General features: G+C 37.4%; 1 protein-coding gene and 1 long non-coding RNA gene across 6 annotated transcripts; one reads left to right on the forward strand and one right to left on the reverse strand.

The window, feature by feature from the left end:
- Positions 1-60,079: 60,079 nt before the first annotated feature.
- On the reverse strand, positions 60,080-105,660 carry PCDH10 (protocadherin 10). Of its 2 annotated transcripts, XM_015101514.4 has the most exons (5): positions 102,184-105,660; positions 100,500-100,558; positions 99,845-99,951; positions 91,349-91,654; positions 60,080-64,688 (listed from the first exon to the last, which is right to left on the reverse strand). In XM_015101514.4, the coding sequence occupies exons 1-5, from the start codon at positions 104,809-104,811 to the stop codon at positions 64,669-64,671; spliced, it is 3,120 nt and encodes a 1,039-aa protein (XP_014957000.3). In that variant the 5' UTR covers positions 104,812-105,660; the 3' UTR covers positions 60,080-64,668. The 2 variants fall into 2 exon arrangements, with proteins under 2 accessions (XP_014957000.3, XP_060256641.1); XM_060400658.1 differs by lacking the exon at positions 60,080-64,688 and having other exon boundaries at positions 85,421-91,654.
- Positions 105,661-105,835: 175 nt separating this feature from the next.
- On the forward strand, positions 105,836-120,179 carry LOC114108793 (uncharacterized). 4 transcript variants are annotated; one of them, XR_009596845.1, is made up of 5 exons: positions 105,958-106,742; positions 107,165-107,256; positions 107,682-107,761; positions 112,283-116,438; positions 119,906-120,179. It is a non-coding gene; the product is annotated as an uncharacterized LOC114108793 (long non-coding RNA). The 4 variants fall into 4 exon arrangements; XR_009596846.1 differs by lacking the exons at positions 105,958-106,742; positions 107,165-107,256 and adding an exon at positions 105,836-105,925; XR_009596844.1 differs by lacking the exon at positions 105,958-106,742 and having other exon boundaries at positions 106,782-107,256.
- The last annotated feature ends 1,717 nt before the right edge of the window (positions 120,180-121,896 follow it).

Below are 121,896 nucleotides of genomic sequence, written 5' to 3' on the forward strand. Positions count from 1 at the left end.
TTGTTGTCCAGTGATGGAGTCTAGTCATATTACAGGAATAACAACCAGCGCTTTACACTCAATTAAGTGGCAGTCATACAAAGTTTGGTGGAAACATGAAGTGGGATGTTCTAGAGACATCCTGGCTTGTTATATTTTACACGAAAGTAATAACCAAAGACAGAAAGGATAGTCCAGGCAAGAGAAACAGTGTACTATCTAATTGGCATATTATAGAAAATACTATGGCAATATTTAAAGATAAATTGAAAAGGTCAGTAGTAGGGACAAGAGAAGATCATAGGAAATTAGAGACAGAAATAAAAGAATAAGGGAGCCAGTTGAATAAAGTAGGTGCACTCTCTGAACTAAGACAGTGACACTGGATAAAGAGCAGCTTCCAAGTTTCAGACTTCAACATTTGGAGACCAATAACACCATTCATTCACCTGGAAGTGCTGAGCTGAGGAAAAATGAAAGAAAGATTAGGCCCTCCAAATGGGGATGTCTAGTAGGATGGAAGGATTCGGAGAAAGGTTGAAATGCAACCCAAAAAGTATAGTTATATTGATGATAGTTTACGATATGACTGTGACTATAAAAAGCCAACAAGAGTAAACGGAGACTAACACCAGAAGCAGAACCCAAGAAAAGAAAGTACACAATCAGAGGAGAAGGAGTGAGCACAGAGATAAATATGTGAAAGTAATGGGAGGCAGTGTCATGAAAGGAGAGTATTTTGTCATGAAAGGAGAATTTATACAAGAGAGGAGAGTATTTTGAGGAGGGGAGAATCTGTAATGCCAGATGACATGATTATAAATTAAAAAGCTAACATTTAAATTATGTTATGATATAATGTTTTGATATACTGATGCAAAAATGAAGGAAAAGAATCCAACAGTTTTTCTGCCATCATGAGCAATGGTCAAGATTTTGCTAGGAGAGTGCACAAACTTTTGAACAATGTAATTTAAGAGGCAGCTCTTTGGGGAAGTTTTTTTTTTTTTTTTAATAATAATTCTTTTATTGCATACTTGTATTCAATTCATTTCAAAGGGTCTTTCTTATGTATTTGTATTCAGTCCTGGGTAGGTGCTAATTTTTAAACCACACCCCCTCCTTACCTCACTCCTTCCTAATCCCATCCAAGGTCAAGACTATGCCCCTTCCTGCTTCCTGTAGCCCTTTCAACTCTTCTCATCCCTAGATATGCACAGAAACTGCAGATAAAAAGTACCTGTGTTTATAATTCATGAAATCCAAAAAGCAATGTGAAAAAAGGGAATGAATTCTACATGATTACAAGGCAGGAGAGGGACAAAGACAGCTCCAGGTGCATTTCTACAAGTTACTGCGGGTTGAATTTTCTCCCAAGAAGGTATGCTTATTTGCAGTTCCCCACCAGCCCCTTGGTGCAGAGAGCATCTACAAAGTACTAGATGAAGCGGGATTGTGTGCAATCTCACAAGATGTTCAAAGGGGAGATAGAGGCTTGGGGTAAGATTGGAAAAGTCCCAGTCTGTGAAACTGTCCTTTTATGGGCCTGAAATCTTACAGTCTGAGTTTTGCTTTTCAGAGTTAGTGTTTCCTGTGGCATGCTTCACCTGGAGATGAAAAGTCTTGGCTCCTGGTGTCATCACCAGGACGGTGGTCCAGAGGTAGCAGTAGTTTATTGATTACTTGTTGAATACCAGGCATTGTCCTAAGCCCTTGGCATATTCATCTAATTGAGTCTTCATAGCAGCACTGTGATTATATAAAATGCACTATTACCATCTGCATTTTACATAAGAAGAAACTGAGCCTTAGAAAGGTTAATATTTTGACAAACTCATACAATCAGTAAATGGTGGCTATAAACTGAATGTTGATGTCCTCTCAAAATTCACATGTTGAAAGCAATGTGACAGTATTTGGAAGTGGGGCCTTTGGAAGGTGATTAAGTCATGAGTCCTCATCTATCCATGGAGTCCTCATGAATGGGATTTTCCCTCATTTTTTCCATGTGGGGACACTGAGAAGAACATCATCTATGAACCAGGAAGCAGCCCTCACCAGATGCTGAATTTGCCCAGTGCACTTGGACTTCTCAGCCTCCAGAACTGTAAGAAATCAATACCTGCTGTTTATAAGTCACTTGTATATAACTACCGTGCATGTTTAGTCGCTCAGTCATGTCTGACTCTTTGCAGTCCCATGCACTGTAGTCCCCTAGGCTCCTCTGTCCAGGGGATCTTGCAGGAGAGAATACCAGAGTGGGTTGCCATTTCCCTCTCCAGGGGATCTTCCCGAGTCAGGGATCAAACCTGTGTCTCCTGTGTCTCTTGCATTGCAGGCAGATTCTTTACCTGCTGAGCCATCAGGGAAGCCCTTTTAAGCCACTTGCATGCGTGCTGAGTCACTTCAGTCATGTCCGACTCTTTGTGACCCCATGGACTGTAGCCCACCAAGCTCCTCTGTCCATAGGATTCTCCAGGCAAGAATACTAGAGTGGGTTGCCATGCCCTCCTCCAGGGGAAGTTTTTAACGTTAGTTAGAATGATTGAAAACTTGACACAGCAATAGAAGATTATGGAGAAAATAGAGGTCTTCAGTCTGTAGAAAAGATAATTTAATGTACTTCTCCAAGCTGTCCTTACTTATATGAAGGGCTCTTACATGGACCATCTCCTCTGGAACATACCATGGGGTGTTAAGAAGGTAAGACCAGAATAATATTTCACTGGTACATGCTGTATTCTAATTTGGGAGGATAGAACAAGTCTGTGACTAACAAAAAGAAATACATACTTGAATTTGTTTGAAAAGGGAAGGGATAAGGAGAAGTTATAAAAACCTACATTATGGTACTGAATTGAATGGCAATGTTTAATTGAGAAAAATGAAGCCTTAATGAAGTACTTTGGAAGTTTTGTAGTCAGAAAAAATAAATATGCATGATTCTGTTTGCAGACTACCTGACTATAGCTTTTCACAGAGAATGAACAGGTCTGGCTTCCAGTAATAAGAGAGTAAGACTGTGTCACTTCTACATTTCCTCTGTATTTCAACTGTTGATATAGTTTCATGTTTCTAGAATGAGTGTGGTGAGCACAGTAAAATCTTGCTTTTTATCTTCAATTGATTTTGAATCTAGAACTATTATAAGCATTAGAATAATTATTTAATACTTACCAGGTACTGTGACATACACTCTGGGACCATATGAAGACTGAAACTATAGTAGAGTAACAAAAGGAAGTACAGGCCTACTGAGTTATTTTTTTGATCCAGGAAAATAATATAAATTAAATTATCCTGAAAATTACAAGTTTTATTATGTACTTTTTGGTGATTCCATTAGAATGAAAATGGAAAAAGTTTGCTTTCTTGGCTAGGTATAAAAACTATATAGATCCTGGTGGTAGAGTAGAATATTTTCAAAAGATATGATTGACCTTTCATAACTAATGGTTTGTGATTTATTATTTTACCTCCCTTCCATAAAAATCGACTCTAGGAGAGTAAGATATTTAAAAAGAATCAAGGGTATTTTTCCTGGCCAGATTTATGATGGACTTAACTATGCTTCCAAGAAGGAAAAAGATATCTTCAAGGATGGTCATCTTGGGCATAAATTTAGTCATTATTGATTATATTGTCCTCTAGTTGAAGTATCTAATCTTTCAGCTGACGGCAAATGGAAGTAAAATGGTCTGATTATTTCACTTTGAATTTTAAAAGGCACACAGTCAAGTTTAAACTTAGCCAGCTAAAAATAAAATAATGGGAAAAGGTGTTGTCAGCTAACTCAACAAAAATAGAAATGTTTTCATTACTTCAAAAATAATGAAAATATATTTTAGTAAAGAAGAAATCAACACTCCATTTCCCAGTATTATTTTGGAAACAGATCATAGAATGATAATGTAAGAAGACCAGATGTGAGACACAAGAAACAAAAATTATACTTTCAAAATAATTCAGTATAAGGTACATGGGAACCTTGAAAATAACTCCACATTTTATAAAAATTTGTTAATTACACAAAATTTACCAGACACTTCAATTAGTGCTGGATGGGAAAAAAAATTAAACCAAAAATTGTGTGTGTGTATATATATATATATATATATATATATATATATATATAGAGAGAGAGAGAGAGAGAGAGAGAGAGAGAGAAATGTGTGCGTGTGTGTGTGTGTGTGTGTGTGTGTGTGTGTGTGTTAACATATTTTAGTCCTAATGAAGTGAAACAGAAAATAGAAACTATTGAGTGGTTCCATAGATCTTGAAAAATAAATAAATCACAAAAACTTTCTGAATGTTATAACACATAGTATGTTACTGAATATAAATAGACTATGGCATATTATCAGCTTTTCCACAAATAGCTGTTTATTATGACTATAAGAAAAATTACTGCTAATATTTTCCTCATTGGACTTTGTACTTTGTATTTAAAAAGAACTGTACAGAACAATCACAAAGAAAAAATATGTCCTTGATGTGATGTGTAAAACTAGTTGCAGTTTAGCATATTACTTTTGAAAATAATAGGGCCAATCATTTCTTTTCAGGTCATATGATTAAAAACTGCACACCACCTAAAATAGGGTTAATGTATCATACATTTAATACAACATTTGGTTAAATAGACCATTTACTCAAAATTCAGTGCCCAATTTTAACAATCAGAATCTATAATTTTTTAATCAAATATTATTGAACAAAGATATTTGTGAATCTCTCACAGCTGTGAAATATCAAATATGATCACAGCTCCACAGTTAAAAATAAATAGAATTTGTGAAATTCTTTTGATAGTTGAGACCAATATACTGATATATTTTTCATATGACTTCTTTTGCCAAACAAAACAAAATACGTAGGCAGAAATTATAACATTAGAACAATTGACAATTAAAGGTAGGCCTTTGTGTTTTCAAATAATATGATTAAGTTTAGAGAAATCTATGCTAGCACAGGAATCAGAGATCAAATTGCCAACATCTGCTGGATCACAGAAAGCAGGAGACTTCCAGAAAAACACCTACTACTGCTTTATTGACTACACCAATGCCTTTGACTGTGTGGATAACAAAAAACTGGGTAATTCTTCAAGAAATGGGAATACCAGACCACCTGACCTACCTCCTGAGAAACCTGCATGCAGGTCAGGAGGCAACAGTTAGAACTGGACATGGAACAATTGACTGGTTCCAAATCAGGAAAGGAATACGCCAAGGCTGTACAGTGTCACCCTGCTTATTTAACTTATATGCAGAGTACATCATGAGAAATGTCAGGCTGGATGAAGCACAAGCTGGAATCAAGATTGCCAGGAGAAACATCAATAATCTCAGATATGCAGATGACATCACCCTTATGGCAGAAAGTGAAAAACTAATGAGCTTTTTGATGAAAGTGAAAGAGGAGAGTGAAAAATCTGGCTTAAAACTAAACAATCAAAAAACTAAGAACAGTCCCATCACTTCATGGCAAATAGATGGGGAAACAGTGAAACCAGTGGCAGACTTTACTGTTTTGGGCTCCAAAATCACTGTAGATGGTGACTGAAGACATGAAATTAAAAGATGCTTACTCCTTGGAAGAAAAGCTATGACCAACCTAAAGAGCTTATTAAAAAGCAGAGATATTAATTTGCCAGCAAAGGTCTCTCTAGTCAAAACTATGGTTTTTCCAGTAGTCATGTATGGATGTGAGAGTTGGACTATAAAGAGAGCTGAGCACTGAAGAATTGATGCTTTTGTACTGCAGTATTGGAGAAGACTCTTGAGAGTCCCTTGGACTGCAAGGAGGTCAAACCAGTCAATCCTAAAGGAAATCAGTCCTGAATATTCATTGGATGGACTGATGTTGAAGCTGAAACTCCAATACTTTGGCCACTTGATGCAAAGAACTGACTCATTGGAAAAGATCCTGATTCTGGGAATGATTGAAGGTGGGAGGAGAAGGAGACAACAGAGGATGAGATGGTTGGATGGCATCACCGACACAATGAGCATGAATTTGAGCAGGTTCCTGAGTTGGTGATGGACAGGGTGGCCTGGCATGCTGCAATCCATGGAGTCGCAAGTCGGACATGACTGAGCAACTGAACTGAACTGAACCGATGCTAAAACAAAGACTACCCATCATAAGATTTTGACCAATTTACATATGCTCCTGTGAATACAGTTTAAACTATTTATTAAAAAGTAAATCACAGAGTTCTTTGATATATTTATATAAAGTGTTACCCAAAATTCACTCATTAAAAAAAAAAGGAGCCTTACTATTAGCCTAGAACTCTGCAAGTTGCTTAGAATAAAGAAATGCATAAAAAGTAGATCTCCAACTTGACTAATTGAAGATCCCATGAAGGAAATTAGATATTATCTAGACTTTGTATCTCTGAATCCATCACCTACCAAACACCATCTTTCTCACTCTATCAGGCCACAGGAATCTTACTTTATTCCTCGGATATACAAAAGCTTTCCCCTGGAGTTTCCCTCCAAATGGGATGCTTGACATGACCAACTGTTTCTCAACCTTAAGGTCTACAGCATTCACTAATAGTTGCCTGCTCAGTACGCATCTTTCCTATTTTCTTGCTCAAAATTTTATATAGAAGATGGGACCATACTTATTTCAAGCCAAATGTAACAGTAAGTCTATAGTTGCTTAAACTCTTTTTACTATTAGTGCATACATATTTCCCAGTTGTTGGCAATATAATGTTAGTAAAAATATGTTGTACACTTTCTGGGAATTCTACTGCTCCTCCTAAAACAGACATGTAACTATTCAGTGAGAGGTAATTCTCTCTTCTTTGAATAATGGTGGGATGAATGGACATGCAGCAGCCATCAGGTGACCATGAGGCAATAAGTTTAAAGTAGAAAGCTAAGAAGCTAAGGATAACTAAGCCATGGTTTCATCATTGAACTGCTAAACCACTGTAGCAACAGCCTACTTTTAGAATTCTAGAATGGAAAAAAAAAAAACAAACTATATTTAAATGTTACTACTAACCAGTACAAAATCCCTGCTAAAGTTCTGCACTCAAACATAAGACTTATTCTTTAAAATTCTGTCCCCAACCAGTTACATTCCAGTGCCTAAACCTTTTTTATTTCCAAGCATGTATGTTAATATGTGATTTTCTTATTTATTCATTTATTTATTTCGTCTCCTATTCTAGGTAGAATGCTGTCTCCACGAGGGCAGGGATTTTGTCTTTTTGTACATCTTACAACTTTTGTACACTTAAACCTATCAGGGAGAAAAGAGAGCAAGGGATAATTGCCTGAAAACAAAAGATAGAGTAGAAATTTTCAAAATACATACAGAAGAAAAGTATTCCACGTAAGAAGAATGAATTTGGAATGAGACAAGAGACATCAAGAGATGGTAAACAACTCTCCCTTAGTAGACAGAGCATAGCATATGGTGGTAAGTAGTACAAGATGACGGAGAAGGCGATGGCACCCCACTCCAGTACTCTTGCCTGGAAAGTCCCATGGACAGAGGAGTCTGGTGGGCTGCAGTCCATGGGGTTGTAAAGAGTCAGACACAACTGAGCGATTTCCCTTTCACTTTTTACTTTCATGCATTGGAGAAGGTAATGGTAACCCACTCCCCTGTTCTTGCCTGGAGAATCCCAGGGACGGTGGAGCCTGGTGGGCTGCTGTCTATGGGGGTCGCACAGAGTCAGTCACGACTGAAGCAACTTAGCAGCAGCAGCAGCAGTACAAGATGAGGCTGAAAGGAGTGTTTTCACATTGGAGGAAGTTTATCCTTCACCTGCTATAACATGGGGAAACTCTGATAAAATTAAGCAAAACCAATAATGTGATGGTTATCTTTTGAAACATAAGTTTGATGCTGATGTATTAAAAGGGAAAGAGATGAGGTTTGGTAATGAGTAAATACATATATATATATATATATATAGCAGTGAATTATTGGAAACAGTGAAGGAAGCTTTAATTAGGTCAAACTGACTGGGATGGTAGGAGACAGACATTAAAGCGATGTGAGTCTAGAATGTGTTTTACTGATAAATTATAAGAAAAAGTTAATTTTATACACATATTTCAGAAGGAGGAAAACTTTTGGTTTAACAATGAAAATAATTTTATTCATCTTGATTAAAGTGACTATAGAAAAGTAAGGTACCATATGTAATAATGATCATGAGGCGGCAGTTAATCCTGGATTGAGAACTAAGATTGTTGAGGTCTTTTAATGGACCAGAACCTGGTGGTCTGGAGTTGATGATAAGTAAAAGAGAGAGAAAAAGAGGCTGATATTCCTTGGTTTGTGCAGAAAACCAATAAAGCTCTTGACACAGAGCTTGCATCGCTCACAAAGGGACCAGGTGCCCTCTCGAGGGGGTGAAGGCACAGTGGGTCTTCTCGAGAGGTTCTTAGAAGCCCAGGCAGGAGAGTGAGCACGATGGGTTTCTATGCTCCAGAGAATTAGCCGGGGGCAGGGGTTGGGGGGGAGGGCGGGCAGAGAGAGAGAGAGATACACGGGGACCCAAGCTCTGATGGAGTAAACGTGTTTTATTCAACATAGTGTGGGTATATATACTATCTTACAAGGTAGCTATTTTCAGCAAAGATAAAGATCAAAAGTCCAGACTTACAAATTATCAAGGAAACATAAGGCTATCCATATCAAAGATAGACGGTTGTAAATAATCACTTTTACCGTATGGTTCATAAAAAGGAAGAGGGTTGTAAATAGTTACTTATCATCGTATGGAAAAACTAACGAAGGAAATGCATGCATTCCTCAGCCCTGGGAGAGGTTTACCACTCCACTTAATTCCTGAATATTCAGGAATTAATAAGGAACAGAGGATTTATGACAGATCCAAAACAGCACACAGGAAGCCTCCTGTTAAATGCTTCCTGACATAAGATAAATTTCCAGTCTTGTAAACACAAAGGTATAGGTATTAGTTAAAAATATGAAAGTGTAGAGATACTTTTCAGACACAGGATATAAGGTAAGATAAAAATAAGATCCAGAAAGGAACTTTGGGAGATCCCAATACTGAATAAAACAGCATTTTAAAAAATTAGATAAATTATAAAGACCTAAGAAAATCAGAAAAAAATAATTCTTCAGAATACAATTTAAAAAAACAAGTAAGCATCTTGTGAGAAAATATTTTAAATGCCATCAAAGCATCAAGTTAACAAACAAAATCAAAGGGCATGCTGGATTTAGTAATTATGATGTATGTACTTTTAGAGCAACAGAAAAATTTCTGTTAAGTATACATGTTTTTCTACTGATCTGAGGATACACACACAACTTACAGCTTTTGTCAAAAGAAGAACAGTAGCAAAAGAGGAAGGGTCCACATGAGTTGGATGTCTAGTCACTCTGATGAAAGTGATAGTATAGTCAAGTGCAATTTAATTTAGGAAATCAGAAAATGTTCTGTTTCTGGCAAACACAGGTACTGGAGTATGTTATACCTACAACACAGAACTTCAATCAATAGCAGAACTGAATATGACTACCTAGCACAAAATAGAAGACAACTTGTCAGTCATATAACTCCATCAGGAACAATCCCTCCATTCTTTACATTTTCAGTAATTTTTAAAAAAAAAATCAAAAATGACAACTAATAGTAAATGCTATTGAGTTGGGAGCCAACTGGGAGTGGCATGCATCTTTCTTTTAAAATGAGATAAATTTTCCACTACTTAATAAGAGGTATTTCTAATTTAGAGTAAATGTTTTATGCTATTTTGTACACAAATTATTCATCTCTATCACAGGTATTTTGCATTTTTTTTTTCTTGACTACTACCTGTTTGCACATCTGATGCATTTTATCCCCACAACAAAATTATCCAGCATTCTGAGAAGAGCCTTATTTGTGTGTATCTACTGAGTAATTGTGTTCTTTCAGTTTCTTTAACCTTTGGCTATAATTTAAACTGCATATAGAAAAATGCATCTGTCATAATCACAGATTTGCTCACAAATTAAGCACACCTAAATAACCAGCTCACAGACTCAATGGACACGAGTTTGAGGAAACTCTGGGAGTTGGTGATGGACAGGGAGGCCTGGCATGCTGCAGTCCATGGGGTCGCAAAGAGTCAGACAAGACTGAGCAACTGAACTGAACTGAACGGAACTGAACTGAACTGAAATAACCAGCACCCAGATCAAGAAATGGAATTATCCTAGCACTCTAGAATTCCTCTTGATCCCCTTTCAGGTATTACAGAACAAGTGATAACCATTAACCTGAACTGTTACTCAATAGTTCAAATTTGCCTCTTTTCTATTCAAAACAGAATTATACAATGTCTGATGACCAATTTACTTAGCACCTTTTAATAGGTTTACTGTTATTGGTCATTTGGATTTTTTTCTTCTAACTGTCTGCTGAAACCTTCACCCACCAAATTTTACCGTTTACTATTAGTTTTTAGGAGGTCTTTATTTATTTTGGATAAAAGTATTTTATTTGGATACATGTGCTGTGAAATCATCTTCCTTCTGTAGGGTGCTTTGTAACCCTATATTCAGTGTCTCATGAAGGCGGATATTACCATTTTTAATGCAGTTCAGTTCAATCACTCAGTCATGTCCAACTTTTTGCAACCCCATGGACTGCAGCACACCAGGCCTCCCTGACCATCACCAGCTCCCAGAACCTGCTCAAATTCATACCCATTGAGTCGGTGATGCCATCCAACCATCTCATCCTCTGTCATCCCCCTCTCCTCCTGACTTCAATCTTTCCCAGCATCAGGGTCTTTTCCAATGAGTCAGCTCTTTGCATCAGGTGGCCAAAGTATTGGAGTTTCAGCTTCAACATCAGTCCATCCAATGAATATTCAGGACTGATTTCCTTTAGGATTGACTGGTTGGATCTCCTTGCTGTCCAAGGGACTCTCAAGAGTCTTCTTCAACACCACGGTTCAAAAGCATCAATTCTTCAGTGCTCAGCTCTCTTTATAGTCCAACTCTCACATCCATACATGACTACTGGAAAAACCATAGTTTTGACTAGATGGACCTTTGTTGGCAAATTAATGTCTCTGCTTTTTAATATGCTGTCTATGTTAGTCATAACTTTTCTTCCAAGGAGTAAGTGTCTTTTAATTTCATGTCTGCAGGCACCACCTACAGTGATTTTGGAGCCCCCAAAAATAAAGTCTCTCACTATTTCCATTGTTATCCCCATCTATTTGCCATGAAGTAATGGGACCAGATGCCATGATCTTAGTTTTCTGAAAGTTGAGTTTTAAGCCAACTCTCCTCTTTCACTTTCATCAAGAGGCTCTTTAGTTCTTCACTTTCTGCCATAAGGGTGATGTCATCTGCATGTCTGACGTGATTGATATTTCTCCCAGCTTTCTTGATTCCAGCTTGTGCTTCATCCAGCCTGGCATTTCTCATGATGTACTCTGCATAGAAGTTAAATAAGCAGGGTGACGCTGTACAGCCATGACATACTTGTTTCCTGATTTGGAATCGGTCCATTGTTCCATGTCCAGCTCAAACTGTTGCTTCTTGTTCTGCATATAGATTTCTCAGGAGGCAGGTAATATGGTCTGGTATTCCCATTTCTTGAAAAATTTCCCACAGTTTGTTGTGATTCACACAGTCAAAGGCTTTGGCATAGTCAGTAAAGCAGAAATAGACATTTTTCTGGAACTCTCTTGCTTTTTTGATGATCCAACAGATGTTAGCAATTTGATCTCTGGTTCCTCTGCCTTTTCTAAATCCAGTTTGAACATCTGGAAAGTCAAATAATTTAATGCAGTAGAAATTATTATTTCCATTTATCACTAGTATGTCTAAGAGATCCTATCTACTCCAAAGTCACAAAGACACTGCATGATATTTTCTTCTAAATTATGCACTCAGTCTATAATTGACTTGTGTAAGATGTGAGGCAAGAGTGTGTCCAGCTGATTCTACTCATTTCAGTTTTTTCTTACACAATGTAAATGGATAGTTTTTACAGCTAAGTGTTATATAATTCATTATTTCTAAGTACCAAATGTTAAATCTTTGGAAATTTTTTTTTTTACCATTTTAACAAGCAATATAATGTTGCTATAAAAGAAGACCCTTGCCATCCTGAAACCTACTACAGAGAGTTAATTACAACTGAACACAGATCACAAACTAAATCTGCATCCTCATGGAAGTTATCCTGGAGAAGGATACTCACACAGAAAACACTGGGCTTTGAAGAAAAGGAGCAAACAAAGACACAGAGGCTGGAAGGCAGAGTAGAGATTTATAGAAGAGACATAATTAGAGGAGATTTTCAAAAGAAAGCATGGACACTACATCCTATTAAACATTCTGCTCTGTTTTCTCCTATGAAAATCTTTAGTAAATTTCTAATGATGTCCACTAAAGAATATTAACTTGAGAACACATCATTATTCATCAATGTGGCAGCTCTGTTTCTCTGTTGTTCTTGTACATATTAGAAATGATGTCATTTATGTTGGCCTTGTAATATATATCCCATCATGTTACTTGCCAAGGACATGTAGTCTGATACAATGTCTGAAAACGTAAAGAAATTTAGTGAATGTGAAATGACAATCATAATATCAGAAGCAGATCTGCATGAGAGATTTTTAGCAGGCTCTCTTGTTGAACACATTATTTGGTCCTCAACTCATTAGAGGACCCAAAATATTTTTAGAGTAAATAATAAAAGATATCAAGTTGTACTGTTTCATGTGTATGGATGAAGTAACACTGATGGGTTCAAATTATTTGTAATACACAATGTCTCAAAAAAAAAAAAAATCTGTCTCTGAAAAAGCCCAGTTAACTTTTAAAGGAATCAACAAATATATCATTATTAGTGGTTTCTTTTAGATCTGAAGTATGTAGATCAATTACCACTGATGCTTAACTTTGGTGGGGGAAAAAAGTTAACATTTGTTGCCTATATAAATTTCATCAGGCTACTCATAGTATGCTCCATTTTAGATTTGACTTCAAACTCAAAGGATGCTTTGTATACTATGGAGCTCACTGCAAAACTCAAAGCAGAGAATTTGCTCAAGTCACATATATTCCCAGTTTTTAGGAAATAATAGCACACAATCCCTCTTTATACAGAGAAGTTCTTCTTTAGCTAACATGTATCTCCTAAGCACAAAAGAGTGTGTTTGTTTTGTTTATGTAGAAGTGATTTGCTTACTAAAGTTTTTCATACACAAAGTTACGATGGCTTCCTCATTGAGGTAGTTTCCTGATTATGGCAGTGTACTATTGATGCATGTATCGAACATAGACAACAGTTCCTTTAGAAACCCATTACTACTGTATAGCTTTGAAAGGGGTTATCTCAACCAGCGATCTTTCTTTCCTTAACCCTGCCCAGGATTGTGTGAGGTATTTAATCTATATAATAAATTCCTTTCTGCTTAACATAGCTAGAGGAACGTTTTTCCTTCTCATGGTAATCTGACCAATAGTGTGTGTTGTAAGAATGACACATAAACTGTTTAACTCAGTGATTGACAGATAATCAATGTTCAACAAATGTTTGTATCACGATTATTGAGAATTCAAATATGTATTCAGTATGAGAACTAAATTATTGCCTGCCATATCAGTAAACAAAGGATGTCACAGCCATCAACTATCATATTACAGATGCTGGATGGTAACTCAGGAAGGAAACAAGGAATTCCCATCTTTTAGCAGGCTTCATTCTGAAGCCATTCCTTATGGTGTAGCCTTGAGGAAACTCCAAATGAGAAAACACAGGATATTGGCCCAAGATAGCTGGGGTGTATATCAAAAGAATGATTTCAGTGAGCCCAAACTCCTCCGTTTTCCCATACAAGCAAAAGTGCTAAATTGCTTTACTTGAGGTATCTGGTTTTCTTTTGTTAACAGTAATGATGTTCCGATGTTCCGGCTACCTAGTTCTTTTGCAAAAATATCCTATACATTCTGCCTTCCTTCTTCTTTGGAGCAGTCTCTCAGAGTTGAGATGCCGTCTCCAAGGCCTGAAGTCCTAAGAATGTCCGACGAATAAACCGTGTGTTCGCTCAGTGTCTAACTCTTTGCGACCCCCATGGACTGTCGTCCATCAGGCTCCTCTGTCCCTGGAATTTCCAAGGTAAGAATACTGGAGTGAATTGCCATTTCCTCCTCCAGGGGCAACCCAGGCATGGGACCTGCAGTCCTGCATTGGCAGGCAGATTGTTTTACCAGGGAGCCATCTGGGAAGCATGAATAAAACACAATGCTCAACTTTCAGGTTGTGCTTTCCACCACCACCCACCTCACCCCAGTCAACAGCTATAAAGCAACTGTAGATGAAGCCAGGGTCTCCCACATTGCAGGCAGATTCTTTATCTTCTGAGCCACCACAGAAGCCAATAGAGGCTTCACTTGTGACCTAAGTAAATGGCAAGGAAATGCCTGAGAATTTGAGGAATTCCTGGCCAATTTTTGCAATTTCTCCTTATTATCTGTTGCAATTTATTGTAATCTGGGGATGTTAACCTCATCCTTGCGGAAGATTCTGACTCTTTCTTCTTCAGTTACAGATCAGACACTCTACCAGACTCCTCTGTGCGGTCCATCTTCCCTGCAGAGAACACGGTGGAAGCGCCTTCCTGGCCTGGCAGGGGCGGAGCAGCGGCTGCGAGCAGGAGGTGGGGAGCGCAGGAGGTGGGGAGCGCCTCCTGCGGCTGCTTGAATCGGGCTGCCCCGCCTATGTGTTCAGAGTTCCGCTTCAGCCTCTCTCTTAATCGAGGAACTGGCATTGCTACTTGCACCTGTGGAAAGTGCTGCTTTCCCTAGAGAGAGCCAGTAGCCCTAGCCTACATCAGCAACACCGGTCCGCAGTCTGGTGGAGGACGGGGAAACAGCAGCCCAGAAACAACCTGGAGCTCGTCTTCACGCAACTGGAGGAGGAACTTGGAATCCCAGGTTATCTGGGTTCAGTGAAAATAATCTGTGAGCTCTGATGGACTATTCTTCAAGGACTGGCTATATATGCAGCTCCTAAAAAAAAAAAAAAAAAAAAAAAACAAGAAGCTCCTAAAAAGAAAAGATTCTGTTTGAAGAGGAGAAATTGCTAAGAAGGAGATTTAGAGAAAATCCAGATTAAGGCGAGGGAGAGTGAAAGTGTTAGTGACTCAGTCGTTTCTGATTCTTTGCGACCCTATGGACTGTAGCCTCTGTCCATGGAATTCTCCAGGCAGGAATACTGGAGTAGGTTTCCATTCCCTTTGCCAGGGGATCATCCTGACCCAGGATTCGAACCCAGGTCTTATGCCTTGCAGGCAGATTCTTTACTGGCTCAGCCTCCAGGGAAGCCAAAGTAGGTGAGATAACAGTGAAATTTCTTAAAAGAAGTCACCTGGAGATGCAGGTGAAGAACAATGTTCAATGAGAGATAAATTCTGAAATAGTTGTTGCCACTTCCACAGAAATCCTGGTGTTGTGGTCACCCCCACATGCATTCAAGTTACCAGAAAGAGGCCATCACAGAGTGGGATGAATATTGGTGTGAGGTGGCAATTGCTCATGAAATTAATCAATCAATCTAAGAAATAATTAGAAAATTCTATTCAAGGCAAATTTGAGGATTATAACCTGAGAAGAGCATATCAGAAAGTTCTGAGAACAGTTCTGCCAGTTAGAAATCAAGGCACAGTTGTGGAAAATTTTTTGAGACAGTGGCTGCTACTGCTAAGTCGCTTCAGTCATGTCCAACTCTGTGCAACCCCATACACGGCAGCCCATCAGGCTCCACTGTCCCTGGGATCCTCCAGGCAAGAACACTGGAGTGGGTTGCCATTTCCTTCTCCAATGCACGAAAGTGAAAAGTGAAAGTGACGTCGCTCAGTCGTGTCCGACTCCTAGCGACCCCATGGACTGCAGCCCACCAGGCTCCTCTGTCCATGGGATTTTCCAGGCAAGAGCACTGGAGTGGGGTGCCATTGAGACAGTGGACTGAACATCAAATGATGTATTGTTGACTGTTTATATAATTCAGCTCTAAGCAACATCCTGGTGGGTCATATGACCCCTTAGAATATCAAGAAGTAATGTTATCTCTTAAGGAGTTGCCTGTTGGTGCTAGGAGAATGTTGCCATTTATACCTGCTCATGGGGGAAGTTTGGTCAATACATAATGCAAATACACAGTGCGTAGTGTGGGGAGAGGGGAGGCTAAAGGGCAGAGAAGAATTTTATGTTTATATTTTTCTTGTCTTGCCATAAAATACGAATTTTGTCTCACTTGGTAAATGACACTGTGAGGGTGCTTGTGTCGGTCCTGAATTTTGGGAGGCCCAAGACCAAAAGATATAAGTACTGGTTAGCCCAGCAAGCTGCCCAAAGAATGGTCTCCACCAGCTCCTAAAGTATCTGAATCTATTCTCCAAAAATAGCAAAGTAGATTCAGAAGAGCAATGGAGCTAAGATGGGCCAGCACCATGATATCACTCCCAGCTTTGACCAAATACAGAATTTTGGAGAGTATATGGAGATAGCAGACTAGACTGCAGGCACATGTTGAACTATCCACATCACCATCTTATTCAACACTTGTTACATCTGGCCTTGTTGGGTCAATCCTACTACAGAAATACTAGGCTGTAGATATGATAAGCTGAATATTAATAGACCAGAAGAGCCTAGAGCCTATTTAGCCTCTGCCTCCATTGGAATTCACTGGAGTAAATGGTAGAGCTAGTTCATTCTAATCATCCAAACTGAACAGTTGTATCTCAAGAAAAAATAGATTGTGTTCTTAAAAAAATATACATGATCACTGGCTTTTAAACAGAGTCTGGAGCACATAATATACTTGATGATTGAATGATAAATACAACTTCTCTTTAGATGTACTCCAAGCTTACTCATCTAAGTATTGATTCCAAGGCAAAGATATTATTCTGCTCCATCTGATATAAGAAGACCATATGAAGACAATTCAGTCTTAGTTTACATCACAGTATTTTTCAAAAGTATGGAAGAGTTGTATGTGTGTGTGTGTGTGTGTGTGTGTGCGCGTGCGTGTGTGTGTAATAGGAACATATGAATGTGAGGTTAACCTTCAGAACTGCCCTTTTAACCATTGCATCCAAAGTCTTAGCTCAGAGCCTGCTATGGTGACTCACTTAAAAATCACCATTCTTGTCATCAACATCCTAGAAACAGTAAAAACTCTACTATAAAGTTTATTATTTTGCTGTTTTATTGTTCTCACTTCACAGTTTGTCCATATAACAAGGCTTGGAGAAGAGTACTACAAACCCAAATTTACCCATGGGAACTCAGAGGCTGAGACATCATCCATGGTCACAAACTTTGAAAATGGCAAAGCCAAACATTAAACACAGGTTTGTTTAAGAAAACTCAAGGAGTGAATAACAAAGCCCTTTTAGTGTAAACTATTGCTTTTACTATGGCATTCTAGAGGTGTTGCCACTATTTGCCTTTCCCAACTACCCTTTTAATCAACTGAGCACAATGGGAATTTACTGTTCTCCTGCTTCTGTAACTAAAGCTTTTGTATCTGTTCAAGTTTCTCCTCTGTTTTAAAGAAAAAAGACATCCCATAGGAATTTCCTGCTTGAAGCCTATTTTCTCTCTGTGACTAAATACATAATCATATTTAGAAAACAAAATAATACTGTAGTAAGAAATGGAGGAATATCAGAGAAAATAAGATGCATCTAAACTGAAAAATGCAGATTCCACAAAAAAAAAACCAAAAACAAACAAAAAACCCAACCACAATTATTTTGTATATTTTTATGTTAAAATATACCATGAAAAATAAAAAATAGTGAATATTTTTGATAGCCATTTTCAAACATGTGCAATTTTCTCTATAAGATATGTAAATTATTTAAATAATTTACATTTCATTAAAAGCAGTTAAGTCACACTATGAAGACTTAGCTTGAAAAGTTTTCCAGATAACCATTCTGTTCCCAAATCAATTGTTCTCTGCATTCCATGAAAAAAAAGTACAATACTTCTCTGATCAATGGAGAACATCAATCTGAATTAAGTAGTTTCATTAATAAAGCCTTTCAGTTTATATTTATTTATACTAAGTATACTAATTTATTAAATTAAGTACACTAAATGCTGGGCATGTTGCTAAAAATTTGAGATTAAAAAAAAGTGAATTCTTCATAGCTGATAATATTGATAACACAACCATCAAACTAAATCCTAAAAATAGAAAAATACTTCCCAAGTAATTTAGATGAACTTGAGGGAGAAACTCAAAATACCTTCTATTTCAATATTCTGAAAAGTTTAGCCTTTGATTTGATGGCAGTATGTAGATAAGACTGTAATTGACATATTTAACAACAAAAGAGCATTTATAAAATAATTTAAAATTCCTCTATGGTTGTTATATTAAACTGTTCATTTGTCAACATATTGCTTTAATATGTAGGCATTATTGCATCAACAAAATAAAGTGAAGTGGTCTCCACCACCACATTTATAAAGAACATACAGATTATTACTGACAAATTACAGTATAATAAAGATAATCAACTCATGCATAATATAGTTTCATTTGTCTTCTCTGATCTCTACTTAAACTAATCTCTATGAAAAAAGTCTCCAATAAACTTTACATAGACTTCACTCAGTAAGCTCTTACATCATGAGCATATCTTAGAAACTGCTTATATATTGTCCTACTCATTCCTCAGCATTTTGTTTAAGATTCTCAGATATCTCCAGATTATAGACACCATGAAGGCAAAAATCATGCTGGGATTCACTTTCAAGTCACTTCCAGAAGAAGTAGAGGGGAATCAAGTAAAAGAAGTGTAGACACCTATCTATAGAAGGCAAAGATGTCGGAAAAATTAATATTTGCATCATAAATGAGTAAAGGATGAAGAGGTGTTTGCCAAACAAAAATGTGACTGAGCATGTCCCACAGAAAAAGAACAAGTGTAAGGGGCAAGTGGTTGAGGGAGGGTTGTTCAATGGGAAATACAGGGTTCCTAGACTGAAAAATAGAAGGAAAAATATAAAAAGGAAGGTTAAATTCATTGGACAGAGTATGAACTGATGTTGTTTATATTTTACCCAGTAAAATAATGATATTCAGGGCTACCCTGATGGTGCAGTAGATAAGAATCTGCGTGACAATGTAGAGGACACGGGTTCCATTCCTCATCCGGGAAGATTCCGCAAGCAGTGGAGCAACTGAGCCCACACCCTAGAGACCGCAAGTCACAACTATGAGCCCACGTGCAGCAACTGCTGAAGCCCACATTCCTAGAGCCCGTGATCTGCAACAAGAGAAGCCACCACAGTGAGAAGCCTGTGCACCACAACTGGAGAGCAGCCCCTGCTCGCGGCAACTAGAGGAAACCCAAGAAGCAATGAAAAACCAGCACAGCCAAAAATAAACAAATAAAAATTTTGTTAAAGCAATGGTGTTTAAATATTCTTTCACAGTGAAAGTATTTAAAATATAGTTTAGTACCTTAGATATAAAACAGATACATGGGAAACACCAGTAGTTGAAATGGTAACCTAAACATCCAATGATTTTGTTGTCTAATCTCCTATCACAGTAGACTCCTTAATGCAAGCAGCTCTATCCTCCAAGTTTAAGGAAATGATGTTATCTTGAGGTAGTTCATGGCTTCACGTTCTTGCAAATGGCCTTCAGTAAGAGGAGGAGAGGAGACAACACTCTATCAAAACAAGACCTCATTAGCCGCTCAGTCAGTATCTCCATCAGGAATCTTCCATAAGCCTCTTAACCATCTCCAACAGAGGGCAGTCAGAATGAAAACCACAATCACAGAAAACTAACCAATCTGATCACATGGACCACAGCTTTGTCTGACTCGATGAAACCATGAGCCATGCCATAAAGGGCCACTCGAGACAGATGGGTCATGGTGGAGAGTTCTGACAAAATGCAGTCCACTGGAGAAAGGAGTGGCAAACAACTTCAGTATTCTTGCCTTGAGAAACCCATGAACAGCAGAAAAGGCAAAATGATAGGACATTGAAAGATGAACTCCCCAGATCAATAGGTGCCCAATATGCTACTTTAAATCAGTGGAGAAATAACTCCAGAAATAATGAAGAGACAGAGCCAAAGCAAAAACACCTAGTTGTGCATGTGACTGGTGATAGAAGCAAAGTCTGAACTGTAAAGAGCAATATTGCATAGGAATGTTAGGTCCATGAATCCAGGCAAATTGGAAGTGATCAAACAGGAGATGGCAAGAGGGAGCATCAACATTTTAGGAATTAGCAAACTAAAATGGACTGGAATGGGTGAATTTAACTCAGATAACCATTATATCTACTACCCTGGGCAAGAATCCCTTAGAAGAAAGAGATTAGGCATCATAGTCAACAAAAGAGTCTGAAGTACAGTACTTGGATGAAATCTCAAAAATGACAGAATAGTCTCCGTTCATTTCCAAGGCAAACCATTCAATACCACAGTAATCCAAGTCTATGCCCTGACCAATAAGATCAACAAGACCATCAAGAACTCTTATCCAAAACAGATGTTCTTTTCATTATAGGGGACTAGAAGTCAAGAAATACCTGGAGTAACAGGCAAATTTGGCCTTGGGTTACAGAACGAAGCAGGGCAGAGGCTAATACAGTTTTACCAAGAGAACGCACTGGTCATAACAAACACCCTCTTGCAACAACACAAGAGAAGGCTCTACACATGCACATCACCTAATGGTCAACACTGAGGTCAGATTGATTATATCCTTTTCAGCCAAAGGTGGAGAAGTTCTATACAGTCAGCAAAAACAGGACCAGGAGTTGACTGTGGCTCAAACCATGAACTCCTTACTGCCAAATTCAGACTTAAATTGAAGAAAGTAGGAAAAACCACTGGATCATTCAGGTATGACCTAAATCAAATCCCTTATGATTATACAGTGGAAGTGACTAATAGATTCAAGGGATTAGATCTGATAGACAGAGTGCCTGAAGAACTATGGATGGAGGTTCTTTACATTATACAGGAGGCAGTGATCAAGACCAACCCCAAAGAAAATAAATGCAAAAAGCAAATTGGTTGTCTGAGTCCTTACAAATAGCTGTGAATAGAAGAGAAGCTAAAGGCAAAGGAGAAAAGGAAAGATATACCTATTTGAATGCAGAGTTCCAAAGAATAGCAAGGAGAGATAAGAAAGACTTCCTCAGTGATCCATGCAAACAAAGAGAGCAAGACAATAGAATAGGAAGGTCTAGAGATCTCGTCAAGAAAATTAGAGATATCAAGGGAACATTTCATGCAAAGATGGGCACAATAAAGGACAGAAACAGTATGGACCTAACAGATGCAGAAAAATGTTAAGAAGAGGTGGCAAAGAGTACACAGAAGAACTATACAAAAAAATTTTCATGACCCAGATAATCAGGATGGTGTGATCACTCATCTAGAGCCAGACATCCTGGAATATGAAGTCAAGTGGGTCTTAGGAAGCATCACTACAAAGCTAGTGGAGGAGATGGAATTCCATTTGAGCTATTTCAAATCCTGAAAGATGATGCTAAGAAAGTGCTGCACTCAATATCCCAGCAGATTTGGAAAACTCAACAGTGGCCACAGGACTGGAAAAGGCCAGTTTTCATTCTAGTCCCAAAAGAGGCAATGCCAAAGAATGCTTAAACTACTGCACAATTGCACTTATCTCACAAACTAGCAAAGTAATGCTCAAAAATCTCCGAGCCAAGCACCAGCAGTACGTGAACTGTGAAATTCCATATCTTCAAGCAGGATTTAGAAAAGGCAGAGGAACCAGAGATCAAATGCCAATATTCATTGGATCATTGAAAAAGAGAGAGAGAGTTCCAGAAAAACATATATTTCTGCTTTGTTGACTATGCCAAAGCCTTTGACTGTGTGGATCACAACAAACCGTGGAAAATTCTTAAACAGATAGGAATACCAGACCACCTTACCTGCCTGCTGAGAAATCTGTATGCAGGTCAAGAATCAACAGTTAGAACTGGACATGGAACAACAGACTGGTTTCAGATAGAGAAAGGAGTGTGTCAAGTCTGTATATTGTCACCCTGCTTATTTAACTTAAATGCAGAGTACGTCATGAGAAATGCTGGACTGGATGAAGCACAAGCTGTAATCTAAATTTCTGGGAGAAATAATAACCTCAGATAGGCAGATGACACCACCCTTATGACAGAAAATGAAGAAGAACTAAAGAGCCTCTTGATGAAAATGAAAGAGGAGAGTGAAAAAGTTGGCTTAAAACTCAACAGTCAGAAAACTAAGATCATGGTATCTGGGCCATCACTTCATGGCAAATAGATGTGGAAACAGTGGAAACAGCGACAGAGTTTATTTTGGGGGGCTCCAAGATCACTGCAGATGGTGACTGCAGACATGAAATTAAAAGACACTTGTTTCTTGGAAGAAAAGTTATGACCAACCTAGACAGCATATGAAAAAGCAAAGACAGTAATTTGCCAACAAAGGTCCATCTAGTCAAAGCTTTGGTTTTTCCAACAGCCATGTATGGATGTGAGAGTTGGACTATAAAGAAAGTTGAGCACTGAAGAATTGATGCTTTTGAACTGAGGTGTTGGAGAAGACTCTTGAGCATCCCTTGGCCTGCAAGGAGGTCAAACCAGTCAATCCTAAAGGAAATCAGTCCTGAATATTCATTGGATGGACTGATACTGAAGCTGAAACCTCCAATACTTTGGCCACCTGATGCAAAGACCTGACTCATTTGAAAAGACCTTGATGCTGGGAAAGATTGAAGGTGGGAGAAGAAGGGGACAACAGAGGATGTGATGGTTGTATGACATCACTGACTCAATGGATGTGAGTTTTAGTAAGCTCAGGGAGTTGGTGATAGACAGGGAAGCCTGGCGTGCTGTGGTCCATGGGGTCGAAAAGAGTCAAACGTGACTGAGCAACTGAACTGAACTGAACTGAACTGAAGAGGAGGCCTTGGCTTGTATGAGTTAGAAGTGAAGCCTGAAGGGTTCTTAAACAGTGAGCCTGAGGAGTTAGAAGCCAAGGGTATTCAGACATTAAATTATGACATGTGTTGGTTTTAAAAAATACCTTAATCACTTTTGTAGCAGAAGTAAGTCAGTAGCACCCAGGACAAGTTCTGTGGGGTCCAAGGAGAGACATTAGTTTGCAGATATATTGAACTTGAGGTTTGAGGTAAAGGTACACCTAGTGCTTGAGTTGGGGTGTATTGAAGCAAAGTGAGTGTGTTGACACACATGTAAATGAATCTAGATATGAAGGATATAGTTTTAAGTTAGGAAAGTTGGAACATATATATATATATATATATATATATATACTGAGGGTAAAAAACATTGGAGAGGAAGTTAAAAAGAGGATTGATGGAGAATGACTTCAAAGAAAGCAGACAGGAAGGAAGAAATGACCTTAAACACACTGCTGTTTGCATCAGCCTTGGAATTAGATAGTTTGTTTTCTTATCTGAATCTTTGAACCCAGGTATAGCTCTTTCAGTTACCTGAGCCAAAGTGGTCCTTTTCTGTTAAGGCAACACGGGTTGACACTCTGTCACTTGTAATCCCAGCAGTCCTGATTAAGACAAACGATGAAATAAATTTTCCTTTAAGATGTAAGGATGGGGACTGATAATGTTGAGATTATGAGACTCTTAGAAGAAGTTGGAAGGTTTTTTGTGATACATAAACTATTTCTTTGAACTTGGAAGTAAGATCATCCACTGAAAGGTGTGAGTGAGGTGGGCTTGGATTTCAGGTTTGAGAAAAGTAGTTATAACGTTTGAAAAGGAAAGGAACTGAAAATAGACTACAATGAGATTGCAGAGCAATATTTACACTGTGTGTTAAATGATTTGATAAAATTTAACAACTATGTAAGACAAACCGGATTTAGTGAAAAATATTTCTCAGAACAAATTTCTTAAATCTAGTTTTATGTTTGTTTCCATATTTCTTGTTTTATAAATTGGGAATGTATGCATTCTTACTCTGCATGAACTATTCAAACTTGAAAAAAAAAGTTACATGATGTGCTATCACTGATAATTGTTCACATCAAATATTAATCAGGTAAATCATGTTAGAAAAGCTTCTTATTAGAAAGGGGAAAAATGATTTCTTCAAATGTTTACATTAATTCCCCCCTCTCCCTCAAGGTGTGTTTTCAATCCTTTTTTAATTAAGAATAAATAATGAATACAATTTATCAGTGTCTTAAAGAGATCCTTATTGGCTTTGATTACATGCAAATCGATTACTAATAATCTGTTTTTAAACAAAGAGCATTGTTTTTTCACATGGTTTCTGAAAGGTGATAGATATACTTTTAGATCATTTGGTGAAGCATCTATAAATTGTATATGTGTGTAAAGATACATAAATATAACACAGGAGTCTCTGTATTTATGTTTGTGTATGTATTTACACACACATACACCTAAAATATTTGGAGAAGGAAATGGCAACACACTTCAGTGTTCTTGCCTGGAGAATCCCAGGAACAGGGGAGCCTGCTGGGCTGCCGTCTATGGGGTCACACAGAGTCAGACACAAATGAAGTGACTTAGCAGCAGCAGCAGCAGCAGCACCTAAAATATAGTATATGGGTATATATATTCTATGCACAACTTTGTAAAAACATGTTTTTAAAAAATTTTCTGATTTTAGAAATTATGAGAGTTCAAACACATCAGTAAGTGAAAATAAAAATAAATTCCATGCCTGTATTCATTGCATTTCTATGTAAAAGACATTACACCCCTAAGCAATTTTCTAAAAGTCATATCAATAAAAAGTTTTTTATCTACATATGCAGAAAGGGAAATAAAAATCATTTAATTTTATTTTCGTTGGTACTATTTAAAAGATATGGTTTTAAAAACTTTGCTGTTCAACAGTCCCCAACTTGCAAATAATTCCTTTACTTAAGGTGAACTTTTAAAACATGGCACTTTTTTTATAGACATAATCTTACAGATACATTCCCAGTTTCCTTGTACACCATATAAAAACAATGTATTCTTCAAGTGGTTGAAATTGTGTATGTTGATAATATAAATTAAGTTTATGAAAGTCAACGTTCTTACAAACCAAACTCTCAGCTAAAGCTCTTCTATGTGAATACTTAGGGTGTGGGTGAGTGCTAAGTCGCTTCAGTCGTGTCCAATTCTTTGTGACCCTATGGACTGCAGCCTACTAGTCTCCACTGTCCACGGGATTCTCCAGGCGAGAATACTGGAGTGGGGTGCCATGCCTTCCTCAAGGGGATCCTCCTGACAAAGGGATTGAACCCGCATCTCCTACATTTCCTACATCAGCAGGTGGGTTCTTCACCACTAGTGCCACCTGGAAAGTCCATTTAAGGTCTCTATCCAGAGGTCGAACCCAGGTCTCCTGCACTGCAGGCAGATTCCTTATGGTCTGAGCCAGCAGGGAAGCCTATTTAATGTCTAGTTAGATAAAATTCAAATGTAACATTCATCCACTACATAACTCCTATTAAATCTGTACTATTGAGGAAATGCATAGTCAGGTGAAGATAAGCACTATTTTTCTGAAAAAGTAAAATTTGTGAAAAACAGATTCTAAAATGTTTCACCATTGTCATAATTATAGTCATTTTGGATTCTCTTACTCTTAAATATTCTTAAACTGATAAACCATTTCTGTTATCTTCGTGCAGACTTAACAATCCATCTCCTTCTCAATATTCTTCTCCAATAAGTCTTCCAGTAGAAATTCAAACACCACTGACATTATTAAGTCCATGATAAGTGGTCTGATTCATTTTGACTTCTAGAAGAAAAATCATTGCTACAGGTATGATAATCAGAACCAACAGATATGTTTTTCAAATATTGTTAAAAAGTGCTGTTTACAGAGGGACTTTTTAATCCTCTAACAGTCAGTGTTTGTCCATTACGATGAGTCATTTGGCCAAAATTAGAATCCACACACATGGATTTCAAAGCCCATGTCGCCATTTTAATTACTGCCAGTTTACTACTAGTGTGCCAGACATGAAATTTTTTTAAGATAGTGCCCAAAGTTTTGCTTTTTAAAAGTAAAAATTCAATAGGACAGTCTCTATATCCCTCATAATACAAAATTAAATCTTAGCCCTCTGTCTGCAAGATTTAGGAAGAAGAGGTATATAGAATCTGTAGTACAAAGTGTCTTGTAATGTTTCTTCTCAATTCTATAATATAAACATATATAGATATTACAATAAAAGGTAATATGGATGTTACACTTATTATACATATGTTCAATAATATAAATTTAATAAGAATTAAAACATAGAATGTGCCAACAACCCAGTGCAAAGAATTAAATCAACTGTTGCAAATTACAAAGAAAAAAACAAAACAAAACAGATTGCTTAAGTGATTTTGCAAAAGCCACACAGATTTAAAGTATTATAAAATGGATTTTAACCCAGACCATCTAAATTTATAACCTAAGCTTGACATGTGTATAAAATGCACTGCCTGTGGATAGTTCATTTCTGCAACTAGGTTGCTATATGACTTTAATTCATACTCTGCAGGGCTTGATTTTCCTCTTCCACAAAATATGTGAAATGATAAATTAACATTTCCTGAAGTTTGTACCTCAAAACTCTCCTTTTGATATGCTCATTTTGTAGGAAAAAAAATATTTTTGTTGTGAATTGTAAGGAATATTAGGCTGAACATCCATTTGTTAAAAATGAACATTTTTATACTCCTTTTTCTCCCACCTTCAATCTAGATAAGGGTTCATTGAATGTTGATTTAGGAATTTTAGGCAAGGAGATCTCTAAATCCTATTTCACTCTGATATACTCCATCATATGCTAGTCTATAATATTTTATTTTCAATATTGTGACCATCCAATCCCAATCTCATTTTACACAGGAGCGTGCATGCACACACACACACACACACACACACACTCAGTGTAGTGTGAGACATACTATTATAGCTTGAAAATGTGAGAAAAAGTAACACAACCTACAATTTATATCTTAAAGTCTTTTTATCATTTCTGATACTTGGAGCATAAGCTTTACTTAAATCACAAGGCCTTGAGGTTTAAATGTAAGAGGAATTTATGTATCTAAAAAGAGATTCTCTTTAAAATTTAGTAAGTGATAAACCTATTTTGTACATTTCTAATGAAATATTATTTCCTTAATTGGTTCATTTTATTTTACCTTATTCCATACTATTTAAGGCAGCTAACAGCAGGGTTCCTTAAGGCAGAAGTTAGCTCCCAGCTCCAACACTCACTACCCTTAAAATTAATAGTCAAGTATATAAGCTTCTCAGAGTTTCATCATGGGTAAATGGGTTAAAACGATCATCTTTTTCATATAACTGTTGTAATAACAGGCACAATTCTTGTCACGTGGAACACTCAATAAACATTTAGCTTCCACTGCAACTTTAGAACTATCTTATTTTTGATTTTAAGGCTAGTCCTCTTTGCTTATCTTGGTTTGTGCTAGCATTTGGATTTGTATAAAAATTCGTGGTAGAGATGCATTTTTATCATCTTTGTCAGGAAAAGTTTTCCTGTAACACCTGCCAGTGTAATGTAGAAGTTGCTATTCCCTATCACTAATAACTAGAAACATTTCAGTAGACTGTTCAGAATGTAGTTGGGGGGAGTGTGTTGTTTGTTTTTATTTCTAATCAAAACTTCCACTGAACAGAGGAATGCATGTGAATTTATTGGATGAGTATGCTCCCCCTTCCCAGAACATAGAAGATTCTTCCTATAAAATTGAGATTGTTTTGTCTGACATCATTTCCAACTAAAATTCAATTCATGACCCTAATTTAGATATGAGAACTGATTTCAGTCTCCAAGTTAACTGCAAAACTTTACCAAGGTCACATCATTTTAGCGGTAGAACTAGAATAAAACCCAGCTTTAAATAATTTCAGAGACAGCATACTGTCCTTTACACATTGTCTGTATGTATATTTCCTACAGTATCAAAGTTAACGGAGAGTGGTACTAACCTAATGTCTACATTGAGTTATATGTTTAAAGCCTTTAATTGTTTTCAAATTCATGCTGATTATTTCAGAAAAGAGGCATTTTAGATTATTTTAATTGCAGTGTCAGAGCTAATTAACAATTACGTTTTTCTCAACAACTACTTTGCAAATTAGTAAGTGGTTTGCTTTGCAAAGTGCCAAACACAGTAAAATTTCCTGGACTAGGTTGAATACACAAGTATCAATGCATCACCTACTCAGTTCTGATGGAATCAGTATAATTTCAAAGTGTGTGAAAGCGGAAGTGTTAGTCACTCATTTGTGTCTGACTCTTTGCGACCTTATAGACTGTAGCCCATAAGGAGGCTCCTCTGTCCATGGAATTCTCCAGGCAAGAATGCTAGAGTGGGTAGCCATTCCCTTCTCCAGGGAATCTTCCCGACCCAGGGGTCAAACCTGGCTCTTCTGCATTGAAGGAAGATTCTTTATTGTCTGAACCATATATTTTGTGAAACAATGTTTTAACCCTTCTTGTTATGATTTCAATTGTACATTCTAGAATATCTGTACATTCTAGAATATCTGTACATTCTAGAAACACCAAAATTTTAGAGCATTTTTATCTTTAATTTTAAGACATATTTGTTTCTACTTTACAAACTGAGATTAGGTGGATATTCCATTCTTTTGTTTGCATTATAATTTCAGGAGAAGATATGCCCTTTAAGTAGGAAAAAAAAATCTTTGTTCATAGTTGATACAAAAGAAAATTCTAAGAGGTACTTTCACTTAACTTGTAGCAGGCAGGATATTAAATGTTCACAAGACATACTCTTTCAGTATGAACTCAGGTTTTTTTAAGAATCTGTTTTTAATAAACAGGTTGTTGGTTTCAAGGTTTTAAACATACAAAAATTCACTGTTTCTTTTATCTTCCTGCCGGTGATAAGAAAGAATGTGGGTGCTTTAAATCCTCTGGATGCATCTGCCACTGGCACAATAAACTCTCCTCCTGTGCAGAGGAGGCCCTTGTCTGTCACTGGGATCTCTTCGGAGGTGAAGATTGCCATGTGGGTTTTTTATCGACTTCCTAAAATGTAACCTCCTCATCTAGGCTGCCATCTCCAGCGTGACAGATTGGGTAGATGATTCCATCATCGGATCACACTGTGTTTTACCATTTGGGGCCAGGTGTCATCTTCGGAGAAAAGAGCTAAAGCTTTTGTCACAGAGTATTTCTCTTGTTTCACTTAACATCTACTCACCTTCTGGTACTGAAAGAATAAAAAATACAAACCGATAAGCCTATCCCCAGGCGCAGTTTTCATCCTACCCAAGGCAGTCGCGGCAGTTATAAAGATCCTTCAATAATCTGTCAAAAACTGACATCACTGTGTAAAGAGCTGTTCATTTCTATATCTCATTTTGGACTGATGTACGTGCACTTTTATATCCTTCAGTTCGATATAACATTTGGCCTTTCATGTTCTCAGTTTCAGCTACAGGGAATTCAAAGCTATTTCAAAGCATAATTATGCCAATCTGCATATAAAAGGCTATATGTCCTACAGAGGGTTGGATGGAAATGCAAACTCTTTCAAAGAAGAAAATTAGAAGTAATTCCCACAACTAAAATTCACTAACGTTAATACATTTTTTATCTGATAAGAAGTGTGTTTTTTTTTTTAGGCCTCTAGAAGATGAATGCAGAAACTGATGAGGTCTTTTTTGTGAGGTATGGAGGAGAAGGGGAATGGATACCTGAAAACTGAGGAGGAAAGCAATGAGGTGGTATGAATATATTATACAAATTATTTATTGAAAATGGCCATATCACAACAGAAAAATCAATATTTATCACTGTGTAGCAGGCATTAGCATTCTTACTTATATAGTGTATTAGTTATTTACTGCTGCATAAACATATACCCCCAAACACATTATTATCTCATAATCATGTGTGTGTCTGTATGTGTGTACCATGTACTCAGTTGTGTCCAGGGTCTTTGCAAACCCATGGACTATAGCCCACAGTTGTTGGGGTTTAAAAATACTTGGTGTGGCTAAGTTAGATGCATCTAACTATGGTCTCTCTTGAGATCCTCAGTCAAGCTCTTGGCAGGAGCCATGGTGTCCTTTGAAGATGAACTCACTCAAGGGAGAGGGTTCGCTGCCAGGCTCACTCACATGGTGGCTGTTAGGCCTCAGTCTCTTGCCATCTGGGTCTCACAGAGCTGCCTCAATGACATCTCCACAAGCAATCCAACAGAGAGTGAGAGAGGATGCAGAAAGGTCCGCAAGATGGAAACCATCACCTCTTATAACTAATGTCAGAAGGGACATCCCCTCACTCTACCACATTCTATTTCTTCTGTCTCCTGCATTGGCAGATGAGTTCTTTACCACTAGCACCACCTGGGAAGCCCTCTTCGAAGTGGATTGCTCCCTCCCATCTGCCTTCAAGGAAGGAATAATCACACACTTGTGAACCTTTAAACACAAGTGTGTGATTACCGGGTGGTAGAAATTGTTATGGGCCATCCTAGAGGATGCCTTCCCCACTGAGATATACTCATATTAAGTCACTTTTGGTATCTTTTTTTAATATCACTGAAGAATTTCCAAAATACAAGTCCTGAAAATGTGGTTTTTAACCTAAAGTAATTGCTATTACACAAATTTTGCAAGTTTATTTTGTTTTGAATATTTGCTAATTATAATCCCGCTAGTTACAAAAAGTTTCACAACTTGAAAATGGTGAGTACAGTTCCTTAAATATTTAAAATAGCTGTCCTTTTTTACTATGAAAAAATAAATCCCTCACAAACATAATTGTGTAAATTCTGGAGCTAACAAAATACTTAGCGCTGAAGTTATGTAGCATATGGTTATCCTAGTCCCAAACAGTAAAATGTGTCTGTATGTGCCAGCTCTTAATTACCAGCTCATTAACACTCAGGTGTCAATTGCTGGTGGCAAAGGCAATACCCAAATGACCTAGTTTCTGTCATGCACAGTGTAATTAAATTGACCTCAAGTACTGAAGCTTGCAAGTTGCCTGATACTATTTGGACACTAATTTCAGATGCTATTCAAACTAGAATAAAGTGCTGAGTAAACCAAACTAATGAGAGAAAAGCTCTGCTGCTGCTGCTGCTGCTGCTGCTGCTAAGTCGCTTCAGTCGTGTCCAACTCTGTGCGACCCCAGAGATGGCAGCCCACCAGGCTTCCCCATCCCTGGGATTTTCCAGGCAAGAACACTGGAGTGGGTTGCCATTTCCTTCTCCAATGCATGAAAGTGAAAAGTGAAAGTGAAGTCGCTTAGTCGAGTCCAAGTCTTCGCGACCCCATGGACTGCAGCCTACCAGGCTCCTCCGTCCATGGGATTTTCCAGGCAAGAGTGCTGAAGTCGGGTGCCATCGCCTTCTCTGGACAAAAGCTCTATCGGGCTTTAAATTGAATTTTTGTATGTAATTATAGCCTTAAAGATAATTGTATACGTAATCACCATTCTAATCTATATCAAATATAACAAATGCATATCATATTTGATATTATCATTATTGAACTAAAATTCTACTCAACTCAAGATAAGGATAAAATGGTTTTTAATCAAAGTGAAAAATAATTTATTATAATAGTTGCTTTGGGGGAAAATTGGATCGTATATTATATTTTGTGATCTCATTTTTATTGATTTGTAATGAAAGAAATAAAATACTTATATTTTGTATTTAGATTATCAATATCCAAATGTGACCAAATGTCAAACATATCAGTGCCCTCCATACAGACTTAGTAACAACAAAAAATATACCATCAAGAATCCCATAAAGTCTCACTAATCTAGTGAATCTTCATGACATCCTCTGTCATACTCATAAGATTTTAGTCATGAACCCAAAGCTCATTTCAAGCTTCCATTTAAAGAGAGAGAAATGATGAATTCATGCACTAACCTTCACTCTTCCTAAAACATCACTAAAATAAAAAAATTAAAGGTAAAACCTAAAAGAACAAATAAAAGACAAATAAGGAAGAAGAACGACAGTGACAACATTTTGTGTGTGTGTTAGTTATTTAGTCATGTCCGAGTCTTTGCGACCCCATGGACTGTAGCCCACCAGGCTCCTCTTTGCATGGAAATCTCCAGGGAAGCATACTGGAGTGAGTTGCCATTCCCTTCTCCAGGGGATCATCCTGATCCAGGGATGGAACCCAGATCTCCTGCATTGCAGACAGATTCCTTTCCATCAGAGCTATAGGGAAATCCCAACAACATTTTGGAAGTTTAGAAGTAGTTCAATAAATTATAATTGACTCAGTGGTTTTGAAAATATTTAATCTTTAACTGGAACTTTAGAGTGTGAAGAAGAAATCTGATTTATCCCATAGAAAATTCCAAAGGCTCAGGAATTGATAGAACAAATTAGTTCTGAAGTGGGAGTAAATATAAAAATAAAAAGAAGGATCAAAATTGTCATTAAGAAGTATTAGACTTCTGGGTTGCCATCATCGACACCACACATGCAGGTGATCAATTATCCTCTCTGGTTAGAAGACAGGAGATTTATTCTTTAAGGAGGTAAAAATAGAGATTCTTAGGTTGGAAGGCAGCAGGACCAGTTTAATGTGGGATCACCAAGAGAAAACATTGCCTGCATGAAAGAGTTCAAAATAGCTTTAAAAAGAAATATTCAGAAAACAAAAAGATCTCTTAGATTTAAAATAATAATGAAATAATTAAATAACAAGCTCAATAGAAACTTGGATGACAAGTGTGAGGAAATCTCCCAGAAAGTAGATTTTTAAAATATAGCAAATAGGGAAGAAAAAGTGAACAAAATGTACAGGTCAGTGAAAGAGTTTCAACTTACAAATAAGGAATCAAAAAAAGATGAAGAAAATAGGGTAAAAAAAATGAAGAAACAAATAATTCAGAAAAATTCCCCCAAACTGAAAGATTTGCATTTAAAGGCTGAAAGAGTTACTAAGTACCTACTGAAAGAGTTACTAAGTACCTGCAATGTGGTTGGGAACGATTATACATCAAATCACATGAATTCATAAAAAGTTTATTTATGAAAATATTCTGCTTTGGAAGACAATATGGAAAACTTTTCAAGGAATCTAAGTGTGGCATCTGACAAATTTGGCTTGAATCAAGCCTAACCAAAAGCTAAATTCTTTGAGGGTTCTTGAAGATTTTGGTCTTCTCCATCCTTCTGACACTACCCTGGGACTCCCTCCCTCGCCAAGAGGATAACAGGAGGCAAGTATGACAACTTTTGACAGAATGGTCCAACCATGACCAAGGACACACAGTCAACTTGAACTAACTGCTGTTAGGTAGATGAGTGGTTTTATGACACAGGGAAGGCTCTCTGGGACCCAACAGCCAAAGGCTGGCAGAGTGGACTTGTGTTTTGGCCTGTTGGGTGTTGTGTTGCCTTATTCTTGTGTTGCCCTCTCTTCCCACATTAAAATCATCTTATCCTCAAGAGGAGAATTGTTAATTGCAGCTTGGCGTGGGGCTCTTTCAGATTCAGTCTGGTTTTGGCTCTCACACAGCTAACAATGCAACATAGCACCTTAACTGGTCAGGTGGTGCCTGAGTCCCCCTTACCAAGGATAAGCTAGAGCTTGCTGGTCGCTGCATCTAACTTAGTAACCATCACTAGCTGCTTGGGACAGCCATTATGGATACTATTTGTGATTGTACACCCTCAGGTGGGACCTAGGTGTGATTCATTGTGAATTTTGTGGAAAGGAGGGAGATCACCATCTATGGAGACTTAAGCTTGGCACTCAAATCATCTGGCAAGAATCACTGACGTAAGGTAGCTACCTGTGCTACTGTTTCCCTTATTGCTGTCCCATGTATTCTCCTGAGCCCAAAGTGTTCATATCTGCGGTAACTCACAGCCCAGGCACTGATGAAAAAACAATAATAATAATGAGATTAAGTGGAAGAAGTGTTGGCTACCAGCTCTTCCCAAGACAATGGAGACAGTAACACACATGCTTTACTGATAAAAAGCCCCTAAGCAATGTGCCCAGGCTTTTCTTAGTGCTGCTCCTTACCAGTAGGCCAAAGGGGGAATATGATCACAGGGCTTGTTTGCCTAATCAACACTGTAGACAAAATGGCCTTACTGGAAGTGGTCCCTGACCCCGGGGGACATTGCCTGATGCTCTCTGGAGGAGATGAATATCTACAGGTAGGCAGCTTGCAAGCTGTTTCCCCTCAACAGCCCAGAAGGTCTGCCGCATGGGTGATCAGATAGAGGAAGACATTGAAAGTCATGACTATTTAACATGTCTATAAATCGAAAATATATTGAAAAAAATTGTACAGAGGGGAAAGGAAAAACAGAACACAAGGAAGCGCATAGGAATATAGCAAAGGCGGATTTGAAATAATTGACCTCTGGATTTGGGGCCTGGAACTCTTCTGTGCCACTCTGTTTTCTCCTTCTCTATGGCAACAAAGATCCTAATTCTCGGGATGATAGGGGAAAAACATCCACGGCACCTCTATGGCAAAGCTAAGGGGATCCTTGCATTCTATAATGCCTTGGGGGAGGCTACAATACTGATGATAGTCATTTGAGGCTTTCTGGAGTAAAAGAAAAAAACATAAATAAGAGCAGGATAGAAAGAACTCTCCACCTCCACCACCAACAAAATGAATCCAGTGACAAAGAAAAAACAAACAGGAAAGGAAGGAAGGAAAAAAGAAGTATGGAAGAAAAGAAGGAATGGGTAGGGGAAGAAACAAAAAAAAAATTCAACAAATGTACACAATTTGGCCTTGGAAATTAAAATTTTACTAAAAGAATATATACAACAAAAAGATGAGGACTCCACTGATTGGCTCTGTGTGTCTATAATGTAAGTTCTGAATTAACTAACATCTGTTGAAATGTACCAAATGGCAAAACTTTATGACTTGCATCAAAACTGGGGCTTACATGGCAGTTATACTGGAAATACCACCAAATTTAAATATAATAGCATTTATAATTTTAGAGGAATGACTGCATAGATAATAGAGGACAAATTGGTGAACTCCACTTTAATCATCCAACCATTAACTTTCCTAAACTTCCCATGGTTGTAGCACTTGCTGCCCTAATTTTAGCACAGTTCTAAAACTGGGCATGGATGGTATGACACAATGAGAAATATACTGTAATTAAAATAAGTCTTTGGCATTAAAATTGGCCTGAGAAATGGAACCCCATGGACCCCATTCCCAAGCTGAATTTTGGCCTGTTCTTAAACCTGGCAAGAATTAATAGCATCCCATTGTGTACACCTACCACATCTTTATCCATTCATCTGTGGAGTCTATAAAAATGGTACAAATGAATCTATTGGCAGGGCGGGAACAGAGATGAAGCTATAGAGAATGGACAAGTGGAGGGAAAGGGAGGAGCGATGAGCTGGAAAGACTGAGACTGACTTATATATTCTACCACGTGTGAAAATAGCTAGTGAGAACCTGCTGTGCTATGCAGGGAGCTCCACTCAGAGCTCTGTGATGACCTATTATGAATGGGACAGGGGAGTGGGTGGGAGGGAATTCCAAGAGGGAAGGGATGTATGTGTACATATGGCTGATTTGCTTGGTTGTTCTGTGGAAACTAACACAGCATTGTAAAGCAACCGTACTCCAATTTAAAATAAATAGCAACTCATGGTAGATTGAAGAAGAAGAAGTGAAGTCGCTCAGTCGTGTCTGACTCTGCAACTCCATGGACTATTACAACAACCTTAATGCTGTGGTTCAATCCAGTAAGAGCCCCATACTCAAAACCTAATATGTGTGTGTGTGTGTGTGTGTGTGTGTGTGTGTGTGTGTGTGCTTAGTCACTCAGTCATGTCCAACTCTTTGTGAACCCATGGACTGTAGCCCACCAGACTCCTCTGTTAATGGGATTCTCCAGGCAAAAATACTGGAGTGGTTTGCCATTCCCTTCTCCATGGAATCTTCCCGACCAAGGGATCAAACACGGGTCCCCTGAACTGCAGATGGATCCTTTACCGTCTGACCACAGGGAACTCCTCAGTACCTTTTTTTTTTTTTTTTAATTATTGGTTTAATCCAATCGACAACGGATACCTATTTACTACTACAGATTTGGCTATTCAGTTCAGTTCAGTTTCTCATGGTGTCTGACTCTTTGCAACCCTGTGGACAAAAGTTACGGATTTGGCTATTATGGTCTATTTAATGCCTGTTTCAACAAAGCCACATGCTGCCTTCACCTCCATAGTAACATACCATTATCAGGCTACCCATGGGACCCCAGCAGACTTGCTATCACGCACAGTCTTTGCTGCTAAGAAAGGAATTGCATGCAGCCTTCTCCAGGAGCACAGGTATTGTATTATGCTGTTGACATATGACAACATCCAATTCAAACATACGTTTGCTGCTGCTGCTGCTAAGTCGTTTCAGTCATGTCCGACTCTGTGCGACCCCAGAGGTGGCAGCCCACAAGGCTTCCCCATCCCTGGGATTCTCCAGGCAAGAACATTGGAGTGGGTTGCTATTTCCTTTTCAAATCCATGAAAGTGAAAAGTGAAAGTGAAGTCGCTCAGCCATGTCTGATTCTTTGCATCCCTATAGACTGCAGACTACCAGGCTCCTCCATCCATGGGATTTTCCAGGCAAGAGTACTGGAACGGAGTGCCACTGCCTTCTCCCACACTTATGTTTCAGTTCAGTTCAATCACTCAGTAGTGTCAGACTCTTTTAGCCCTTTGAATTGCAGCACACCAGGCCTCCCTGTCCATCACCAACTCCCGGAGTTCACTCAGACTCACGTCCATCGAGTCAGTGATGCCATCCAGCCATCTCATCCTCTGTTGTCCCCTTCTCCTCCTGTCCCCTATCCCTCCCAGCATTAGAGTCTTTTCCAATGAGTCAACTCTTCGCATGAGGTGGCCAAAGTACTGGAGCTTCAGCTTCAGCATCATTCCTTCCAAAGAAATCCCAGGGCTGATCTCCTTCAGAATGGACTGGTTGGATCTCCTTGCAGTCCAAGGGACTCTCAAGAGTCTTCTCCAACATCTCAGTTCAAAAGCATCCATTCTTCAGCGTTCAGCCTTCTTCACAGTCCAACTCTCACATCAATACATGACCACAGGAAAAACCATAGCCTTGACTAGATGGACCTTAGTCGGCAAAGTAATGTCTCTGCTGTTGAATATGCTATGTAGGTTGGTTATAACTTTTCTTCCGAGGAGTAAGCGTCTTTTAATTTCGTGGTTGCAATCACCATCTACAGTGACTTTGGAGCCCCTCAAAATAAAGTCTGACACTGTTTCCACTGTTTCCCCATCTATTTCCCAGGAAGTGATGGGACCAGATGCCATGATCTTTGTTTTCTGAGTGTTGAGCTTTGAGCAAACTTTTTCACTATCCACTTTCACTTTCATCAAGATGCTTTTGAGTTCCTCTTCACTTTCTGCCATAAGGGTGGTGTCATCTGCATATCTGAGGTTATTGATATTTCTCCTGGCAATCTTGATTCCCGCTTGTGTTTCTTCCAGTCCAGCGTTTCTCATGATGTACTCTGCATAGAAGTTAAATAAGCAGGGTGACAATATACAGCCTTGAGTACTCCTTTTCCTATTTGGAACCAGTCTGTTATTCCATATTCAATTCTAACTGTTGCTTCCTGACCTGCATACAAATTTCTCAAGAGGCAGGTTAGGTGGTTTCCCATCTCTTTCAGAATTTTCCACAGTTTATTGTGATCCACAGAGTCAAAGGCGTTGGCATAGTCAATAAAGCAGAAATAGATGTTTCTCTGGAACTTTCTTACTTTTTCCATGATTGAGCGGATGTTGGCAATTTGATCTCTGGTTCCTCTGTCTTTTCTAAAACCAGCTTGAACATGAGGAAGTTCACGGTTCACGTATTGCTGAAGCCTGGCTTGGAGAATTTCGAGCATTACTTTACTAGCATGTGAGATGAGTGCAATTGTGTGGTAATTTGAGCATTCTTCGGCATTGCCTTTCTTTGGGATTGGAATGAAAACATCTTTTCCAGTCCTGTGGCCACTGCTGAGTTTTCCAAATTTGCTGGCTTGTTGAGTGCAGCACTTTCACAGCATCATCTTTCAGGATTTGAAACAGCTCCACTGGAATTCCATCACGTCCACTGGCTTTCTTCATAGTGATGCTTCAAAGGCCCACTTGACTTCACATTCCAGGATGTCTGGCTCTAGGTGAGTGATCACACTATCGTGATTATCTGGGTCGTGAAGATCTTTTTTGTACAGTTCTTCTGAGTATTCTTGCCACCTCTTCTTAATATCTTCTGCTTCTGTTAGGTCCATACCATTTCTGTCCTTTCTCGAGCCCATCTTTGCATGAAATGTTCCCTTGGTATCTCTCATTTTCTTGAAGGGATCTCTAGTCTTTCCCATTCTGTTGTTTTCCTCTATTTCTTTGCATTGATCACTGAAGAAGGCTTTCTTATCTCTTCTTGCTATTCTTTGGAATTCTGCATTCAGATGCTTATATCTTTCCTTTTCTCCTTTGCTTTTCTCCTCTCTTCTTTTCACAGCTATTTGTAAGGCCTTCCCAGACAGCCATTTTGCTTTTTTGCATTTCTTTTCCATGGGGATGGTCTTGATCTCTGTCTCCTGTACAATGTCACAAACCTCCGTCCATAGTTCATCAGGCACTCTATCTATCAGATCTAGGCCTTTAAATCTATTTTTACTTCCACTGTATAATCATAAGGAATTTGATTAGGTCATACCTGAATGGTCTAGTGGTTTTCCCTACTTTCTTCAATTTCAGTCGGAATTTAGCAATAAGGAGTTCATGATCTGAACCACAGTCTGCTCTTGGTCTTGTTTTTGACTGTATAGAGCTTCTCCATCTTTGGCTGCAAAAAATATAATCAATCTGATTTTGGTGTTGACCATCTGGTGATGTCCATGTGTAGAGTCTTCTCTTGTGTTGTTGGAAGAGGGTGTTTGCTATGACCAGTGCAATTTCTTGGCAAAAGTCTATTAGTCTTTGTCCTGTTTCATTCCATATTCCAAGGCCAAATTTGCCTGTTACTCCAGGTGTTTCTTGACTTCTTCCTTTTACATTCCAGTCCCCTATAATGAAAAGGACATCTTTTTTGGGTGTTAGTTCTAAAAAGTCTTGTAGGTCTTCATAGAACCGTTCAACTTCAGCTTCTTCAGTGTTACTGGTTGGGGCATAGACTTGGATCACTGCGATATCAAATGGTTTGCCTTGGAAACGAATAGAGATTATTCTGTCGTTTTTGAGATTGCATCCAAGTACTGCATTTTGGACTCTTTTGTTGACCATGATGGCTACTCCATTTCTTCTGAGGGATTCCTGCCCACAGTAGTAGATATAACGGTCATCTGAGTTAAATTCACCCATTCCAGTCCATTTTAGTTCGCTGATTCCTAGAATGTTGACGTTCACTCTTGCCATCTCTTGTTTGACCACTTCCAATTTGCCTTTATTCATGGACCTGACATTCCAGGTTCCTATGCAATATTGCTCTTTACAGCATCGGACCTTGCTTCTATCACCAGTCACATCCACAGCTGGGTATTTTTTTGCTTTGGCTCCATCCCTTCATTCTTTCTGGAGTTATTTCTCCACTGATCTCCAGTAGCATATTGAACACCTACTAACCTGGGGAGTTCCTGTTTCAGTATCCTATCATTTTGCCTTTTCATACTGTTCATGGGGTTCTCAAGGCAAGAATGTTGAAGTGGTTTGTCATTCCCTTCTCCAGTGGACCACATTCTGTCAGACCTCTCCACCATGACCCATCCATCTTGGGTGACCTCACGGGCATGGCTTAGTTTCATTGAGTTAGACAAGGCTGTGGTCCTAGTGTGATTAGATTGACTAGTTTGCTGTGAGTATGGTTTAAATGTGTTTTCCCTCTGATGCCCTCTTGCAATACCTACCATCTTACTTGGGTTTCTCTTACCTTGGATGTTGGGTATCTCTTCACGGCTGCTCCAGCAAAGCGCAGCTGCTGCTCCTTATCTTAGACAAGGGGTATCTCCTCACCACTGCCCCTCTTGACCTTGAACGTGGAATAGCTCCTCTAGGCTCTCCTGTGCCCACGCAATCACCGCTCCTCTGACGTGGGGTAGCTCTTCCCAGCCGCCGCCCCTGATCTCGGACTGGGATAGCTCCTCTCGGCTGTTCCTGCGCCGTCGCAGCCTAGCACTCTCGGCCGCTGCCCCTGACCTCGGATGTGGGGTAACTCCTCTTGGCCGCCGCCCCTGGGGCATGGGGTCCTCCCGGATTCTACCCCTGACCTTGGATGTGGGGTAGCTTATGTTTAGGACATACAAATTCTCACAAAGGAGCTCACAAAAAGGGGATGTGCCATTGCCCTCTCCAGAGTGGTAGGCCCTGGAACTTCTGTTAAATTCCTGAAAATTATCTGACTAACTGAGGGCTACCCCATCCCAACTGAAAAAAAAAAACAAAAACAAAAACAAAAACTGATTCTTTTCAGCACCTTCAATGTTTACACCATCCAACATCTTTCAGGTCTTCAGGAGTTTGGGAGGCCACATATTACTTATTACTTATCTACAATTTTATGTAAGCCTGTTTATGCAGTTGCTTACAAATCAGCCCAACTTTATTGGAGAACCTTAAAACAAAAAGGCCTAGAATCTGTCCAACTTCAAACCTGCAGGTACTCCCTTTAGTGTCCTTTAGTGTCCTCAGAGAGTCCTTCACTGTAGAGACTTTAGCAACCTCTGCTCATGGCTCCTGGAGTCTCTGGACCATGTACAGAGGCCACAAGTTGCCTATGATCTTCTCATACTGGAAACTGCCCCCTTGGCCTTGTGCTATTTGCCTTTGGAGTGATGACTATTGGCTACATGCTAAGCTATTCAGAAAACAGTCTCTCGCAGACCCTGGACATCTATGCCCCCACTCCAAGCTGGCCCTTGTTCCTCACATTACGGAAGCAGCCAGCACTGTACCAGCTCTGCACAGTGACCATGGCTCCTTTCTACAGCCTGGAGTCAAACTCGGACCCTCTAACATATCACCCTGCAGGAAGAAGAGCTTCACTTCTCCTCAATCCCTTGTCAGATGTCACAGTGCTAGAGGAGGTCCATGTACTCCCAGCCCCCTTGGCAACCTGGAGAGTCTCTTGGGAGCAACTGAGTAAACATTAATGGGACTTTATACAGTTTCTGTACCATATTGTCACCATTGTATGTGCTGGAGCTCAGTGGAATGTTGCTGCTTCCCGTTCCTAATCCAGTATATTCTTAATAAGATAGGGACCTGAGGGTCAGCACAGTTGACTACACACCAGAAGTCAGCTTAGGACCAGAGACCCAGGCTAGTAAATACCCATTTACTGTACATTTTAAAAGTAAACTAATATGTGCCACAGGCTTCCCTGGTAGCTCAGATAGTAAATGATCTGCCTGCAATGCAGGAGATCAGGGTTTGGTCCCTGGGTCAGGAAGTTCCCCTGAAGGGGTGCATGACAACCCACTCCAGTATTCTTGCCTAGAGAATCCCCATGGACAGAGGAGCCTGGGGGATTACAGACCATAGGGTTGCACAGAGTCAGACATGACTGAAGCAACTTAGCATGCACACACATATGTGCTACATGAGAGTTGTTCCTTTGGGGACTTCGTAGGTGGTGCCATGGATAGGAATCCACCTGCCAATGCAGGGAACACCCATTAGATCCCTGGTCTGGGAAGGTCTCACATAACCATGTGAAACAACTAAGTCTGTGTGCCATGACTTTTGAGCCTGTCCTCCACTCTGCATGAAGCAACAAAGATCTAGCACAACCAAAAATAAATAAATTAAAAAAAAAAGAGAGAGAGGTAAAGGACTCTGAAAATCTCTTGCCTCACAGAGACCTAAACTTTAAATAAAGGTAAAGATGTCACTATCTGCACTAAGCCCCCAATTCAAGGCCTCACCAGAACACTCTTTATTGCCTTCAGAATTCCAATGATCATAGATAGTGGTCAAGGCATTCTTTTCACTTCTCAAAATAGATGATGTTGAGTTTTTGATGAAGTCATTCAATGCACTTCCATGTCCCCTCTAAACCCCAGGCAGCCAGTTTAACTGAGAGATAAAATGCCCCTCTACCCCCGCCATTCTGAAGGAGATCAGCCCTGGGATTTCTTTGGAAGGAATGATGCTATAGCTGAAGCTCCAGTGCTTTGGACACCTCATGCGAAGAGTTGACTCATTGGAAAAGACTGTGATGCTGGGAGAGATTGGGGGCAGGAGGAGAAGGGGACGACCCAGGATGAGATGGCTGGATGGCATCACGGACTTGATGGACGTGGGTCTGAGTGAACTCTGGGAGATGGTAATGGACAGGGAGGCCTGGCGTGCTGCGATTCATGGGTTTGCAAAGAGTCGGACATGATAGAGCAACTGAACTGAACTGAACTGAACTGAACCCCCGCCAAAGAGAGCACATGGAGCCCCTGCTATCGCCACAGGCCTGAAGCCATGTCCCCTGGGGACAAGCACTCCCCATACAACGCCACAGAGGTTCCTCAGTTTCCCTTAATGTTCATAAAAGGAAGACATCTAAAATTCATGTTTTTGAAAATCACCTCACTATGTGGTCTTCTTCCTCCTCAAGTGGCTACTTAACAGCCTAAAGAGGCACTTCTACTCCCTGGAAATCTCAGCTAATCACCAATATAAAAATTGATGGCAAAGCATCAAGTAGTTAATTATGGTATAAGAACTAAAATTAAGGCCCAGTGTTATGTGCTGCTTTGACAGCTGGCATAACCAGGAGTGCCATTAATGGCAGAAACTCACCTTCCTCATTTTCGACTCAAACACAAGATCCCTTTGGCAAAGTGTTCTCCTTATCAGTAAGTTTCATTTCCTTGCCAGTCTCAGTGAATTCAAATAAGTTAATCACATCCTCCAGTAGGAACCAAGGAGAAACCATTCCTTTTAATATTAAAAAAAAAAAAAGTCAATTTCTCATAGCTTCTGGTGTTCCTTCTATCCCTGAGTGTAAAAATACTGAAGTCCTGTGTTTTGTATGGTATCCTTCTCTCCCAAACTGTGAGAATATATTGTTGTCAATAGATTGTTGTCAATTTCATCTGTCTGCCCAACTTCAGGTGTCATGTGTTCTTCATTCTATAATCCTAGGGTGGAAGTCTCTCCCTCATCAATAGGGTGGATTGTTGTTACTCAGTTGCCAAGTCATGCCTATTTGTGATCCCATAGATGACAGCATGGCCCATGCTCTAGTCCACGCAGTTAGTGAAGGATGATGTCCTTCACCATCTCCAGGAGCTTGCTCAAACTCCTGTCCATACAGTTGGTGATACCATCCAACCATCTCATCCTCTGTCGACCCCTTCCCCACCTGCCTCAATCTTTCCCAGCATGAGGATTCCTTTCCAATGAGTCAGCTCTTTGCATCACATGGCCAAAGGATTGTGGCTTCAGCTTCAGCTTCAGTCCTTCCAAGGAATATTCAGGGTTGATTTCCTTAATAGGGTGGATAGCTGATAATTAAACTACCCTTTTTCTACCTTATTTATATTTCAGTATTTGACTAAATTAGTTGAAGTAAGTTGAGCTCCCTGGGTGAACTTATTAGGTGGGATGATGATGATTTTACAAAATCAGGTTATTCAGACCTATTCTTGGTGAAGCAGCAGTTTGTTGAATATGATTTCTCTGGGAGATGTTCTCATATTTGTGTGACTCTAGTTTTGCTTATTCACTGCCAACTAGCATGTTGTTAAGGCGAATAGAAATGCATATATTAAAGCAACATTCTAAATATAAATCCTAAAAGGACAGTCAGAACTGTCTTTAGTTTCTTAGTTCCAATTTCATGGTGTCTTATACATGAGAATCATACTTACAGATGAGCATGTGGCAGGGAGAGTACTGAAGTTTTAAAATATAAATTGAACTTCTAGATGCTTTAACTTATTTGTGTATTTTTAAGTATAGTTGCTCCTAGGATTTCAACTTAAAATAAGACACAAGGACTGGAAGTATATGTTAGCCCAGACTGAGGACTCTGAGTCAAGAGAAAGGGTCGAGGTGAGAAGAGTTAGGATAGTGGTTACGTTCACCCATCAATTGATCTGTATTTGTCTCATCTTCATAGGTAGGATGTGTACATGCATGCTCAGTCACTCAGTTGTATCCAGCTCTTTGCTACCCCATGGACTCTAGCCCACCAATTTCCTCTGTCCATGGGATTTTCCAGGCAAAAATATTGGAGTGGTTTGCCATGCCCTTCTCCAGGGGATCTTACCAACCCTGGGATCGAACCAGCTTCTGCAGCTTCTGCATTGATAGGTAGATTCTTTACCACTGAGCCACCTGGGAAGCCCAACTTTTTCAAAAATAGTTGCTAAAAACATTATTTGAATGCAGATGCAAAGGTAGGTTGCAAAATAAGTTTTTTACACTTATTGTTTCTTTTATTTATTTGTATTTACATTTCTTTCTCTTTATTGGGTAATGGCATGTGTGTGTGTCACAAAAAAATAAAAAAGGAAGAGCTAGAGGATTTGATTTAACCTGTATCCTTTTTAAATTGATCAAGTACATTTTTGGCAATACACTAGCCAAAGTTCCACGTGAAAAGAAGAGTAGACTTTAAAAATATTCATAATTTACATATTATATATTTATAGAATGGTTTCCAAATAAACATAATTACTGAAAAAGTTAACTGAGGAAGTATCATTTAAAAAGTAATAATAATCATCAATTTTCACACAAAGAATAAAATAAAATATAGTAGAGAGACTTTTATTTGACATAAGAGTAAAAGTCTAAAATTCTCTGGGAATTTTAATACATAAGACTGATCAGGTCCCATTTGGAGAACAAGCTTAATAAAGCTTGAATGATAAAGTTATCAGACTCTTCTACAAATAAGCTTGTCTTCCCCACAAACCTTTTTCTTTCTTTTCTGTTGTCTTGTTAAAGGCAGAAAGATCCACTCAGGCAAACAAATAGGCTCCATGATAACTTCTCCTTCTCCCTCATCAGTCAGCTGACCATCTAATCTGAGAGGAGCTTCAATCTATCTGTCATTCGACATGTCTCTCAACTCTGTCCTTACACCTCCATTTTTACTAGGCCAGTCTGAAGTTAATTGTGCTCATTTGTTGCCTAGCTGGAGATACACAACCTTGGGTCTCTCTTTTTATTCCCCCACAGTTATGAGTTGTCTTACTAAATCTAAGCTTGATAATACTTAGTTACTTTCAGCATTTATTTTCATCTTTTAACTGTTGTTGCATCTAACATTGGAATAGATTCTTCTGCAAAGAGTGCTAAAAGAAATGTTGCATCTTAAACTAAAACTCTGTGCTAAGGTCTAAACTTGAAATATATTTAATAAGTATACCTCGTTCACTCCACATAACTGATTTGCAGTTGAAAACCTGCTTTCCACCTCAGCAGCAATATCTTGAACTGATAATCACAGTGCAACAACTTTGTCATATAGATTTAGGAAATGAGTTGTACCAGTATCACGTGATACCACATGATTCGTTAATGATATAATCTGTTTTTCCCTTTTCTGGTTTTTATAATTTCAAGTGCATTATCCTAAGCTCATTGAGACACCTTTGAACTGAATCTGAGTAATGCTTGCAAACACTGATGTGTGAATCCATACATCTTTGTCAAAGAAACAGTGGAATCCAAGGAAGCATCTACTCAGGCATTTTAGTGAAAGTGTTTGGTATTACTATATTTTAAATAAAATGAATTTATTTATTCCCTCTTTTACTTCTTACTGGGTGGGCATACTCTATCACTTTATTTCATTCTTCATAATATTTTAACTAGAATTACTCAACAATCATTTATTTTCATTGAGTTCTCCTTGTTTTAACTTACATAGGTGTATGACAACATGGACTTTAGAAATCAAAACTGCTTTTCAGTCTCTTTAAACTTACCATAGAATGAAAGATTATTGTATTCTTTTTCTTTTTGTCTGTGTCATTTTTCACTTTCTCTCTCCAATTCAACCTTATTCAGTGTACTTTATTGTAACCATTGTGTTGTTTCATCCTGGTCCATAAGCCAAGTAATAAATTCACACAATGTCAAAAAAAAAAAAAAATTTGACCATTGGTTGCTCAAGGATGGGAAAGCTCAACCCAGCTTGTTGATGATCTAATATTATTATCTTTCAACCAGGCATTTCAATATTCTAAACACTAATTAAGAGAAGGGCTCAAAATTCTGTCTTTTCACGTATTCATCCACATGAGTTTCTTTGGTGTCAATTAATACCTCTACCCATCACACACACACACACACACACACACACACACACACACACACATCAATTTTGCGAGAAATAATTGCCAGAAAACTTTGAAAATGGCCATTCAATCCATTGTTAATTAGGAAACATAACTGAGAGTGGCAGAAGTCTCACACTTTCAGAATAAAATTCAAAATTTCAAGTTTATGCAATTCACCCTGTCAACAGTTGTATTCTTCCCTTTGTCATGATTAAGAGGAGTCATTCATGCTAATTAGGGGATGGGAGAGAATGGGAATTGTGCTCCAGACTACCTGATGGCAGTGTTAATTAAATGTACCTTACTCCTAAGTGGATTCCTTGAGGAGTTGCCCAATGATTATCAACTGCTCTCAGAAGTGCATAAGTTAAGAGGAAATAAGGCAAAAGTATCTTAATCTACACAATATTCTCAATAGAAATTTTTACATGGACTAATAAATTTTCTTTAAACTATAAATGCTCCCTTAGAAACATTAACTTAGTCAAAGATGAATAAGAACTGCCTTATTTTAGCTGATAAATTTGAATCCTATTTTTCACAAGAACATAAACCTTCCAATTGATTAAAGAGAAAGTGAGAAAAATGTTTAAACTTTTTGCAGACCCAAAGGACAACTCTGGAGAACATAGTCTGTCTAGCTAAGAAAGGACAACTTCAAGAAGTCTACAATTAGAATGATTACGAAGAAATCCAATTTCCACGGAGCAGATAGTGAATACTGCCCACATTCACTTTTATAACATAAGTCATATGCAAAAAATGTGATTCTGGCAGACAGGCAGTTAATTCTAACGCATTTATTTGCATGGAAATATAATAAAGATATTCAGAAAGCGCACTGGGGTCAGGTCAAAAAATCAAGTATATATGGCCTAGTGCTGAGGCAGGAGATAAGGTGACTCCCCAGCCCCCCAGAGAAAAGCGATTGGAGATTCATTTCCTGTACATCAAAACTGCTAGAGGAGAATAGCAGGGCAATTGAGGGAGGAAGTTGGTCCTGCTTAGACCATACATTTCTCATTCTTGAAGTCAGGAGACCTCCCTGACCACACATGCACAGAAAGCCTTCTTTGAGGCCAAAGGGGAATGATGCCAAGGGATGATCTACCCACAGGCCTTTTCAGTAAAATCCATCTTGGCTAAGAGATATGCACACCTCTTGGGACGACATTAAGATATAACAAATATGGGCTATGAACAAGGCAAATCAAAATGATTGACCAAAGGAAACCTGGAAGGAATGCCCCATAGAAATAATTCGAACTGTCAGGAGGGTATGGCTCAGGGATTCTCCCTCTGAGTCTCCCCCATGTCTATCCACATTTACTGTACTCTTTTCCTCTTAATAAATACTTTACTTTCTTCATTACTTTCTGTCTTTATGGAAATTCTTTTCTGCAAAGCCCAAGAGCCAGGGCCCTTGTCACTGTCTGCTGGTCTAGTGGCTAAGCATTGGTGCTTTTACCACTGCGACCCAACCTCAATCTCCAGCTGGGATCCTGGGCCCTTCTCTAAGCTACTGCAAGCTGGGGCCACCCAAGATCAGGGCTATCATACTTATACACTTTTCATTAGTATGGACAGATAGTAACTTGAGATTGTCAAAAAGAGATTAGAGAGGTGACTCAAAGTCAATGGCTGTGATTTTTGATTTCCTGGGCACCATATCACCAAGAAATAAAGAGGCACCCATGGACTGAGCTGATGAGTGGGTACCAAACTTAGGTATATTTTCATCTCGAAGTTTTGAAATTAGCATTGCTTAAATACAACTCTGAAGCAGTCTGGAATTTTAAGAAAGGAATTATTTCCATTCTCAGACTGTATTCCATACTTTAGGTAACCAAGAATAAAGTAATAGAAAAATGTTAATAATAAAATATGCCACTTATTGTGTGTTAGCATACATCAATTCACCCAGTTCTCTTCTACAGCTTGGTTAGTGTACTTCCCCCTATTTTAAAAGGGAAAGACCCAGATGTGAAGTAACTTTTCAAAAAGATCTTGCCTGTCTTTTCACAGCTATTAAATAAGTTTAAATTTGAAATATAAATCATATGGTGCAGTGCTTTTCTAACATTTAGGGCAATGTTCACAGAAAGAAATACATTTCACATTGTGACCTAGTTCACTCACGTATCTGAAAAAAAATATTTCACAAAGAACTATTGGCTTTTATCACAAATGATGTTTGGATATTTTTCTATGCTACATTTTTCATTTTTGTCCTTTATTATGTCCATCTTTGCATGAAATGTTCCTTTGGTATCTCTAATTTTTTGGAAGAGACTTCTAGTATACCAAGGTATACCAAGGGAACATTTCACGCAAAGATGGGTACAATGAAGGACAGAAATGGTATGGACCTAGCAGAAGCAGAAGATATTAAGACAAGGTGGCAAGAATACACAGAAGAACTATACAAAAAAGATCTTCATGACCTAGATAAACACGATGGTGTGATCACTCCCCTAGAGCCAGGCATCCTGGAGTGCAAAGTCAAGTGGGCCTTAGGAGGCATCACAACCAATAAAGCTACTGAAGGTGATGGAATGTCAGTTGAGCTATTTCAAATCCTAAAAGATGATGCTATGAAAGTGCTGCCCTCAACATGCCAGCAAATTTGGAAAATTCAGCAGCAGCCCTAGGACTGGAAAAGGTCAGTTTTCATTCCAATCCCAAAGAAAGGCAATGTCATAAAATGTTCAAACTACCACACAATTGCACTCATCTCACATGCTAGCAACATAATGCTCAAAATTCTCCAAGTAAGCCTTCAATAGTATGTGAACTGAGAACTTCCAGATGTTGAAGTTGGATTTAGAAAAGGCAGAGAAACCAGAGATCAAATTGTCAACAACCATTGGATCATAGAAAAAGCAAGAGATTCCAGAAAGACACCTTCTGCTTTATTGACTACACCAAAGCCTTTGACTGTGTGGATCACAACAAACTGGAAAATTCTTCAAGAGATGGGAATACCAGATCACCTTACTATAAAGTGAGTGCAAAAGAAAAAAAGAGTGAGCCAAGCAGTCAGGCAAGAAAAGGGAAATTTACTAGAGGGAAAAGAGAGGGTAATTGGCTCTTAAGGAGAACCAATGTCCTCCCTTTCTGATGCAGTCCTTCTTATACCCCACCAATGAAAAATCCTCTGAAGAGATGTTCTCCACATAGTTGGAGATCTGGAATCTGGTGGTCTCACAGCTCTGAGAAGTTTTTGATAATCTGATTGAGTTAGAAGTAGCTCGTGGATAGTTCGGTTGGTAAAGGCTTGTAAGCAATCCTGAAGAAATTTTTAAAAAAGACACATTAAACATGAGGGGAAAGTTAGAATTAGGGTAAATAGAAGGAGAAGGACTAGAAAAGGTAGGACCCAGGGCATCCAATTCCAATTGATTAACCAGTTTTCCCATGTATTGCTGATGTGTTGGCGTATTCTCAAGGCCATTTGTCAGATTTCTTGCTGCTTCCTTTACAGTGCCTGATTTATTGGCATAGAACCAGCAAGCTTCCTCCAAAAATAGGCATAGGCCTCCTTTTTTCTGCTGTGAGGTCTCATCCTGTTCTGTTTTGGAGGACCATGGCTGCCAGGGAATCTAGCTGGTTTTGAATACTGATAAGGGTGTTAGCTATTTCTTCTAGGCTGTCAATGAGGTCTTTAGAAAGGCTTTGATAGTAGTTTAAAGAGGTTGTGAATCTGGCAGTCCTGTCCCAATCCCAGCAGCTATTCCTAAACTGATTAATAGAGGACTGAATTGAATTGCCTGTCTGGGTCGGTTATGAGTGAGTGGGATATGAAGGATCTGATTGTTAGGAGCAATAGAAATATCTGGGGCCAGATATACCAGGGTGCATGTTCCTCTCCAGTTAGTCAGTTCAGTTCAGTTCAGTCGCTCAGTCATGTCCGACTCTTTGCGACCCCATGAATTGCAGCACACCAGGCCTCCCTGTCCATCATCAACTCCCGGAGTTCACTCAGACTCAGAAGAATAGGAGTGGGGCATTTTGGGAGTATGAGAAAATAATGGGAAAATGGGATATCTTGACGTGTGCAAGGTAGAGGCTCAGTTATTCATGGCATAGATATTAAACCATCAACCCCCAAACAGAAACTTTAGAGACCTTAGTTTTTTTGGTGTAGGCAGGCATAGCAAAGTAAGTGGCCTCTGTGTCAATGAGAAAGGAGACTGGCTTACGTGCCACTGTAAGAGTTACCCTGGGCTCCTTAGCGGTGATGAGAGTAGGGGCCTTGGGCCCTGGGCATCTTCAGTCTTCAGTGCAAGTCCAAGGGGGCTAGGCAGGGCTGGGTCAGAGGATTCCTGCTCAGGACCAGGAGGGGATGTCCGGATCCCTAGAGGGGATTTGCGCAGTCAACTTTCTAATGTCCCTTTATGCCACAGCTGGGACATGGACCTGGAAGGGGCATTGGCTTTAGGCATAAGCGGGCCCAGTGGCTTCTTTGCCACATTTGAAGCAGGGCCCAGGTGCCTTCCTTTCTTTATTGGTTGATGGCAGCTTGGAGTCATTTAGGGCAGTGGCTAAAAGGTGGTATTTGGCCTAATCTCGTTGGGCCTTCTCTAGCTTTGCCTGTTCCTCCTGGTTATTGAAAACATTAAAGGCTAAATTTAAAAGGTCTCGTTGAGGGGTTTGAGGGCCTTCTTCTGCCTTTTTTAGTTTCTTTTGAACATCTGGGGATGACTGGGAGATAAAATGGGTGTTAAGGACAATGGTGCCCTCTGCTGAAGTGGGATCTAATCTTATATATTTTTGTAGCACTTCTATTAAACTGGCTAGAAATTGTGCCAGGTTTTCATAAAGTATTTGAGTTATTTTCCCAGAGCTTATCAAAGTTGACGTTTTATGGGCTTTAAGCCCTTCCTTTTGAAGACCTACAATGAGGCAAGTAACCATATGCTCATCCAGGTCCCCCTGCCTGATAATCCCAGTTGGTATCATCTTAGGTGACAGCCTTTGCCCCTACAGGCTTAGTGTGTATCTCATCAAGTGTGCCTGAGAGGCTTGCCATACTCATAACTTTTCTTCTGGGAGAAGAGTGGAGGAAGTTCAGTTCAGTCACTCAGTCATGTCCGACTCTTTGCAACCCCATGAACTGCAGCACACCAGGCCTCCCTGTCCATCATCAACTCCTGGAGTTCACTCAGACTCATGTAAATTGAGTCCGTGATGTCATCCAGCCATCTCATCCTCTGTCGTCCCCTTCTCCTCCTGTCCCCAATCCCTCCCAGCATCAGTCTTTTCCAATGAGTCAACTCTTCGCATGAGGTGGCCAAAGTACTAGAGTTCCAGCTTGAGCATCGTTCCTTCCAAAGAAATCCCAGGGCTGATCTCCTTCAGAATGGACTGGTTGGATCTCCTTGCAGTCCAAGGGACTCTCAAGAGTCTTCTCCAACACCTCAGTTCAAAAGCATCAATTCTTCAGCGCTCAGCCTTCTTCACAGTCCAACTCTCACATCCATACATGACCACAGGAAAAGCCATAGCCTTGACTAGACAGACCTTAGTCGGCAAAGTAATGTCTCTGCTTTTGAATATATTATCTAGTTTGGCCATAACTTTTCTTCCAAGGAGTAAGTGTCTTTTAATTTCATGGCTGCAGTCACCATCTGCAGTGATTCTGGAGCCCCCAAAAATAAAGTCTGACACTGTTTCCACTGTTTCCCCATCCATTTCCCATGAAGTGATGGGACCGGATGCCATGATCTTCATTTTCTGAATGTTGAGCTTTAAGCCAACTTTTTCACTCTCCTCTTTCACTTTCATCAGGATGCTTTTGAGTTCCTCTTCACTTTCTGCCATAAGGGTGGTGTCATCTGCATATCTGAGGTTATTGATATTTCTCCCGGCAATCTTGATTCCAGCCTGTGTTTCTTCCAGTCCAGCATTTCTCATGATGTACTCTGCATAGAAGTTAAATAAGCAGGATGACAATATACAGCCTTGACGTACTCCTTTTCCTATTTGGAGTCAGTCTGTTGTTCCATGTCCAGTTCTAACTGTTGCTTCCTGACCTGCTTATAGGTGTCTCAAGAGGCAGGTCAGGTGGTCTGGTATTCCCATCTTTTCAGAATTTTCCATAGTTTACTGAGATCCACACAGTCAAAGGCTTTGGCATAGTCAATAAAGCAGAAATAGATGTTTTTCTGGAACTCTCTTGCTTTTTCCATGATCCAGCAGATGTTGGCAATTTGATCTTTGGTTCCTCTGTCTTTTCTAAAACCAGCTTGAACATCAGGGAGTTCATGGTTCATGTATTGCTGAAGCCTGGCTTGGAGAATTTCGAGCATTACTTTACTAGCATGTGAGATGAGTGCAATTGTGCGATAGTTTGAGCATTCTTTGGCATTGCCTTTCTTTGGGATTGGAATGAAAACTGATCTTTTCCAGTCCTGTGGCCACTGCTGAGTGTTCCAAATTTGTTGGTAGTGAGTATAGCACTTTCATAGCATCATCTTTCAGGATTTGAAATAGCTCCACTGGAATTCCATCACCTCCACTAGCTTTGTTCATAGTGATGCTCTCTAAGGCCCACCTGACTTCACATTCCAGGATGTCTGGCTCTAGATGAGTGATCACATCATCATGATTATCTGGATCATGAAGATCTTTTTTGTACAGTTCTTCTGTGTATTCTTGCCACCTCTTCTTAATATCTTCTGCTTCTGTTAGGTCCATACCATTTCTGTCCTTTCTCGAGCCCATCTTTGCATGAAATGTTCCCTTGGTATCTCTAATTTTCTTGAAGAGATCTCTAGACTTTCCCATTCTGTTCTTTTCCTCTATTTCTTTGCACTGATTGACGAAGTAGGCTTTCTTATCTCTTCTTGCTATTCTCTGGAACTCTGCATTCAGATGCTTTTGTCTTTCCTTTCCTCCTTTGCTTTTCACCTCTCTTCTTTTAACAGCTATTTGTAAGGCCTCCCCAGACAGCCATTTTGCTTTTTTGCCTTTCTTTTCCATGGGGATGGTCTTGATCCCTGTCTCCTGTACAATGTCACGAACCTTATTCCATAATTCATCAGGCACCCTATCTATCAGATCTAGGCCGTTAAATCTATTTCTCACTTCCACTGGATAATCATAAGGGATTTGATTTAGGTCATACCTGAATGGTCTAGTGGTTTTCCCTACTTTCTTCAGTTTGAGTCTGAATTTGGTAATAAGGAATTTGTGATCTGAGCCACAGTCAGCTCCTGGTCTTGTTTTTGTTGACTGTATAGGGCTTCTCCATCTTTGGCTGCAAAGAATATAATCAATCTGTATGATGTAAATATCATGCAAGGTTAAGTCCTAAGACTGGGTAAGATACTTGAATTCTTTTAGATAATTATCTGGGTCTGAGGAGATGGAGCCAAGATGCTTTTCAATCTGAGATAGATCGATGAGGGAGAATGGAACAGGAACCCTAACAATGTCTTTTGCTCCAGCTACTTCATGTAAAGGGAGAACTGGGGCAGGAGACAGAGTGGGATCCTGAGGTGAAGTTTCCTGATTTAAAGTCGTTCAGTTGTATGGGGAAGAGATCTAGGGAGGTCATGGTAAATAAAGCCTTGGAACCCTCAGGGTAGAGGATGGGGCTGAGGTCTCTGAGTATATCGCAGGCACAGGCTGGGGAGGGGTGTTGGGAGCTGCAGCTGGTAGAGGAGGACTGCTGAGAAGGAGGGAGGGAGGCAGAGACTTAAGGTGGAGGTTGTGGAACCGGAGGATTCCAGTTCAGTGACTCAGTCATGTCCGACTCTTTGCAACCCCATGAATCGCAGCACGCCAGGCCTCCCTGTCCATCACCATCTCCCGGAGTTCACTCAGACTCACGTCCATCAACTCCGTGATGCCATCCAGCCATCTCATCCTCGGTCGTCCCCTTCTCCTCCTGCCCCCAATCCCTCCCCGCATCAGAGTCTTTTCCAGTGAGTCAACTCTTCGCATGAGGTGGCCAAAGTACTGGAGCTTCAGCTTTAGCATCATTCCTTCCAAAGAAAACCCAGGGCTGATCTCCTTCAGAATGGACTGGTTGGATCTCCTTGCAGTCCAAGGGACTCTCAAGAGTCTTCTCCAACACCACAGTTCAAAAGCATCAATTCTTCGGTGCTCAGCCTTCTTCACAGTCCAACTCTCACATCCATACATGCCCACAGGAAAAACCATAGCCTTGACTAGGCGGACCTTAGTAGGCAAAGTAATGTCTCTGCTTTTGAATATACTATCTAGGTTGGTCATAAGTTTTCTTCCAAGGAGTAAGCCTCTTTTAATTTCATGGCTGCAGTCACCATCTGCAGTGATTTTGGAGCCAAAAAAATAAAGTCTGACACTGTTTCTACTGTTTCCCATCTATTTCCCATGAAGTGATGGGACCAGATGCCATGATCTTCGTTTTCTGAATGTTGAGCTTTAAGCCAACTTTTTCACTCTCCTCTTTCACTTTCATCAAGAGGCTTTTAGCTCCTCTTCACTTTCTGCCATAAGGGTGGTGTCATCTGCATATCTGAGGTTATTGATATTTCTCCTGGCAATCTTGATTCTCGCTTGTGTTTCTTCCAGTCCAGCGTTTCTCATGATGTACTCTGCATAGAAGTTAAATAAGCAGGGTGACAATATACAGCCTTGACGTACTCCTTTTCCTATTTGGAATCAGTCTGTTGTTCCATGTCCAGTTCTAACTGTTGCTTCCTGACCGGCATACAGATTTCTCAAGAGGCAGATTAGGTGGTCTGGTATTCCCATCTCTTTCAGAATTTTCCACACTTTATTGTGATCCACACAGTCAAAGGCTTTGGCACAGTCAATAAAGCAGAAATAGATGTTTTTCTGGAACTCTCTTGCTTTTTCCATGATCCAGGAGATGTTGTCAATTTGATCTCTGGTTCCTCTGCCTTTTCTGAAACCAGCAGAACAAGGTGGAATCCGAATGGCGGATCTGGAACTGCTGCAGGGGGATTGGGAGCTATAGGGTGTGGGCTGTGGTCCGAAGGGTCGAAGGAAGAAGAAAAGTCTAAACAGGGATCGGGAGACATTTTCTTAGGAAGATATGGCCCAAAGTGGGCTAAGAGTATTTGAGAAGTAAAATAAGATTCACAGAGAGAGCGGAGAGCGAAGAAAACCTGAACATAAGAGATTTCTAAGCACTTTCCCTTGCAGCAGCGGCTGAAGTTATCGAGGTTCTGTAGAGTATTATAATCGAGAGTTCTGTTTTCTGGCCACTGGGACCTGTTATCAAGTCTCTATTTAGGCCAGACAGTGTTAGAACAGTAAATAAGTCTTTCTGGTCTTATCTCCCCTTGGAAGCCCAAGGCTTTTAGGTTTCCGAGAAGGCGTTTTAGAGGATTAGATTTTGAGGGCTGGGATTAAGAATTTCCCATTGCGGCCAAATAGGAACGTTAGACAAAGGTGAGGGAAAGTGAGGAGAAAAGTCCTAGAGAAGAGGCATCCCCGTTCTCAGGACTTTTTCAGAGAGTAATAATAGTCTGTTTTGAAATGGGCGCCCCCTATTCCAAAGTCAGATGGGGCACAAGGCAGAGGGCCCGAGGGCCATGGGGATCCTTCTGCCTAGCGCTAGGACTTGGGAAAGAGGTGAGAGAGAATCCGAGGGAATGGGATTTCACTCACCTTGCAACCAATGGATGAAATGTGGGCCGGTGTGTGGATGTCAGTTGCAAGGCAAGTGGAGAGTCGCATCCCAGAGCTCGCTCAGCGTCTCAGCAAGGTTCAAGTGAGGGGACCACTGGAGCTGGGCTTGTAAGAGGAGCCACCCAGCTGCGGTGGATCTTCCCTTCCAGGTTTCAGCACCAGAATGTAAGGCAAGTGCAGAGGAAAAGAGAGCAAGCCGGGCAGTCAGGCAAGAGAAGGGAAATTTATTAAAGGGAAAAGAGAGGGTGACTGGCTCTTAAGGAAACAGGCGTCCTCCCTTTCTGATGGAGTCCTTCTTATATCCCATCAGTGAAAAATTCTCTGAAGGGATGGTCATGTAGCCAGAGGTCTGGAATCTAGTGTTCTCACAGCTTTGAGAAGATAGGTGCCAGTGAGATAACAGCACACCATTTGGACAATTTGGTTAGTCTCACAGATCACTGTGATTTTAATCTTTGTTTGAGAGGTCAGTGTAAGGAGCCATCTTATCAATGAGACCCCATGAGGGCCCTATCACTTACCTACCTCTTGAGAAATCGGTATCCAGGTCAAGAAGCAACAGTTAGAACTGGATATGGAACAACGGACTGGTTCCAAATAGGGAAAGGAGTACATCAAGGCTGTATATTGTCACCCTGCTCATTTGACTTATACGCAAAATACATCATGTGAAATGCCGGGTTGGATGAAGCACAAGCTGGAATCAAGATTGCTGGGAGAAATATTAGTAACCTCATATATGCAGAACCCTTATGGCAGAAAGTGAGGAACTAAAGAACCTCTTGATGAAAGTGAAAGAGGAGAGTGAAAAAGCTAGCTTAAAATTCAACATTCAAAAACCTAAGACCATGGTATCCAGTCCCATCACTTTATGGCAAATAGATGGGGATAACAATTGCACTCATCTCACACGCTAGTAAAGTAATGCTCAAAATTCTCCAAGCCAGGCTTCAGCAATATGTGAACCGTGAACTTCCGATGTTCAAGCTGGTTTTAGAAAAGGCAGAGGAACCAGAGATCAAATTGCCAACATCTCCTGGATCATGGAAAAAGCAAGAGAGTTCCAGAAAAACATCTATTTCTGCTTTATTGACTGTGCCAAAGCCTTTGACTGTGTGGATCACAATAAACTGTGGAAAATTCTGAAAGAGATGGGAATACCAGACCACCTAATCTGCCTCTTGAGAAATCTGTATGCCGGTCAGGAAGCAACAGTTAGAACTGGACATGGAACAACAGACTGATTCCAAATAGGAAAAGGAGTACGTCAAGGCTGTATATTGTCACCCTGCTTATTTAACTTCTATGCAGAGTACATCATGAGAAACACTGGACTGGAAGAAAGACAAGCTGGAATCAAGATTGCCGGGAGAAATATCAATAACCTCAGATATGCAGATGACACCACCCTTATGGCAGAAAGTGAAGAGGAGCTAAGAAGCCTCTTGATGAAAGTGAAGGAGGAGAGTGAAAAAGTTGGCTTAAAGCTCAACATTCAGAAAACGAAGATCATGGCATCCAGCCCCATCACTTCGTGGGAAATAAATGCAGAAACAGTAAAAACAGTGTCAGACTTTATTTTTGGGGGCTCCAGAATCACTGCAGATGGTGACTGCAGCCATGAAATTAAAAGAGGCTTACTCCTTGGAAGAAAAATTTTGACCAACCTAGATAGTATATTCAAAAGCAGAGACATTACTTTGTCGACTAAGCTCCGTCTAGTCAAGGCTATGTTTTTCCCTCTGGTCATGTATGGATGTGAGAGTTGGACTATAAAGAAGGCTGAGCGCTGAAGAATTGATGCTTTTGAACTGAGGTGTTGGAGAAGACTCTTGAGAGTCCCTTGGACTGCAAGGAGATCCAACCAGTCCATTCTGAAGGAGATCAGCCCTGGGATTTCTTTGGAAGGAATGATGCTACAGCTGAAACTCCAGTACTTTGGCGAGTTGACTCATTGGAAAAGACTCTGATGCTGGGAGGGATTGGGGGCAGGAGGAGAAGGAGACGACCCAGGATGAGATGGCTGGATGGCATCACGGACTTGATGGACGTGAGTCTGAGTGAACTCCGAGGGATGGTGATGAACAGGACGCCTGGCGTGCTGCGATTCATGGGGTTGCAAAGAGTCGGACATGACTGAGTGACTGAACTGAACTGAACAATGGAAACAGTGGAAGATTTTATTTTGGGGGGCTTCAAAATCATTGCAGATGGTGACTGCAGCTATGAAATTAAAAGATGCTTGCTCCTTGGAAGAAAAGCTATGACCAACATAGACAGAATATTAAAAAGCAGAGACATTACTTTGTCAACAAATGTCCATCTAGTCAAAGCTATGGATTTTTCCAGTAGTCATGTGTGGATTAGAGAGTTGGACTATAAAGAGAGCTGAGTGCTGAAGAATTGATGCTTTTGAACTATAGTGTTGGAGAAGACTCTTGAGAGTCCCTTGGACTGCAAGGAGATCAAACCAGTCAATCCCAAAGGAAGGAGTGGTGCTGAAGCTGAAGCTCCAATACTTTGGTCACCTGATGTGAAGAACTGACTCATTGGAAAAGACACTGATACTGGGAAAGATTGAAGGTGAAAGGAGAAGGGGTCGACAGAGGATGAGATGGTTGTTTGGCATTACCGACTCAATGGACGTGGGTTTGAATAAATTCCAGGAGTTGGTGATGGACAGGGAGGCCTGGTGTGCTGCAGTCCATGGGGTCGCAAAGAGTCGGACACCACGACTGAGCAACTGAACTGAACTGACATTTTTCAGGTCCTAAATACTTATTTTTGATCTTATGCTACTGCCTTAATATATTGAATTGCTCTCACAACTCAATGTGGGGTTTTGACTGCAAATGTGATCACTGACTTATCTGATCATTTTATTATTTACTAGTCTCTTCTTATATCTTTGGTTCCCAAAGCAAATTATTAATAGAATTTTCTTGAAGACAGATATTACCATGTTACATCCCCTCATTGTCAAACCTTAATATATGTTGGGGCTGGTGCATGGGGATGACCCAGAGAGATGTTATGGGGAGGAAGGTGGGAGGGGGTTTCATGTTTGGGAACGCATGTAAGAATTAAAGATTTTACAATTTTTTTAAAAAAATCATATTTTCTTAAAAAAATATATATGTTGAGAATCTAATAAAATTTAACTTTACCTCTGAAAATTTATAATCTGGATTAAATAGAAGAGTCCATGATATGATTCACAAGGCAGATAATAGTAAAGGATAGGGGATCCAGGTGCACAGGGGAACCAAAGCTACTTGTAGTTGTAGCTGTTAACATTTAACTGAGAACCATCATTCCCGCATATTTTATTTAGTTCTTTTCCATTATCAGATTGGATTTACTACATGTTCATATACCTAGTCTTTTCTTTTTGTTTCATAACATGAACCTCTGTCCAGATGTGGGTAGTTTGAACTCAAGAAAATAAGTTATGCAAACCACACATGGGATTAAGCACAATTTTTTTCTATTACCATTTAGCTATTAAAGATCATAAATTTCTATATGAATCATTCAGATTCTTTTACATTATAGAAAATTCTCTACCTTAATTCATGTTTTCAACTTGGGCAATGATACCCATATGGTTTTTTAAAATGTTTCCATTCACTTTAAATATGAAAGAGTTTGCTTCTAAAATTTCAGATAATTTTTTTTTCTTTTATTGCTTGAAGGCACTTATATCCTACATATAACTTTGTTTTAATCCTTGTGGGCTTTTGTATTACTACAGCTTAAACAATTAAGAAAATAAAACATTAGGTGGAAAAATACATGTATAAAATATTCATTGTGGCTATCATGAGACTCATATGGAACTAAATGCCTACTTTCAAAACTATAAATATAGTGAAATCCTTTAAACCTAGCATATGTTGCTTCAAATGAGACTTGGTTTTGAACAGATGTCCCCTTAGACCTGTTATATGAAGACTAAAATTACTGAATCAGCATTAGTTGTTTTTAAACTTAGGGCCACATTTTGCCACTGATTTTTATTCAAAGCTCCCACGGGCGTAAGTGGAAGACCCATGCATGGAAAAATGGCATAATATGTATCCTAGTTTTATTTATTTCATATGTATACAGCAGTATAAAATAATATATTACATTTACACTCATTTTACTTATGTATTATTATAGCATTCACAGTAACAAACACTATAGTTAAGATTTAAACTCATCTTTTGTTATAATACCCTGTTTTCACTCACAGATAACTGTCTCAAAAATGTGTTTTGAGCTGAAATTCCCTGCTTACTTTCAGCTCAAGCATGTATGAATGTATTGGAAGTCTGAGTTCTGTCACTCAGAAATTTTTGAGTCTCATGTGAAAATTTAATTTTTTTGCATTATTAATGCATTATATTCATGCAACTCAAAAACATCTCGAGTGTAAAACTTCAAACTAAGCATGTGACAAGTTTTCAAGAAATAAAAGCCATTTTTCTAATTTTACAAATACTTAAAAATAGCAGTGGTTAGAAATACATGCATGCACACTAAAGGTATTAGAATTTTAGTCATATTATTGCCTGCAATACTCTGGCGGCACCCAGCAACCCACAGACTTCCCTGGTGGCTCAGTGGAAAAGAACCCGCCTGAAAATGCAGGAGACTGAGGTTCAATCCCTGGGTCAGGAAGATCCCCTGGAGAAGGAAACGGCAACCCACCCCAGTAGTCTTGGCTGGGAAATCCCAGGGACAGAGGAGCCTGGCGGGCTACAGTCCCTGGGGTCGCAAAGAGTTGGACACAACTTGGTGACTAAACAACAAACAACAACCACCACCCATTCTCATAGAACGTTATAATCTAAAACCTATGCCAAGTTTTAGAAGAAAACAAAAATACGTGACAGTAGTTTCACAAATTACTGTCTTAGGGTTTTGTGGTTTTGTATGAGGGATATTCCTTGAAATGCTAACAATATATAAAGTAATTTTACTACTTCATGGCATAAAAAATATGGAATTTTGTAATTTTCTGTTTTTCCTTGTTAAAAAGGAACATAAAAAGGATGTTAAGTGCAAAGCCTTTACCACTACAAAATTTGAGTTGAAAAAGATAACCTAAGAAATTGTAATATGAAAAATATAAGATTTTCAGAAAAATTATCAAGTATATCAATGTTTTCAGTATTTTTGAATTCCTTGGATATTAAATACACACAGAAATATAAAGGGGAGGAAAAAAACCCACATGCAATGACAAATAACAGTGCTATTATCGTGAACTCTTTTATCTTGCCGAACACTTGCAACATTCTGACTGAATAATTATACTAAAGATGAACTTTACTCCAGTAAATAACTTCTGGAAGTTAAATGGTACAATTAATGCACAGCTATTGAAGTTTATGTCAAAAACTGTAAGGATTTTCTTTCTTCCTCTTACTGGAGATGCAGGAGAGTTTCTACATTACAAAAGATATGACAGAAAATTATAACACTGTTAAGAAATGAAACAGGAGAAAAAATAATTAAAATATTTAAATCTACTGTAGCACTTAATTTGCAATGTTTGATAAAGGCATTGCATTTAATATCTTCATAAAATAAATATACATATTTCCTTAGTATTTACTGAGATAGATGATATGCTTGTAATGATATATATGTCTTATATCTGTAAAGCAATTCTGATGCAATATTTAAATATCTGATTTAAAATGATTTCACAAAATTATGTTCACAAGTTAAAAATTAGAGTTTTATATATGGATGAAATATTTCTAAAAATTGTCATTTGACATACCTTTGAAACATCAAGACACTGTTTCCACAGGAAAATATTAACTTTTTACTACTCTAAAACTAACCATGTTAACAAGGAGTAAATGTCATGATTATTCTTTTCTGAAATAATTCATTGATGGAATATTGTCTAATAATTTGGACATTGTTTTGCATGGATATGTATAAAATTATGGAAGATTGGATATAAGGATGGCTAGATTAAATAGAAAACTTATTCTAATTTTTCTTTTCATACAAACCTAGTAAATGTTCGTTTGGAAAACTTCATTATTGGTTGGTTGAATCTTTCCATCTTTAAATCCCCCTCACTGGTAGCTAACATTTGGCCAATTTAATAAAGTCATATGCTTACTGTGTTGTAACTTCTGATTTATGCTGGTTGCAATGAATAGATTAATAACTAATCATTTAATATTTCATGTTTAAATCATTCTAGTTTTTCACAGATTAGGCAAAAAATTTACTATGTGTTTACTACAATATATTAAAAAAAATAGACAAACATATGCTATGAGAAGTTGATCCAAGGGGGATTATATTCAATGATATGAAAGACTAAATAATTAAATAAATTTTTGGCCAGATGAATTAATATAATTCTTAGAGTATAACATATTTTCAATGCGTGTAATAAGTCTGATGGATGTGGGCTTCCCTCCATATTTGTAAAATTGTGAGTGAAATGTTTTAATTAAAGCAGAGTGATTCAACAAGAAAATAATTTTGTTGTTTATAAAGCAATTACAATGAACAGACTTTTTTTCCAGTTAAATTATTTTAAAACATATAGTTTCTTACTAAAAGAGTCTATCATCCAAAATATTAATATAGTAATGCAAAAGTTTTGAGAAAATTTTACTGCTGCCTCTAGTGAGTGTGTGTGCTTTTTGTGTCATACGTGATGGATTAGCTTCAAATATTTTTAAAAGGTCCCCAAAAGCCTGGAACATTACACAGATTATTTTGTTACATAAACTGATAGGGATTGTGACATACCTAATATCTATTTTGATAAGACAAATAAGTGATACCAAGATATCACTCAAATATACACAGCAATGACCTAGGAATATATATGCATATTTATATGCATTTTATTGTTAAATCTAGGAAAATAGTCCCATTCAAATGACATAAAATTAGGTGGAAGACATTTGTTATGTGTCAAGTTTAGTCTGGTCTTTAATAACAGACCCAAACTATCATTAAACATGCAATCAGTTAAAATTAAGGAAAATATTTCAAAATCAGTCTGCAATTTGGGTTGGGAAAGTATTTAGATGTAATGTTGAAGGAGTTTTTTAGAGAGGAACTGTGACAAAGCTGGTTTTTGCTTAGAAGATTATCTCACATCTGATTTTCCCTTTCTTATTTGTACTTTAACAAGCAATAAACAGCAGTATAATAAAAGGAATATATGTAAAAGAGGAAAATGCAGATTACTAAATTTAATAATCAACTTGACATAAACATAAAAAGAAAACTTCACTTTTCAAGGCTGACTCATGAAGAATTTTATCTTGAATAAAATAATGACTACATTTAAACTATAATTCTCACACATAAGATAATGCTGAAACAGTAATGTACCATGTTTCTATCCCAAATTTATTTGTTTTAAATTTAGAGATCCTTTATATTTTATAGTTATTCTTTATCAGTTTAGATATTTATGTATCTCGATATACTCATATAGAGTTATAGATTTTATATGTGTAGCATGTGTTATTAGAAGTCATGAAGCTATGCAAAACTATGTAAAATAAAATTCTGTGTGAGTTGTATGATTGAGGACTTCATTTAAAATAGTAATTTTCAGTTACATATTTTACACCACAAAATGTACAGACACCAGTGTTTTTTTTTTTTTTTTTTTGCTAACAACAAATACAGGTAAATGTATAGATTCTTTATAAAAGCTTTAAATGATTCTAAATTCAAAGCCATAGAAGTAGAATTGAAATTAGATTGTTAGATATTTTGAGAGTACATGTTCAGCGCTCTTTTGATAACATCGACAGCTATATCTTTGGCATTGAAAATTCAGTACAAGTTCTTGACAAAATTTTGTAGCTTGGAGCTTCATTTTTTTTTTTTTTAAACAAGGAAAAACAGGGTTGAAAAAGATATGAAAACTGGGAGGAAACTATTAATGATTTTCTTTTCCTTCGTATGTTTATCTTTGGGACCCTGAATTACCTTTTATTTTATTATATGATGCGGATTGTACGAATCCATTTAAAAACCAACTGAGTTGTACCACATTTTAGGAAAATTATATAATATAATATATATATTTTATATTTATTTAGAAGCTTTGAAATAGTACAGTAAACACTTTGCAACACGGTGTATAAACTACAGAATGTCTTTGATATTTTGTGGGTCTTCAGAATACAACATTTTTTATAACCCACAGGTGAAAAGAACATAATCACAATCTCTCTTGTAAAGTTGGAATAGTTTGGGGAACACTTGATCACACAAAAATAATATAAAACAGTCAAGTTTAAAACAGTGATATTGCATTTATAATGCACGAATTTCCTATGACTGGCTTCTCGTGGTGAATATAAACATCTAAAGGGCTCAGTGACATTTGGAGAGAGAAAGATATATAGTGCTGTAAACAGGCACACACTGATCGGAGAGGCAAAATCAGTTGCCTAAAGTTTCTACAGTTCTGCACATTTCAACTCATTTCTCAGGCCTGCTGAGAGCAATTAGGTCCTATAATTGGCCATGATACTCTGCCGGCAATCTAATACTCAGTTACACACAACTAACTGGATGGCCAAGATAAATGAAGTTGAAAAGTTGATGCTTTTGTTGGTCGACTTTGTGCAAATCATGCTGCTTCAGGTAAGTCCTGTAGAATTGACTAGCATATCCTTTTCCGTGCTGTGAAAAAGAAAAGAAAAATACTCTAAGAAAAACAGCCTGACTTTTGGTGGTTAGAATTGTACATTATTGTAAAGGAAACAAATACAGTAAGAAACAAGCTGTATCCTTGTAAAAGTCCCCTGTGATGGCAAAATATTTGTGTCCCTTTGGCTTCTAATAGTCATAGTCATTCTGCTGTTTGACTTTCTGAAAATGACAATTTTGACATTTATACAAATCGGTTTTGCAAGTGAAATGTGAGCTTTAAATACCAACCCCCATTATGTTATTAACTTTTTAAGGTTATATACAAAACAATTCCCACTTCACTATCTATGCACAGTCAGAATAGAGGAAAAATTTGTAGTCCTTACATTTCCAGAATAAGTCTTCAGGATATCTATGAATAACTAGATATATATTTAATTTAATAAGCTCTATATTTCATACACTTAATCTACATATAATGAGAGAAACTATACCAAGAAGTGTTTATGTAGTGAAAAATTAAAGCATGATTCACATTTTTAAGGTTTGTTTTATTTAATTTTTTAGAATTATATAAAGATCAAATCTTTTTATGGCCTATAATTTTTTAAGGTAAATGTAACCCATCAAAGGAATCAGTTTTCTCCTAAAGTGGGAAGAGGCAGAGGGGAGAAAAAGATATTATTGAATGTGCTATTGAGTTTTGAAGTAGAATATCCAGATTCAATCATGTAGATTTATGAACTTAAGTTTTTATTTATTTATAAAAAATAAAGGCTATTTCTTTCCAGTTATTCGTTATTTTTGTAATATTTGACCTCGAGCACAATGAGAAGAGAAACTGTGTCTTTTAGCTCAGTATCTGGCACATAAGATATATAATACAAATGTGCTGAAAATCAAGATAGTTCAATCGTGACTAAAAAACATATGTATGTTTATCTCATTAGAAATTAAGAGCTATGCTAAATAACATAACTGAACTGCTTCAATTCAGTGAATAGTTATGTTTTTACTGTTTCTTACAGTATTTCTACTCATTTCTAGTAGATTTTCAAGTTATATGTTATTCTTAATTTATTTTTGTTGACTATCTTATTTATTTCTCCTCAAAGATTCAGTTCCTGACCAGATCATCAAGCATTTCTCCATTTGTTCCCCTATTAGAAAAGACATCAAATAAAATTGTAAAAATCAGGTACCACCACTGACAGAAATGAAAGTGAAAACAAGCATATACTTATTCTGTGTAGTAACTGGCATTGAAAATAGTCAAAATGTATTTTATAATATATAACATTATGAATTATAAAATGAGTTAGCTGTAACAGGTGACCACATGGTAGCTATTATAACTCACCTGGTCATAAGGCTACACATAGTACTCTAGAGCAAATAGAAACTTTGCTTTTTTCGAAAAATCAAATCCTACTTTCCCATATGCCCTTGTGTTCAAATTCTCAGCTTCATGATAAACTTGATAAATACGAATGAATGCTTTATTTTGTATATATTAAGAAAGATTTAAAATTCTCCAGGAAATTAAAATATCTAGCCATCATAGAAACTTGGGCTTATAAAATGAATTAGAACATATAGTTGCTGTGATCAAATAACTTACTGTCTAAACTGAACAACTGTGTGGGTGAAAGAGAGCACTATTAATAACTACACAAGACATACTCTTGCACTTTTCCAACAACCCAGAATATACCATCATCTTACAAATAATATATTTTTTGTTTTCAAAATAAGTTGGAGATATTACTTACAGGTTGAAGTTTTTTCTTAAACAGTATAAATCAGAAACTATTGATTTATAAGAACCATCATTCTACAAAGTTCAAAAACAAAAGAAAGTCATGAATAACCTATTTCAACCTATAAGCCAACACTTTATGTGAAAAAAATGAATTATACTGAAAATATGCATCTTAGTATAAATACAGAAATTAGTGAACCTAACATAGGTTTAACTCAGTAAAATATTTCTAATTAGGTTAAAAGATCACTTATGAAAAAAGCTATTAGCATAGATATTATATGTTTATTTGATTTAGAGTACCAAAAGGAATAGTGTTATGAAAATAGTTCACAGTTATAATTAATATCTGAAATATAAACAAAAACTTAAAAGGCTTATTTTATTGTTGCTTAGGGTTACATGTGTGATGCTTTTATTTAAAGTGCACCTATTCCAGCAGTGCTCTGAATAATATAAACCACCTTTCATTAAATTTACCTTTTCCCACATATGTGTTAATTCAGGAATGCAAATGTGAATAAGACAAGTGTAAAGACTGAGGTTGATGGTCGGAAGAAATTAGAATGGAGAGGGAAGATTTCTTTTACTTCAAAAGTTAATTCCCTAAACATTGGGCTTCTCTGGTGGCTCAGAGGTTAAAGCATCTGCCTGAAATGCGGGAGACCCGGGTTTGATTCCTGAGTCAGGAAGATCCCCTGGAGAAGGAAATGGCAAACCCACTCCAGTACTCTTTCCTGGAGAATCCCACGGAGGGAAGAGCCTGGTAGGCTACAGCCCACGGGGTCACAAAGAGTCAGACACGACTGAGCGACTTCACTTCACTTCACTTCAGACAAGCTAGAGAAAAAGTTACAGTTATATATACATCTTGTTTCAAAACTTTTAAGAAGTTTGAATACTGAATAATGATTATTCTTTAGGTGGTGTATGGATTAAGGTTGAACAAGCAGCACACAATGAAAAAGAAAAATCAATCTTTTTACATTTTAGGCTCTGTACCAAGGACAGTTGTTCCACAGTATTAACTATTATGTCAATGCATTTGTTACATTTCAGGCTAGAGACTATGGGTCAAATACATTGAATCTCTATGCTTTCTGATGTATTCTATATATATTTTGGAATTATCAAAGCATAGTTGAAGAATTTCTGCTTTTTCTTTTCATTTCACAAATGCATTTTTCCTTAGCTGTTCATTAGCATATGTGGGGATTTAATCACTTGATATGAATGAAATATTTTACTTTCAGTCAAATCAAAAGTAATAGGAAAAGGATGATTGCCATTCCTTTTTACCTCGATTCATTCACTGCATTTATTCTTCATAATGAGTCATAAAAATGTTACATTGAAGACAGCTATTTTACAGTCTTAACTACACATGAAAATTATTATTAAGGTAGAAGAGATTCAAATACCCACCTTCTCATAATTTAGCATATATGTATGTGTATATTTACCATGTATATATGTATATTTTTAGCATATATGTACAATTTTAATGAAAGTTCCATGATGCAAATTTTTTCTTATATTGGAGAATCGTGTTGTTGCCTTTAGTAATTTATAAAATAATTAAACTGTTGGACACTTAAAAATTCTAATGACTTAAGAACAATGACTGTAAATATGTATGTTGCAAAAATAATTGAAAAAAATCACTAGTGGTATTCTATTCATTCAGCATACTATTGTTTAATAATAGTCTGGTGAAAAATAATTTTGTATGATATATTAAAATGACAATTTAATCATTTGGATAGTCACATTCCTCTGCTTGCATAGCAAGAAGCATAATACCCTTTTATACTTTATGACAGTGTAGATCACAGAAGCTAAAGCAATAAATAAAGCTTACGAAGTGATCTAATCTATTTCTGCCACTGAAAGAAAGAACAGCCTTCAAATACCCCACATGATTGAGACTCTCCACTACAGTGAAAAACTTCTAGAAGCTGAGATCAGTAAGCGACTTGGGAGGTCATTCAAATGTTTCATGAGTCTCACGGTCAGGACACTTCTTTATGTATAAAGTCAACCTAGCACACAAGAGTTTAAGCCTGCTACCCCTTGTAGGAGTCTGAAACACCTGCTCTCTGTTCCCTGTGTGAAAGCCTATGATAAACTGAAAGAGCATTTAAAAGCAAGCCCCCATTAGAGATCTTTCCAGCTGAATAATCAGTTCTTTTAACTTTCCTCTGTCTCATTCTCAAACCATTTTTGAAGAGAATCTTCAAAAATGTCTCTAAAGAATTTTTTTTTTTCTCTTTAACCCTGAAGTTCTGAAATGAGCATAATTAAGTTGCTGTTTTGTTTTTTATCTTCCCACTTTCCCATATTTGCTTTTCTTTTTCAATATAGTTGCATATTGTTCATATTATGTTTCCCCCTCTCAAAAATTACAAAAATATTTTAAATTAGATATGTATATAATTAAAACCATTACATACTATGCTTTATTATGAATTATAAAGACCAAAAGCCTTCTGTTAGTATAATATAGATTGTCTTTCTAACTACAGTAGCTCAGAGCAATATAATCTTGAGTTCTTATATTTATTTCATATTGTTCACACCACCCTCATGTTAAATTTATTTTTTTTCCTTTCATCAAACAATATACCTCTTTATTCTACTTTGACAGAGTTAAGAGATTATAAAATATATCTAGAAAGAGTTCATTTGGAGAAGGTGATTTCCACGTGTAAACCTAATTAATCTTTTATAAAGGAAACTGAAATAAATGACTCAGAAGAGCCTTCAGAACATTCATATTTCTTATGAAACAATTCAAAAACCAAATGTTTTATTTTTAGTTTAATCTATATAGGCATGCAAGGCTTACAATATACTTTGTAGTTATTAAATATCTATTAAATTAAAAGATAAACCCAAGGGTATTTTAAGAGATAGGAAATCAGCGAGTATTGTTTTGTGGATTACAAATGTACATCAATAAGTGAGTAAAATGAATCATTTCTAAAAAAAGAGATAAACATTGACACTTAAGTCTAGCAACTCTGACACCCCTAAATAGTCACCATCTTACCTAAGGATCTAACTACCAATACATTTATTTTTTAGTTATGATGTAGACCATATATCAATTTAAGATAAGAAAATAAAAATAAATTGGACTTCATTTGCTTATTAAGAATGGTTTGTGCAAAGATGGAATTAAATTCATAAGCTGGAAGTTACCCTTGAGATGAAGCAGAGTTCATGCACTATGCAAAGTCCTGAATTTACTACCTGTGAAAATTTCAGAATTTAGTACTGCTTGGAACTTATTTTTAAAGCCTGTTTTGTTGTTAATTAAAAGACTTAATAGCCTTGAAAATACAGGCTTCTATTTGTCTACAAGCACAGTCCAAAAGTATGAGAGAATACCATTACCTTCACATAGCTTTGAGGAAGAGAATCTCCAGAAACACCATGAATTTCTTCTTGATAGAGGATCCACAGGCTTCTAGAAGTTTCTACATACTTGTCTGTATTTGTGAGTATGTGATGTATATGTGATGTGTATGTGTATGTATACTTTAAAACTATATTCTTATTAAAGGTGATGCAGATGCTGTCGCTAAGTCGCATCCTACTCTTAGAGACTCCATGGATTGTAGCCTGCCAGACAGCTGTGTCCACGGTATTTCCCAGGCAAGAATATAGGAGTGGGTTGCCATTTCCTTCTCCAAGGGATCTTCCTGACCTAGGGAACAAACCTGAGTCTTCTGTTTGACAGGTGGATTTTTTACCACTGAACCACCTGGGAAGCCTACTATGGCAGTAAGATAATTCATCAAGAAATATCTATTCTATGGGTTACTACAACTTGGTCAACTATCATTAATACTTTTAACAGGGTAGGGGTAATTATAGTAACTCAATTTTGTTTTGTTTAAAAATCTTTGTCTCTAATTAATTGCATTAAATAAGAGTGCTTTTAAATCTATAAGAAAAAATCTTGATAGTAATTAACTCCTTTAATTAGACAATATATTTTATCATTATTTGAACTGATTTAAGCAAGATATTTAAAAACACATGGTAATCATCTAGACACAAAAATTGTCAATATTTTAAATATCTTTTTTAAGCACTAAAGAATTAAACTTTGATATTAAAATATATGCTTAAAAATTTTATCATAATTATGTACTTGCATAAAATTCTATAGATTCAACAGATGTATTACAAACTTATCTAGAAATGTCAGAAATTTTGCCTTGTAAGCTTAATGAATATTCCCTGAGGAGGAAAAAGCAATAGGACATGTCCCCACCCAGAAATCTTTGGTCATCATCTCTTTGACAAACAAAACCCTCTTGCCTCAGTGGTATCTCACGATTAAGTCTGAAGACAGAATTATTTTTTAAATCTCTGAAGCTACATAGGCACATATTTAGGAAATGAAACTCTAATGTTTCCATGTTCATAATGTCATTGAAACAATTTCTGGAAAACTTTATCACAATGTACTAAGATAACAACCAACATCACCGTATCACAATATTAAACCAACCGTTAGTGACATGCACAACTTCATCTTTTATGTGGAAACCAAGAAGAAATTCCAGCAATGAAAGATGGGAAAACTTTAAGAATAAATGCATAAGATCTTAATTTTAGAAATATATAGCCATGTATCTAATTTATTAACCACTAATAGCCTACTTAAACAGGGATAAGACTTCTAAATAATTTAACATTTTAGATAGCTAAGCTATGAAAATAAGTGGAAAATCTTTGGGCTGGTAAATAAAATATTATACTAATAGCATGACTTTTACAGGGTTATTATAAAAAAAAATAGAGACAGCACACATGACTTAGAAACTGTGTGTAAAAGTATGGCTATTGATTTAATATACTTGAATTCCCCTAACATCATTCAGTTGCTTCTATGTCAAAACAAACAACAAATTAATAATAGGAATTACATGGTCAGAAGAGGATTGAAATGCTAACACTCTGAAAAGTGAAAGCTAACCACTAGTTTTCTGTATCTAGGGGAAAAAAACAAAAACACAACACTAAACAGGTTAGGAATCTAAGAATATAGACATCAGCATCAATAACTTATTGAGTGGGGCTGCCAAATAAATACAGATGGTCTAGTTATATTTGAATTTCAGAAAAAACAATCAATGATTGTTAATACACCCCATGCAATATTTGGGTATCATGTATTTTTATTTGCTAAATCTGGCAACCCTAGTCTCAAAGTATCAGTTACAAGATCCCACATATGATACTAGTTATCACTTAACAAAATATACTGTGTCTACTAGAAAAATATTATACTATAGTCTCTAATTATTCCATAGCACTGTGTCATATAATAAATTTTGTACATATTTCCATCAAAAATAATTTTAAAGTTAAAATGGCAGAATTCAAAAGGAGATAAAAATAAAATATAAAAATAAGTTATCTATGATCATACATGAATACAATCTTGTAATTTACAATTTTTTGTATTATAATTAAATTTTAACTCTGATTTTGAGTCAGATACTTGTACTCTGAGGTAGCTATAGCATACTTGATTAAATGTTCTTTCTTCTTTCCGTAAGAAGTATAATTTTTAATTATTTATTCTAAAATTTAAACCTAAATATACATTCTCATTTCAGCTCTATTCTGGAAACTCATTAAACTACCTCCCTCTTGGCCTTTCAAATTAATCTAGTATAGGATAATTAGAGATTTGAAAACTGATAAGCAGTGAATCAAACCCAGCTTTAAAACATCACAAAAATGCTAAATTGCTAAAATAAGATTATTATCATGCTTGTTAAACATTAAAAATCATTTTAGTTATGTTCTAATTAAATGACAAGGTTTAAATCCTTAAACAGTTATATTACATTCCGTAACTATAAACTTTGTGTTTGATTAAGGTTTATCCTAATTACTGCAAATATTTAACCACCCAATAAAAGTAAAAAATAAAAGGAAAAGTCATTTAGTATATTTACCATCTATGGAAAGTATCACAATAAATCTAGGAACAAGTTCAAATTTTAAATAATTAACCTTTGTTAAGGCCAGTAAGAGATTCTGGTTAAATGGTATTAATAGTGTATATTTATATGTAACATACCTATATCATTAATAAAATATGACTAGAGTATGAATGTACCTACATATCTGATACTAAAGTTCTCATAAAAATTTTGCATCTTTGTTTAAAAAAAAGCATCTGAGATATTCTTTAGTTGCCCCAATGCCACAAAGAAAAAATGTGAAAATAACTTATGTGAAAATGATGAAAAGCAAAAATACCAAAGATTAAAAAATTCACACAAAAACCCCAAAAACCTACAGGAAAGCCAGAAAAATTGTCTCTAGCCATAGTTGTCCTGAATTTCAACAATTTCTTGCTCATACTTGTTTCTCTGTAGTGGATTGTGTTTTATGTTCATGTATAAGACTACCTTATTTTTACTTAATGTTTATATATATGTTTGTGAATTATATGTGACAGACAATTAAAAAGATACAGACTAGTGACATTAGCAGTTGGTGATACTGAACTATGAGGATTAAGAGGTTATTAATCCAATCAGAAAAGAATAAATACGTAAGGACAGAATAAAAGAACATGAAAATCATAGAAGGTTGAAAGATGATGAAATCCAGGACAGTGTATGTTAGGAACGGAAATGGTTATGTTGGGAGGAGTTGTTTTCCCATCCAGAGATTACTGTGATTATATTAATTTATGTTAACTGGAGAGATATCTAAATAACTAAGGAGAAAAAAATGCACTTGCTTTTTTGGTTTCAGGATGTTTCATCTATTGATTCATTGTTGTAGTCTAATAAGCCTTTATGGGTATTTACTTCACTCCAGACAAAGTTCTGGGTTTTGAGACCTTAAAATAGGTACACATGGATTCTTATCTAAGAGATCTACCCTTCCAATAGCTTAACTAGTTTTACAGGATATTTTAAAAACAGCAATTACATATAAAACCTATAAGAAGTTACAAGGAGAACATATATATATATATCGCTGTCTGAGAAGACTTCCCATTTAAGTAAAGGAGTTGAATCTTGATTGATGAGTAGATGTCCAAGCAGACATGGTGGGGAGTGGATTTGTAGATGAGAGAGCATTCCAGAAGGAGAAAGGAATGCCAAAGTATAAGGGCCTGGGAAAAGTGGTGTATAAAGGAGCCAGCAATCATTGAATGGCACGAAAGAAAAAATGCAGGCAGGGTTTAAACAGAAAAGCCCTTAAAGCTAATAAAAATGTGAATTGCTGCAGCCAAAACAGAAAGCCTCTCAACATTCTTAAAGTGGAGACTATTACAGTCAAATGTTTATGGATGTAAATATATTCTCTAATTATTTGACAATAGAAGTCAAAACAGAAAAGTAGAGGGGTTTTCATTAATTTTGATGAATTAGGAAGAAATGCCTGGGTTCAGGGAATGCAAAGGAAAGCATATTTGTGTCTTCTCACAGAGAAAAAGCAAGGATCCAGAGTTTATACTTCACACATCTGGAAATAGTTTGCATTCCATCACCCTAAATCTTCCAAAAGTGACAAAATGTTTTGCAGCCAAAATGACTGCCTGGATGTTTCGTGGCTGATAACTCAATTCTAAGCATAATTGTGACAGAAAAAAGCAGTTTTATGAGCTGCTAAAAGAAGTCATTCTATCCCAACAACCTCAAGCTTCGGGTTCTATCAGCAGCAATAAAAACCAGGAACCTCTAGAAAAGCATCGGATATTTTTTTTTCTCACAAATTTTGACAAAGACAAACTAGGCTTATAAGGATCACAGACTGATATTAATCATATATAAGGTTTATATATGATTTACATAAAGATTTTGGTGAATATTTTTTAAAATAAAATACTGCTTCAGGGTTTCTTTTTTCACAGAGAGACATTCACAAGTAAAGTAAATCACTCCCTAGAAGCATCTGGTCTGCAACTCACAGAAATCGTGATGACACAGGGACCATTTTAATCATGGCGTTTAAAATAACACATTTAAAGTGGTTAACGTTCTCATTGTTGCTGCTGTTGTTTACTGGGGAAGTTGTGTCCAACTCTTTGGGACCCTATGGACTGTAGTCCACCAAACTCCTCTGTCCATGGGATTTCCCAGGTAAAAATGCTGGAGTGGGTTGCCATTTCCTTCTCCAGGGAATGTTCTGGACACAGGAATCAAACCCATGTCTCCTGCATTGGTAGGCAGATTCTTTACCACTGAGCCATCTTAAAGGATACATACATTAGATCAAATATTTCCTATGCAAAAATAAGTTCTGTTATATCTCAACCTACTAGTATTTTCAGTTATCATCTTTCATAGTGTCTACTTTTCATGTCTAAGTATCTTAATTTAAAAAAGAAAGCACATTTGTTTTTCACACCATCTCACAACTGTGAGATTGCAGATGCAATCTTCTTCCAATCATCCAGTCTCAAGACTTGAGACCTACCCTTTAGCTTAGTCACTCAGTCATGTCAGACTCTTTGTGACCCCATGGACTGTGTAGCCCACCAGGCTCCTTTGTCCATAGGGATTCTCCAGGCAAGAATACTGGAGTGGCTTGCTATGCCCTCCTCCAGGGGATCTTCCCAATTCAGGGATAGAAACCCAGGTCTCCCACATTGCAGGCAGATTCTTTACCTTCTTTACTGTCTGAGCCACTAGGGAAGCCCTGAGAACTATCCCTGATAACTATTAATACTTCCTTTACCTTTTATTGTTACATTTAGAATTCTAATGCTATACTTTTTTTTCCCCCAAATTTCTCTAATCCTTTCATTTTCATTCTCCATTGGGCTCATATTACCACAAAGTTAGAAACTGCAATAACTCTCTGTTAGTATAAGACGAAAAATTAAACCTCATGCAGCAAATCCATGCTGACTTTGTTCTAGTGTCCAATTTCTTAAGCCAGGGATTTAACAGTGAATTGGTTAGAGATGTTTACACTAGAATCAGATGCCAACATACACCATGGGCTGGCTCCCCACCATCTCTTTTTTCTTAATTTTATAATCTATAAAATGGGGACAGTAAGCATACCTATTTTAGTTGGCTGTTGTAGGATTTAAATGCATTAATGTCTGAAAAGTTCTTAGAATAATGCCAGGGACATATTAAGTTCTTAACAATTGTTAGCTACTATTACAATCAGTATTATCATTCAAATCATGTCTAAATTTATCCAAAACATGACTTTCAAATTTAACTTCCAATATTCATTCTGGATTATATTTAAAGATTTAGAAACCTAGAATATTCAGTTCATAATTTTTTGCTCTCTAATCCCATACTTTTCTTCATGAAAGTCTGTACTTTCTATCAGTTAAAAATCACATAGTGCTCCAATATTGGCCCCCAAAGAGAATTCTATAAATTCTTCTTTGATTACACTCTAAGATAGCAGTCCCCAACATTTTTGGCATCAAGAATTGGTTTTGTGGAAGACAAATTTTCCATGGACTAGGGTGGAGGAGGATGTTTTACATTTATTGTGCACTTTATTTCTATTATTATTACATCTCCACCTCAAATCACCAGCCATTAAATCCTGGAGGTTGGGGACCCCTGCTCTTAGGGATCTTTCCCAAAGATAACCAAAGCCATTTTATTCTAGCAAAGTAAACTTAGAACATAGAATCATTGAGAACCATTGCATTTTGAGAGACGATGCTTAATACAGTTGATAGTTTAATATCATTCACGAATATATTAGGTGAAAAAAAGCTAACTCTATTTTAAGATGTCATTTCTTTCATAGCTGGGAAACAGCACTATAAATGCAGGAAAATTTCACTATTTTATAAAAAAATAAAAAAATTTTATTTTGATAGAAGCCAAACATAAAAAGAAATAAGCACATATGGTGCATGCAACTGGGCACCTAACAACAACTTAGTTGTTAGGCCTTTTGCTTTCTAGGAAAATAATGGGCCTCCCTGGTGGTTCAGATGATAAAGAATCTTCCTGCAATGCAGGAGACCCAGGTTCAAATCCTGAGTCAGGCAGATCCCCTAGAAAAGGGAATAGCTACCTACTCCAGTATCCTTGCCTGGAGAGAGGAGCCTGGAGGGCTACAGAACATGGGGTCTTAAAGAGTCAGACACCAACAAGCAACTAACACTTTCACTTTCATGCAAAACTGAAGTGGAAGGCAGAAGAGAAAAAACATAGAGAATCATAAAATCATGAGAATTATACTGGAGAGAGTCCAGCGAATAAGCCATAAACAAAAAGTAAAATTTGGGCAGCTTTTTCAGGCATTAGTCAAAAGGCATTAGTCAATTATGACATCATTTTCTAGTTCTTTCTGACTTTGAAAGACAAAAGTATAAAAACATAAATATAAGGCTGACTGAGAGAATCAGGTTTACCAGATAACAGGATTTTAAAGAAGAAAAATGAGGTAGGAAAAACTTTGAGCTTCTGTGTGTAAAGACTGATTTATGGCAGACATAGACACCTAGTATATCTTACAGAAAGACACAATTTTCCATGCTAATAGACTCTTTATATTTACTTTGTGTGATAGTTTTAGGGCATTTGTGTCTCTCACCCAGAGCTATCAGAACTCTTTGGAATAACTATATCCTGCCCAAGGCCAGAATTTACTCTAAAGGGTTAGTACAATTGTCAAAATTCAGATAAAGTCAAATTGGATATGGCCATCCGTTTGTATCATTTTTAAATTTTTTTGACTTGAAAAATATGTTCTTTATTTTCCTACAATATCAAATATATTCTGCTGCTTTCTGTATGAAATACAAATCCGTTGTTCCAAAAAAGAGTATTCTTTGTCAGATTATTTTTACTGTTTATTGTACATAATCAATATCTTCACTCACTGGAAATGCAGAAGTTAAGTAAAATAATGAGAATATGAAGTGTTAAAAGTTATAACCATGCTTTGTGACTAACATCATTATGAAACAAATAAACTTTAGTATTTGCTGTGCATTATGCCTTTGGTTCCCTTCTACGCATTTCATTGGTTTCACAGATGAAAAAGAAAAATAGTCATACTGTACTTTTAAAGCATATGTATTATGTGAAAGAATATATACTGCAGATGTAAAATAGTGATATATCATGAAAAGAACATTTGGAGTCTGATTTTTCTCTGGGAGTAAAAGAAAGCATAATTAGTTCTATTTAAACCCAGAATTTAAATTTTCTCCATACTCAGGCTGATGTCATTGTCCCAATTTTAACTGAATATATGGTTGCCTTGAACACTTAATGAGTGCTTCCTTTGGGCCGGGCACTCACTGCTTTAATATGTTAAATAATTTAATCTCCACAATGAGCTTTTAAGGATCTATGTCACAGATGAGGAAAATGAGTTCCAGGAAGGTTAAAGAAATTACAGAGGTCACACAGCTAGTAACAGACTGGGTCAGTATGTGAACCTTGGCAGACTGGCTCTCTAACTGGAGCTATTAAGCACACCTCACTTCTTTGACATGAGGATCAGAATAAAGATCCACTCTTGTAATTTTGTAGAAAGCTAAGGGTCCAAAGGAAATATATGCATACTTTGAGAACAAAATCAGAGAATGATGTCTTGTGAAATTAACCATTCCAAACTATCACATAGTCAAATGAATAAAATTAGTGATGCTTAGAAAACCCTGTCCTGAAAATAATGACTATAGTATTTTTAAAGTACTTACTAAGGACACCACAGGCTTTCCTGGAGGCTCAGGGGTAAATAATCCACCTTCCAATGCAGAAGACACAGGTTCTATACCTGGGTCGGGAAGATCCCCTGGAGAAAGAAACAGTAACCCACTCCAGCATCCTTGCCTGGGAAATCCCACGGACAGAGGAGTTTGGTGGGTTAGAGTCCATGGAGTCACAAAAGAGTCAGCCACAATTTAGCAACTAAACAACAACAACAAGGACACCACAGTTCAACTAAGTGAACAGCTTCATAAAGAAAGAAGAAAACTTTTCATTGGCATTGTAGTATGCCTGAGATTGGTTCATTCATTTTTTCAAAATTATTTCAAAGAAGGTTTGTATGAGGTATTATGAGGTACGGAGTGGAAGGATATCAATAATTAAAAATGCTGTTGCATGTTTCTAACACCGGCCAGAGTAAATGTCACTGAGATGATCCAAACTCAGTTTTTTGATCTGTGCATGAGACATAGTGTCCTGACAGAGTGAGGATGCCCAAGACTGTGATCACCAGTAATAAAGCTGATCGGATGCCCTTTACACATTTTTCAACCAGAGTTCTCATAATATTTTCCCCTGGATATCTTCCAGGAGTACTTCAGTTGATTCAGTTACTACATATTTTAAATTATGATATCGATCCTATTTTCACATCACTCTGATGAGTTCACGAGCCAAAATCATCTTCATATTTGGCCAGTCTTCAGAACATTCATATCATCTAGATCTAGGGCAAACAAAACTGAAGACCACCATGCCCACAATACAGTAGGTCTTCAACAGTAAGTTTTCCTGAATGTGGGTCACACTGTTTGGGAAGACCTGTGTAAAACAGCTGGTTAAAAACCTTTTTACAGTTTTAAATGGCCGTGGCATTAAAGAACAGTATTACAAACAAAAGGACCTATGGATGTCTACCCCTCAGAATTGGAAAGTAGTTGAAATATGAAAAACTTTAAAAGATTTTTTAAAAGACATAGATTTAAAATGAATTTCAAAGCAATAGAATATGCCCTTTGTAAACTACATTAAATGTTTTTGTTTAAAGTGAAGGCAATATTCCCTAAAACTAGATACCTTAGCACACTTTTTATGAGCATTTAGAAATCACAATTTCTATGAAAAATTCCTACAAACATTCCTACAAAATTCCTCCAAACTCAAAATAATTTAAGTTCTCCAGGATGGAGTTTCTAGATTTCGGGCTCAGTTTTAAGTACGAGATGAAAATGAAATTATTCAACGTCAAGTATTTTCCTAAAACCAATTCTAAAGTAAACCTGCATTTAAAAATGTATACTTTTCCCAGTAACATTTAAATAGTCAATATTTTGTTATAATGGAGAAATAATTCTCTTTGCATCATTTCATAATTTTAAAATGTATATTTCTCAAATCTTCAGCTTAATTCAAGTTCAAAGGAGTTAAAATTCACTCCATTTTACCAAAAAAAGTCATTGCTACATTGTCTAATGCTAAACTCCCTTTACCTATATAAAACTGAGTGGATTTATATAATCATGAAATATTTTAAAATAATTTTAAAATTATGTACTATAACCTGAAATTTATACAGCTTATTTTATCACCCTTGACTGATGAGAATAACTATCACCTTATTTCATCTTCTCATGCCTATATTAAACAGGCATTCAGTAGTAGCTGCTACTATTATTAAATCTAGCATTAATGTTTAGCTAACACAATTCTCCTTTATTTTTCCTTTCTTAAGTGTGTAATGAATTCATGTCTCCACATTACCATGCTAATTCTACATTTTAATTTACTCTCCAAAATAATCAACCCAAGATATAATGATCATATATAGCCTGTGTGCTATATCTTCCAAAATAATTAAGAAAGCATATATCACTACTAGGTTTAAGGAGAGTAGGCAACTTGATCTTGAATCACTAATGCTGGCTGTTTCATTTTATTTGTGACCCACTTCATAGTAACTAACACCAAGGGTTTTCCTTAAAATTGCTCAACAGAGGAAAATATAATAACCTAACGTAGAAAATTCTTATTATAAGAGAAACAAGCCAACTCAGTGAAGAAAAGATCAATATTTGATGAAGTAAGAGATTTAAAATATCTTCATATATTTGAAATCTATAGCCATGGGTTATTTTAAAAAAATATTATTATATAATATGAAGTCTTAAATCTTTAAGTCATAATACATACATTTAATAGACAAACTCAATGGTATTTATTGCACATACGTAAAATATACTAGACATCTTCATACTCAGATTCTGCATTATTTTCCAAAGTTTCCTTCTAAAACTATGATTTCTTAATTTCTGTTCCTAGACATTTAATCATTCATTGCAATTCCAGGTGTGATAGGGGAAAAAAAGGATTTAAGAAACCAAATATTTCGCTTCTAAAATTCCAAAGTAGAAGTCATCTACGTAGAAACAGGAAAGGAAGGAAACATATAAAAGCACAAGGCTTTCTCAACTGCCTTTCTTTTCTCCCCTAGTAAAATTGAGCCTCATGCCCTCACTCCTTTCTACTAGGCCCAGTGTTAGAAAAGCATTCTGCGGGAACACATCACAGGACTAGAAAGTGCTATTGCACCAAATCACAGTCGGCATATGCGTACGTTTGTAGTTTGTAAAGCTTTCTAGGTAATGTGTTTCCATATCTCTCAGGAGCAAATACCAATGTCAGCGTCAGGATATTTATCATAACATGTCATTTAAATCTCTCAGGTTTCAATATAGATCCATTTTTTTTCTCTTCTGCTTTCAATAAACACAGATTAACTGATCGCTATCTTATCTGTGTCATATTTGTTTAAACACTTAACATTTGCTTTGTTACCGATCCCCTTTTCTTCTCAATTTGTAGTTCTTCAAACCTTTTAGACTCTCTTCAGATATGCTATTTTCCAAAATGTTAATCTTTTTACTTTATTCAGAATCTCCTTTAAGCATCTTGGTCTCCAATTTGCCACGATCTTCTAATTGAGACTCAAAGAAATGTGAAACAGAGACATTTCAATTTTTCTACTTTGTTATTATAATCTGGTATTCAAGTCAACATATTTAAATATTTATTTCTGTAAAACACTGCAAAGTTAACAAAAGATTATGTTTCAATAAGAAGATATAACGAGATATATCAAGGACTTTAAAAATATTAGATGTGGTAAGAACTCCGAAGATAGTAAGAGAAATATCCAAGGAGAATATACCCTAAGTAAATTGTCTATTTAGCTTACACACTGATATATTTTAGCTATATTTGCTTTCCCTGTTATCAGAGAGAATAACCAGCTATTATATTCTAGTTAACTTAAGTATACTGCACTATTTATTTAAACTATATAAAATTTTATAACTAGAAAAATTAATCTTTGGCTAGAGCCCAGGACAAAAACTAATCTTTGGCTAGGTAACCCCATGAGTGGTAGTGACTGAAAGGGGACAGAATGGTGGACTTTTTAAGATGCTAGTGATGTTCTGGCTACTAGAGTCAGTACTCAGTTAATGTGCTTCCAGGTGACACAGGTGTGCTCCCTTTCTGAAAACTTCTTGAGTTATCCATTTGTGATTTTTGTACTTTTCTATATGGGTGTGATGTGCATGCCGTGTCTGTCCAATATAAATATCAAATATTAATTAAAGTTTTAAAATAAAGATGGGTTTCCATCAACAAACTTGACTTTAATCATGAATAAAATTAATTATAAATGCAAATAAGAGTTATGAGAAAATTATAGAAGTTTGAACAATGACCAGACAATGAACAATAGCAAGAAAATTTTTAAGGAGAGAGAGTATTCTTGTGGTTATGCTAAACTTTAATAAACCTGCTGAAATAGTTATGGATTAAACAGTAGGGTTTCTGGATTTGTTTTACAAAATCTGAATGAAGAGAAGTATATTAGCTTTTGGATGAAACAAATTTGGCCGAGAATTGGTAATTCTTTAAGCTGGAGAATGTGGAGAGTTTAGTAAACTAGTCTCTTTTTTGAATAAGCTTGAAATTATCCATCAGTTCAAACGTTTAAAAACATAACTTGGTAGAGTGTATGGGTTCTACATAATATTGTTCTCTGTTACCATTGTTCTTATCAAAATGACTGAATTAAGTCAAGAACCAATATATATTCCCCCAGGACAGATCTAGGTTCATGATCTCCGGTGCAATTGTCTGATGAACAGTTCTATGGTAACTAAAACTTAAAGCCATATTACTAGTCACTAGCAAGGGGACTAGTTCTGGCATCAGCTTTATTAAAGATGTAAAGTACAATAATTCTATAGGTCAATCTTCAGGTTTTCTACATATTTCTAAAAATAAATGGATAGCAACTGTCAAACTATAACATTCTTATCTGAGGACCTACCACCATTTCAATTAAACCTACATGAGAAGTATTTTATCTTAAATACACCATCAAGTGTACATCATCAAGACATCTTGCTATGTATACTTTATCTACTGTTGCCATTTTTGACTCAAAAACTTCCTACCATACGCTGCCCTTTGAGACAAAGCCCAACAGTGTTTTGTTAGGTATGAGAGAAGTTTCTTTACCCAGGATGATTAACAATATAACCCAGGAAATATACATTTGATATTGAGTTTATTTTATGTATTACTTCTAGGCTTAAGTTTTTCTTATCTTTCAAAACACTTATTTTGGAAATTTCTGACAAAAACATTTACAAATACTCTTTTTATGGAATAATACAGTAATTATCCAAATTTCAGCTGAAACATAGTTCCTGGCATATATATGAATCTTGGAATATTTGATGACAAACTAATGTCAATTTTCTACTTTGTGTAAAACATGCAGTTAAACATCCAACACAAGTGATATTGGAATCTTGTGTGGGATTCTAGTCGACATCAACATTAAAAAAGAAAAAAAGCCCTACTGATTACAACATTTTTATAAGCAGTAAAAATAATGTCTTCCTTATAATATAGACATCAATTTTCTCTACAGAGTCATGGTTAATTTCGCTACATGATATAATATGAACTGGTCTTCAAAGTACAACTAGTAGTTTAAAAAAAATAAAGGAACAACCAAACTTGATTGTATCACTCATCTGTTCCTCAAAAAGCACTACGCTATCATGTTAAACGGCTTCTGGTAATGAAGTAGCAGTTAGTTAAATAAATTTACTCTTATCTTAAGCATAATCCTTGTTTATTCTTTCTCTGGAAACTGATAGATACAATTAAAAATTAAACTTAAATTAAAAATATAATGCTTCTTTATGGGATACGTATATGCATAACTGTATCCATACAACAGAATCATGAAGATAGGACACAGAAGATGTATTTATAATCACTTGTTGAACTCAATGACTTAAAAGCTATGCTTGATGATTTAGATAGCACTTTAAAGTAAAGGTTATAAAACTTGTATTAAAATAAAGTTCACATATAATCTTTTAATCCCTACAGTTAAAAATAATCTATCTCTAGGAGAAAGAAGTGCCTAGAAGTTAAGTGCCTAGATATAATGTATAAAGTTATGTATTGTATCAAAGAATAAGAAATAAAGACCTGATTTTTTTCCTGTAAATTTTATACCTTACGACTTGTTTTTATTCATGTCATTTTGTATGTGATTACATTTTGGGGTTGAATCTTTCAAATCTTCTATACTGTCCCCACCTAAACTGATGTAGGTTATTAGAAATCATTAGTGCAGTAATTAGGGAATCTTATTGGACTTTAATATAAAACTTCCAAGATTATTATTATTAATGTTATTTGGGAAGCATTAAGTGGATCCACATTATGCTGCGTTTAGTCTTGACTCAGTAGTATTATCTAATCTTGAACAATGAACCTTATGGTCCAAAATAGTTTCTAAACTACATTGTCTAAACGATGCTATCTAATTCCTATTAAAAGGATTTCAGAAGACGCAGACTCACTCAAAAAAAGTCTGGCACATTGAGTATTGAACAATGTTTAATGATATTTATAAGCAATTGAAGTTGTAAATTCCAGACTTATATACAATATCTTTATAAATTAATGCATTTAAATTTTGACCCATGATCTTCAGAATGATGAGGCAGGAAAAATTCCCAAGTAGATATTCCTTTTGATTGATAATTCTATTTATATTTTAACTGATAATCTTCCTTTGTTAGGCTCATGTGATGGACAAATGCTTATATGGATTTACTTCCAATGTACAAAATAAGAAAAAGAATGAAAATGATCTGTAATATAAAATGAGGTATATAAATAATATTAATATGCTAAATGTTAATTCAATAAAATGCAAAGTGTGCACAAAAAGAACGGTTTTATCTAGATAAAGAATCACTAATCAGTGTAAAACTTTGAATAAATATATAAATTAGTTTTATTAATTGTCTCTTCTGTATGACCATCAATATTTTATTTAACCATGTATCAATGAATTGAAAAATATAATTAATAACACACAAATAAACACCTCCTACCTGGGAACTAAGTAAGAAAAATAAGTGACTGTAACAGAGCAAAGAAAGGAACATATACTAGCTTTAAAAAATGTGAAAGATGAGAGCTTATGTGCGAAAGTTGCTAGTAAGTAAAACGTAAAGTATTGTTTTACAGACAGAATGGGGAGCAATTAAAATTCTAAGAGAGTTAAGGAATAAAAACAAACATATTTCTTCCTTAGGATATGAATTCAATTCTTCAAATAAATCAAAAGAAATTTAAAATCTTAAGGTATTAAAAAAACATCATATTTCACAAAACACTTTTGTTAGGTGTATTTCAGTATTTTGAATGAGTTCAAACTCTGTCTTCCCTCATAAAAGCTTACAGACACTATTTAGAGAGAAATATAAGCAATTTAAAACATGTTTTATTAATTGAATAAAGAGAGTTGCCTGTTGTTGTTCAGTCGCTAAATTGTATCCAAATCTTTTGTGACCCCATGAACTGTGACCCACCAAGCTTCTCTGTCCATGGGATTTCCCAGGCAAGAATACTGGAGTGGGTTACCATTTCCTTCTCCAGGGGATCTTCCCAACCCAGGGATCTAACCCCCATCTTGTGCATTGTCAGGCAGATTCTTTACCGCCGAGCTACCAGATAATTTGCCTAGGATATCAAAACTGTGTGTAGCTGTTGTTTAGTTGCTCAGTCGTGTCTGACTCTGTTGTGTCCTCATGGACTGTAGCCTGCCAGGCTCCTCTGTCTATGGGATTTTCCAGGCAAGATTACTGGAATGGGTTGCCATTTCCTTCTCCAAGAGATATCAAAACTGTGTAGACGTGTGTGTAAATTAAAATACGATGACAGCATTAAAGAAAATTTGGTTACTTTAATAACACTTATTCATCCATTAATTCATTTCCCATCACATAATTACTTTGCACTTATAATATGTATAGTTGCATAATGAGTCTAAATATGCCAAGAAAGTATCGGCTACTAACTAGTTTCACCCAAAGGCACACATTTTTAAATGACATATTGTAAGAGAAGCACTGCTGTCTAAATAAGTAAAATGAAAATTGTCCATAGAAATTGCCAGATGTATAGATTTAAAATGAACTGCTCTGTTTCATATCTGCACCTCAGAAGATTTTTGCATCTATCACTTTAAATCATATTAGTTACAGAAGATCATTACTCAACAACTAAAGGAGAAGAAACAACATAATCTTATAACATCTCACTTATCTAGAGTATAGGAAGGTTCCAGTCAGCTGCTGCATCAGTTAACTGGAATAATGATATGAATTGTGAATAGATTACCATTTTTCAAAACAGTGTAATATTGTAAAATTCAGTGAACATTGAATTCTAACAGTAGATATATAGAGAATATGAACTAGGGTCAGATTTCTTCTGATCTTGAGTTGTCATACGTTTCCTGCTCACAGAGTTGAGTCAGTAAACGGTTTTGACTTTGAGAGATTAATTTATAATTACAAAATAAAAGAATTTAATGGAAAAATAGAAAGACCGGTGTGATTCAAAGACCAGAGGTTTGTCACAAAGAGATAAACTAAAAAAAGTAATAAATTAGTTAGGCTCACAAATCTAGATGTATTTTTATGAAGATTAGTGAGAGAACAAAAATCTCAGAAATAGGATATTTTTTTAAAAAAAGCAGTACAACTTGTAGAAAAAGTGAACAGAAAAACACATCCATTTTAAAAAAAGGAAAAAAATATTGAAAAAAGATGTCCATTCATTTAGTAATGTATGGACCTAAAAAACAAAAATGTTAAAAAGGCCACATATAAAAATACCTTTTGTGGAATTTAATATTTGGTAAAGTGATGCTATGTTTATGACATTAGAGGAATATACAAATCCCAAAGAAAACACCATACATGGATATAAGGGTAATCTGTAGTGCTAAGAAAAGTCATTTTATTTTGAATTCTATATATGCTCCTACACAATCTTGACTTCAACACTTAGAGGGCAGACTGAAATAATGAAAGGATTGGAAAAGGTGGGACTCAACAAAATATACTCTACAATTTTAACAAGTTCTAGGTAGAAATAATATAGATATAAAAAAGAATTTTTCCTAAAATGATGGTCACCAATGAAAAGTCTAAGTTAAAGTGGCAGCAGTATTTTAAATGCAATGTTTCCAAATTCTGACATCTTTTCTTAACACTAATGTTATATATCATTAGGGTTGAAATTTCAAAAGGGCTCCAAAGTAGGCAAAAACAAAGTTAGGTCAGGAGACAGCTAGAGTAATTTATTGACACGCCTGGACCACTATAAATGTTATTTGATATGAAAACAGAATCAATTGCAACACTTTTCAATAGATGGTTTCCTACAGTCCTAGAACTGTAGAAAATTTCATGGATTTAGGATTTTAAAAAAATCATATCAATGTAGGCTTTTTCACTCTATTCAATATAATTTATTTTGTATGATTCCTTAAACAAATAAAAGAAATATTTCACAAATACATTTTAGATGAAACTTCATTAGTCATTTATCTTATAATTGTCTTCAGTTCTTAGGGAACGATTATGTTTTTGACAAGAAATCAACAGGTTTCCAAAACACAAATCTTTATATCTTTAGTACTGTATTGTTTAGGCTGATTTAAACTGAAAGATATACTTGCTTCCAGACAAAAAAAAATTCTGAAGAGATAATGCTCAAAATGTGAAGCCAAAATCATGAGCAAGAAAGATTACAAAAATAATGTTAAATGAAAGTGAAGTCATTCAGTCGTGTCCGACTCTTTGCGACTTCTCTTTGTAGCCTGCCAGGCTCCTATGACTCATTTGAAAAGACCCTGATGCTGGGAAAGATTGAAAGTGGGAGGAGAAGTGGACAACAGAGGATCAGATGGTTGATGGCATCACCGACTCAATGAACATGAGTTTGAGTAAACTCCAGGAGTTAGTGATGGACAGGGAAGCCTGGAGTGTTGCAGTCCATGGGGTTGCAGAGTCCGACAGGACTAAGCGACTGAACTGAACTGAACTGAGGCTCCTCTGTCCATGGGTATTCTCCAGTCAAGAATACTGAAGTGGGTTGCCATTTCTTTCTCCAGGGGATTTTCCCAACCCAGGGATCGAACCTGGGTCTCATGCACTGCAGGCAGACTCAACGGCCTGAGCCACCAGGGAAGTCCCCAGTATTAAATATACTATTTTAAATATTGGGATTTTCTAAACTACATTAATGATATAACTTTTACTAGTTATATTCTTGAACTTAAATTATTTTTATGTTCCTTATTTGCTTGGACTAGCTAGATTGCTTTATGTTTAACTTATCATGTCACTTGGAACACATGTTACTTTTAAATAACATTTATAGTTTTAAAGAAATTATTGAATTCCATATGAAAGAATATAAGGAATTTTAAACTCCAGAGAATATTTTTATTTCATTTTAGCAAGTGTTGAGACAATTATTAACTTTTATTAAAAGTTGGTTATATTTTATTTATTATTCTAGTAAAAATTAAAGGTAAAGCTAAGCTAAAATTTACTAACATTTTAAAATAAAATCTAAACACTGTATGACCATGTTTAAATTTATTTTCTCAATCTTTCAGTGTATTCCTTTGATCCTTACTAGAGTATTAGAAATCTACAACATAATACAAGTAAGAGACGGCATGGTCGTAAAGTGCTCATGACTAATGATGTTAAGTATTAACAGATAAGTTCAAAATTACTCCTGGTTAAAAAAAGTAAGTTATATTTCATTAAGTGCATTGTATATACTCTTCTTGGATCTCTTCTTATACATTGAAAAAGGAAGAAATAAAATTGAATAAAGGTAGTTATTTAGAAACACAAAGTATATTTTTAAAACATGTATATACACACTTTTGTGTAAAAGTTGTTTTCCTCCAATTTTTAATTTTAACTCTAGCAATCAGAGGTGTAGAAATGGAAAGTTCTTGGGTGCAGACAATGACTTCATTTGTATTATTAAGCATATCACCATTTCCCTGGGATCATTTCTAAGTGATGGTACTAGCCTCATAAGGGTGTTTTTTCGGGCTTCACGTAAGTAACTAAATATACAGCTACATTTTTTAACATAAAAATGTACATTATGTTCATTTAAAAACTAAATGTATGTTTAGCAAAAGTAAAACTGCTTTCTCAAGAATTATTTAAACACTCTGATTTTAATAAAGGTATTTAGTGCTAATTTTTAGTTTCTTTAGTAACATAAGGGACGTGTTTTTCAATTTAGAAGATGAGAATATTTTCATTTCTGGTGATAAATGATAGACATATTAACAGCTACCACTATGTGAATTTGGGGACAAAATACTCGAGAATGGATGGTTCTGATATAGTTTGTATAGTTAGATTAAACATAAAATTGACTACGCTTATTAAGTCAGAGGCACAAGGTAATTTTAAAGATAACTGTGTGTCTAAGATGACATTAAACACTGGAAGTTAAAAAAAGTTCAGATATGACTAAAGTTATATGAAGAACTGAGGAGAGTATAAATAAAAACAGCAAAATAGCTAATTTTCTGCTGCGTTTTCATCCTGGTCACACTTTACCTCAAATCCTAAATTTTGAGCAATGTGAGCTGAGCTGACTAAACCAGAAGACATAAATTGCTACTCAAAATTAATTGATTATAAAACACGTCTGGAAAATATGCAAAAAAAATCGTAATTTTCTTTGTAAAATAATACATGCATTCTTTGATTTCTAGCAGTACATATAACTGATAACACATTTCATAATCCCTGAAATCAAGGATCTAAGTGAAAATACTAGACTCCTAAAGTAGAGACATTGGCATTATAATATATGCAGCATTAAAATTTTTATCAACAAAAAATGTTACCATGATTTTTAAAAATAAAAAGAAGAACTAGTCAGTAGAGAAAGACTTTTATAGATGTTCAAAATTTCAGTTCTATAATGTAAATGAAGCTTCATCAAGGTTGGTATTCACTAAGAGTTAAAGAGGGTGAAGTGATTTCTCACTATATTTAATGTAGAATTACCAGGTAATATATGCTAACAGAAAATATTGTATATTTATTTAGAAACACACATTTGAATTACTCTGAATCATATACACTTTGAATTTTTGCCTTGACATTACTGGTAATATATTTCTATAGTGTATATTCTTACTTTAAGATAAACACTAGTGAGAATATGTGGTTTTAAATTTGGAAAACTTTGGTAAGTAAAATTTTAAATCCAAAATTTAGTTTGAGCGGCAAAGAGTGAATCATAGTCCTTATTTATTAAAATTTGATTTTAAGCTCCTTTAAATCATAGTGTATGCGGATGTGTAAGTTAAACATTAGGACTTTAGCATCCAAATTACATCTATAAGATATTTTGTTAGATAGTTCAACAAAATACCTTCTTTAAATATTTGTGCTCTCATATTTCATAACTTTATAAAATGAAGCAAAACAAATATCAATAATTCATAGAGAGGTATAATTATTTGATTCTGAAATGCTAATATACGATATCATTCCCAAGTAATTTGAAAAACTGAATGCAATCCTTCTAAATACACAATTTGATCATTGTTGCTATCAGAATGCATGTATTCAATGGCAGATTCACATTTTTAATAATAAGATAATAACTCATTATCAATATCTAGAGTTGTAGTCATATCCTTATCCTCCTTGTATTTAATCCATGACTTTCATATTTACATAAAAGGGCTAAATTCTTCTGGTATTTTCTTTCATATAAGTATTTTTTCATCCCACTTCATAAGTCATAAAAGAAATGATATATCTGCAGTGGCTCATTTTTGTTTCTAATTTATAGTAACATTATTTTTATTTTTTGCACTGGAAGATGAAAGTACGAAAATGACGTGTACATTGGATTTGCTGTACAAGATAAAAATCATTTTTTGATTAAGTTTTTATAATTTCCATTCTTATCAAATATTAGTTGATGTGGTTTGATCAAAATATTGAATCATCAGTGGTATTTAACCATTAACTAAAAAGTAAAGATTCCTTTACAGCAGAGAATAAATGGAATAATTTCCTTACCAAGACCCTCAAATAAAATATAATAAATAATCCTAAAGCATTTGTTTTTCAGCTGATTGTATAAAATAATCCACTTAGAGACTAGGGTCCCCAAATCGAAAGAGCTGAGTACAATTATCAAAGTCTCAATATTAGAAGAAGAACCTATTGTTGTAAATAAATGAATAATATTGCTGTATTGATATGCTTTCATCATGTAGTTCCTCTGATTGTGATAAGTGACTTGAATCCATGCCAACATATTACTAAACTACGCAAAATTATCAAACTGATGGCTGCAGTGTATTCTGAACTTAGCCTAACATGTTTAATGTCTTTATGGGAAAAGGATGACTAAGCAATAATGCTGGTATCAACAAGAAAACAAAATTTCTCTGTGAATTGTGTTGAGACATTTTTGCACCTTACATAAGCCCTTCAAAACACATGGAAATCAAGTAAACAGGTGAGCAATACTCAAAGGAAATATGAAGATCATTTGAAAAATGTTTTCAACAACATCAGAAGTTATGTTTGATTTAATATACTAACCCAGGAACCTGTCTTCCAGTTAAGTATATTCGTTTTTGTATTGTAAAGTGCTGCCTGCATCCTGGAGTCACTTTTATCTTTGTTTTTGAAAGCAACCTGAATTCTATTTTTACTAAGAAGAAGGGCATGTTGAACTTTATTTCCTGAAAGGGAAGACTTTGATACAGCCTTTTATGTAATACTTACTCAAATATGGTGGTTTGTAAGGCGCTCGTGTATTAGACAGCAGTCCATCCAGCTCTTTCCTCTCCAGGGTGCTGTGAAGGGCCTTCTCTTTGCCGAAGGTGGAGAAGGACCTCTCCGCCCCAGGCTGGGCTTCTGGAGTTTCAAACACTTCAGTGTCTGGAACAGAGTCCATGCCAGGAACATGCAGATTGCTACGATAATCAGCAGCCTGGCGTCCATCAGAAGGGACAAAGGAGGGCATCCAGCACCGATCTGAGTGGCCAAGTGCTTTACATTCCTCGGTGCAGTTGGAGAAGAGATCCATACCTGTGAGCAGAAAACAGAGAAGCTACGAATGGAGACTTTATCAACACGACCAGCTGCTTGTGTCTGTGCTCAGCCGCTCAGTCATGTCTGACTCCTTGTGACCCTATGAATTGTAGCCCACCAGGCTCCTCTGTCCGTGAGAGCCTCCAGGCAAGAATACTGGAGTGGGCTGCCATACCCTCCTCCAGGGAATCTTCCTGCTTAGAAGTGAAAAATTACAGGCAATGTAAAGAGTAATGGGTAAAGGTATCTTAACAGATTTTTCTTGTGTTAACCTGACAGGAGCCCCAAATCGCTTTATATTATTTTGTAGAGGGTAGGACTCTTGGCAAACAGGGTTTTGAGATAGATGTTTCTGAACTGGTCAGGATGTTGAGGGAAAATATTGACTCGAAATTATTTAAATAATTAGAAAATAGTGAGAATGAATATTAAAAAAAAGAAAATCTCTGAAATTCGTAACAGAAAAAATAAAACCCAAGTGGAAAGCCTTCATTACCTGTAATTTCTAATGATGATAAGTCATATTTTTTTCCTTAGAGACAAAAATGGAAGAAATATGGGAAGCGCGAGTGATGATATTTAGACAATAAGATCTAGACATGAAATAAAAAGTGAAATTCAACAGAAACAGGGCATACATATCAATACACCAATAAATGATAAGAATAAAATAAGAGTGGCCAAGAGCATGCTTTTCTAGATTCTTAGAAAATGACTTCCTACAAGTTATTTTTCAGTGACACTCTTGTAGTCCATATTACTACAAACTGCTTATCATTTACCACTTAGACAAGCCCAGAACAAATGACTGTAATTAGTGAAACCAAGGTAACCAAGTGCAAGGTGAGTCAGCTGCAGACGCTATTGACGAATACCTTATTACTTGTTCTATATTGGAAAACACTTGTCCCAGACAACACAGAAATGTTTGCTTACTGATCCTAGAATACCAAGATTTCAAATGACATCTTCAAGTTTCATTGTCTCCTGTAGACTGACAAGAATACTAAACATGATATTTATGACCCAAGAAAGCTCACTCAGTCTCTTAAGCAAAATAGCATTTTGGGGCACTACAGAATACTATCTGTTATTCAATTTGATAACTAGCATTATGTAAAAAAATAAGCACACAAACAAAAATCACATTTTAGTGTGTTTCTAGACAGAGCAATGCATTTATTAAATATGTTTAAACATAGGATCAATTAGAAATAACCAAAGAGTGATTATTTTGTACGTCAGAAACTCTCAAATGCATGAAATGCCTGGTGTGAAAAAACCATGGATTATTTTTTTAATCAAGAGAGTGTAATGAAAACACTTGATTGTTTCTTCTATAAATATTATGAGTGATTTGAGCTCTTGAGCAAGTTTTAGTTTGTAAAATCCTGACACACAATAATTTACTTTTTTATATGCATATGTTAACAGCTCTTTATGTAATACAAAGAAATAATTTTTGCATAATTACTAAGCCCCCAGATTATCCTCAAGTATTCTGGAGTTTAAAACAATTAATTATGTAAATTGTTTAAAGATATAACACCAAACTTCTTATCATATATTAATCTCACATTATAATGACTTTTTAAATTTTAAATTAAACTGTGTATAATGCTGGGGCTTTCCAGGTGGCTTATTGGTAAAGAATCTGCCTGCCAAGCCAGGAGATGCAAGAGAGGGGAGTTTGATCCTTGCACTGAGATCTACTGGAGAAGCAAGTGGCAACTCATTCCAGCTTTCTTGCCTGGGAAATCCTATGGGCAGAGGAGCCTGGCAGGCTACAGTGCACGAGGTCACACTGAATCTGACATGATTTAGCGACTAAACAGCAGAACAGCGGCAGCATGTATAATGCTAAATCTGATTTCGATTATAATAATATATTGATAATTGTCATGCATAAACCCAGAACTAAATTACTGATCAGTGCATTATTGAGGAACATAAATGTGAGTTGAAGCTGGGATAAGGAATCAGACTAAGATCAGCAAGTAAAACAGGTCAACTATTTTCTAGACACCAGGGAAGTTAAGCTATCTTATTCCTATAAGGAGATAAGTATTAGAAGAAAAAAAAAAAAGAGGAAGGGAAGAATATCCCTGATGCACACTGACACAGCAGGTAACTAGAAGCTATAGAATCAGAGAGATCTGTATTTTGATTCACTGTACTCTAAACACTCCCTATTTATAGTCTGATAAGGAATAAAAGGTCTTTTTGATAGATAGAGGTACCATTAAAAGTCAATTATGGGCAATTATTTTAAAAATAAATTTATATCATATTAAATTTGAAGTTGATGGAAAAATTCAAATATTAAGATAGAATTATATTACCAGATCTTGATAAAGATGTGTACTAATGCAAAATTTGGAATTAATACAATTTTTCATCACATAACTAATAAAGCCCTTTCAAATACACCTCATGAGACCATTAATAGTATTTCACATCTTTTTGAGCACTGTACCCAAGGATTCTTATAATTCTGAATATGATAATCACACAGAAAAGTTTTAATGATCTAGCCTCTGCATTATCTTTAAGATATTTGAAGGTACTTTTATGAGATGTTAGAAGGTACTTTTATTAGAACTTGTTTTCATGGCTAGTTGATATTCAATTGTGCTAAATTTCTTCTCTTGAAGTGTATGGCTTTCTGCCTCTTTGCCTTATTAGACACTAGTTAAAATTCCCTTAGATGATGAAATAAAGTTCTCTGACTTGAAACCTGTGCAAAAAAATTATCATGTGCATAACAAGAAAAGTGAGAAATATGATAAAGTTTTCTCTTGGATAAATAGTGTTACCTGCCTGAAAGGGGAACAACACTTGTACATAATGTTCCTCATAAATTTATGAGCTACTCCTTTTAAAGTGGGATCCCCATAGTGATAACACAGCTTTATGTAACTACAAGGAGATGGAAGATGGCACACTTGGTGCATGAATATGTTTCACACGTTTTACCAACAAAACAAGTGTACTAATTTCTCATGAGGAAAATATCAGATGTAGAAACAATTTTTTAATCACATAAAATGTATATCAGTAAATTTCAAATAAGTTTTAGAAATATTCATTGAAAAAAAATTTTTTTTTCGTCTCAAATGTATAGTCTGAGAACCAAATAAATTGTGCCCATTACCTGGCCTCACCTTAGGGAGCCACTGAAAGATGAAAATGACTCTATCTTTTTTCATCTATCACTAGTTCATGCATTGGAGAAGGAAATGGCAACCCACTCCAGTGTCTTGCCTGGAGAATCCCAGAGACAGTGGGCCCCCGTCTATGGGGTCGCACAGAGTCGGACACCACTGAAGCGACTTAGCAGAAGCAGCAGCAGCAGCAGACCCCATTAAGTATACTATTTTAATGACCAGACAAGCAGAGGCATGTTTAAGTTTTGTGGTGGTCAATGCCTGCACAAAGGACCGGAATGCCAAGTATTTCAGTACATGGGACATTTAAAAATGCGTTATCTTTCACACTGCTTTTGGAAATTTTTAACATCTCAGGTTGAAGGCCCAAGAGAAAATAACTTCAACACCATTTATTTTTCTCATTCAAATGTCCTTATTTCAGAACCTGTGAAACTTGTATAGCAGAAAACTACAGGCCACACCTGAGTTATGAAGTTTTGGTCATTCCTAAAGAAACATTTCAACATACAGATTTTATTTGCAATTTATTTTTTTCCACTTCTTGGAAATGGTCTGTTCTACATGGCACGACAGCTGAAGTGATAGACTGCCTGTTATATAGAGATATATTTAGACAAATTTTAAAATACATCTTTTTATACTAGCAAGTAACTTGATCCCTTGATATTACCACTGAGAACAAACTGTGATTTAAAAAATGTAATTATAGTCAATTTGTTCTGTTTCCTGATGAATTCAATACAATAAAATTACATGGACCTTTCTCATGTAACAAGCCTTCAAAAAATGTATTTTTCCCCAAATATGATAAATTAGTTTAAAAAATCAACACACATATTTTTGATGAAATTGTAAATCTTCTTTTAATTATTTAACACTGGAGAAATTAGAGATATTAAAAATAATCACCAAAATTTCTGTAGTTTTTGGTTTGGTTCGGGAACAGAGATTTTACAACATAATTCATCTATGTAAAAATCAAAACATGCACATCAAAATTTTCTATCTAACATATTTCAATATGTTTATATTTTTCTTCATTTTACGTTAATATTTGTCTTATATCTTTTTCAATTGTAAATGTCTCTGCATTACCTAGTTGTAGCTCATATTTTCACCAGAAACCTGAGCAAAAAGCTTTTGCTTATTCAGACTATGGTATAAATTCACCTTATTTATAAAGCCAGAAGCTAACTGCCAATATCTAAATTCTTATTGGAGTTGAGAAAGGGAAACTTTTAACTTTATGATAGGCCGAAAATTCTTATTGATATTGCAGTAGTAGTACAATGGCTTAATTTATTTCATGATATATGTTTTTCTACTAGTATGAAGACACTGACAATATAAATCACTTTTTAAATTTATAGTCAAGTTTTGACCATGTGTCATGTACAAGTCTCATAATAATTAGTTAAGAAATAAACACTTTTAGAAGCTAACATGCCTTTTAAATAAAATAAAAATTTAGAAGAGAAATTTGAAAATTTTCAGGTAAACTATAACAAGTAACATTAACTTATGAGGGTTTTTTTCAATATACATTTTAACAAGGTCAATTATTAAAAAGAAATTCAAATTTAATCTTAGTGTGCACATTGTAAGTACTTAATAAATGGGCGAGGGGAAACAACTACTTACAGCTAAACAGATCTCCTTAAATCTACCTCCAATAATACTAAAATGTTTAAGACTATACAGCTAAAAATGTTGTATCAGTATTTAAGTCAGACAAAAAAAATCTATCTTTTAATCTAATGGTATTATAAAATTGAACATATACTAGTTTTAAGTTCACTTTGGCTTTTTTTCTTTCTTCTTCTTCTTTTTTTTTTTTTGGCTATTTAAGCTGTGATTAATCAGTTTCTCCCCTTGTGATGGTTTATGCAAGCATTTACCACATCTCCTTGGACTTCTGCCATACCTAACCGATACATCAATAGTGCACTGAAAAAAACGGAAAGCACCTTGACAAGGCTATAGAAAGAAAGTGCCACAGACCAGTGGTCAAGTCGAAGAATTCCACACATGGAGCCAGGTGCAGTGGAAAACTGAAAAAGCTTATGTGATTCTCTGTGCAGCTGCCTCCGTGTTTAAAGCCCTTCTATGAACAAAATTGGTGACTGCAAATGGCTTAGAGAGGAGAAAAGCAAGTGGGGCAGAGGGAGAAAGAACAAAAAAGAAAACTGTTCATAGAAGAATAAACGGAAGCCATATCCAAATAAATAAATACAAATTAATGTTAACACGGAAAATGAAAGTGGGAATAAATAAAGACTTGGGAAGCTTAAACAGGTGAAGAACTAAGCTAAACAGTGTATACTATGTAACATGAAATGAGGTTTAAACTAGAGAATTCAGAATTCGTGTCTTTTCAGTGTTGTTTTTCCATGATAGTCTAACTTTCTCCTTTAAAACCTAAAGTTGAGTGGGATTTGCTTATTAGCTCAAAAGTTTTTCATATCCTAACCCTGGAAACAGATGTGTAATGAAGAATATTCTCTAAATATTGCGAAATTGGAAGATCATCAATAGCTGGTTGTACAAGGAAATAAAGCAGATGTAACTGTGCCTGAGATAGGCTTAACTTTTAGGAAATTAACTCTAGCTACTTGGTGTGAAGTTTATAGTACACAACAAAGAATGGACTGGAAAAAAGTCATTAAGTAAAGGCATCTTAATTCTCTGCATTTAGGGTTTTATATTTTAAAAGGTAAACAATGCAGAATCATTTTAACAATGAAACTAGATATATTAAATCTGACTGCAATTCAGCACACAAATGTGTAATTATTTCTTAATACAAGTGTGTTAATACAATTCAAAAACAGCTATCACTATGCCCAGTATGTTGTGGCAACCCTATAAATGCTAATGAAATAGATCCACAGATTGTTAACTCTGTAATATTCTCACATGTTAAAAACCTAAAGACAGAAAAAAAGAATTTGCCATTTTAATAAGAAAAATGAAAACTACCCTGCTTTTAAACATGTTTTCCAAACACAATTTAGCATTTAACATTTTCAAATGTTTTGACATCTCAAATAATTTGTAAGTAATGCTACCAAAATGGCAACATTGAGTGCTTGGGAAATAAAAGAGCCGCTGGGAAGGCACATTGATAAGAACATATTCCCATCCATCTTCCAAATTTAGCACTTTTTGCAGATGTTTATTTCTTTCTCTTTCTTCAGTTAAGTTATTATGGCTCATTATGTCTGAGGAACTAAACTAATTGAAATGTTCATTGAGACTGGAGTGCTACAGAAAAAAAAAAAAAAAAAAGAAGTAAGGGGGAGTGGGAAAGGAATAAAATACACCCACAAGGAAACATGCAGCGGGGAATTTTCTTTTTTTTTTTTTTTTATGTTAAACATTTTGTTTCAAAAGCTTTAAAAGGCTGACTATGAAATAAGAAACTGAAAAAAGAATAGGAATGAGCAATTCCAAACGTACACCTTTTAAAAGATAACAATAAATCATATGTCATATATAGGCCAAAAATGAAAGGGACTTTGTACTCAAATATAAACTTCTGGCAAGATCTGGTTTGTTGTCAGGTTCCCAGACACTAAATAGATGCTCTGTTCACTTAGCGTGAAGGCCCGCAAGGGGCAGGGACCTCCGGGGATTCTTGGCAGTTCTCAAGTCTCATTAGGTCTGCATATTAATGACTTGCAGCAATATAAAGAGACCCTTGAGCAGTCTTTTCTCCCCCTCCTCCTGCCTGCGTTTCCCAAGGCCAAGGCAGCCTCAGACACACCACACATGAGCCAAGAGAGAGGCCTGCAGCCACCATGGCTGCCAGGCGACGGTGGGGCGGGTACTGCCCTTTGACACACTGCCTCAACACCTTTCAGAGGTCCATGGAGTGTGTTAAGGGACGGGTGCTCTCGAGGATCAATGTTACCTTGAAAATGAGAACCTCATCTCCCTTTGACTTAATCACTAACCAAAACAAACCTTAAAAGCTCAAGTGAATGAAGTTGAACCTCCAAACAGATGGGCGTTTTTTAGAAGTGACACAAGTCAGCTTGCCTTTGCATTGCTATATGTGTCAGATAAACACAAAACTCAGTTGAAAGAGAAAAAGTTTAAAAAAAAATTCAAAAAGCATCCTTCATCGTTGAAATGCAAAGTAGAAAGAAAATCCAAACCTTGTGAAATTGTTCTCATTATTTTAAGGTACATATTTTATTTCTTTTCAGTGACTTCTTTAATTATTAGCAACTAGAGTTATCAGGATCTATAAAACTTAAAGGGGACATGTATACAGGAAAAAAGTAAAGTAAAATAAAGTAAAACAAAGTAAAAAAATATGTATCACATTGTAAATCCCATCAGGGAATACCTTCAAGCTTGACATGCAAATACACCCAGAGATCAACTTTTGAACATGGATCCTGTTGAAAATATGAGGAATGCTTCAGAAAATGTACATTATCAAATGTTTACTAATGTCTCAAAGCCTAAGAATCCAGCTTTGGAAATCCTGCTTTCAATCTATTCATGACTTTGAATCACCATTCCTTCTCTCATTCAATATTCAGTGATATGTAAAATGCATTGCTCTGGAAATGAGAAAATTTGGATTTTGGTTCCCAGTCATCCACTTATCCTCTTGTGACCTTGTGCAGGTCAACCAATTTCATCCATCTTCTGTTATTTCATCCATAAGCAAGTCTAATAATAGCTTAATTGACTGAAGACTGGGGACTGGACCAGGTGAGAAATCTATGTCCTTTGTATGCAATATAATTCCCGGAAAGAACATGACATAAAAAAGAAAAGTTTCGTGATCTCACGTATTCCACAATGAATTTCTAACTTTCATTCTCTAAAGGAACACTAGACTGTATTACAAGTCCCTTTGAGTATACAACTGTCAACATAGGATGACACCAGTTTTCTGTAGGTTTACTAACACTAAAAACTACCTAAAACTTCGTGCTCTCAGGATTTATTTTTAAAAAATCCACTATAAAAGTCAGCATCGCCCTTTAATCACACTTACCAGCTGACTGGCCGCGGTTGGTGGCGTCATGATCACTATCTCCCTGTTCACTGTCTCCATGACCACTGTCCTTAGAGCTTACTATGTCGGCTTCCTGGAATGCAGAACTAGAAGTACAAAAATGTGAATATTAGAATAAAAAAGATTGAAAAAACACAGAAAACATTCTTCTGCCACCACATGGTCACCTATGGTGCTGCAGATGCTTATAGCTCTTGATTTCTGCTTAAAGCTAGTTTTTAAAACCTGAAGCCTAACTCTCCAACACTGAGCATCAGCAGTCAGTTTGAGCCCTTAAGGCATGTAAAGTTCAATCATTATTCTATGATTGGAGCTAAGCATATGCTTATATCATTTTCATAGGACAGATATATATGTATATGTCTGGAATAGTTAGAAAGATTATCAGAAGCAGTGTAGGAGTGTAAACTGACAAAATATTCAAATATACTCAGTGGTTGTATATAAAAGAAACACACCAATATTTTTTAATTTATTGTCTAGAAAACCTAATATAATCAATATTTATGTCCTGTCCTAATTGGAAATATTTTATCATTTTCTTTTTTTATATTGAATAAGATACCTAATTCCTACTTTTAGTAGGTCGTAATTTGTCTATATACCAAGCTAGGGAAAAAAAAGGAGTCCATACCTGTTAACTCGGCGAGGTCTGTCAACTAGATAGCTGAGCTCTGCTCGCTGGTGTTTAGTCTAGAAAAAAAATAAATAAATCAAGAGCATTTGAAGGCTATGGGTTTAACTAACAGTCTGATTTTGAGGCTAGGAACTATTTGTAGCTTAAGTAATTGTGTACATTTTTAAGGAATTTCTAAGCTGTTCTAAGACCTCAGACTAGTTTTCATAAAGACTAGTGCTAGTGAAGGCAAGAAGATATGCAGATTTTGCATATGTAGATTTTCAGTAAAGGTTAAAAAAATACACAAATAAAAGGCCAATTTTAAGTGTGTGTGTATGTGTGTGTCTGTGTGTTTTAAGGAGAGAATGCTAATAACCTCATAGCTGGCCCTCATAAACTATTGTCTCCAATAGAGTCAACCTAGATATACGCTGCAGTCTTTCTTCCAGTGGCCTAAAAAAGTGTTTAGGTGCATACTGGTTGACACAAGAAAAACAGCACGCTCAATAAGCAAAAGGTTGGATATTTTATGGAATTATTTTGTTGTTTATTTTCAAAATGTGCTTAAGATACAAATGAGCTGTACAAATATTCATGAAAGTCAATGAATAATATCTAAGACTCAAAATAAATAAAATAACCTGCCAAAAAAGGAGTTCATAATACCCGCTTCCCTTCTGGCCCCAATTCTTTCCCCCTTAGAACACACTCTGCATTCTCCTCCCCGCCTCCACCACCCCACACACACCTTTTCCGGTCCAAACTTTCTTTTACAGAAATCAACTCTGTTCTCCCTCTCCCTCCCTCCTTTCAACTTTGCCACTTCTCCATCTTAAAAAAGGAAATCGGAATTGACCAGCCAAATTCTTTGATAAAGAAAGCCAACAGCAGTGATTCATCAAAAACGATGGTAAGAAGGTGATTATTAGCTAAAAGGAATATGTAAGACAAGAACTGTTGAAGCCTTTCCGTCAGTTTACGCTTACAGGGGTTTGTGCCAAAGCAACTTCATTCAAATTCACACTGTGTGGGCGTTGGGCTTCAAGAAAACGTCTGTAAATGCTGTCCAGAGTAGAACTGAAGGCTTTTTTTTTGCAACCCGAGTTCAGAGAACAAGGATCTGATAACTCATTCACTAAAACATGCATTCGAGTTTAGACAACTGTGCAAAGTTAAACAATCTATAGCTTACTTTTTACACGCGACTGAAGGCATCGATAAATAAAGCTAAACAATTAACTTTATTATGCTTGGGACAAATGCAAAGAGAAAAAAAGACCTTTGCCAGTGCCAGAAGGTCCCTCCCTGCATTTCCCTCTCCCCTCGGGCACTTTCTCCTTTACCTCCAGCTTTCTAAGAAGGGAAAGGACTGGGGTGGGGTGGGGTGGGGTGAGGGGACTAGGATTTTAAAGGAAAGATGCCAGAGGGAAGAAGAAGGGTCCAAGGTGGCAAAGCACCAGAGAAGGGGGATGAAAATAAATGTGGAAGGGTGGAGCGCAGAAAATTAGGGACAACACGAAGTTTAAGTTACACAGGAAAGGGTGGGAGAGGCGGCTTTCCATTCCTGCCCCCACAAAGATACAAATAAACTAATATCCTAAAAATAAATACACAGTGCACCAGAGATACAAGGGCCGGGCTAGAGGAGGCTTTCGGATGGAGGAGATGAGAGATGGTGGTCCTTTCGCTTCAGCCTTACCTCGTTGGACAAAATGCTTCCGTTGGAGATGATGTCGGGCTGCTGGTCTGTGTAACCGGTGACGATGGCCCCGCAGGGGTTGTGCTCAGTGTCCGTACTCCGCGATGGGCTGCAGGGCTTAAGGAACATCAGGTCGGTTTTGGCGGACTCGGGAGTCAGGCAGACCTGGTAGCAGTAATTCTGGTTGTGGTGATGGGAGCCAAAGCCCCCGGACTCCTCCACCGGCACCTGGGCCGGATTACTGGGTACGTTGGAGCTTTGAACCAGCATGATGTCTGACTTGCTGAGTTTCTTTTTGCGCGCCCGGGCTTGGCGGCCACAGCAGGTCGACCCCCCGCTGCCACAGCAGCAGCATAGGCAGCAGTCGCTGGCCAGACACGTGTAGATATTCAGCTTTTTCTCTTTCTGGCAACGCACGGCAAGCACGATCATGGCCAGAAGGAAGATGAAGGATACCGAGCCCAGCGCGATGATGAGGATAAGGGTGAGGTCCAGCGACGTCTCCCCGCCGCCGGAGCGGCTGGGGCGCTGGTGCTCTCCTGACCCCCCGCCCCCGCCCCCGCCCCCGCCCTGGGGCTCGACAGCGCCATCCACCAGCTGCACCACCAAGGTGGCGGTGGAGGACAGGGGAGGTTGCCCGTGGTCGCGCACCTCGATCACCAGTTCGTAAGGCCGCTGGGGGTCGCGCTTGGCTGGCACCCGGCGCGCTGTACGGAGCTCCCCGGTGCGCCAGTCCATGCGGAAGAGGTTCATTTCGTTACCCCTCACAATGCTGTAGGTGAGCCGGGCGTTCTCGCCGTCATCTGCGTCCACCGCGGCCACGCGGGTCAGCAGGTAACCGGGCTCAGCCGAGCGGGGCAGCACCTCGCGCGCCGGAGTCCCGTTGCGCCCCGGAAGGGGGGCTACGATGGCAGGAGCGTTGTCGTTCTGATCCACGATGAGGATGTTGACCGTGGCGTTGCCAGCCAGCGCCTGGGGGCTACCGGCGTCCCGCGCTTCCACTTGGAAGCTGAAGTCCTTGAGCTGTTCATAGTCAAAGGAGCGCAGGGCGTACAGGTAGCCGTTCTCGGAGTTGATGGACACGTAAGTGAAGACGCTCATGCCCTGGATCTGGCACTCCAGGATAGAGTAGGCTAGCTGGGCGTTGGCGCCCTCATCACGGTCTGTGGCGCTCACCGCGTAGATGTAGGCGCCTGGCACGTTGTTTTCGGTCACATACACGTCGTAGACCGGCTGGCTGAAGCGCGGTGCGTTGTCGTTCACATCTGACACTTGCACCTGGATGGACTTACTGGTGGAGAGTGCAGGCTCGCCCCGGTCGCGAGCCACCACGGTCAGGGTGTAGGAGTCCCCCGCCTCTCGGTCCAGAGGGGCCTCGGTCACGATGGTATAGTAGTTCTTGAAGGAAGACTTGAGGCGGAACGGCACATCCCCCAGCAGCTCGCACTGCACCTGCCCATTCTCCTCTGAGTCGCGGTCGGTTACGCTGAACAAGGCCACCACCGTGCCGGGCGCCGCGCCCTCGCTCACCGCCTCCTTCACGGTGCTGAAGCTGATCTCCGGCGCGTTGTCATTGGCATCAAGCACCCTCACTATCACCTTGCAGTGCGCAGGCACGGCGTTGGGGCCCAGGTCCTTGGCTTGCACGTACACTTGGTACACCGGGCTCTCTTCGTAGTCCAGCTCGCCGCTCACCTCCAGCCGGCCGGTGCGAGGGGAGAGTCCGAACAGCTCGCGTGCCCGGGGCGAAATGTGGCTGCTGAAGGAGTACACGACCTCTCCATTCTGGCCCTCATCTGGGTCTGTGGCGTTAAGCTGGATCACGAGCGTACCAGGCGGCGAGTTCTCTGGCAGGGACACAGTGTAGACGGGTTGGTCGAAGGCGGGCACATTGTCGTTGGAGTCCAGCACTCGGATGGTGAGTAGGGCCGTGCCGGTGCGCTGCTGCTGGGGGAGCAGGCCCCCTCCCCCGCCGCCGCCTCCTCCTCCTTCTCCGCCTCCCCCTCCTCCCCCGTCCACCGCGGTCAGCACGTAGCGGTGCACCGCTTGCTGCTCTCGGTCCAGAGGCTTCTCCAGCACCAGCTCGGCGAATCGGTTGCCATCCCCCTGGGTCTGCACGTCCAGGGAGAAGTAGCTGTTGGGGGTGATCTCGTAGTCGCGCAAGGAGTTGGTACCCACGTCTGGGTCGAATGCGCTCTCCAAGGGGAAGCGGGTGCCCGGCGTGGCGCTCTCAGAGATCTCTACGGTCAAGTCTGGCTCCGGGAAGGAGGGGGGATTGTCGTTGATGTCCAGCACCTCGATCTCCACCCGGAACAGCTCCAAGGGGTTCTCCAAGAAGACCTCCAGGTGCAGGACGCAGGACGGGCTCTGCTTGCAGATTTGCTCGCGGTCAATCTTCTCATTCACGTACAACACCCCGGTCTCCAGGTTGAGGTCCAAGTAAGGGGTCCGAGAGTTGGGCGCCGTTTGAAAGCCGCGAGCCGAAAGTTTTGTAATGTCCAAGCCCAGATCTTCAGCGATATTCCCCACGAAAGTGCCATGTTCCTGCTCCTCTTGCACCGTGTAGTGAAGCTGGGAAAAGACTCCTTCCACCATCCAGAGCAAGGCAAAGAATAATAGCACAATCATCTCCAAAGGGAAAGGAAGCAGCTTCCCGCAGCCAGTCAGCCACCCAATCACCTCCCCCACCACCACGAAAAAAAAAAAAAATCTCAAAAAATACAAATAAAAGTGCGCTATGTGGGGGGGCTCCTGTGGCTTTCTGTCCTTACAAATCTTATTTCTTTTGCTTCATTTTAGGGTTTCCCCCAATTCAACCTCATTATTTAATCTTAGAGCAGGAAGGGTGACAGGCGTCCCCTTTCCTCATCTGTAATCTTCCTACTGACCAATTAATAAAATAATAATACAATAGTCAGCGTCCTTTATTCCGACAGTCTTGGCGCAACGCGGCGCTGGCAAATCCCAAGGAGGAAATTTCGGTATTTCAAGACTGTCCTCGGTTTGTCTTCTCGCTGATGGGAGGAGAAGAAGGAGGAGGAAAAGGAAAAGGAGGAGGAGGAAGATGAAGAGGAAGAGGAGAAGGAAGAGGAGATGCTGTTGGCACCGCTGAACATGCCTCTTACTGTCAACGACTGGCAAATGCAAAAGGGCTTAAAAACAGCGAGGGAATTTTGTGCCGGAAAAGCATAGAATGGCTCTGCAGCATAAAACTTTCATTCTCTTCATTTCTCCGGATGGATGTTCTTGCCATTTTTTCCTCTTTCGCTCTATTTGCCTGTTTTGGCTGTCAGAGTCTTGCCTCTCTCTGTCCTCATCTCCACCGTCGTTTGCCTCTCAGTAACTGTGAGGAGCAGTTTCTTTTTTGCTGTTTCCTTCCCAAGCCTCTTCTTTCCTCTAACCTGCCTCTTTGCTTTTCAGTTCTTCCCTCCTCCTCCTGCCTCAGCCCTAAGCCTGCGATCTCGGCTGGCAGTTTCTGAGCTCCGAGCGCTCCGCTTCTCTGTTTTTGCGCAGCGCCCTCATTCTGCCAACCAATCGCCGAGGAGCACCACCCACCGAGTCAGAGCTAATTGGACAAACCGGCCGTCAGGAATGCGCGTCACGCAGTAACCGGGCCGGGCGGGATGGAACCCGCGCCTGGGCTGCCTGGGTGAGTGTGAGTGTGAGAGCGAGAACAGCCCGGCAGGTCCCGAGGTGCTAGCTGGGGACTCTGCCACGGAAAGTTCCCAGTCCCCAGCCGCAGGTAACCGAGAGGGAATAGAGAGGTTTCCCTGTTTGCATCAGCAAATGCGAAAACATAATAGCAGCAGCGGTATCCTCTCCCAGGAGCGGGGTTTCCAATGACGCTAATATTCTTTTTCCTTTAAGGTGTTTTCCTTGCTGCTGATCGTGAAAATAAGTCACCGAGAAAAACAGGAAAAAGTAGCAGAGGGGCCACTAATTGGCTGGGGTTACCAATTTAAAGGACTCTGGCGGAGATTAGCAGGACATTTAAAAACAGATATGGCGTAGGCTGTGTCAAACTAAGCGTGAAGGTCTGAAGGGGCTGCGGGGAAAGGGGGTTAGACAGCTGGAGTGTGGAGCGGAGGTGGGTCCCAAACAGCCAGGGGATGCAAGCCCAGGGATGAACCCTGACGGCTCCTATAGACGTGCAGACGCTTTATACTCGCCTCTTCCCTTCCTAAACGTACATCCACAGTATCTTACCAAAAGATTAATTCGCTTAGGGACCTGGTTTGAGGTGAGAGCCTTTTGATCGACGACTGAGGAGTTTCATTCGAGCTCTGCTTTCCAGCCCGCCAGCCTAGCGCTGACTCTCTGGCCTCGGGCACGGAGCTCTCGCGTTCGCTGCAAGGCGCCTCGAATATCCCTGCGCCTCCCCCTGCCAAGTGCGACGCGGCGGCGGCGCGCACAGGCTTTTTTCTGCTTTTTCTGACAATTGGCGATCTCCCCCTCCTCCCTACACTAGACCCGAGCACCGATTCTTGCCCAGCCTGGAGCGAGACCGCAGGATGAGGGCAGCGGGGCGGCTGTGAACGCGTGTGCGGGCGGGGGTGAGGGTAGGTGCGTGGGCTGGGGCCGTGCACGCGCGGGGCCCCAGTGTGTGTGAGGCTGCGAGTATCTGCGAACGCGCTTGCACACCCATCCACGGCACTCGCATTCATCCCGCCTGGTTCCGCTCACCACTCTGTATAAGCCCCAACGGAGCGTCCCCACAACACCTCCGGGGCCCCGAAGGATGCGCTTGAGGAGCTCCGAGTGCTCACTCTCGGCGAAGCGCCGGGGCAAAGCGGCGCGTAAACGCACCCAGTTCTTGTGAAGTTAAAATATAGCGCAAACTCTTCAATGCTAGAGTGGATTGAATGTTAATTCTCCAAAAAGATTTTTTAAAGCGTAATGTGTATTAATTAATGGGCTGTAGGGGATTGTTTATTCAACCAATGCAGCCCTTGTTCAGTTGCCTTCTTATGCTACAAGATAGAAAGATCCCTTGGGGCTTCCTGGTAATGAATGATCCGGGAGTAACACCGCCACAACCTGCGGGAAAAGGAGAGTCGTTTATCCGATCCTGAGGTATGTTGTCATTCCCTCCTGGCAGGGAATTAAGAAGGGCGAGTGGCCATGGCCGGGAATATAGACTGAGGCTTGCCTCTGCGAGTCCCGAGAGTGCCTGTCTGCTGCTCTAGCCGCTCCCCCCACCCCCCGCCCCCATTGGCTCTTTCATGGAGATAGGTCCAGCCTTTGAACGGTTGGAAGGAAAGGATGCCAGCAAAAATGGCTAATCCTTTTCCAGCTGCAGTAAACTGACGATTGGCCAAAGCCAAGCGAAAACCGCCGCAGTTAAAATGATTTTAGCGTCACGTCTGCAGCTGAGAATGGAGCGTCAGTTTCTAAAAGGACCTGTGGATCAATGAAAAGGAGATTATAGTGTATCTGAATATTAATAATGGCATTGCATCTGTATTTTCTCCCCCTCCTCTTTCCTGATTTTTCCTTAGATCTGCAGGATTGAAATGAAATGTTTTGAGGTCTTCAAGCTGACTCATCGGAATAATCCTGGAGCATTTTTAAAATGACGGTAATTTTCTAATATTTCATTTGTACGTATGGAAACACTTGTGTGCGCGCGCGTGTTTGCGTGTGAGAAGCATGCGGCTGAATGACAATGCAGATCCAGAAACTGTTTGCGGGAGGGGGGCTGTGTTCTCAAAACATAGATGAAGTTTGAGCAGACTTTGGACGTTCGCTTAGAGCCAGAGAGCTTCCAGAGGTGGAGATGAGAACGTGGAGAGATGGCCAGATTTGCCTGTAAATAATCACTGCATCCACTGTTAATACTTGAGCTGCATTTTTTTTTTTTTTTTTTTTGATAGCAGTTGTGTTTGAAAGGGAAACTCTCTCCACAAACGTGGGTTACAGGCGTCTCCTAGCGGCGAAAGTGGCACAGAACAAGCCAGAGAATTTTGCTTTGGGGCTCTGGTTCGGCTGGGCCGGCCTGTTGGGGGCTCTGCAGGATTTCTTGGGTCGCAGAGGCTAGGATCCGCGCCGGCGAAGCCGGCCGGGGTCCTCTAGAGGTCTCGCCTCTCTGACTTCTAGACTCCAAGGCGCCCTGGAATCGGCGGGGTGACGACGGGGTCTTCCTCTTGTAAGAACCAAGCACGAGCCCTCGGTCGGCCTCCCTCTACGTCGCTCCAGCCAAGGGTAATTGCAACAGCATGTTGTCCCGGGCCACGATTCAGACATTGGCGTTAGCAACCTTCTCTGCCTCCTTACCCTGGAATCATTAAACAGCCCCACCCCGTCACCCAAGGAACAAAACAACACTTTAACTCTATCTTTAAAAAATGCTTCTTAAATAAAACCCGTGTACTTTCTTCCTTGCTGTGTCAATGGAGCACATTCCCCCCTTTGCTTTTTCACTCGGCGGACCCCAGAATTTAGTGTGGCCATGATTACATAAATAACAGCCCGGGTGGTGGGGCTGACGACCTCTTTGAAGTACAGAATATCTTATATGCAGCGTCCTTCACCCCCTCCCCGCTCATAACTGAAACCAGCGGGGAGAAGCAATCCTTAACATAACCCTCCTCCCTCCCCACGCCCCCTCCAGGAGCGCCAACTCTCTGGGCCAACGCAAACTGTATCCTAAAACATGGGGGAAAGCAGCTATTACTATTATTTGGAGGGTTGGTTGTCAAAATCAGTCTTCTTAGAAGTCCTTGTTGGTGTGTGAGTGATAAACCTCGTTAATTTCATTGTCCTCTAAGGGCAGCAGGCGAGGGTGGGCGCTAAGAATCTCACAGTCACGTTTTCTGTACACAGCAGTTACAAACTTTGAAACTAACTAACGCGGCTGCTTTCCTCCCTGCCCTTTTCAGGGAAAGGCGGAAGGGAAACAAGTTTGTTAACTAGCATTTGGATGAATGAGTGTTTGCAGTGATTTAACTTGACTTGAAAGCAATTTGTTTCTAAATCCTCTTATTATTGCAGTGTGCCCAGAGCTTTGAGAGAATTTTTTTTAAAGAAATAGAAGAAAAAAAAATTAAATTGTCAATAAGGAGTCTTTCAAATGCCAAACCCCTGCCAGGGTTGAGCTGGGTGGTTCACTGCACTTATTATTCCCAGCAAGCACAGTGCAGAGAGCAAAGGCAAAGGACCTGGACTGTATGGCAGCTCTTATGGGTAACCGTGAAATCGGTTTATTTGTTGCAGTGTAACCTAACTTCAGAGGTGGGAAGGCAAGGCTTTCGAACCAATGCCATACTGTTTGTTTTGGTTCATCTCCAGGAGAGTGAGTGTTGATGAGAGTTGCTGGAAAAAATTTATAGCATATACATGCTATATGTTATAAGCATTCAGGTAACTCTTTAGTTGCTGTGTTCTAATGCTTTGAAGCCAATGGGGACCAAACCAACCTGTTTGGGGGACTGAGAATACGAGCTATTAAGTGTTACTTGATAGTCAATGTAGAAACGTTTTCTCCATTTTGTTTAACCTTGTTAATATTGATGCGGCTTCACATTTCAGGGTCTTTCAGTTATCAGACAGGCCCAGCATTTTGTTAAACTCTAAACAGTGAATTAAAAGCACTGATGAGCTGAAGCAGCCCTTTAATGCAGAATGACAAATTGCACTTAAGCAATACATGAACAAGAAAATGATTTATGGATTTTTTACAATAGTCTGAGCAAATGAAAGCAACATGAATTATATATCCTAATGCTCAAAATATCATTTTCTAATAATACTATTTCAGTTCAGATGCTATACTCTTATCCTTTCTCTAAGAGGTATTGATCAGTAAGAAGTCCAGGAGTATTTTAAAATCAGGCAATAGTGTTTGATACTGTTTCCAAATGTATTTCCTGAGTATGGGGTGGGTGATCAACATTGAGTACACTCACATTCTTGTCAGCTTCTTCACATATTGTGTCTTATAGTGAAAAATAGATAATCCTTTGGAAACTTATGCTTTGTTCCGCACCTTCTTTCAGAATGTAAATAAAGAGATCTGATATGGAATGACAGTCTTTATTACATCATGACCTCTTTTTCTGAAAATCAAAATGCATTACCTAAATCTTATCCTTCCATAAAAATTGCCTTGGATATTTAAAAATCTGATTTCTTCAAAATGTCTCATCTCTTTATATTGGTTTATCCTGTTTTTTATTTTTAAATTTTTCTTAGTGTCCTTAAGACACACCTCAGTTAGTAAAAGTTTCACGTGCCTTAGTTTGGAGGGCATTAGTAGACAAGATAGTTTCATTGTTGTCTTAAATTACAGAAAAATACTCAATCAGATAGAATTTGGTGGGGTGCCTATATGAAAAAGAAAATTAGTTACTTCTGTGTTATGAGTGACTACTCCTAGCATTTTTTTAACCATTTGTGGCTCATATAAGTATTTTGGGGTATGTGTAGAAGTTTAAGTGAAGACATTATCTTTGCTGTATTACATAGTCAATAATAGGAAACTTGAGTTTCCTCTAGAGTCACATTATTAAGCTTAATATTAATTATCCAGGTTTTTTTTAAAGGAAAAGAAAAAAATTGAATTCCAACCTCTGCTTTTGACAGCATTAATAATTACTCTTACTGAAGATTACTGAAATCAATGATGTGATTAGGATTGTAAATAAAACTATAAGACATCACATTTTAAAAAGCCAGCTAACAGGGATGATATGTGGGTTTTACTTACTGATGGGGCCCAGAGGTAGAAATGAAACTTTAAACATTAAGGATGATATAGAACAATTTCAAAAATTTAATTGCAAGCCCTGATTAAGTTTATATGAGTAGCAGAAAGGATGTCTAGAATTTTGTTTTCTTCCCCAGTGAGTTTGCTTCTTTTTTGACACTGATACAGTCAGCAAAATGCTAGTGTTTGCCTGGCAAGTATACATTGTTTTCATCAAGGGGAAGCCCCTTGATTTTTATGAATACAGAATGAGATTACGCAAATTGGGATTAGGGTTACAAGTCATAGCATTCTTTTCTAAAGGATTTGAAAATGTTATTGGAGACAGGCACCACAGAGACACTATCACATGTAGAGTGAGAATTACATTGGTAATTAGAATTATAATAGTAAACAGACCAAATAGTAGAACAGATATGTCCATTTAAGAAAAGTATCTTTCTCAGTCTGGCTGGTTACTATAATTCTTTCTATTAGAAACCTGATTTCCATGATGTCTTATTTAAATAGGCTTGTCTATGCGATACTGTAAAATGCTTTATTTGATTGCAATTTCTTGTTTTTTTTTTTTTTTTTTTTTTTAGGTCAAAGTGGTTTTTAAATAGCCAGTATATGTCAAGCATTCTTAGATAAGTTGTAGTATTTTCGATGTCTACAGGTAATATCATCCAAACATTATAGATAAATGATACTCAGGATGTTCAGCATTTAAGTAACTCAGCAAACTAGTACAAAATTCAAATCCAGGCCTTCTGATGCTCTTAGGTTGAGGCTCCACTGTGATGTTCCTCTGGTCTATCGGATTGGATTTACTTTGGAGGTAAAACAAAAAATGAATTAACTTACAGATTAAAAATGGAGTTCAATCTTTAAAGTTCATCTTTAATCCAGATTTTGTAAAACAAAAGTACTGATTTTAGACCAGTCAAAATGGCTAGTAACTCATTGAGTTGAGCCAAGGAGTTCATAAACATATTTGAGGAGGCTTTTTTTTTTTTTAATTTTTTGAGGTTTATTAGGAGACTAAAACTTTCTTACAAGTGAGGTTATGAAGCATCCATCTCTTTCTCACATTTGAAGTGTGTCGCATGGGAATCATGGATTTTAGTGACTGAAAATAGAAATGGATAATACAACCATGTCCAAAAGGAAGGCACTTCTACTTCATCCATTCCTGAAACATATACTAAGTTGATCAATGGTCCAAGAAGTACTGGCTTGTTCACTTAGTTTATTAGAGATTGTTAAAAGCTAGGAAGAACTAAGACATGTACCCATTTTACACAGCGCAAATATTCTTTTTTTTTTTTTCAATGTTACTCCAAAAAGATTGTTTAAATTTGAAATTTCTGAAAATCAAACAATGAAATTTATTTGATAATCTTGTTCCTACAGGAAATGAAAGGAAATGACTTAAAGACAATTTTAAATATAGGAAGAAATCACCAAAGGAAGAAGATGATAGAATTTTATTTACTTACTGTAAGTATAAAATATGTATTATTTTGGTAATAAGTACTGATAGAAGAAAAATACTGTATTTCTTTTAGAAGTGTGCCCAATAACTCAGAGTATGTGTAATGTAGGCCCTCTAAGGAAGGTTCTATATGTTACTTATTTCTGAAGGCATCTAACTGTGGTGGGTGATGATACAGTAAATGATGAAGAATTACACCAAATTGGGCTCAAATCCCTGCTTCTGCAAATATCTGAGCTGGGTCAAATTACTTAACTCCTTTGAAATATTATCAAAGTGTGTTAAACATCCTACACATCTGTTAAAATATGACAAAAATTGACCTTGTTGAGTCATTGTGAGACTTAAATTGAAATGATATATGTAAAACTCTTAGCCCATAATAGACTTTTAATAAATTTTAACTAATATTATAGCAAGATGTTTTGAATGAGATAGTCCTTAAATATTTATTGAGAATAATTAGTATTGATTTTCTTGATGTTTTTCTCCTTCATGAAATCCATACTAAAGTATTTACTTTGAGGACAATTTTGCATTGTCCTTGTTTTGCAGGATATTATAATTTTAAAGAGAATGCAAATCATAAATGAAGACGAGCAAACTAGCTAAATGTTAATTAAACATCAAAACATAAAAATCAGTGAACTTCTCTTCATAATCATGTTGTTTTAACACTTTAATTTTCTTCTAGATAAGTTTAAATTTTCTATATGTTTTAGTTTATATGATAAAACATATGTGTAGATTCAGAAAATCATTTAAATGAAAACATGGTGTTTCATTATAAAATAGTGTTGTTTTATTTCTATAATTATCAACATTTTAGGATTGTGTGAAAGTGTTTGTTACTCAGTCATGTCTGACTCTTTGTGACCCCATGGACTGCAGCCTGCCAGGCTCCTTTGTCCGTGGGATTTTCCAGGCAAGAATACTGGAGTGGGTTGCTATACCCTTCTGCAGGGAATCCTCCAGACTGACGGATCCAACCCATGTCTCCTGCATTGCAGGCAGATTCTTTACTGTCTGAGCCACCAGAAAGTCCACATTTTAGGATTAAAAAACTCTTATATGATATAGTCACTATTTTACCTCTAATTCCTTAATACATACTACTATATTCTTGTGAGCAACTAAACTGAACTGAACTGATATTCATGTCAATGGGTACAAAAATTCTCCAGATTAAAAACAAATTGGTACAAATCACTTAAGATAGAATGAATTTATTAGAATGACCAATTTTGAGCCTCGAGCCTTTCTCTTTATCATTCTCCTCTTTTGCTATTTCTGTGTCTAGCATTGCTATTGTTAGTATTCTCCTTAGTAACTCATTATACTTTCAGAAAACAAAAACGCATTGGTGCTGGTGTGATAGGAGCAGAGCCATACAAATACCTAAAGAATAGAAAATAAATGTAAATCATAGATATATTTCTCCAGGATTCATCACAATTTGATAAATAAAGAATGCATATAAAATATTTAGACAAATTTATTAAATGGCATAAAAATACATTTAAACATCTAATGACTATGAATGCTGAGTGCATGGGAAATATAGAAAAGACTAGAATAAAAACAATTAAGCAAAGATTTCTAGAAAAGGGCAGTTTGTATTATGATTTTAAAGGCAACAGTACTATACAGATTAGCAGAAAAAAACATATCTAAAGCAGGTGAGAAGGACTTGCGCAGTAAAGAAGTGAAAATAGTGATAGCAAAAAGCTTTTGTATGGAGATCATAAAAACAGCAAATTGAGCTTTTTAATTACAGGCCAACATCCTGACTTTGGACCCAGTTACTTATATCTATGATGCCAAGGCAGCTTTAATTTTGATTCATTGGATTTATTCCTCTTTATCCCCACCCACAAGAATTTGGCCAAATTTAAGGTCAGCAGAGTTGGGTGAGAGCCTCATTTAGCTTTCACACCTGAGTAATGCTTTTGGTATGGATTGGGCTAATGACCAGTGCTCAGCCTTAGAATTATAATAAAACCTAATATTATTGCTTATTCATTAGCATATATATTTGAGAATCCTGGCTGCTGCTTCTAATTTAATAGTGACGTGATGATGGCTGGTTTTCTCAAAATACTTTAAAAATCTTGTCTGGTTAGACTACCTAAACAAGTATCTAATTTAACAAAAATGTAGTTTCATTCTGCTAGGCGAATAAGGGAGACATGTATTGCATAAGCCCAAGGAACCTAACAAACATTCAGCTGAATGGTCCCAATTTTGATAGAGTTGTTGGCTGCATTACCAATGCTTAATAAAGATGTGCTGACTAAATGAATGAATGCTTGACCTTTTAACTTTCCACTTTATTCATCTTTAAAATATATCTAAGATGTTATACTCAATTCCACAGGCTATATTTTTAATAATCTGTATTTGAGAAAGGTCTTTGAAGTGGGTTATTTCAGAAGAAACCCAAATTAAAATGGAAAATCCACTGGACAAGTGTGTTCAAAACACTTGATCTCTCATTTAAAACTCATGAAATGCATTCCTTCTGTCTCAGAACTGCTACTACTCAAAAGTGATGTTATCAACTTATAATGTTCTGTTTTCTAGTTTTCATCTTATTTTGTATATACTATGTTGACTGTATAACTATGACTAGAATAAGTACAATGGCTAGTATTCTGAATTGTTTTATTGTTTTTATAAGGTCAGAATGGCAAGCTAAGAAGCAGTCCCCCACAATTAGCATGTTAAGACGTCAAAAGTAAATATGGCTGAGATAGGAGGACATGTGCTGCCATAGGTAGAATCAGGAGATATTATAATTTATAAGTGTTTTGGGGTTAAGTTTAAAAGAAAGGTTGATTGACTTGATAGATTCAAAGCAATGAATGTCCTGAATTTTAAGTCAGAGGGGACACTGTCTTGCTTTTAGCTTCTGTTCTTCAGTCTCCTGAAATGAAGGGATGCCAGTTCCAAAAAGAACTATTGATTACCATAGTATGTGTATTTTTTTTCTTTTCTTATTCCCCAGCTTCCTTTTTCATAACTGACAGACCTGTATTGTTTGTGGTTTAGATATGATGGACCTTAGAAACAATTCTGTAATTAGGTCATAATTATTTTATACATGAAGGATTAAGAATAATCTGAGAGGTTTTTCACAGGCTAATAGAACCAGGATTAGCTGACCAGAATGAAAGGGTTTAAGTGTAAATATACAGTACACACATATAAGAAAGAAAAAGGGCACAGTAGATACAACCGTATTTTTCCATATAAGAAAACATTAAAATGTATCAGTGAAACAGGATGGATCAGAGTTGGAGTATACTATATGTTTGCTTGATTTACAATGGAAAAGTTCCATGTCTGTGATGAAAGGAAAGATTTACTTTTTCATCTTACACAATTTACAAAAATGAACTCCGGGTGGATTTGAGCATTAATTCAAATATAAAACCATGGAATAACTAGATCTACAGCAGTATCTATCAGCCTGAATAATGAAGTAAACTGAGTCAAGCTTGAATTATCAGAAATCGAGTTCATTCCAGAACAGCAGAAGAATTACAATTGGGAAATGCCAACTGCAGCGACCTAGGCTCAAGTCTGTAGAGGGTCCGCCGCGGGAGATGAGCCGGAGTCCAAGCAGTAAGTTCATTGGCTTGAGCAGGATTGATGGCAGCTGTTCATTGGTCAGTTTCCGTCTTATGTAAATCAGGTATTTACAAAACTCGCAGTACCCAAGTTTTGTTTTCCTGAGGGAAGTTGGTGAGGTTATCCTTTTCATACCGCTTTTTCGTTTAGAATTGAAAACCACCGTTCACATATGGAGGATTTACATCCCTCCAGTTGTTTCTTAAAAGTGTTTAATGTCCTGTTCAGATTTACTCCAGAAAGCAGGAGAAGAAAAAAAAAAAAGCCGCAAATATCTAAGGGACAGCAACAGGAAGCGCTTCTAGAGCAGAGCTGCTATCCTCTTCTGGAAGCTGCTGCTCAGTAGACTGTCTCCACCGAAACTGCTGATCGTGACAACAGAGGCAGATTCTGGAAGGGAACTCCAGGATTCACAAGTCAGACATGTCTGTTAACAGCATGGTGAGTCCCTTTTGACATTGGAAAGAGAAGAAATTAGGATTGTTAACCTTTATATATATTCTTAACCGCTGCTGCTGCTAAGTCGCTTCAGTCGTGTCCGACTCTGTGCGACCCCATAGACGGCAGCCCACCAGGCTCCGCTGTCCCTGGGATTCTCCAGTCAAGAACACTGGAGTGGGTTGCCATTTCCTTCTCCACTAGCTGGATTTAAAAAAAAAAAAAGAAAAAATCCCAGTCTTTGATACTGAGGTTCTAGAAACTCTAGGAAGAGGCTTCTTTCAGCTGTGTGCTCAATCGTGTTCTACTCTGTGACAACATGGACTGTAGCCCACGAGGCTCCTCTGTCCATGGGATTCTCCAGACAGGAATACTGGAGTGGGTTGCCATTTCCTTCTCCAAGGCATCTCCCAGTCCAGAAATCCAGGGATCTAACTGGTGTCTCTTGTGTCTTCTGCATTGGCAGGCAGATACTTTACCACTAGGCCACCTGGGAAGCCCTCTCTCAGTTGGAGAATCCTTAAATAATGACCTGTTTTTCAGATTCCTAGTGGAGAGTCCTTTTGGAATGCTGAGAATGCTTCTAACATACATAGATAGTTTTGACAATTCAGAAAAAACTAGGTTGTATGGTTATTTCTTACAGAATTCACATTTGAATTTTTCTAAAAGTTTCTGTTTCTTCATTTATTTGTATTTTAGTGTATTATTCCTTGTCAGATTAACTATATTTCTTCTGTCGATAGAACTGAAATAATTTAAGACTGTGTTTATCTCAGAAAGGCAGGAATGAGTAGATATCATCCTAGAACATATGATTTATATGATTTATTTATTTTAAAGATCTATTGTTCTTTATCATGATTCTTTTTAATAATACTTATGAAATAAGTTCTGTTGCGATGGGAAATTTTAATTACAATTTAAAAATAAAGGCCCCTCTAAAAACCTGCTCTTCTTCCTCCTTAAGTGACTAGTTTGGATTTAGCTGGCAGTCTCATAACTATGTAATGTTTTTGTGTTTAAAATGAGGATATACATGCATGGAAACATGAGATCTGATTCATAGATGGAAATTGTAATAGAAATTCCTCTTTTTATTTCTATGCTCTTAAATTTTACCCACATATGAAGATGAGTTTTAGATGTAAAGGCAGAAATGTTATTAGTTAGAGTTTTATTTCAACTGTAATAATTAAGAATAAAATGGATAGAGAAAAAAAGGCTATGCCATTTAAGGACATGATTTTAATATGGTGCTGTCTTAAATTGCTGATGGTCACACAGTCACTGCAGAATTTTTATTGTGTTCAAGAGCATTTGTGCATTTCCTTCTTTTATTTGAGAGAAATGTGTTATAGTTTGGTGAATTATAGGTGGCAGTATACACAGCTAAATTCCATGTTTTATTGCAGGTATATAGAAGATATTTCAGTTGGTTAACAATTTTATTTTTTAGCTTTTTGTCTCTTTAGCCCCATTTTAAACCCCTCCTTCCTTTTTTTTTTTTTTTTTGTGTCACTATAAGAGCATGAAATAAACTCCATTAGATTAAAAAAAAAGTGTTTTAAGTATCAGGTTTATTCTGAAACATTTTTAAGAAGTTTATTTTTAATGTTATCAAATAAAGATACACTAGAAAGAGTATAATATTCACCTAGCAGTTGATTTAATATTAAAATCAGAATTTTAATGCTGAAAGGATTTTTTAGAATTATATATCAAACCAAAGACAGAGAAATGTTTATTGTCTCTTTACATTTTCTGTTATAAAAGTTATAGGCAAATACAATTTGAATGCTAAGTTGTAAAAATGCAATACTTTCTTGATTTACTGTCCTGAGGTGGGATAGCTATCTTTGAGCATGTTAAGTACACAATTGTTATTCTTTATGCCTGCTATCCACTCTAAATGCATTATATTCATGAGAACAATAATACAATTATGAATGATGTAGCAAAACAGAATAAGCTTAAATTGATGATGTATAGCCATACTGTGGCACCTCATGGAGAATAAGAAAGTTAGCAGTCCATTTCTTCCAGAGATTTTCACAAAGTATGTCTAGGGTTTCCTGAAAGTTACCCACAGACAAATGGAGTAGGAGTGGCAGGGGAAAGGCAGGGATAGTGGAAGTGAGAGCCTAAGAGGTAAGCAGGTCTGACCTGGTGTCTTGCAGTTTTCCTGTTGTTTAATTTACTTACTGAAGTTTGTGAAATACCACACCCCTTTCCCTTTTAAACTAAAATCTTTTTATCTAATTCAAATTGTTCATGTATGGAGAAGAACATTGAGAGCTGAGTAGATGGGACAGTTACCCAGGATCAAGATAGTAATTATCAGTGTAGGGCTGACATTACACACTACTGCATGGAGAAATAAGCAATCCTAACTTTGAATTTATGTTTTCTGCAGTATTTCCTATTTGTTTGTTGGCTTTGTCCTCTTTGCCACCATAATTTGTTTATTTATCTTAATGCACTCAATTACTCTGCACTTATTGGCCCATATCTAGCTTATAATTTTCAAGAAGATGTGCTTCCTTGCAAATGCTCACTTTACTGCTGGCCAGTTGTTTGAGGATCATTTGGTTCTCTCAAGCTGATATATAAGCATGATGAATTCCAAAATGAAATAGGCAGACAAAGAAATTCAGAAACCATTTCTTCAGATTTTTTTTTCACTGCCCTTTTCCAAGGTCAGTAAGATAAATTCTCTAAACTTGAGTATTTTCAAAGTACTTCCCAATGAAATTTATTGTTTTTTGATGAGGTGTAAGTTCTCCAGCATTCTGAAGTATGAGTGCTCTTAGGCATTTGGAGTTTGAAATAGAAACAAACCTCTAGCAACCCAAGGAGATGTTGGCTAAATGTATTAAGTTCATTTTTAAAATAAAATGAAGACATGAACATCTGCTAAAATAGGAGGCTAACCCATAGTCTCCTTTTTGGGTTGGAGAAATGAAATGGGCCCCAGGTTTTGTCTTCCCTATTTTTGAACAATTTACTTTCCTGGATAGCTTCTGAGTGAAATAGCAAGTTAAGTATGAGTATCTTTTCACTTGAAACAGATATGCTTAGTGCTAACCTAGTCCCACTGGATATGTCTCCCTAAGAAAGTTTTGGTTGAGATCTCAATCCTTCCCACTATTGATGCCTAGATTTAAGAAAAAATAAATAAACATCTTTAAGATGTGGATATTGCAATATAAGTACAGCTGACTTATTTTGCATATTTAGCTAGAGCCTAAGAGAAAACAAAAAGATCATTTCTTTAGGTTGTGTTTACATAGTGCTTACATAGAGCTGTATTATAATCTAGATTTAGATCTTTTTCTTTTATGAACTCAAATTTATCAACTATAGGGTCCTTCCAAAGTTAATAACATGTAATGTGCCATATGACTGGAATTTGAAATGAAAAATGGCAAGACATTTTGGTTGGTTGATTAATTCATTTATTCATTCAGGAAATACATATGGAGCACCTACCGTGTACTCCGGGCTTCTCTGCCTGCCAGTGCAGCAGATGCGGTTTTGATCCCTGGTCCAGTAAGATCCCCTGGGGAAGGAAATAGAAACCCACTCCAGTATTCTTGGCTGAAAATCCCCACGGACAGAGGAGCCTGGCGGCTACAGTCCATGGGGTCGCAAAGAGTCAGACACTGCTTGGCAACTCACCACCGCCGTGATGTACTAGAGTGTTTGGAATACATTATGAATAAAATAGACAGATGTTCTCAACTGCTGGTTTTTTTTCTTTTTTGGTGTGTGTGTGTAATAAATAAATAAACTAGTGTGTTGGAAAGTGAAAAGTGCCATGGAGAATAGGAAAAGAACAGGTCAAGAGGATCTCTTAATTTAAAATTAAGGAGATCAATTTTTTCCTTCTCAAATTTGTGAGGATAATAGAACTCAGACATGAAGTAGATTGGGTTCTTAGTAACTGGCTATGGTTGTTTTGCCATGGCAAGAGAAAACAAACAGAACTTGAGATGTTCTTTTTTAAGGTTTCCTTTAGGAGTTGCTTTAAAGTAGATTTCTCATTATCCACTAAATTGAATGTTTTCCCACTAGGCAATTTGCCCCTAACACTAAATTAGGGGGAGAACCACTAAAACAACTCTGTCATTTAATGACGAGGAGGTTTTAAAAGTAAAGGGATGTCTACATGGGATGTAGAGTAGGTTTCAATTTTTTGATAGTTGCTTCTTTTTCCCCCCATCAGAAACAAAAGGGAGTATTTAAAGATGTGTTGGTGGAGGGGAAAATTGGGTTTAGGATATTAAGTCCCCAGCAGGAGACTTTAGAATTTCTTGGTTGCCTCAACAAAACCTTTATCTTCCATGGGGAATAGTTAAACAATGATAACAAAGGAAATTAAAAGCAAAGCAATGTCTAGTGACTGTCGTTTGAGCAAGTACGTTTCCTAGAAAAACTGATGATGAATAACTTTGTCAAATTTGAGTGCTTTAAGTGCCTACCTCCATTGACCTTTACAAAAATATGATTTGCCTTCAAGTTGTAATGAAAAATGCATCAACACGCTAAATGTCAATATGATAGACTCTTCTAGAATGTACTGTCTGCCAATAGTATAGGGTGTGTTGCCTCTACATGCTTCATAAGGTTTCTCTCAATTCATTCAGGTATCTAACTAGACAAGCAGTGGTCTTAGAACAAGTTATGTCCTTTGTCCATACAAAATCTGTAAGTATAAAATGCTTGTAGTGCTCTGGATGGTTTTTTTCTTGCTAAAATTTCATTGTTTGATTTTATCAATATGCCTCTCTCCCACGCTTGCTTATTTATTTGCTTAATAACTACATACATTCATTTACTCACATATTAAAAAATATTAATATGAAATGAACTCCTTTATGTTTGGGACATTGTGCTAAATACTTACAAACTCCTGGATAAAAATGTTTTTATATGAAAAGTGGAACTGTGATATGGTTAGTCTCAATACCTAATTTGAGAATGACTAGTTCTTTCTGGATAACAGCTGTATATAGGAAAGGGGAAATGGATGATTGTGAAGACATACATAGAAGTCTCACTAGGTTTGGAAGCAGAGACACAAACTGGATTAATTCAGTTAGGTGCTACATATGTGATAGCCATAATGATGACAGAGAAAATGTTACATGTTGTTGCCTATATTCCTCTTAATAAGACAGATATTTTAATACATTTCAGAATTATTTCAGCACAGTAGTCCTTTATGTGGAGTTAATAACAAATTGCATTATTCATAACAATTGTTCATATTGATATATTTAAGTAGTTTGTGAAATTTTTAAAGTTCGTTTGTAAATTACTTTGTAGGGATGATTTTATTTTTAAACATGGATGGATCAGTTATACCATTATATATTTTATTCACTCTATTTTTTTAGTTGTACTATTTCTGTCCTACTGGTTTCCTGCAACAACCTGTTTTCTTTCTGTAAAGAAT

The sequence above is a fragment of the Ovis aries genome, chromosome 17 (genome assembly GCF_016772045.2).
Source record: "Ovis aries strain OAR_USU_Benz2616 breed Rambouillet chromosome 17, ARS-UI_Ramb_v3.0, whole genome shotgun sequence".
NCBI classification, from domain to species: Eukaryota; Metazoa; Chordata; class Mammalia; order Artiodactyla; family Bovidae; genus Ovis; species Ovis aries.

Coding starts and splice junctions, on each gene's coding strand:
- PCDH10 (XM_060400658.1), bottom strand. CDS start 104,811: ATGATTGTGCTATTATTCTTTGCCTTGCTCTGGATGGTGGAAGGAGTC. Junction 100,559..102,183: donor GAAGCATTTTGTCCAACGAG/GTAAGGCTGAAG, acceptor TTTTTTTTCTAG/ACTAAACACCAGCGAGCAGA. Junction 91,655..99,844: donor CAACCGCGGCCAGTCAGCTG/GTAAGTGTGATT, acceptor TTCTGCTCACAG/GTATGGATCTCTTCTCCAAC.